The sequence below is a fragment of the Primulina eburnea genome, chromosome 7 (assembly GCF_022965805.1).
Source record: "Primulina eburnea isolate SZY01 chromosome 7, ASM2296580v1, whole genome shotgun sequence".
Taxonomy (NCBI): Eukaryota; Viridiplantae; Streptophyta; class Magnoliopsida; order Lamiales; family Gesneriaceae; genus Primulina; species Primulina eburnea.
Genome location: NC_133107.1, coordinates 5,048,690 through 5,185,392, shown reverse-complemented (window position 1 = coordinate 5,185,392; position 136,703 = coordinate 5,048,690). Strand labels below are relative to the sequence as shown.

The following is a 136,703-nucleotide window of genomic DNA, read 5'->3' as shown; positions in this document are numbered from 1 at the left end:
TTTTCTTTCAAATCTTCGAATCAAAATAAAAATGTAAATTAAAATATTTTAACAGATGATTCATTTGTTGGCATCGGTAAAAAGTTATCTGGTTTTTATTGGTTTTTAGTAGGGATGTCAATTCGTATAGGTCTGATCGGGTTGAAGCGAGGGTATTTTAAAAAAATCTCAACTTGAACCCGACACGAATCCGAACTAACCCTAAAACTATAAACTCGAACCTGAATCAACCCTACCAACCCGATCTTATTTTTTTACTATGCAATAATATTATTTTATTCTTTAACAAAATAATTAAATAAATATTCAAAACACATAATAACAATATCTCACCTAAATATGATAATTATGTTTCATGGATTTAAATATTAACATTTAAGAGTCTAATTTTCTAAACTATTAATTAAAATCCAAGAAAGAAAAATTTATTTTAAGATTCAAATATTTTACAAAATAAATATTTCACGATGAAAAAAATCATGATACCAGTATACAATAAAAAAATTTATTCAAGTATCACAATGTATCTTTCAAGTTTCATGAAGCTCTACTTCTCTTTCGTTTTACACCTTTTTGGTGTAATTCAAATCTTTAAACCTTACAGCAGCTCAAACATCACATTTTGATAATTCTACTCAGCATGGACAATTATTGTACCCAACAACTTTTTCCACAATAATTGCACTATTTGCAATAAATAATAATCGAACCATGACATTGGATTTGATACCAATTGTAGAACTGAACAATTCTCGTTTTACCAAAAACTATAGTTGTCGGTAATTGTGTAACTCAAACTTTTAAACAATACAGCAGCTCAAGCACCATGTTTTGATTGTTCAATCCGGTATAGACAATTATTGCACCCATCAATCTCACACTCAAAATTGCACTTCTTGCAATCAATAAGAATCGAACCCATGACATTAGCTTTGATACCAATTGTAGAACTGAGCGATTGTCATTTTACCAAAAGTTATAGTTAGTGATAACTGTGCAACTCAAATTTTTTAAACCATACCGGAGCTCAAGCACCACGTTTCGATTGTTCTACCCAACAATGAAAATTATTACACTCTAACAGTTATTTATGTGGATTGAAATTATAGGCCTTGTTTCCTTTATTAAATTTTCATTATGTTATGTTAACTGAATATATGGTTAATTTATTAGTAATATGCTCCACTCGTTTACTTAAAATATAAGTTTGAAAGATCGAGTATTTGTTGTTTTACAAGTAGTTGTATCTACTAATAATAGTTCAATTAAAATCTTTTAAATTGTATAGCAACTCAAGCGTCACGTTTCGATTGTTCTAGGAACAATTATTGCACCCTAACATAATTAATTTAACATTTCTTGTTTGAAACTTATTGATTATGAAAAATATTATATAACCATAAAGTACATGAAATTACATTACTATTTGGCAACTAAATTTTAGAATGATTTACAAACATTCTGTGTGAAGTTTTAAGGTAATAATGGATATAAATGGAAACTAAATTCATGCAATAAATCATGTCAACCTAAGTTTAGACTAATTTTTCAAAAGTCAAAAACTTGTGTGCGACGATCTCACGGTCGTATTTGTGAGACGGATCTCTTATTTGGGTCATCCATGAAAAATATTACTTTTTATGCTAACAGTATTATTTTTTATTGTGAATATCGGTAGAGTTGACTCATCTCACATATTAAGATCCGTGAGACGGTCTCACATGATACCCACTCTTTTTAAAATCCCTTTTCTGCCTTTTTTAACCTCGTTTTTCCATAATTATCAGTCCATGTTTTTGGATTCATACGAGATTTGATAGCAAAGTTATAGATTCACAATGAAAAACTTTACCCTCATATTCACACTTTTATATAATTATATTATATTATAATTATAATAATTATATTATGTTATATATATAGATATAATAATACATAATATATAATGTAAAAATAATAATAAATTAGATTATAAATCCACAGTGGAAAAAAAATTCATCACATTCACACTTTTATAGATAAAAACTTGATATCTTAGTTAATTATAACAAGAAATCTTAAAGCCGAAAGATGAATTCTGAGACATCCATACATTTGGGATCCCAAAACAAGAAAAAGATTCGACCAAACTCACAAGTTAAGCTTAAATAATCAAACTTGGCCAAAAATACATAAAGAACGATCGCTGCTCACCTTCAAGAGGTCGATGGTGGCATTAGTGCGGTTCTGAGCTCGAACGGTGAGCCCAAATGCTGCAGCAGACAACAAGAACAGTAGGGTCTGTATCGGTGGCGCACACCGCTGATGAGATGGCGGCGCCGCCATGTTATAGAAGTACAGTTGGGTGGCAAGAAAAAAGAAGAGCTCAAGAATTGATGTCAAAGGTGGAAGTGGAGGGAGATCAGATAACATTGAATCAACTTTTGATCTTGGATTTGAGAACAAGCAAATCCGACTCTGTATCGAACAATTAACAATATGTGTGTGTGTTTTTGTGTTAGAGTGTGTGAATGAATGATAAAATATGTGGTATCGTTTTTATACATCCATTTTTTATTTTTTTTATTATTTTATTTCATTTATTAACGTGACATCTGATAAAATAATTATTTTTATTATCATATCAGTATTTTTTGATATCGTATCAATTATTAGATGAACATATTCAAAAAAAATAGTGTGTATTTGAGATATTTTATCTTCCTTGAGATAATTTTTTTTTTCTTTTTAAAATCATAATTTTTCAATCCACACACAGTAATGTGTACCTGCGTGCCCTGTTCGCACAAGGGGTCCAGTGTCATTAATTAATTTTAATCATTGTGACAGTTGGGAGGTCAATCCAAGCTTTTTATTTTTTTAATTTTTTTATTTTTATGACGTAGAATTCCGCTGATATTTTTCAATATATATCACGTAAACCTATTAATTATTGTAATAATTCGCAAATCGTATGATTCAAATAAACTATATTGGACAAACATGTATGACAAAGTGTTAACAAAATAAATTATTATTTTATTATTGTTATGGTATATATATATATATTGATTTTTAATATGATAATAAAGAAAAATTAATTTATGCATAATAAATTAGTTAATCAAATAAAATCATCTCCATTTCCTTTCAAAATATGATACATATGAAGTACCTCTTGTGTTCATCGAATTCGTCCTCCAAATTAATTATGAATCTGGATACGAGCCAACTTAGGTCCATCGACACTGTAGGGTCTCGAAATCGTCCATGAAATTTGAGGTCAAACACTAGTAATATTTGAATACATGTCATTCATTTGAAACGTGGTGTTTGAATTGTTGTATGATTTAAAATATTTGAGTTATATTGTTACCATAATCTATAAATTTTTGTAAAGTGGCAAGTGCTTCGTACTAAAATTGATATCAGAGTTAAATGTCACGAGTTTGATTCTCATTTATGTGAAATAGTGTTGATAGAGAATGTTGGGTACAATAATTGTCGGTCCTTGATAGAACAATCAAAACGTGACGTTTGAACTGTTTTACGATTAAAATATTTGAGTTACATTCTTATATTCAGCTATAACTTTTTTTTTAGAACGACAAACCTCAATCTTTTAAAAAATAAGGTAATTTTTTTTTATCGTTTCAAACAAATTAACATTGATTTTCATCTCACTTCAATTATTATTGAATTCATTTGCATATAAAGATTTTTGAAAAATCTTGACATTGAAAATATCCAAGGGTCATTTTCATGAGTCCCTTTCTTATTTAATTCTTCTTACTTTTCTAAAGTTTTTCATTAAGTAATGCTTGAAATTTTCAGAGATTGATTTAGAGTTTGTCAAAAAATAAATGGTTTTTTTATTAATACATCAAATATTGTGTAAAGATATAACGTATTTAGGGTTGAACTGTCAAGATAATGTTTTAAAATTAATAAAATCTCGCATGTTTTTCATATCGGAGATCCATACGCTCATTTGGGGAAATAAAAGTTTTTCTTTTAAAAAAAAAACATCTTTCTATTTATTTAAAATTACACAAAAACTAATATGAGATCATTTCATATGTCAATTTTGTGAGACAAATATGAAAAATATTAATTTTATATCAAAAATTTTATTTTTCACTTCAAATATGGATCTGGTAAATCGGTTTCACGTATATAGTTATGTGATACGGTCTCATAAGATATCTAAAGTTAGGCTTGTATACTAACTATCTAAAATTACAATTATATCATCATTATATAATTTTATTTTTCTAAATAGTCTCTTTTTTTCAATTTTCAATCATATCTTTATTAATATTTTAAAATTCAATTCTATTGTTATCTATATTTTAAAATTTTAAGTAGTTCATTACTTAATAAAAAAAATATAAAACATTAATTAGTTTGAAAATAACAAAATTTATAGTGGTCAGATAAATATTTTAATTTAACTATATAAATATATCATGCGCACAAATTAGCACTATTACAGAATATATGTACAACTGTACAAGAAACATTAATTTCAAAGCACTTATGTGATGTTAATTCATTACTAAAAATATTATATTATGGACGTGTATTAAATATGCACTCAATGATCTATAAAAATATATAAAATTTGATATAAATAAATATTTAGTAGTTTATTAACAATCTCCATAAAATCGTTTGGCTAAACTTATTTAAAAAACAGCCAAGTTATTTTAGGAGTTTATATACCGTGATGTCTTATTTTAAAAATAATATGTTAAAGTATTTGGAAGAACTTATTTTAAACAACTTAAATATATTAATATGTTTGTTATTATAAGATCTTTTTTATTGTCAAAACTACCAAAAAAAGATATAATGATATGAGTTAATGTAAATAGTTATATATATAGTTGTATATATATTATCATATTAGTTCAATTTAATATGTTTGTGCATTATTGTAAAAATGGTCTAAAAATTATATTTGGAGCTTAAAACTAATTTTTTTAAATTAAGATGAGAGGGCTCCTTGTGGCGTGAATGTGAGATCTATCCCCTTTCTTTTTATAGTTAGCCTAATCAAAGTAATCTCATATGATGCAATTGGAGCTTATCGACAGAAACGATGTCGGCTCTTCGCCACCTGGGGCTTGTAGTATGTTCCAAGGGTTGGGCTGTTCGCTCATTAAAGCGGTATGTGAGCTGGGTTCAGAACGTCGTGAGACAGTTCGGTCCATATCCGGTTTGGGCGTTTAGAGCATTGAGAGGACCTTTCCCTAGTACGAGAGGACCGAGAAGGCCGAAGACCAATTTGACTATAAGCATTTGTAGAAGACCACTTTTGAAAAAAAAAAAGACTTATGGATAAATTCCGTGTTCTTTTGTGTACATGATCAAGTTTTGTACACATCAATAGCTCTCCTATAACTCTTTAGAAAAGAAAAATAAACAATTAATTCTTGATAAATAGTCCTTTCTATATATAAAAAACACCCAGAAAAAACATTAAAAGGTGTGGAAATTGGAATCAAGAATCCATCATCTGCCCTCACCAATAACCCCATGAAGTATGGGTTTAGTTGGATCTGTGGGTGAATAATTACTTGAACTTGGTACCATGGTTATGCTATTTGCCGAATTGAAACGGCTGTTCTCCATGTCCGATACAAACGTAGTCTCGTCATTAAACTTCCAGTCTGTTAGATAACTGGGCCTCGTAGAAACAGAAGCCACCTCAACATCTCCAGAAAGCATGGCCACCACACGAGACATCGAGGGACGTAGGCTGGGGGATGCTTGAGTGCATAGAAGAGCTACACCGATGATTGTTCTTACTTCATCAGGGTTGAACATGCTTAAAGAAGGATCGACCAGCTCGATTTCTTTGTTACTTTCATGAAGGCTCCATGCCTGAAATTTGCACTCATAAGGGAAGCTATATTCGTTTTGCTGATAATATGCACAAAGTCTGAAAACTATAAGAAGAACAATACCCATTCAAGAAGATAAATCTTATCTTTTTCCAAACTCGAGTCAGAATTTGGCCTTCCGCTGACTATCTCCAGAGCTACAATCCCAAAGCTAAATATATCAGCCTTTTCTGTGAGATGTCCACGCATGGCATACTCCGGAGCAAGATACCCACTGCAAGAGTTTTAGGAAAAAAATCGAATGAAGAGACATGCTTTGTAATTAAGTCCTAATTATTAAGAGAGAACATAGAATCTTACATTGTTCCTGCAATTCGAGTGCTTATATGGGTCTTTTTGTCGTCGAACAATTTGGCGAGGCCAAAATCAGAAATTTTTGGAGTGAGATCAGAATCAAGCAGAATGTTGCTGGCCTTCACATCTCTGTGCACGATTCTCAGTCGAGATTCTTCGTGAAGATAAGTTAGACCCCTGGCCACTCCCAAGCATATGTCATAGCGTGTTGGCCAATCAAGATATAAACTTTTACTCCCTGTTCCACCAACAGGCAACTTAAATTCCAGTTCAAAATGCTAGCTCTAGTTTAAAATAGAATATGAACCTTCAAACATCCTGTTATACCGATTCCAAATAGTACTTGATCAAGACTCTTATTTTCGAGATACTCGTATACAAGCAATCTCTTTTTCCCTTCAATGCAACATCCAAACAATTTAACCAGGTTACGATGTTGCACAGCAGAAATAGTAGCAATCTCCGCCACAAACTGACTCTTTCCTTGATGTGATGCCACAGACAATTGTTTAACCGCAACTACTCTTCCATCAACAAGTGTTCCCTATTTGTCAATAAAGGAAGGTAATTTAAGTTTCTATGTTCAAGAATAAGATATTTTTCTCCACAATTTCATGATTGTTGTGTAAAAAAAAAAAACCAAATAAACATAATGGAAACAAGGAGAAACAAAACAAGACATGTCAAGGTGACTTTAGCATATTTACCTTGAAAACAGGTCCAAATCCTCCCTCCCCGAGCTTGTTAACAGGATTGAAGTCATCTGTTGCAGTTTTAAGTTCACCGTAACTGAACGTGTAAGGCCGTGTATCAATCCCCAATAGCTCTGCAAATTCATATAAACATCTTTCTATCTTTCGGTTTGGCAAGATGACGAATTCTTGATTTAGCTATCAATACTATTCCATGGTTTAAAGCTTATTAATTACTTTTTTTCTTGAAAAAACAGGAAAAGAGATGGAGGCATCTGATTTGTCCCACATTGTACTTTAATAGTCTACTTTATTTTTCCGTTCTTACCTTCATCCTCAAAATTTTTCTGCATTTTCCTTCTCCAGAAAAAGTAGGATATTGCAAGAATAGAAAACAAGCTTGCGGCTCCAACTGCAACAGAAATCCCCGCGATAAGACCAGTTCGGTCCTTCTTCTGACCGGGAGGATTGTTTGTAACACTTGGAATGAAATCTGTATACAATATGGTGGTCAATTGACCTGAAGAAATTAGGCTAGAAATTTTTAAATGGGTAGTCATGATATAGGGAGTTGTACATACCTGAAGTTGCACTTATTGCTTGTATTAAAGGTCCATAAGTACCCTGTGAAGGTACACAGCAAGTTCCCTTTCCAGCCCAAAACAGATGGATTTCAATATAGTTTTCCGACACTTGGACTTTGAAGTCCTTTGCAAAAGCTCTTAAAGAGCCAACCTCTTTTTGTATGTCAAAGTCTTTCCACTCTAGATTCCCCTGGAGAACAAAAACAACTAAGAAAAATGCTCATCCATTTATTCTCCTTTTTTTTAGATCATTACAGTGGGTGACTTATAACTTTGTTCATTAAAAGCGCGGAAAGAATAAGATTCTTTAGCAGGTACTTTTTTAGTTCTATAATACCTGGATGTATATATCAAAAACACGTCGTCCAAGACTCTTCCAAGTCATATTTCCAAAGATAACTATCTCTGCAAACTGGAGTTTCACGGTGTAGTTACCATTCTCTAGGCCTAAGCCATAGTATCTTAACGATCCAGCAGAAAGTCGAGCAGTTTGGAACAATTCCGAGTCCATAGTATTTGTAAACTGGTACAATGAGGAGGTTCGATATTGTGGATTATCAGAAGGCAGGCCAGCATTGCTAACTGCCCATCTGCCTGTGCTGGTCATATAATATGTTGCTGGACCAAGAGTCTCATTATCCATTTCGTACACAGTCTGGTCGAAAGAACGAATCTGTGTACCTCCACAGTTAACAGCAAATCTGGAATCTACAAACCACCACAAGAAACGAATCCATTTATTTGCCAGTGCAACTTCTTAAAATTTGCATTAAACTCGGAGATTCATCACAACTTTTGCAAGTGGCAGACAAAACACATCTTCCTATTAGTTACAAAGCAATCAAAGAACTATGCACTTGATAAATAGCAGTCTAGGAAAAAGTATATTTCCACGTTTAAGAATTATATTGTGAAATACTTAAACTATGAATTTGGAGAATGAGACTATTCATTTCTATCATTTTTGGATTTTCTTGGTTAATCTCCACTCTACATCAGAAGTAGGTTGCAGGACGCTCTCATATTAACCTTATATAAGCAAATAAGTATAGCATATCTCAAATTGAGACCAAGTCTCTTCCATCCCACACAAAGTTCTACTGATGCTATAAATATTATTGTATTCGCCAAGGAAAATCGATTCATCGATGAACACTTTGAATCTTTTGGAATCCACAACCTTTATGTAGATTGAACAATAAATATGCCACTTACAAACAGGTGATCCTCTTCTGCAAGGAAAATTCCTCTGAAGACAATCCAATCCAGAAGGCAAAACACTAAAAAGCAGAAGAGTGATTAATAATTTCCAGCATGAGCAAAAAGACACACAACAGATTCAATAAAACGAAGGGAAAATATCACCAGAAGCAATATTTTAAACTATTCACCTTTGGTTGGAACCACCAATTGTGAAGTTGTTACCAACTAAATTACTACGACAGAAAAAGATATCTATGTCAATGCCAGACACAGAAAAATTAGAAGACAAAAAGCAAAAAGGATTTAAAAAAAATTGGAAAGAAAGAAAGAAAGTAGAATTTGCGTATTTTGGATTTGGCCGATCATACATCTGCAGATTTTGCTGGCTGACCCAAGAAGGAAAGCTCCCAGACAACTCATTGTATGATAGATCTCTGAAAGCAAGCACAAAAGGTTGTAAGGTGTGCATCAATAGCATAGATAAGTTGTACTATAGCACAAGGTTTAGATATTACTGGACCACATAGCATAGTCTCACTGTTTGTTCAGAACTATTCACCCGCTTATAATGAGTATGATATAACAATTGCATCTTGATTGCCGCTTAATGTAGGGACTAGAATCAGTGATGTCGAAACGACTCCAAGGAAGACAATTTTTTCTAAGATATTAAAATCTATAAATGAACTAACATATTTTGAAGTTTCGAAATCTTTTGGGCTGGCAGCACTCCAGTGAACTTGTTAGAACCCAGAAACCTGAGGATTGAAGAAGGCCACTGTAAGTTTCTTATTTTGTTTATTATATTTTATTTGGGTAGGAAGAGTTGATAGCTGAGCTCTCGATCATAAGTAACTATCTTACAAGCTAGTAATTCCTCCAATATTGAAAAGAAATTCTGGTAGTCCTCCTGTCAAGTTGTTGAAGCTCAAGTCCCTGAAATATTTTTTTTAGGAGAAAAAAAAAAGAATCATGGAAAGGACGAAAAAATTTGAAGGTTTTGATCATAATTCAAACACAAAGCATATAACATAATACAAAAATTATATAGTTGTGTATCAGGGTAACCCCTTCTACAATATAGATGTGCTGCTCTGAGGAAATATGTTCGGCTGGAGTGACGAATTCAGCCAAATTGTTCGCAGTCTTGAAATCCTTTTGAAAATCATCCAAGAACAGGGATACTTACAGGAGTTGCAAACTGTTGAACTGCCCAAAGAACGAAGGTATAGAACCAGAAACATTATTGTTCCGCAAAACTCTGTGCAACAAGCATTAATGTTTAGAACTTGCCACCGACGAATCAAAGTCAATAACACACCAGGTCCCAAATTTGTTCGAAATTATGACTTTGTTTTCTTACAAAGTAGCTAGAGTGCGCATATTTCGTAGGAAATCCAAAGAAGAACTCCCATTAGATATATCACTTATTCTCCTGAATATCATATTCGAACAGATAGATTAACTTCTACTTAACAAGAAGGGAAATATTCTAAAATATAGGGAAAACAATTGGCTTGACTCACAAGTCATTCAAAGAACTTAAATTGGAAAAGGATGATGGTATTGAACCTTGAAATGAATTCCCCTGAAACCTCCTGTAGAATTTTGCAAAAAGAGCAAGTAACAAATTATAAAATGGTCGCAAATTTATTAGCTGTTGAAATTACCAAGAGGGAAAAAGGTTAAATTATCAAGCAAGAGGACAAGTCCAAATTTTCTCACAGAACCAGGAGTTTTGTCCAATTTCCAACGAAGTCCGGTATCTGGCCGGTAAGGTCATTATCTGATGCCCACCTGAAATCCCAACATTCATTTTGAGCAAGTGTGATCTTAGAGAGTTGGATAAAATATAGATTCTGTGCATTCAGATCAATGATGAAAAAGGTGATGGATCATGAATTAGTGCTCTTACACTCTCTCCAAGCTCGTCAGATTAGCGAATGATGGGGGTATTGGACCACTAACACCGGCACTATCAAAGTACCTGGCAAGACGGAAAAACAAAGAAATAAGAATAAAGTTGACCATGATATTTTTTGGTTGCCACGCAAAGATATTTAGGCTTCAAATAAGATACAAAGAGAAGGTGTTGTTAGCACTCAGCTAAATGCAATCCTTTATGTTTCATTTGAAAGTATCCTCCAGCACTGTCTCTACATGGTTGGAACTCAATGAGGAGAGGGCTGGGGGGGAGGTTCTTTTGTTCGCACCCTTGAAACAGATAAAAATTCCATATTTTATGCTTATTTTTTGTAAACTGGAAATATCCCCAGGCTGTATCGACCTATCAAGATTCCGACCCAAATAGAAATCCGAATCAGAAGCCGAAAGAGACGCAGCTGCCACCCAAGCATGAAATCCTAGGTCCGCCCCTGTCCCTCTATTCCATGAGAGTCTAGCAACTTAAGTCAATGCAATATTAATTCATGCAATGAGCGTAAAGGAAACAAAAGAAACATTCTGAAAGTAGTCAATCATCACTAATATCGTCGATTTAGCTAACTACCATTACAACAAATCTAAAACAATACAATTCAGAAAATAGGGAATGTGTCAGAACATACATCTGTGTTAATCTTGATAAGTTCCCAAGTTCAGGTGGTAAAGGACCAGAGAAGTTGTTTGTGCCAAAGGCTCTGCAAGTTGAACATAAAAAATTAACCCCGTATACATGAATAAAGAGTAAGTTAGGATTTTCCAATTCTTTAAGAGAATAAGTTTTCCCGTTATATTGATTGATAAATTTTTAAAGTGTAAGAAATATAGTGTTCAAAGAATGCAATACAAACATGATTTATGTGCTTCGATCATTAACTGCTGCATCTACTGACACAAGACCATAGGGCTAAACCTCGTGTTAATAACTCTTATTTAGATTAGAATCTTCAGCTCTTTAAATAGACAGGAAATCTTTTCTAAAACTAAATAGCAATGAGCTCGTCAAACATATCAAATACGATTCTCAAATTGCTACATAAACACAAGGAAACTACTTCATGGCTCAAACATTGAAAGCCACTAAAGAGGCCTTACATTGATCTTAGGTCAGACAGTAGACCGAGTTCCTTTGGAAGCTCCCCTGACAATGCATTTATGCCAAGATTCCTAATAACATTAAATTAAAACTTCTAAAAATTTTCCAATTAAAAACTGGCAGTTGACAAACAAGATGTAAAGCATGTAAAGGTTGCTCACAAGTACTGCATGCGAGTGAGAGAAACGATGGTTGCAGGAATGGGACCTGTTAAATAGTTTTGACCCAAATTTCTGCAAAAAATGAGAAAAATACCCGTTTTAGAATCAGCATAAAACAGAAACAAAATGAGATGTAGTTCTTATGGACCAAAAAGAAAGTGACATAGTTAATTTTCACAAATAAATTCAGGAATTAGCCATACAGATCTGTGAGATAAGTCAGATTCCGGATCTCATCAGGAATAGGACCAGCAACATCCAATGCATAAACTCTCCTGTTCGATCAATAAATAATATCATTTAGTCAATCAGTTTTTGCACTTCGAATATTGAAGATACATATCTATCGAACTCAACTAAATAAACACGAAAAAGGTGCCGTCACGATTGAATTTTCATGTACTATTAAATAATCTTAACGATTTCACTTACAGAGCAGTAACATGGCAAGTAGCACCATTGTCAAAGGAACAAGTACATTTGATACCCGGATTAAAGTTCACTATTTCAGTTGCGTCAATGGCAACTCCGCTACATAACTGGCCACTAATGTTCCACTGATTTGAAGCCGAAAGTTTCCATCTCTGGAACATAGAGTTTATAGCTATTGCTGCACAAATTAGATGAGATCATTTCATTTCATTTCATTTCATTGTAAAACATTTGTTCTTAATAAGGTCATTGAAACAAAATGACCAAGCAGATTATTTTTTTCAAAAATTAATGGCTCGTTGGTTACGAAAATTTCCCAGCTAATTCCTATCAACAATAAGTCAAAGTTCATCAGCATGGGATAATTATGTATACAAACATAGTAGAACTCGGAATATCTATGATAACTCTTCACTTCTCCGAAAAACTTAAACAATTTTGTCATAGTGAGACCATCAGCCGTGATTCTCCTGACAAAGATGGATGAAACAAATTCTTCCCACCGGATTCCCATTACATATTTCAACTAGATGGTTTTTTTAACAAACTTAGTGCTCTCTGGTATCAATGTTTGATCTCTGACCTTGATTCTTGGAAAAAAAAAAACTAATCCACTTTTTGGTTTGGTTTGGTTTGAGTGTTTGGTTTAGACTTCGAATTTTTTCAAGATTGAATATTTTCATTATTTCCAAGCATAAATTAAATTGTTTAATCTGGTTACATAAAAAAATATCAATACATACACAAAGACCAAAACATGGGACAATATGATTGGTAACAATACAAGATTAGTATCGAAATATAAATCTTCAAAATCAATTAACTTATCTCAAAAACAAAAAACCACCATCATTAACCTTTTGACCATCAAACTAATGTATGTGTTTTTAAGAAAATTTCTAAGTTAACATAATTACCATAATGATAACAAAAAATTGAACGAGTTGGGGCTGTATAAACCACATTTATTACAGAATATTTGAATGTATTTTATTTGATTGCAAAATTGTTTAAAATCATATAACATAATTTTACTTCTAAGCTTGGTTCGATTTGGTTACGATTGTTTTTTTCTAAATACTCTAACATTGAATAAAATTTAGTTTTTTAAAAAATCACCCAATTGTGAAAATCGAGCAGTTTGGTCTGATTTGGTTCGTTTTTCGAACACCACCCTAGATATAACCTCGATGAGAACAATGTCAACGACAGGCTTCTTCCACCAGCAAACAAAATAGAAAAGGGAAATACAAACAAGTTGACATGATTCGAAAGCTACTTTACTATATTTGTTAATAGACAAGCTAGTCAAAATGAATATAAAGATGAAGCCATCATTACAGAAAATGTGTTATTTGAACTCAGATCGGTTGTATGCTCCCACAGAACTCTCCCTTGAATCATCTGTTCAAATATATATTTTTAATTTTATATTTTAATTCAAAGATTTGAATGCAAATGCTTTGATAAACATTTTCATGTCATGTCTTTGTTAATTATGAGAAAATATTTGATCTAAATAATTTAGATACCAGAGGTAAAAAAAAATTAATCCCCCAGAGGATTGATGGGAATGGAATGATCATCAAAATTTCAGTGCCGGAGCCATGATTTCAAGAAATCTTAAAGCCGACAGATGATGTCTGAGACATTCATACACTTGGGATCCCAAAACAAGAAAAATATTCGACCAAAATCACAAGTTAAGCTCAAATAATCAAACTTAGCCAAAAATACATAAAGAATGATCGATGCTCACCTTCAAGAGGATCGACGGTGGCATTAGTGCCGTTCTGAGCTCGAACGGTGAGCCCAAATGCTACAGCAGACAACAAGAACAGTAATGCCTGTATCGGTGGCGCACACCGCTGATGAAATGGCGGCGCCGCCATGTAATAGTAGTACAGTTGGGTGGCAAGAAAAAAAGAGAAGAGCTCGAGAATCGAATGTAAAAGGTGGAAGAGAAAGCAGAGAATATTATTGCATCAACTTTTGAACTTGGATTTGGAAACAGCAAATCCAACTCAACTCTTTATCAAAGCATGAACACTATATATAAATTAACTGTTTTTTTTTTCCAAGAAACGAATTCTTAATTGTTTATCTTACTATTTGTTACTAAGAATCTTTTGTTTTTTCAAAAAAAAAAGAAAATTGCTTTCGAAATAAATACAACTTTTTTTTTGAATTTTTCAATCCACGTTGATGTACATTTCGTTCACATAAGGGGTCAAATATGATTACTTAATTTTACGTCACTTTTACGGTTTAGATATTTTTTTAAGATAGAGTTTGACAAAAATTGTTCAGGAGCTCCATCCGCCCTGAAAATTTCAAAAAGTTTTTTTTCTTTTCATATTTATTTTTTTAAAAAAAAATAACATTCGTTTGTTAAGTTTCATGATGCAATATGTTTCATTACATTTTTTTTAGTAAATTGATGTCGTTTAGCAAATTTTATAATGCGGTCTCACGGATTTTTTATTTGTGAAACGAGTTAATCATTCTCATTTTTAGAATAAAAACTAATACTTTTAGCATAAAGAATAATATATTTTCACATGTGATCCAAATAAAATATTTTCTCACAAAATTGATTCGTAAAACCGTCTCACATAAATTTTAGTGTTGAAATTAATTTAAGCGTTTTTTTATATTAAAAAACTTTAAATTTTTTCATTCAATTCCTTGTACTTTTCTAAAGTTTTTCATTAATCAATGCTTGAATTTTCAGAGATTAATTTTGAATTTGTCAAGATTTTGATGAATATATATATATATATTAGATTAAAATTGAAAATATAGATATTTATACATACCTCATGGTTTGTATATATCCTCGATTTAGCATCTGACAATTAAACGCCCACATCGATGGTTTGTTTGTCTTTGTTGAAATGTCAAGATTTTGAAGAAAAAAACAAATGTACACGCGTGCACATGTTTATAAAAGCCAAACATACTAGGATAAAAGATGCATTAGCCGGTGTTTATCTGCGTGTGAATCGAAAGATAGCGCTAGCAGATTCTATCGTTATAAAATAATTTACGATAAAAATGTAATTTTACCAAGCATGACACAACAATATGGAACATCCATAAATGTCCTCCAAATTATTTTGCATTCTCAAATTATTTGTGTCAAAATTATTTTTTTTCCTTATATTTGATTTTCATACATATAAATATTGTGCCACGTATTTTAGTATTTAATAACTGCGAGAAGACTACTAAAAATCATATTCTTTACAAGAAAATATGCTATTATCATTTTAAAAGTATAATGTTTGTACTTTTTTCACAACAAAATGATGTTTTTGAATGATTTCGTACAGTATATGAATTTCAACATTTTTTTTTACTTTACTAGGAATGTTTTTAAAAAAAAATTATGGCGTAGGACCACAAGCCGCTAGCATTTTATTGTATTTGGTAAACTTCCAGACTAAATGATAGTATACAAGCACATTTGTTAATGTGAATCACACTGATGCAAATCTTATGTGATAGTCTCGTCCGAAAATATTATAAAAAATCTAACTTCTGACTTTGATCAAATGCTCACATATACAACCCAACTTAAAATATGTTATGGATAAAATAAAATACTTCTTAGTAGGAAAACCACCATATATTTTAATATTAGAGTATTTTATGAATATAGAATTATTGTTTTATGTTTAACTAAACTAGTGCATGTTTTTTAATTGCAACGACTAGTCACTAAATAAGTTAATATGTACTATGGTTATTAAATCTGTTTTATGAATAGTCAAATGGAATAGTAAACAAAAATTTGATAGAAATAGATATTTTATGTAGTTTAATTAAATTATGTGGAGTTACGTGAGTAGATTGAGTGTGAATTGATTAGCAATCATATCTTTTTTTTTTTAATCAAATACATCTCTCTACGGAGGCATTTTTTATAAAATAAAAAAAAATGGGATATATAATAGTAAATCAAATCCGACACAATTACTAACGAAATTAAAAAATGGGATGGTGAGGTCCTTCTTTTTAGATCAGAGATATAGCAGTTTTTCTAGCAAGAACACAGACAGTTTGATCGTTAATCTAAAAAAAAACAAAATGATACGAAGAAAATTCCTTAACAAGGATTTACAATCTTTTACAACTAAACATAAACTAGAAAAATACGATTCGAACTATTCAAAACTTCAATGATCAAAGAAGGTCAGATTCAGTAATAATACTGAAACTGCAATCTAATGTTTTAAGCCAACTTAAGGATCATTTGTTAAATATTTGAGGAATGTACCGACATTGTACAAGTTAATTAAATCATTTTATGTCGATCATACGTAGGTATAATCATCTGTCCTTTCTTAGAAAATCAGATGCAACTGACATCGATTTAGTTAAGAGTGAGTCTCATGTGAGACCGTCTCTACTCTTAGCATAAAAAGTGATACTTTTGTATGTGTGACCTAAATAAGAGATCCATCTCACAAATAAGACCCGTGAGACCGTCTCACACAAATTTTTGCCCTTAGTTAAATGACTCTTATGATTATGCAAGAGCCACGTATCATTTCCCAGCGATCGCAATCACCATTAATCATGGTGTGACAGGGAATTTACTTTCCGAATTCGATGTTTTTTTTTTATTTTATCAAAAATTACAATAAATGATATTCATATTATTCAAATATTTTAAACTTTATCTCTCCGAGCACTTTAAATATTATTATTGATCTTAGCAAATGATTCATACATTATATTTTTATAATATCTCTTGTTCCACGTCTTTTAAAAATTAAATATTTATAATAAATTTACAATGAACTTATATAGCAATTTGGTTAATCATTTTCGTAAAAACGAGGACGGATAAAAAGTAATTGTTATAGAGGCACATTGTGCTGTCATGCAGGCACAGACCCGGGCTCGAGACGTGACAATTTTAATTAATAATTATGATTTCAAGCATCACAAATTATATTTCAAATATTTTAAACTCCACCCCAACACTTTAAATATTATTATTGATCTTAGCAAATGATTCATACATTATATATTGATTAATAATTATGATTTCAAGCATCATACATTTTTTGTACGAGGTATAATTAATTTATATGTTTTTATTTCTCTATAATAACAAGAAGAGTGTTTCAGTAAAAAAGAATTGATAAATTTAGAGACCAACATTAAGTAATATCGAATCTCTTATCTAATTTTAATAATGTAGAAATTACAGCCCCTTGCTACCCATTGATACGTAAGAATTAGACAATGAATTAACATAAAAACGTGTAAATCATGATAGTCAAGTAAATCATATTAGACAAGATTCAACGACAATCGACAAACTAACCCGAGAAAATATTTCAAATCTCTTAATAATATGGAGAATATAAGAATTGCTAAATAAATTAACAATAATATCGGTAAGAGGCCCAATAAAAATGGGTCTTCGTTAAGTGTTACTTTCAAAGCCCAAGCCCACTTTCTTTCTTCACTATTCAGCCATTCTACTAATTCAGGGTGTTGGTCATCGTAATTCCGTATGTCCCTAAACACAATCGGTCTGTTTCTGTTAAAAGTCCGAATATATATGTATTCTTTCAAAAACCTTGTATTTTTAAAATCAAACATAAAACCTCATGTAAATGTGTCTCGTTATTTTTTTGTGGCGATTGAATCAGCGGCCGCTACTTCTCAGTGGGCACTGGGTAAACCCATGAACTAATACAATAGTCTACAAATCATGCTAACCAGATAAACCGCATTGAGCATTATGTCTCATTCTTAAAAACATACATCTTTAAAATGCTTTTAATTTTGTAATAAGGTTTCTATTTTTTTTCTCTCGGTATCTATTTCCAAATTCAAGAATAAAATTTTTTTACTAGATTATTTCTATTCATTTACTGCACTGAAAAGTAGAAAACTGCTTGAAATAACCTAGAGTTACGTATTTATTGTATTTATTCATTTGCCTTACAAAATCTTACAATATATTCTTAAATTATTATTTTTGTCCCTCTTACTTCAACATCATCCACGATTTATATAGATTAATTATATAAAATAAAAAATAGCAAAAAATACAAAAATTGTAAGTATATCACATAGGTGATGTATATATGATAAGTAGTAGGCACAAGCAATGATAATTGATTGAAGCCCATGAGAAGATGTTTAAGTTGGTGGAGTAAGTGTACGTATGAGTAATTGATCACATGTTTTTATTTCATATTTACACCTTCTTGGTTGACCATGTCACACATAGCTTGTCTAATCTGGTTTATCTGGTTGACTTTTTTTCAAGCTACTGTATTCAGTCCGAGGGTTTATTCAGTGCACACCTGTAGATATTGGCTATGTGTAGAGATGACAATTTTATCACGAGTTTGGGATCCTATGGGAAAAAAAAATAGAAATGTGGATGGAGATCCCCATTTTTTCGGGTTAGGGTTCAAGGATTTTTTTTTAAATCTCTGAAATAATTCAAGACCTGTATAAAGATACTATTTTCATTCCCAAACTCATTCCAAAAATAGTATTATTATTGTTAATATTAATAATAATATAATAATAATATTTTTTAAAAAATTACGATAATAATATTATTAAATAATCTTGATATTAATAATAATAATATTATTAATATTTATATTCATGTTAATATTATCATTAATAAAAATAATATAATAATAAGTTCGAGGATTCATCGACCCACTCTCACCTCCCTTTGATAATATTTTTGAAACAGAGATGGGGTGGGAGTGAGAATTTGATTCTACGGATTCGGTTTCAAGGAATCCACAAACCTGAAAAAGCAAAGATCAAAGCGGAGAACGAGAATAGAGATGACAAACCCGTCCTCGAAATAACCTGAAAAGTGAATATCAGAGCGAGGATGAAATTTAAAGACGAAAAAAGAGACAACAAACTCATCTCCGTCTCGTTGTCATCCCTAGTTATGAGTTTACAAGTTAATAATAATAATAATAACAACAACAACATTGTACTAAAAGACGAAAGTTGATGGATTATAATTAAAACCACTTGATCAAAACCCTTAAAATTATATAAATACATATTTTCAAATATTTTTTTGTAGAATTAATACCCTTTAATTAGAAATAAGTACCAGAAGTTATCCATTGCCCGTCAAGATGAGTAATGTATGCCAACCGAATAATAAAAATTGGGGACCAAATTGAATTATCTCGCCACCAGCTCTTCCTCCACCATTTTGAATATTTTCTACAAATCTAAAGTTTCTCTTTGATTATTATAAACTTGTGTCTTCAACTAATGATAACATTGTATATATATTTTTATGACAACTTTTATGAGACTGTCTTAAATGCTAATTTTGTGAGACTAATTTTTTACCCATCATACTCATGATAAAACATTATTTTTATACTAAAACTATAATTTTTTTAATTTAAATAGAGATCGGATCGACTTGTCTCTTATATGAACCTTCTCATACTTTATTCTCCAGAAAATTTTATTTATTTTAATTTGTTTTTTTTTAATCATCAAAATCGGTGAGAAGCGAAAGGTGGTCTTCATTTTCCGCAAATGTATTGGGCAAAGCCGCAAAGGCAAAGGCTAAGGCAAGGCAAGGCAAGCAAGGCAAAGGCAAGGCAAGCTGAGGCTAGCTAGGCCCGCCAATTTGTTGACATCCATGTCATGTCCACTTACACGCAGCTTTTTATATTTTATAAATTATTATATTATATTATATATTATTATTTATTCCATCGCTACGAATTGTGGGTAAATTTCCTTTAAACTTTGGTTTCATAAAAAAAAACATTTGTATATTCTCTTAGTCCACGTATCTTTTAATGAATAAAAATTAAAATAAAATATTGTATATATAGTATCAATATATGAGTTTTTAATACCAAATATTTCATATCTAGGACAAAAACATATATTTTGTGCATAAAATATTTGAATTATAGATATTTTATAATTCGTCCCTCAAACTAAAAAAGTAAATCATGATTTTTACAAATAATTTTATATTCAAAATTTTTTTTATCGAATCTGAAACATTTGATACTCAAATATCATATTTTTTATTTTTCTAAAGATGATATAAAGCAAAATATTTTTGTCTGACAAGGACTGACCTGGAATCAAATTTTTTTTTTTAGAGATTTAAAGATAATTTGATTATTATTCAACAAATTGAATTTTTTTTTCTAAAAAAAGTAAAAAGTTGAAGTGGTACAAGGGTACACCTGACTGTACGGCATATACGGACTTGCCGCGGTAATTAAATGCGATTAAATGTGGGGTCCAGCTTCCCACCACCGCTTACCCCTACTTGGTGTGCGGCCCATACAAGTACACATGATTATATTATTAAAATGCAATGATTATTATATTTTATTTCGATTATTAAAGAAATGTTAAAAAAAATCGAATAAAATTATTTTAATAATCAAATATTTTTAATTAAAAATTCAGAATTTTTACTCAAATTTTATATTAAACTCGAGGGATAATAAGGATAAAATTGGTATGATAAATTATATAATTTGATTCTATTTTATAATATAATAAATGCCTATATTATTTTATTCCACCACAAAATTTATGAAAATATCCATATTCCATTAACTAAATATGAAAATCGACGCAATTTTTAAAAAATTCTACAGCAAGCAATAAGGTGCACCTGTGCGTTAATATATTATAAAGAATACTCCTTATACTAATTAACTTTTTTTTAACTCACAAAATAAATTACACATAAATTGAACAGAATATATAGATAATGCAATTCATCGTTATTTTTCCAAAAACCGTATGCACAAGGATATTTGTGTAAGAAACATTGTATTTGATAATAAGCACAAATCAGAAGATTTACTCACGATTTATAAGATGATTGGTCGATCATCTCATTGAAAATAAAGTTCACCCATCAATATTTTTTAATTTTACAGTGGGATGAACGACATATCATTTTATACAAACACTCTTGAGAGTTAGTATAGACTCACCTTACTTATATGGTTTTAATATGATATCCACTCACTGCTTTCAACTTTATGCTCACTAATGAGCGACACTCATTTATCGAATGTAATGAAGCATATTCAAATTATACATCCAACAAGTGAGTGTCATCGCAATTATATCCATATATATACATATTGAGTTATATATATGTTCATTGATCCAAATCCTTTTGTTCCTACTTTTGGCCACTACTTTATAGAATTTGAAGATAAAAGCAGTAAGTTGAATGGGATCTGAGGAGATACACGCCGATGTGATAAGGTCACTCCATTAAAAAGAACCGAGTCTATCGGCAAATATATTTTACTTTAAATTTATGTGACGTTATTATAGACTATATATTATTTGGTTAATGGGATCGGATGCGGGATGATTATTGATCGGGGTCGATCTTAACAATATTTGGCCCTGAGTCTAACTTTTAAAAAGAGGCCTCTGAATCATAACGTGTGTTCATATTTTTTTAATTCCATAACCATTTTTCAAATTAAATCAATACTTCAAAGACAATATAAAAAACTAAAGGCATAAAAATATAAAAAAAAATGTCCAAAAGGATCACTAAAAAACAACCCGTCTAACAGTTTTAGAGCTAAAAATACTAATCAAGTCTGTATAATCAAGTTGTTCAGTAATTTCTTTCTCAGTCGATAACATAGCCAATCCATTCAATCTTTCTCGTGACATGATTGATCGGAGAAAAGTTTTGATGATCTTTATCTTTGAGAAACTTCGCTCTGCACTTGCTACTGTGAGCGGGACAGTCAACAAAATTTTATAAGCAATATGAGCATTTGAAAGCCGGATAAACATTACATCCACCAAAATTTCAGTCAAAAATCGTAGATTATAGATATCACATAAAGCCCCGAAAAAAGTAAAAAACTACAATAAAAAATTAGAAGTCCGAACAAAGCAAATACAAGAAAATAGACTTACAGCTCCTCACGGGTCTTTCAATCAAACCTAGAGACGACGCACCGACTGGAGTCGATTAAGACTTGTCTGCAGATGAATATTGGGGAAGATTGTGGAATAAATCGATAACAGGCTAAGCAAATTCCATTTAATAAATACTTGGTTTTTGGATATCTAGTAACTAGTATTATATATAATAATTTTTTTAAAAAGAATTGGGCCTTAAAAAGATATGGGCCTGAGTCATTAGACTCATTTGCCTTTTAACAGGCACGGTCTGGGGATGATGTAGGACATAATTGGGGACGGGAGTGATATGAATATCATAACAATTTATAATTTTAATCATCGATATAATTTGAAACAAATATTCGATAAAACAAAAACATATAATCAATTAATGTATCATCGTTAAGCCTTTATAAAGTTAAATATTTTCATAAATTGGGGAGAGGAGATTGAGATTCGCATGGATAGCAAAGCACTTAAAGAAAAAGGCAATCGATGTTGGTACTTTGTTACGGAAAATGTACCCCCAATCACTTTACTTTCTGACTCCACTATGTGGAGATAGGATTATTTCATGCTAGCATAAGGGTAGTACCTTAATGCTAGATCCAAGGGTCCAAAATTGATTTGGATATGTGGGGTCCATAAATTTATGTAGACTCCACATGTCCAAATCAAAATTAAACCTTTAGATGTGGTGTGAGGGTACTACTCTTATGCTAGCATCTCATCAATGGAGATCAGTCATCCTTTCACCAAATTATTTATATAATAATGCAGAAGACATATTACTAATTATTTTTTTTATTAATTTAATTTCAATAATACATAAGAAATTCAATATAATTAATTTTTTTAACAAATATAATTAATTTTTAAATCTAGGATACAAAGCATATACTATACGTTATCAATATTAAACATCTCCCCTCCTTCTGTAAGATGTTTAAACTTTGTTGGGTCAATGTAACAATTACATTCAATTGACTTATTTATATTGGTTGAGTGTTACTGTTAATAATAAAAAAAATAGAAAAATAAATATATACAATCGTATATTATTTTGTATATCGAATTTTTAAACAATAATAAATATTTTCAAAATTTCAAATTTTTTTCTCTTTATAAAATGAATAGATTTTGATTAAAAAATTTAATAATATTTTAGAACATGTTAAAAAATATTTATATAGAAATTCTTATTAAGATACATAATATTTAAAAATTTAAAAAACGTAATATTATATTAAAAAAATGTATAATTTATTTAATATGATAGAAATAATGATAACTAAATATATTAAAGTAACACAAGACTCAAAACAATTAACCAAAATTCAATGAAATGATTAACCATTGTAAAAACTTAAATATAATTTATATTTTCAAGAGAAATCAAATTCAAATTTAAAAAAATAAGTTTAAAATACTTCACATTTAATTACGTATTTATTTCTTATTTATTTTCAAATATTTAATGTGGTAGCTGCGAATACATTAATAATTCTAATAAATATTTTAAGCAATTTTTTGGAGAGAACTTTCCAAATATGACAAAAAAATCGTCTAAAATTTGATTAAAAAAATACTATTTCTAGATAACATTGTAGTCAAAAATAAGTTTTTATTGTTGAAATAATTTAAAAATTAGAGCATTGGACGTAAACCGTGGTTTTAAAAATATAAAATTATTTTTACTATATATGATCAATTTAACGAATTTTAAAATTAGAAAATAAATTTAAATCGAAACATCGGATGTAAAATCTTTATCTATAGCTTTATATAAAGAGTGTGTCTCATGTGAGACCGTCTCACGGATCTTAATCTGTGAGACGGGTCAACCCTATCCATATTCACAATAAAAAGTAATACTCTTAGCATAAAAAGTAATACTTTTTCATGGATGACCCAAATAAAAGATCCGTCTCACAAATATGACCCGTGAGACCGTCTCACACAAGTTTTTACCTTATATAAAAAGTACCAACTTAAGCGAGACACGAACAATCGAGGGAGTCTTTTCAAATCTAAATATGCCACTCTTCAATTTTCATTAATCATTTTGTGAAGGAAAATTGAAGAATCATGTTTTTGAGAGTTTACAAATACTCTGATACATACTAGTCATTCTATATTATGTCGAGATTATTACCATATGCATATTTTTATACGAGATCACGTCATCATCTGAATTCAAAATAATTAAAAACAAAAAATACCGATAGAACGTCATATTATTTGTTTTAAATTAAGATATTCACGCGAAAATATGTTGCCCACACGGTTGAAAGAAAGAGAGTCTTATTCAAACTTGAAATTCAAACTTGTTAATTTCAAGAAAAATATCATTAAAAAAAATCCAAAGTTGACGAATAGCGTGGCCCACGTTCTTTTTGTTTTCTTTTAAGTAAAATAAAATGTCAAGTAGGACGGCCCTAGGAGGGTTGAAACGTCACGCACTCCAACCCCTTAATATATTCAAGTTTAGGTTGTGATATTCTACTTTGAGGGCGAATAGAAGAATTATCAAATCAACGTTCCTTCAATGTGTTTAAGCAAGAATGGATCTAGATTGATAAATAATATATTCGGACTAGAGGCTGAAAACACGGTTCATTTCATCCTACCTTGTGAGGCACTGCCCCCATGAGGTGATCAAAGGCCCAGATTTAAACACATATACACCCCATGAGGTGATCAAAGGCCTAAATTTAATCACTATGTAAAATCAATGGCTGAGATTCTGTGTGGGCACTACCCGCAGGGGTAGGGTCGAGTTAACCCTGAAAACACTGCATGACCTTTGACTAGTGAAATAAGACGATAACATCAAAGATAAATGTACGTCTTAATTATAATTATTGTAAAACTTGAGTCAAATATGAGATGATGAAAGGATATTGAATCTCATCATTCGCATAAAAAAGATACGTCCGAGCAGGGGCGGAGGCACACTCTTGAAGCCCGGGTGGCCCAATTTTTTTTAAAAAAATTTATATATAAATTTTCTATAATTTTGGAATAATATGATATTAGCACTGGTAGATCAATTTAAAATATTAAAAGATTGTAGAGTTTAAAATTCTAGCTCGGGCAGAGCAATATTTCTGGCTCCGCCCCTGCGTCTGAGCATAGAGTGAGTCTCATGTGAGACCGTCTCACGGATCATAATATGTGAGATAGATCAACCCTGCTCATATTCATAATAAAAAGTAATACTCTTCGCATAAAAATTAATTCTTTTTCATGAGTGAACCAAATAAGAGATCCGTCTCACAAATACGACCCATGATACCGTCTCACATAAGTTTTTGATCTGAGCATATTATATCCCCTTGGATATGTTCTAAGTAATTTGTATTGATACTCACGGGAAATTCAGGGTCCGATCCACGCAAGCGTCACTAATCCAGACACGGGCTTCAAAATTACCCTGAGCCTGAAATCACAAATAAGACCGTTAGGAGGGGGCCAGGAGGGTGTCCTGGCGTAGCCCCTCCGATGCTCAAGTCAGAGACTGAGGATATATGAGGGGAGCAGCTAAGGAGACTGGTGATACCCCATAGAAGACAGGCCCATCTTAGGGCCCCATTATGGAAGACAGGCCCATCAAAGGCCCTATTATATCTGGCTCATCCTTAGCCCAAGTGGAAGATAAGCCCATCAAGGACCCATGTATTCTCCTATAAATACCAAGTTTGAGCGTATGATTATTGATTCACTAATATTGCTTTCAGCAGCACCCTTAGCTGCTCCCCTCATATATCCTCAGTCTCTGACTTGAGCGTCGGAGGGGTCTTATTTGTAATTTCAGGCTCAGGGTAATTTTGAAGCCCGTGTCTGGATTAGTGACGTTTGCGTGGATCAGACCCTGAATTTCCCGTGAGTATCATGTATATATTTACTTTGACTTGTAACATTTATTATTGAACTTGGTTATATTTTGTCATAATTAAAGTTGATTTTACAATAGATCATGAAATTTTTAAAAATAGTTAGGTTAAAAATAACTATCATCTTATACACAAATTTTATACTTTATGAGCCAACTATTATGACAACTGAGGCAATATATTGGACACTAGTTAACAAATATGATACGCATACATTGTCTATCAAACAATGAATCTTCACATTTACGAAAAGGATCCGATGAAGTAGAGCTAATCATTGGATGTATTTTATAATATAGTAAGACGTAAAATAAAAAAAAAATTTATTTGACAATATTTATAAGTATTTTTTAATGATACATAAATTCGTGGTCGTTACATTTGTGCACTGAGTAAATATCTGGGCTAGCGCAATAACCTGTAAGCTACACCGGTCAGATAAATCACATTGGATAATCTCGTTTGAGAATGTGTTGGTAAGAAGAACCGAATTTTTAATCATTAGTCAAATACTCTCATACTCAACAAATTTATAAGTTTTTATTTAATTGCATGGATGACTATTCTTTCTATTGATAAGTCTCCTTAGTCCTTATATAATATATATTGCCAATCTCACCTACTCCATGACTACGCCATAAGAACAAATTATTTCTTTTTTAATTGTTCTTAAAACACTGAACGATAATATCGGGAAAAAAACAAAAATACTTTTGTTTGAATAATGTATATATACAGACACTAATGCTGCTAACGTTGTGTTCTTGTACAATTGGTTTTTTGTGGGCGATTGGTTTTTGAATTTAGTTAATTTTTATTATTTTATATAAAACTAGTAAACTACGATTTACGAACAATTATATTTGAAAATATTTACGGGTAATCTGTGTGAATCTATTTTTTCAACTATTAGAATTTAGGGAAAAAAAATTATAACCATAGTTAATTTATTAGTTGGGTCCGAATATTATTACAATTAAATCTCGAATAAGTACTCGTCTAAAATCTATTGACATTGGTCTGAAATGGGTTTTAACCCATCGTCCCTCGCATTTAATTGACTTTTCTGATTCATTCATTTGATTCTATTCCAACGCCATGTATTGATAGTGAGTCTATGTTATATTGGGTAGTGTCGATGTTATCTGCGGGGCAGTGCCTCCACAGGATCTGAGCCATTGATTTTGAAGTAATTAGTGGACTCCACATATGCGTGGTTAAAATTGGACATTTGATCTTCTCATGAGGGCAGTGTCCCACAAGGTAGGGTGAAATCTTCCATCATATTGTATGATATTTGTTTTGTATAAGATAATCGATCGAACATCTACTATGAAAACAAAATTTGGAAGTCAAATAATTTTGTTTTATTTTACAATAAAATGATCGATTGATCGACTTTCTTATACAAACACACAAAAAATTCTACTCTCAACGTGCTTTTCAAATCACATAAATAAACATATGAAGATCGTCAATTGTCTGGTCCACAAATTATTGTGTATTAGTTAGTTCTTAATGCTTCTTATATGTATTAGTTAGTTCTTAATGCAGGGGAATCCGCAAGGCTCAACTGTCGAGATTCTATAGAAACACAATCTTTAACAGATTTTCTAGCATTTTTTAATAGATCCATTACATGAATTTCTCTCCCCTTTTCCTATGGGAAAAATTTGTATGAGGCGGTCTCACGAATAGTATTTGTGAGACGGATCTCTTATTTGGGTCACCAATGAAAATGTATTACTTTTTATGCTAAGAGTATTACTTTTTATTGTGAATATGGACCCGTCTCACAGATTATGATCCGTGAGACGGTCTCACATGAGACTCACTCCTTCCCTAAACCTCATATTTGAAATATATATATATATATATATATATATATATATATATATATATAATTCTAAATTTAAATTAAACTCTTTATATTAACTAATTTTTATTATAGTGGTGATTTTCATAATTAAAAAAAGCATTTAAATTCAAAAAATTTAAAGCACATATAACTATAAATAACTCACAATTCTCCATTTTTACACAAATCTTACTCATTACGTATATCGCACGAACCGTGATTATATATACGCGTAAAAAAATAGTGGATAATAACATATGTACAAGGCATATATGGAATACAAATACGGTACACACATCTGCATCGTATATGTGTCTTTATGGAAGAGATAATTAGCCATCCTTTATTTTTTTTGGTCGGAATTAGTGATCCTTTAACGAACCTTTTTTGACATAGTCTCGGATAACCACACTTTATTTCACTTATTTTATTTGTTAATGTTTAATACTTGTTAAAGAATATTTGAGAGATATGGATGATTGAAAAAAAATAGGCCAGATATGGATAAATTAATTATCACAAAAACTTTTATGAGACAGTTTCACGAGTCAATTTTGTGAGATATGTCTTCTATTTGTGTTACTCATGAAAAAATATTATTTTTTATGTCAAAAGTATTGCTTATTATTGTAACCATGAGCATAGTTGACCCGATCCGTGAGACCGTTTCACAAAAATCTTATTAATTAATTATACATAGTTTGATGTATGAGTTGATCGGTGTGTGTTGAGAAATCAAGAAATGTCAACAATTGTGTCTAAATATAATAGATAAATTCTGAAAACGTGGTACTTTTTTTAAAAAAAAATGAATGGAACCATTTTAACCAACAACTATTTTTCCATTGATTTGAGATTTTGAAAATGGAGACAGAATTTTTAGACATTTGATGACTACTTTACACACATGGTAAATACGTATTATATAGTAATATATTATATATCTCATATTGTTGGGTGCAATAATTGTCCCTGCTCGATAGAGCTGTCGAACCGTGTTGCTTGAGCTGCTGTGTGGTCTAAAAGATTTGAGTTGCACCATTACCACCAGCTATAGTTTTTGGTAAAGTGGTAAGCACTCGGCCCTACAATTGGTATCAGAGTCAATGTCACAGGTTCGATTTTCATTGATTGCAAAGAGTGCAATTATTGGGAGGGAGATTGTTGGGTGCAATAATTGTCCCTGCTTGGTAGAGCGATCGAACCGTGGTGCTTGAGCTGTTGTGCGCTATAAAAGATTTGAGTTGCATCATTACCATCATCTATAGCTTTTGGTAAAACAGCAAGCACTCAGTCCTACACATATATATTACATGAGTGGAATATGATAGTTTATCGGTCCGTCTCGCTCACCCATTTTGACAGAGTTATTATTTGTATAATCTCTTCCAAAAAAAATTGTAGGAAAATTCTAAACCATACATCTAGTGAAGTTATGCAAAAACAGATAAAAAAAAAAAAATTGACGATTTAATTAAAAAAGAAATCAAAACGGCCTAGACGATGAATATTCTAACAGGGACAGCTACCGGCAAGTGTGTCCGTGCATTACTTATTGTAGGAAATGGGGAAGAAATGCTACGCACAATTTGGCAAGTAATTAAATTCTTCACTATATGGTTGAATTAATGAACATTTTCCAGGTTATTTCACAAAGTCAAATTAGGCATTAATTGTTATATTCTTTATATACGAATACTTTGAAAATAACGAAATTAATTAAATTGATTGCCTATAGAGATCCTTCACCGAATCCATTTACACCGTCTAAATAAAATTTGATTAATTTAATTAAATGTTATGGGATAGTGGAAAACATATAAAATATATGTTGGAAATATTAAAAAAAGATACTAATTTTAACTGCACTGTTTTATAAATTTAATTCAGATAAGTTTTTCTAAAATGTTTCGCTTTGGATAAAGGCAAAAACTTATGTGAGACGGTCTCACGGGTCGTAGTTGTGAGACGGATCTCTTATTTGGGTCACCCATGAAAAAGTATTACTTTTTATGCTAAGAGTATTACTTTTTATTGTGAATATGGGTAGGGTTGACCCGTCTCACGGATTATGATCCGTGAGACGGTCTCACATGAGACTCACTCTTGGATAAAAGCGGTGAAACATAGATCGACCATATTAAAAGTCATTGAATACACTTCTTCAAAATATATATAAAAAAAATTGACGAATAAGAAGAAGAGAAAACACAAATTAGAGATTTTATTAGTAAACAATGCTAGTAATTTACAACCATCTTTAATAACACTTAGGTCAACTTTTATAAAAGCAAGATTGATAAACAAGAGAAACATATATTATAAATTTTGCTAAAAAAAGTACTGATAGCAATGTACAATATTGGATAGTCAAATATAACGATGATGAATATGCGAAGATATTAATACTTTACAACTTACTAAAAATATTAATGTTAATGTTTTAATTCGTACTGATTCTACTTAAGTTTAAAAATCTTGAAGCTTCGCTCAGAACGCTTGAATGTAATTCTTTTTTTTTATAACATTTTTTTAATTTTTATCATATTTTCTGGATGTCCATGTCTATATAAATGCCAATTTTTTTTTAAATTTTTTTTGGTTACATAGAATGAAATATGGTAGTAAGTTGAAATTTCAAATGGAGAGAAATAGAGTATGAAATTTACGCACTATGAGTTAGGGAAATATTAAATGAGAAAAACGACTACCTACTCTGTTAATTCCGTGCAATTTCAATTGGCTTGTCCTTCCCGTACGGTTGATCTATTAATTATATTATATAATTACATTCACAAGAGCACACTGAATTATTAAATTCGAGGGAACTATAATAATTAATTTAGGTGAAATTATGATTTGTTTTTTAGAAAGAAAAAGTTAGTCGTATTCATATTTCACATGCTCGTATAATTTAATTATTTGAATAAAATGATTTTTTTTATTAAAAAAACTAGAGAACGAAATTCGTGAGATTCGAGATAAAATAAGGAGAAGTTCTAGAAAAAAAGGAGAAGAAGATGGATAGATGTCCATAGATTACCAAAAAGTCTACTCTATCAAATTCACATAAAAAATTTCACCTTGTGAGATGGGTCAATTCTATCGATATTCACAATAAAAAGTAATACTCTTGACATAAAAAATAATATTTTTTTATGGATGATCCAAATAAAAGACTTGTCTCACAAATCTGTGCTTTTGATTGATGCGTTTAAGATGATGAATTTAAAATCTATTCAATTCGAATTATTTCATTTGCTTGAATAGATATATCAAGTTACGCAATTTCAACGTCATTTGTAATGGATTTCAATACATCAAAACTAAATGTCATTTTTGAAGTTAAAATCTCAAATCCTCCCTCAAATCAAATTCTTCATTCCTTCAAAATCAAATCTATTCATCCAAGCCAAAGATGCACACTTATCTCAATCTTAACCAAATTTAATTACAAGATTTATATAATCTTATCTAAGTTTTTAAAAACTGTATCTGCTAAAAAAACAGTCATTATAAAATATCATATATTCACAAGTAGTTAAAATTGCCATATTTAAATATATATTTATAAAAAAATCTTTAGATAATAATTTCTAGAATTTTTAATTATAATATAATCTTTAAATTAATTTTCATAGTAAATATTAATAATCCGTTATTTGACCCATATCCACATGCCATGCACAGCCATGTGTTATTCTGCCCGGGCAATAGCTCGATGTTTTTTTATTTTTTTTATACATAAAATTTTGTCTAATTTTTCAGTAGTCTTAAACCTCTATTTGTCAATATTAAATCAATTTTAAATTAAAAAATTTTAACCCCGATGAAAATGAAAACCTGACTCCGTCAATGTCATATCCATCTCGTGTCACAAAATTTGAATGCTCGTTGCCCAACCCACCCATTTAACATTACCATTTCAACTCATCCCAAAAGGCTTTGGCTCGGGTAAAGTACTCGTTTTGTACCTATCCATTGTCATGCGTACTCTTTAATTTTATATTTCATAAATTTGCCTTTTTTATGATAAAATTTCTTAATTTATGATGATTTAATATTTCAAAATTCCAAGTAAAAATATAAAAAATATTTTAAATTTTTTGAAAAGTCGATATATGACAGACATAAATCAGTTAAAAATCTCAACAGATATATTTTCACGATATTTTTTTTATAAAATAAAAAAAAATGATTAATTTTCTAATTGTGGGCAGAAAACTTTTATTTTGTTTTCTCGTATTTATATTATTTATTAAATTAATTAAATTTGATTTACTTTACCCAAAACAACAAATAATAATTGTACCTGCAAGTACTCCTACCTGTACCCTTCTCTCCACCTCTATATATATTGTACGCTCCCACTCTTCTCTCTCCTCCTCGATTCTTTCTTTCACTTCCTCTCACTAAAACCAAATCTGCCAGTTCTTTTTTTTTTTTAATATATAGATGAAGAAACTGCTACGGAAGTTGACCAGGGTCGCCGATTCTTCGCACTATTCTCCACTGCGAACGGAATTAAGGGAGGCGCGGCGCGCCGAGTCGTTCCGGCGGAGGAGCGGCAGGGGAGTTCCGGAGGGGCATTTCCCGGTGTACGTCGGAGATGAGATGGAGAGGTTCGTGGTGAGCGCAGATTTCCTGAATCACCCGATATTCGTGACGCTTCTCAATAAATCGGCTCAGGAGTACGGTTACGAGCAGAAAGGCGTCCTCCGGATCCCCTGCCACGTGTTCCTCTTCGAGCGCGTGCTCGATGCTCTCCGTGCCGGAGGCGAGGCGCGTGACCTGACGGATCTCCTGAACCTGCTTTCTGACGAATTGTGACAGCCAAACGACGACGTTTTTTCCGATTAAAATCAACAAAATTAGACCGTCGGCCTACGGGTCATTTATATTTAGATCAGTTCTTCTTTAATTTATCCACCCCCTTTTTTTTTTTGCTATTTGTAAATACTTTTGTGAGTGGAGGAATGAAGAACATTGTTTTGGACGATCGTGTTTGTTGTTTCTTGCGAAAGTAGGGGCGATTTCTTCTCATTATCCAAATTAATTAAAATGGAATTTGTCATTTTACATTATATAATCGGTTGATCATGTGATGGATCTCATGCAGTGTCATAAATTTAAAAATTTGTAAAACGTAAAGAGATCATTTCGTGTAAAAAGAACACAACATCAAATATCAGGTACGTACGTTTTCAACCACACAAAAAGATCCAAATCCGTTGTAAATTTGTCTAACCGAATATCTCAGCAAAATTCCTTTTTTGAATTTGAATAAGAAATAAAAACGCAGCATATGAAAAGTATGAAGAGACGTTTGGAGAGAAAGTCGGTAAAGATCTAAAGTAACGCCCAGCAGCAAACCATAAATACCAGTTATTCTCTACTGTACGGCTCCCCGATATTTTTATTATTTGTTTATTTTTATTCAATAAAAATTATTATAAATTCAGAAAAAGACTTTTACACGGAAATTCATCTTCGGGACGACCAAATTGCGTCATTTTCCCGAGTTTGTAAATTATAATATAATGTTTATTTTTAATTAAAACTTGTAACCATCGCACATGATTTTCACATATTCAAGTGATTTAATTATTTTGAAGAAATAATTATTTTTAAAAAACCTACTAGAAAAATTATGCAAGGATCAACGTTGACACAGTAGCTAAAAGTCGGTTTCGTATGTTTTTTGTATACATATTAATTCACAAATTCAAAATCGTCTTTGGATGACTATTTTACACTAAAATCAGCAGATCCCACGATTCTTAGTAATAAAAGAATTTGATGGATCCCTTCTCGGGGACACTTAATATGCTAGCAAATTTCTTAGAGTGAATAAGATTTGAGTTCTTGTTATACCGAAAGCGTTACTCTCAAGATGAATCCAATAACATATATATATATGTATGTATGTATTTAACGTGAGATCGAGTTTATATTTATGCTAATTGAGTTAGTCTGTGTTATATCGGAAGTGTTTCTCTCCATTATAATATAATTAGATCATTGCTCCAAAAGGTGAAATTGCTCACCTTAGGCGCCCCTCATCCCCGGGCCGACAGGAATGTGAGAGGAGGTAAATCATGGTGACTCAGTCAACCAGCAGCAGCTAGACCTTATGCTACGCCGCGCACAAGGAGCTCTCGAATCTTTATCTGTGAGACGGGTCAATCCTACCGATATTCACAATAAAAAGTAATATACTTAACATAAAAAATAATACTTTTTCATGGATGATCCAAATAAGATATTTGTCTTCCACAAGTTTTTGTCTTAGATCATATGAGTCTCTCACATTTTTATGAAAATTTTTCTATATATTGATGATCCAAAAATTAAAGTTTTATCATGTCATGAAATATTTCAGATAAAATATAGAATAATATTTTATTTGTCAAACAGAAAAGGGTAGTTTGGTCACGTGAAATGTTGTGGAGGGAATATTTGGGGAATCCAAATGAATATCTTGTACGGATATGCTTGACATAAAGTCATGGGGTAGGGTCTTGTTTTATGATCTCGTAGAATATGTAAAATATTTCATGACATTGTCTTTGTTCGATTTGATGTTTTCTATGGGTTTACCAAAACTTCTACATTTTAGTTTGAATATTTTCTTATTGCTAATATTGCCCCTTTCCTTGAAACTTTGAGCCAAATTTTTGCACCTATTCAAACCTTTATTACATCGATTTCACATAAATGTCACAAACGACGATCAAATCTACTCATTTTTTTTTGTGTTCGGGTGAATGCGATTTGTTTGGACGTAAAAAAAATAAACATAACTTAGCGACATATAGGTGAACACATTTGAGAATGAATGATATTTGAAGTAAACAAATCGAGTTTGAAACTTCAAGTGCGTGTCCTAAGGTTAATGAAACATTTTCATTGATAATTGTGAAAATACAATTAGTGTGAAAGGTATTAGGTGCATTCGTGGATTCAACCATTAATAAAAAAGCCAAAGCTTCAATCAAGCTTTGGTTGATGCGACTTTGTTTATTTTGCTGTTATTGATATATAATATCAGTTTGAAAAAACGTGGCCTTGATTAACGCCGAAGTCACATGCCAACAACTAATCTTCAATCATTTCTTAATTGAAACATATTTTTAATGTATTCCGAAATTATAAATACATTTGCTGCTATTGAATATCCAACACGTTGGTATGATGTATCCACAATCAAAACATGATAATAAAATAAAAAAAAATTAAAAATAATTTATTTTTTAAAAAAAATGCAGAGCAAAGAAGTGAAAATTTGTGAGATAGGGATAGACAACTTTTTAAGCTCAAATTTATCAGAAAGTTCATTTTTTGTTTCCAATTATATCAGAGAACATGATCCTGTTGAATTAGGTAACGAAAAAAGCCATGGTTTCAAATGTTTTTGTTGCTAGCAAACTTTGTTGGTTTTGGTATTAACAGAACATGCTTAGGTAAAGAGTCGTTACAACTTGAAACAAAGACATAAGAGCAATGGAATTTATGTTATGTTAGGTGCCCAACTTGAATACTCTTTTTATTTACATGTCACGTATCGTGTCCAATCCAGTAGGCTCTTCTCACATGTCTTTTTTCGTTCATGATTCGATATTCTGACGTAGTACGCATAGAATAATCACATCAATTCATCTTGAACTTCAAGTTTGAAATCACCATATATATATTATATATATGTGTATAATGATATGACATTCAATATTTTTTTTCAAAATTTCTACCGTACCACCAAACTAATTTATAGTTCAGTTGTACCCAATGTAAACCACATATGACTCATATCGTCCATATATTAAAGTTTTTTAAGAGGAGTTTTTTGGGGCAAGGAAGACACCAACTTTCTTAACAGTACTCACGAGTAATTTCCAATCTTCAAAAAACGAGAAGTAACCATCCATCCGTTTGGGTTTTTTTTCCACGTACCACATTTGATACACCAAAATAATAATAATAAGCTTCACTTGTTTTTTTTTCCGATCATAAATTCATTTCACTTCCTCGAAATCAATTCGATTTCTTTTCCAAGTCAGAACATTACAGAACCTCCAGAGTTGGTGAAATAAGCAAAATTTTAACATATGTTTAGAATAGAGCATTGTCATCCCTATTCACATGTCATCCAAAAACAAAACTAAAATAATTCAAAACTGTAATTAAACCAGTACAGGTTAAATATATAAAGTTTAATTCCACTAAAAGCACATATCACAACATTAAAGATAGTAAAACAATTAAAGAACGTCCCTGATTAATACAACACTTGTGGCCAAAAAATAGATAGCTGCGGCAGCATTCACGTCTTACCTCTCATTGACCTCGCCTTCCTCTTCTTATGCTTTTTATAACTTTCGTATAGATTCAAACAGAGTGTCGTTTGGTCCAACTCAGACTTCAGTCTCTCGCCCTCTTCAATGTCACGAAGCAGCAAAAAGTGCTCAGAAAGTTTTTTCCTCACCTCAATCTCAGCAATTGGATCCATGGGAATGAGGTCAAATGTCGATTTAACAGGGATGTGTTCGTTTGCCCTCCTTTTCTTATTGTTAGCTCGTTTTGCATCACCAGAGGGTATGATGCATTCGTTTTCAAGTGATAATTCAGCATAAGCTTGTTGAGGAGAGACATGATGATGATGAAGCTGGTTATTCGAAGAGCTCATATTTGAGATATTCAAAGACATTGTTGCAACAGCTGGATGGTAATGTTTTGTAAGAAGTTTAAGTTCCCAAAGAACTGAGGCAAGAGCACCACTACGGTTAGGGTCCGTTGCATGAGGTTGATATTTCTGCGGATAAAAATTCTGTGAGAAACAGAAAGTGAGGATAAAACAAGAAAATGCTTACCTCATGACCCCAAATTTAGAATGCAATTAACAGCTTTAGTACAGAAGCCTAATGTTAAAACTATTATTAACCATGTAACTCACGATAAAATGGCATGCCATATAGGACAGCGGGAGCAGTTGCTGCTCCAAAAAACAGCAAATACAATAATCAAAATTCACCCCAAACCCATATAGGAAGTAATGCCCAGGTTCTGCCTTGGATTCCAGAAGAGTCTATTTCTACCAGAATAGGAGAAAACGTGGGCTTACAGATATTGCACCAGCAATAGAACCACCTCCAGCATCAGTTTCCAACAAATTACGGCATTTGACATTTTTTTGAAGAAGATGCTTCACTGTAACCAAACCTGAAATTTGATCCGAACAAAGAAGATTGTGTCACAATGCATACACACTTATGAATGATTGATAATGTATATGTTGACAGTCAAAGCTAACCAGCCATAGACTCAGCTGATCCAAAGAACAAAGAAAACGTAGCCAAGCGCTTAATGAAGGCTGCGGCCCTTTGCATATCATGTTGTCTATCATCACACAGCATTATTTTTAGAGCTTCAGTAAGAACTTCTCCCTCATCCCTGTGAAAAAAATTAAGAACATCAAACAAGTAAGAACGTTGCTTAGAAAATTAAAACAAATAAATTATGTTCTTCTCTCCAAAATCTCTAGTCTTTCTCCATCCGACTTTCAGACTAGATGTAGTAAGAGAAAACAAAGAAAACAAGGAAGTGAAAAAGGCCCAAGGTACACAGGCAACCCTTAATCAGAAGAACAGCACAATTCACATGAAAAATCATTTGCAGAATGAGACAAAAACTGAACAAAGAAATCCATTGCACAAACTTGTGTCTTAGATGGAAGTGCCTTCACGTGTCATTTTAATTGCCACAAAAATTCAAATGGAAACACTAAGCAAGAAGAAAAACAAAATCATTAACACTTCATTGATAATTAAGCTTCTCTTCATATGTCAATGACAATGCAATCTTTATGGTTTCCAATGCTTTAAATGGCTAAACTAATAATAATTCAAACTAAAGATGACTATGGTTTCCTTTCATACTCGACCTATAATCCTCCTCTGCAAACTTCCCTGAAAATATTAATTGACAAAGTATAAATATAAAAGCAATAAAGGGTGCAAAGGACAATGTGGAAATACGTACAATATAGGTGCGTTCAAAGGAAACGTACAATATAGGTGCGTTCAAAGGAAAATATTGCAAGTACATACCTTCCTGGTCGATACTCTAGCATCAAATTGTAAAATTGGGTGAAGAAGTCTTGCAGATCAACATTCAGAGCATCTAAATTGTTCCTCATCACTTTGAAAGCAACAATGCAGCAGCGCAGCCTTTCAGAAACCGAAAATTGAAAAGAACTCTTTGATGAATCTCCAATATTGTTGCTATTTCCAGCGAGTTTTCGCAGAAAATTCATGAGATCGGACATAAAATCCAAATCGATTAGATGAGAAAATTTTCCAATGCCATTCAAACATGGAGCAAGTAAGGGATGGCTCCCAAATCCACCAGGCACCAAAGTAGCCTCTGTTCTGAGAAGCAAAAATAAAAACATAAGGAAAACAGACTCACACTGACGAAACTATTTGCCTAGTACTTAAAAAACAATATACTGGATAAAACTCTATTCTTGGACTTATCATGTTTGATGCGGTACACACGCTGAACTTTCACATATAAAACAGCTCCATTTAAGTAGGTGTGGTATCCCAAACTATGGTACATCATACTTATGGATTTAAATTTGATGTATTACACTGTACACAGTATATTTCTCACATCTAAAGCAATTCTATTTGGGCATTATATTCCCAAGTATAACAACAGCGTTAACGAAAACCAAGTAAATTCAAAGTAGGTCAACTTCACAAGATGCATGAGAAACATTAAATATGCCACAACAAACTAATTTTAGAAGCAGCTTCCTAAAACCAACCAGAAGCATTTACGCTTCAAACATATCTGTCAAGCATCAACAACATAGCTGTCTGCATACAAAATCAGATAACAAAGTACCAAATCTCAATGCGGATAAAAATTTAGCAAGCTATGTACAAAACTGTAGTGGTTGCTCCCATGTCTCTGAAAAGATATGCTTACACTGGCCGCACAGAATGCTTTAAGATGCGGAAGAATGTTTGAAATACAGCTGATAGTGTCTCCGATTGCATCCTTCTTTTCTCTTGAGGATCTTGTGCAAATGAAGCAGCTTTGAAGTCTGCATTAACCTGTAACGATCTCCACATAAAAAATAAACGAAAAGAAACAACTACTTTAAAGTTCTGAGGGGGAATGATGTACCTCCTCCCTTGTCTTTGACATAATGTCCTTCCTAGTCTTTTTCCTTTCGTTATCTGGTATCTGATTTGACTCGTCAACTCCTTTTCTTTTCCTAGATTTTTTGTTTTTGGCTCTGTTATCAGCATCTGGTTTTTCGGGTTTTCCAAGATCCTCGTCAAATGACAGAGACATAAAAACCTAAAGCCAGAATTGCAACATTTTCATAATCATAAGAAAAATGATGTTAGTGATAATTCTGCATTTTGGTAAAATAAAATCTGACTGAGATATCCACCAGTTTCTTCCTCATTACACTTTTGAACTATTTTTACTAGATAACCCATAACCAGCACAGATACGAACTATTAATGGCAAAAAACCAAAAGGAAAGAAAGCACTATCGACACCGACATATGAAGATGGTTCTGTCTTTAAACACCTAACTAAGCATAGTGTTTTCTCAGAAGGAGTTCATCCTCATGAATTTATGCAAAAGTCCAACGAGAATGTCAATGTCAACAACAAAATATGAATAATGTTACATTGTCAACCACTACGCAAGACTGGTGCGTTCAAAAATCGGAAAATTATTACTCACTTCAATAGAATCAGGATGTAGCAGGCAGTTGTGAGCTTTTACAAGTTCTGCAATCATTTTAACAGCCTCCACAGTAGCCTCACCGCCATGTTTGCCCGCATTTATAAAAAGTGATTTAATGGTCGAGCAGCTAAGTTTTCTGCACCAAAGCAAGAGGCACATGCACTCTCAGACAAGGGATTAAATAAGCTAAATGGTGATCGTCACATCAAGATTTTGTGTGATCTTTGGAAAACACTACTGCGATATCCATTCGCAGGTGATACTTGAAATCAAATCAATCAGAGATAAATAAAAAAACCAAAAAGTTGTGGTATTCTTTATCAGTTCAAGATGTATCACAGATACTATTCAATGGCAACTTGCGAGATGTGAATGAGCATCCCATAATGTTTCACTGCAATGATAACATAGTATTCTACTGCCGAACATTAGATTACCTTACAACATCATCTTGGGAGCTTAAATTGCTCACAACAGCAGCTAACAAGCTCTCACGAAAGTTAAAGTGTGGTACTGCGGCAAGCAAAGTACATAAACAATTAGCAGTCACTCGCTTATAAACAGTTTGCTGTTGTAGTGCAACCAACTTCTGAATATATGCCTGACAATGGAACAAATATTATTTTAGAACGCAATATTGGAGTTGGGAGGGGGTGTGAGAGTCTTTGCATTTATTAAGAAATGCATTCCTGAGAGTGCAGATGCATGTCGGAAATAGGATGCTAAAAGGAAGGGGTAACATCAAACCTTGAGCGCAGACAACAGAGTGTACTCATAAAACCGCATTTTTTTAACAGCCTTTGAAACCTTCATTTCCTGTTCCTTCTCGGTCGGCAACCTGATCCGGTAGCTGCAGCGGAGTTGAAAAAGGAGAGCAAAACCCAGGTTATGATTTATGCAAACCAAAATGTAGAAACAATTCACAACAAGATGGCCAAGATGATTTTCAAGAAACTGCAACTTTCTTACCCTGGAATGATGTTTTTAAAAACAGCCAATAAGGATTTTAAAGCAAGCATGACAATGACACCGTCTCCATCCTTGGAAATTTCCAGCATCTCCTTCAGAGACTTAATATTGGATTCTGGATCAGCAAGTATGGCTGTTCCCAACTCAGCAAGTTTATATTTCTTCATTTCTCTGGCTTCTTCATCGTTAAGATCTTTTTCTACCTCATTCTACATATATTAAGTATTGATATTATTTACAACGGGACCTTGCTTGTATTAGATTGTTAGGTATGCCTATGATTCCTGTGATTACAGTTGAACTATATTAACTAGCTGAATCAATCGTTTAATCTTAAATGGCAGTGGGCCCTTTATTCTATTCAACCAACACACTCTATACACGATGATGCCCAAGATTACTTAAACAATCATGAGAAATTACTTATATAACAGAATATTACATGATAAAAGCGTGTAGCAATACAATGTGACTGACAGAAGAAACAATTCAGAGTTCATGCAAAAATTTGTCTAATGATAACATTGAAGGGTAAGGAAACAAATAATAAAAAAATCATCCCATTGTTTTTTTATAAATATGTATCAAATCAGAGGTTTGTGTAACTCTTCAAGCCTCTGTAGTGTCAAGGCTTCAAGTTCACACTATAACTACTAGTTCCAGTCCGGTTACCATGCTCATAGAGAAAAATATTTTATCCGAAACTAAATGATATAAGAATCATTTTCGGCGATTTAACTTTTCTATGCAACTTCATTTTGGTAAAACCAAGATGCTGAATATTACTATGTCATTGCCGCACAACCCAAAAAAAAAAAAGCTGCTTGCATACCAACACTTCAGCTTGGGGTACTTGCTGCGCTTCCTCTTTTGATTGCTTCTTTGCCTCTTTCCTCAATTTCTTAAGCTTTGCACGCTTTTCCGCTTTGGTCAGCTTCAATACACCATTAACTTCACCTTCATTCGATTCAGCCTCATCTGCTTTCGACTCCTTTGTAACTGTCATTCGAGATAGCAGCAATTTAATCAGCTAAATTAAGAAAAATTACAAATAATTGAATAAAAAGAGTACCTCTTCGATAGTAGAGTTCTCCATCTAAAGTTTTCACCGGAAGCACGTCAACTGGATCAACCTCGAGGGCACTCTCCTCTTTCTCTTTATTTTCCAACTTCTTCCTCAACCGTTTCTCATACAGAGACTCTAGAGATCCCTCATTAGCATCAGCCACCCGTGAAACATGCCTATTTTAATTTTTATTTTTATCAAAACAGTTTTTAAACAAACTAAGTAACTGAAAGAAGGATGAATGCACCAAACAACTAAAAATGCGTACTTGGTAATAGAATGAGTGTCTAATTTCGAAACAAAACCGGCGTATTCTAAATTCTCGTTGATGAACTGTAAGTCCTCATCAGAAACTTCAATTTCTTCGTCCGGAACCTCCGGAGGCAGCTCCGGCGGTAGAACTGTCTTCTGCTTTTTCTTCCCCATGTTCGCTGACGATTATCCACGAATTGGGAGAGGCATCTCAGGTGTAGAATCGAAATGATTTGGATGGGGCAAAAACCCTTAAACCCTAGCGAACCGTTACACATACTGGACTTGGCTTTGGTGACTAAACCCGGAACCAATGAAAAATTTGATAATGGGCTTCGATTTACTAGAATTTGAGGGCTGGCCCATATCCATGTTCTATGATTCTTTTAAAAATATATATGATAAAATAGATTTTGAGGACCGGCCCATATCCATTTTCTTCTTGCTTCTTAGCTAATCTTTAAATGACTTTTCTAGCAAGGAAGCTTGACATTTTGTATTAAAAAAACGAAGTTTCTTTTTTTATATAAAAAAATATTAATCTATCTAATATTTTTTTTGTCGGAGAGAAAACTGTTATAATTGAGTCTCGTACACGATACATCGTCTCAAACTTGAGATTTTGATACCAATCATATCTCGAATATTAGTTGCATAGTTTATAAATTTGTGTGACCAAACATTAAATGGCAGTAATGCATCGTTAGGTAACTCGAATAAATATATATCCCCATACCTCATCATATAACGAGGAGAAAAACCATACATCTCTTTCAACAGTTTACTTGAGTAAATCAAACTCTCTTTTCTATCATATATATTTACGTGTGATTTGTGACCATTACCAACCTTTAAAAATTTTGCACGTATCTAGACGAGAATGGATGAATGGTGGTCACACCGGAGATCATTCCGACGTCCCACTAACGTTAATTATTCTCGAGTAGACATGCTATCTAACCTAGGTTTATCTTGCCTGGTCACCAGCACGTACATGGAAATAAGTATGAATAAATATATAAAATTAATCATTTGATAGATTTTATATGAGTTCGACTCAACATGTCAGGTCCTTAAAAAAAGCTCAACATGTAAATTAATTTACCACATTAAATATTGAAAAAAATATTAAATTAATATATAATTAAATGTGAAGTCTTTTCGATCTTTGTTAAATTATTAAAATTTTAATATTTACTCTCTTGGAAACACAAACTACATTCAAATTTATGCATTGCTTATGTAATTTTATTTAATCTTGGTTATGATTTTAGATTTTGTGATACTTTTATATATTTAGTTCTACATAATATCTAAAATATTAAATATATTATAATTTTGTTTACATAGTATTACATGTTCTAAATATTCAGAGAAGAATATCATCATGAATTTTGATATATTTACGATCGTAAATTTACGATATTATTATTATACATCTTAATCATAATGGTTGTGTTTAGAAACTCTAAAAATATTTGTTTTGATGATAACAAAACTTATTATTATGTTTTTATAATATTTACTCAAGTGTGAAGTTGTTAACTCAATATGAAAGCTGAAGCTCGAATTTAGCAAAAACTGAAAATATGGTGAGATGCAATATTTTGATGATATCTCACAGCTCGGATATGCAATTGATCAGCCGACAAAACGTCTGAATAGAAAACGCAATTTGAGAAAAGTTGTATCTCAAGTCAGTGGACTAAATCGAATGTTATCTATACAAACTGATTGCAGCGAAAACAACAATCACTTGGGTATGATCATTTACGGTATTTTGTCCAACTTGATCAGCCTGATTCCAAATAGAAAGATTCAGCATGTATTGCGAAGCTAATACACTTATCTACAAATCATATTCACAAGCTGAACTCTAAATCGGAGTTTAAGATGCTAGCCTCATCAGTTTGGTTCACTCTAGTTGAGGAGCTCAATTGAATGATTAGTATAAATGACGAGCCTAACTAACATCAGACCTCAAAATTGGTCAGCCTTGTGAAAGCGTTTAGCAAGGTGGGAATGACAATTTTAACGTCAGAAACTATCCGGAATTTTACCAAACGGTCATAATTTTGTGTCAAACACACATGCACACACATATATATTTCCTGGAGCATATAATACAACATCTTGAAAATCAAATACATGCTTTGGAAGATTATTCAATGCATGGTAGCATATAATTATACGTAATTATTTAAACCGATATTCACATATAATATATGCGGATTTAAAACACAACAACAATGTTCAACATTCACATATAATATATGCAGATTTATAACACTAACAACGTAATCAAGTAATACAAATCGAGTAGACAAACAAACAAAAATTTAGTTAGTACGGACTCCGTAAAAATACAAGATCTCAGCATTGAAATACATAATCCCATATATTATTCGTGTCTTATTATTTTTTTTAATTTAATGAAATGACAAGTTAAAGAAAAGACAGTTGCGGGAACTATATCCATCTGTCTGACAAATATAATAAGTGGGGTTTAAATGAATTTTACCATTGGTTTGATCTGAAATGGTAGGTGTGGTAATTTAAAGGGGAGAGGGGTGTTAGATAAAAACATAAATTATGGAATTTATTGTCAGTTAGGTACATAATGTCTAGGTCGAATAAATGATCGTTGATTAGCTTTACCAAGGATGCAAAAGAATTTAATTGTCTTAAAAACTTTAGGTGGCGTCTGTTTTCAATCATTTATTACAAGCCAGTGAGCTTTAATTCAAGAAATTAATCCAACATTGAATAACCTCAACTAGTAGTAGCATTCCTTCCTCACCACTTTACTTATAATATAATATGATATAATATAGTATTCCTTATTATAAAAGAACATGGAAATATAGGAATATTAGTCGATTGCATATTTAAAAATAACAAAAACTTGTGTGAGACGTCTCACGGGTCGTATTTTGTGAGATAAGTATCTTATTTGGGTCATCCATGAAAAAATATTATTTTTTATTTTAAGAGTATTATTTTTTATTGTAAATATCGATAAGGTTGACCTGTGTCACAGATAAAGATTCGTGAGATCGTCCCACAAGATATTTAATCTTAAAAAATTGGGTAAACATTTAGATATTACGGGTTGGTTTTGTACGGTTTGAGAAATAAATTTAGTTATATATATGTGTGAATTGTACGTAAAAAGTTCAATGCTCTTTTAAAATATCTAAAAATATTAAAGTTTTCGTGATTAAACAAAATAAGCGATTTGAAATAAATATGATCAAGCATCTGGCTTGTGCTTTTATCTTACATTTATTAATATATGTTAAGTCAATCTCATCTCATTAATGTTCTGGATAGAAACATTTAATTTTTTAATATTATTTTAATTTGATAAAAAAATATTCTTTTGAATAATGAAAAAAAATGATATGGTAATTAATGTAGTAATAGTAAAGTTTATGATTTTGTAGTAACTAGCTTTGATATGACGATATAATTTCTAAAAGACAATAATAACACTACCAATATCAATTAAACCGCTTTAATTTGATAAAAAAAAATATTTTAAAATTAATTTTAGTTGTATTTAGACTGAATGATTTAATTTAGAGAGAGAATATTTGACTTGAACAAATATTTGAGTTATGAATTTAAGTTGACACTAATCTTATGTGTATTGGAAATTCACCATAATTAATTATTAATGAAGTTACATAATTTGATATATAGTCGATTTGAAATTCAATTTTTCCAAGCAAGACAATGAATTTGAAATATATAAATTCAAACATAACCTTAAAAAGTACTACTCACTTAGTTCTAGTTATATGGATTTTTTTTTTCGATTGCTCCAAATATATTGTTTAATTTCTACAGTTAATAACATTTTTTCTTGGTTTTAATTAATATACCTCAATTGAGTAATTCTTTGAAAATGTATAACCATATTTTGAAAAAATTAAATAAGGAAAAAAACATATATATTTGAGACGACTCGGGTAATAAATATCATTCTTTTACTAATATCATACTAATGATATTTAATTAATGGTTGCACGTCTTATAAAACTTAATCAATTAGGTATATTAGTTAAAAAAAATGCTACTAAAAATAGAAAGTTGACTACATATTTGATACAATCGAAAAACGAAAGAATCGATCAATGGAATTTGTACATCATCAGCATATGATAAATAAAATAAGAAAAATTTGTAAAATAATTTCGTCAACTATTTAATTAAGAAAACAATTTTATGTAGGATCGAACGTTTGTTGTTTTATCAAAAACTGTAACTGGTGGTAATGTGCAACTCAAATCTTTTAAAACGCACAACAGCTCAAGCACCACGATTCGATCGCTATACCAAACAGGGACAATTATTGCACCCAACGATCTCTCTGTCAATAATTGCAATTCTTGCAATCAAGGAAATCGAACCCATGACCTTGGCTCTGATACCAATTGTAGGACCGAGCGCTTGCCGCTTTACCAAAAGCTATAGCTGGTGGTATGTGCAACTCAAATCTTTTAAACCGCACATCAATTCAAACACCACAGTTCGATCGTTCTATCAAACATGGATAATTATTGCATCCAACACCTTCTCATGTGTATTTGATTAAATAGTTGACCGATATTAAAAAACAAAATACCCCTATAAATAATTGAGACGAACGAAGTATTTGAAATAGTAGAAAATGGATATCTAGAGTGTTCTTAATAAAAAGTATAACGAAAAATATTGTGTTCTCGAGGATGATCTTCAACAACTCAGGGATTATAAAAATAACATGATTAAATTAAGAAGTAGAAGAAGTACTAATTAATATCTGAATTAATTTAAATTGTATCCGTACAACTAAGATTTGATATTTAGTCGAAATATGAGTTTGTAATTTCAGCTCTAATTCTGAAATAAACAAATATTAAGAAACTATATATAAAAAAATAAGTTTCTTGTGAGATGGTCTCACGAATTTTTATTTGTGAGACAATTCAATCCTGTCGATATTCAAAATAAAAAGTAATATTCTTAGCATAAAAAACTAATACTTTTTCATGGATGATCCAAATAAGAGATCTGTCTCACAAAATACAACTCGTGAGACCGTTTCACACAAGTTTTTGCAAAAAAAAAAAATTGTTGAAAATAGGCAATTTATTAAGATTATATAAAAAAATGTTAATGTTATTTATATTTTTAGGCATGGGAATATTAATATTAGCTTTGCAGACATTTTGCATGACTAATCACGAGAGATGACGATCGTCTCCTAATTTGTTTAGCAGGTAACTTCAGATATGATCATAATTTATATTTACTTGAACATGGGAGAGAACGATCGTATCCTAATTTGTCTACCATGTAACTTAGCCATCTCCAAAATAAGAATTTAATGGCCACTTTTCCTCAAACAACGAACTAAACTAATTTAATGAAAGACCTTATAACTAACTCGATTAAACCACAATTTAGACATTATTAAATTTTAATCAACCCAATATTAAGTGGAGGAATATCAAAGGGTGGTGACAATAAATTTTTTTGAAAAAAATAAAATGAATAGTTTTTTTAAGTACGTACAAATTAAAGAAAAAGTTGGAAATATAATTACATACATGATTTGTGCATGTAAATTAATTTTTTTAAGAAATATTTTTTTATATTTATATATAATATATTTTTATATGAACTGTCAACAAATTAGAGTAAATTTTATTTAAACTCACTATGTTTATGTTTTTAAACTCGCTAATTTATTATTCTTTGTTTTTTTTCAAAAATATTTATGGAGAATGGACATTTTGGAGGAAAAATTTGGCATGCCATGAGATAATATTAGTCCATTGTTTTTCCTGCAATTTTAATCTGATCGGCGGCAAAATCATGTTGATGTGTACAGTGTTATATGAACGTTTCCGATAAAAAAAATGCTTGAATTACCAGAAATAAATGGCCAAAATTGAAAGACATAATACTAAGATTATTTCAACAATAGTCACAATGTATCAAAATTGCAAAAAATTTAAATTAAATGAAAGAATGATCAAAATTACAATTTTCCCATAAATCTTAAGAAAAAATTGATAAAATTAATCTCATTAACTAGAGATCACGAAATATATGTGATATTATTTGTATGAATGCAAATTGGATTCTCATGTACTTTTATGAATTATAAAAATTCAAAGCTACCATGTCTGCCAGTATTCCTTATATGACATAGAAATCAACATTAAAAGAATCAGGTATTACAGTAAATATTATTGAAGAAACTTAATGAGATTGTTCCATAAATAAGGAAATCAAAAGTAAAAGCAAAATAATAATTTTTTTTTTTGAAAAATATGGAAATCCAACAAAGAAAGCACATTCAAGCAAAGCATTAATTCCAATTAAAGTTTTGGCAGTCAAGTGTGTATTCTGAATATCCAAGTACATATATTGAAATAATAAATAAAATTTGAAGTGGGTGTGAATTGATTCAGAGATGGTAGGATCAAAGAAATAATTCCCATTTATTATTTGTTAGGTGCAAATATCAAATGCAAGAGAGTAAATGCCGTAGTAATTTGCCTACTCAAGCAACACGCAGCAGCATTTAGTTACGAATATGTGTCACACGAATATTTTCTGTGAGACGAGTCAATTATACCGATATTCACAATAAAAAGTAATATTTTTTTTCATGGATGACCTAAATAAGATATCCGTCTCACAAAATACGACCCGTGAGACTGACTCACACAAGTTTTTGCATTTAGTTAATCCCCTCCTTGACAAAGCTTTTATCTGCATCCTCTCCCATAATTCATTTTCCAACATAGAATGTAAGTCGTTTTATCAAGAGTTATATCTTATGATTATTTTGTAAATCATATAGCAGTTCAAACATAACAATTCGCTTGCTTCAGGCATGGACAATTATTGCATCAAACAATCTCAATCTCAATACTTACACTACCGGCAATTAATGAAAATCGAATCCGTGACCTCAACTCTGATATCAATAATAGAACCGAATGCTTTTCGGTTCACCAAAAGCTATATAAGATAACGGTGCAATTCAAATCTTTTAAACCATATAACATATCAAATACCACAGTATGAACAATTATTGCAGTCAACACATTTATACCCTAAATAAATACATCCACCGCATCACATAATTTATCTAAGAGCTTAGCATGTGGATTCCAAAGAACGCACAAGAGACCGATTTCAAAAGGTTATTCTGTTCGAGCTATAAAGTATCATCAAACCAGAGGTTTCATCACAAATTTAGAACTTTAAAATCGAACGACCTATACAATTTCCAAATGGATATGTACAAGTTGAATGACAACTACAAAAAAACCAAGAAAGAAAGGATAAAAAAATCTCTTCTTGACTAAATATATGAATTTCATTCGGTTTAGTGGTTTACCAATACTAGAGTTAGTGATGACTATATACGTCAATGTTCACCTAACAGAGACAACTATCGTCCCAACATAATCTTTGTTAGAAGCTAAGAAACATGTGGAGACAAGATAGACAAAAAGGGGAACAAAATATACGTGAATACATATTCATCGTAGCTGTAATTTATGCTTATATACTGATGCAAAGAAGAAAAACCCGAATCGATAATAGTTCATACACCAATTCTGTATTTACCTCATACTTAATAATCTATGAATCTTTACAAAAAATCAGAACCAAGCATCTTATCTTCAATATTTCAAATACACATGTTCAGGTCAATACGAGGTTTCTTGATAGCCACAGGCACTGGCACTTCACTGTTACATCGAGGGCACTTGGGATTACTCTTCGAGATCAACACATAAAGAAGACAGCCTGGGCAACCAGCAGCGAACGAGCCCGAAAATCTCTCCTCGTTGTCGAAATCTCGGTCTTGGATCGAGGATGAAGAGTTCGAACACGGAGAACAAGATTTAGACATCGACATTGACATAGAACGCTTCCTGATCACCGTTTCTTTCTCGGCCCTCTCGAGTGCTGACTTCACTTTGTCGAGAGTGCATATGCTCGGGTAACTCGAAGATGAAGGAGATGTGGATGCAGACGAAACAAGCTTCAACTCTAAGGCCGATTCGTCGAAGAGGTTTAACGTCTGTTTCGACGTCAGAGGGAAGTTGAGGTCTTGAAACTTGGTGAGAGTTTTGCTACTAATTTGAGGCTTGTTTTCTGAATTCGAAGAGGACGAGTTTGATGAACTGCACCTTTGGAGATACACTTTTCCCGACTGCACAAACAACACAGAACAATTAAGCAATACACACAGTGATGAATCTTCAACATCAATTTGAATTAGAAACATCAAAATCACTTTAAATTATTAAACCAAATCAAAGTTTGAAAAAAAAATAGCCCAATTGAAGGCATTAGGGGGAATAATGAATTGGATCGATATGCAATCACTAATTTATAAACTGCAATCAGATTTATCATTCACGAAACCTCAATCATCCAAAGAATTAATGTAGTAATTAATATTAATTCATGAGAAACTTAAAAGCAAAAATAATTAATGATCAATAATCACCATGAATATTATAACCATAGCGCAATAAACCCATTAAATGCACACTAATTTTCTCATAAATTAATTAAAATATAAATGGATATATGATTAACTGAACATAAATAAACAAGGTAAATGAAACCTTAAATACAGACAGAGAGGCGCTGAATCTTCATAAACATACCAAAATCAAACCCGAAAAAATCATCTCAAAAAAAAAACCAAGGATAAAACAAATCCTTAAAAAACACAAGTGGGTTCTTTCTGGTCTAAAAAAAGATTAAAAATAATTTTCACATAAATGATTATTACCTTTAAATCGAGGCGTTTCTCCCAGCCACAGGGGACTTGTAAATCGAGGTCTAACTCCTTGGAATCGGGTGTACCACACCCACCAAGCAAGTCCCGGGTGATCGGGGCCGTTGATTTCCCTGCCGAGGTTGACTCTTTCGTGTCGCCGGCGTTGATCATTCTGACCAGAGAACTGACATCAGCGGCCATCCCACGAAAGATTTTGTATTCTCCCAGTTTAAGAGAGAGAGAGGGAGAGGGAGAGGGAGAGGGAGAGGGAGAGTAATGGGTGATGGAATAGTGAAGAGTGAAACGGAGTGTGATATATATATATATATACATATACAAGTGAGAAAAGAAGAAGATTTTTGCAAATTACTACATTTCAATTAAATCAAATTAAATGGCAATAATTGAAGAATTGAATGTAATCTAGATTTATACGGGAAAATTTTAATTTTCTGGAAGGGCATTAATTATTATTTTTTTATTTTGGAGAAATATTGGTTCCATCAAAATACATTTCAAAAGTTTAGATTTACTAACTAATATATTACTTATATTACATTACAATTACAAATTTTTCTATTTTTAGTTGTGTTAATGGTAAATTTACATTTTAGTTATGTTATTTTGTGTTTTTTTTTTTTTCATTTTGATCATTAAATTTTTATTATTAATCTTGTAACTCATATATTTTTCAGTTTTGGTCAATCAACTTGTGCGCTTTTTTTCATTTTTGTTTTTTTTGACCCGAAGACACGATGGATTCAGATAAAAGAAGACCAAAAATATAAAAAAAATACAAGTTACATGACTAAAAATACAAATCAACTATTAATAAGATCAAAAGTAAAAAACCTGTAAATTTCAAGATAAAAAATATAGTTTTTCCTTATATTATATAGTGTGAATTACCTTTTTTCGTTATTTATTAAATGTTGTATATGAGAATGAAGTATAAATGTCTTTCTCTGAATATGTGTATCAAATTTCATTCTTTGTCCGTTGATTTGAAACTTATGTGATCCAATGTAGTATTGATTGATACAATGTTATATCAACAATCTCGTTAAAATAAAAAATCAAAAAATTGAAAAATACATTATTACGATTGAAATTAACATAAAAATGAATTATTCGTATATTTTATAAAAATAATAAATAAATAAAAAAACAGAGGAGGCATTTTCCAAGAGGAGAATGTGGGTATTTACAAAGTGCATTAAATGAAAAAGAACAGCTAATTAATGCCACGCTCTCCATACAAAGACCCTTTGGCTTCCTTAGATAACTAATTAATGACTGTTTTTAATTTTTTTCAAAATTTTGGTATCCCTCTGTGTGTCTGATTTATTGGCGCATTCATTTCCTTTTGTTTTCAGAATTTATTGCTATCCGACTTCAGTTGGGAACTCTTGGCCCTTCTTGTCTCTGCACAAAAACTTTTGAGAGATACAAGATCGATCTTTTTTTTGAGTAATCTATAAAAAAATTATTCTTTTTATGACAAAAATATTATTAATTAGTGTAAATATGATCATGATTACCATGTCTCATAGATAAAATTTCTTGAAACCGCCGCACAAGAGGAATAATATTTATGAAGATGATTAACATGTCTCATAGATAAAAAAAAAAAAAACTTGAGACTGTCACACAAGATGCTTAATATGTCCTCTAACATCTTAATCTCTTAAATGACTTACCACCCAACTATTTTCAATTTTATCTATTCATTCACAATTATTAACATATTTGAATATCTATATATATTTAACATCAATTTAGCTTATGAGATATCTCATGTATATAATGTTGAGTGTAATAATCGTCCCTCTTTGGTAGAGCGATCGAATCATAGTGCTTGAGCTGCTGTGCGTTTAAAATATTTGAGTTGCACCATTAGTCATTACTACTAGATATAGCTTTTGGTAAAGCGACAAGTGCTCGATCCTACAATTGGTATCATAGGCAAGGTCACGGGTTCGATTCACATTGATTGCAAGGAGTGCAATTATTGGGAAGGATATTGTTGGGTGCAATAATTGTCCATGCTTGGTAGATCGATCGAATTGTGGTGTTTGAGATGATGTGCGGTTTAAAAGATTTGAGTTGCACAATTACTACTAGCTGTAGCTTTTGGTAAAGCGGCAAATGTCCGGTCCTACATATAATTGTAAACATAATAAATAAAGAATATCTTACAATTTGGGTTTTCTACGTTAGCTAGTTATGTTTAATTATTTTGCAATTTTGATTTTTTTCCGAGATGATGGTAAACTGGTGTCGAAGTAGCGGTTACATATATGATGTCATATCTATGTTCTCGGTTAAAAATTGCTAAAATGACTAAGGATTCAAAAATATAAGGATAAAGCTGAAAATGACAACAAAGATAACCAAAATTACAATTTTCTTTGTAAATAAATATATTCATAACTAACGTCAAACAATCCCAGGAGTTCGGAGTCATAATTGTAATACTATTTTTAAATAAATATCGGTAATTTAATTCAAACAATACATTTCTACCTCATATTTAGCTTGAATTTGTTTGTATGACCTTTGAGGCTGGCAACGAGCTGAAAAAATCAGAAATATTTGACAATATGTATTTGACTTTGTTAGTTACACACATACCTAAATTTTGTCGACTTTCATTCAAAATAGCTAGAAGCTAAGAAATTATCATACATCTTCCTATGTTTGGAAATACAATCGTGCTTGCTGTCTATAATCTCTCTTCCTATGTTATTGTCGATGTTGGAATAATATATTGGAACATGGACTCTTTATGAAATAATTTTGTCGCGCCTAACGTATTTGACCCAGAATAAATATGATCTGTGAAAGGATTTGAAAAACGAATTTCAAATGACATCCATCTCCGTATATTTGAAATTCACATCAGTTATTATTAAAAGCGCGTAACTTGATATGAACTATATTTGAAATCAAGTTCAATATTGCAAATCCAAGTTTGAAAATAATCGTCTCAAATTCATCGATTCAATTATAACTTTAGTTTTTCTCTCTCAATCGTAGCGTGTCTCCTCTCATTTGCCCTGTTTAGTCTGTGATAAATTTTCTCTAAAATTATACCGAACTAAACAACTTTCAACCATAATATTTTTGTTGCAATTAAAGATCCCAAAAATCTATAAGCATAGAGTCTCGAATTGAAGCTCTATAGTCAAACAATATATTAAAAATGGGCCTACAAATTCTAAAGGCAACGGAGCTTAAATTAAATAGCGTCTAATAAATTAGTGCAGTAAAAGAAGGTTTCCCTTTTGTTGACCGAAAACGGAGAGGAGAACTAATATTGGTTGAATGGGAGAAATTATGGCAGGTGTGGACACCTGTGAACTACGTAGATGATATATATTTACGAACTGTATTTTGTTGGTTGATTCTTAAAATCTGTACTTGGTCATTTTCAGGTTGAATGAATGCTACTTTCCTACTTTAATACGGTGGTTCTCATATTTTTGCCATTTCTCTAAACCAATTTTTTATGTAAGAAAGTATTCTTGCGATGATCAAAGATCCGAGCATTAGTCTCATAAATGAAATTGGATAAGTTCTGGTGCATTGATTTGTATTGGAAATAACATGTTTTTGGGGCCCTTATTCGATCGAGAGTCGACCGAAGCTTGATTTATTCGTTTTCAGCAGCATCGCGACGCTGTCTCGATCCCAGGAAGACAGACGAGGATGCCTTAGGAAGCAACCATGTGATACGAAGCTGGTTCGAGGTAGCCAAACTCCTGAAATTTGGACATAAGAAGAAGACCAAGAAAAACAACTTATTCCATTATAATTTTCGACTTTCTTTGTGCTGGACTTCGTCCCACCAGTCCATCACCATGCTCATAAGTGGAGAAATTATTTTTTAGTATCGTCGTCAGTGGTGACTGATGAGAATTCGATTAAAACCAAACCGCACGTTCCAAAAGTGGCAAAAGATTTGTGAAAAATAGACAAGAAGCTTCAGCTAGAGGCTTAGGAGACAAGCTCGGAGCCTCAGCCCTTGGGGTAAAAGATTTGCTAGTATGGATGGGCTAACAATATGGCCCAATCGGACTACTGTACAAAATTATGCCCCTATATAAAAATTGAACTTAATAAAAATAATCGGGTAATTCGTTTTAACCGATTTTTACAATTCTAACATAACCAAATCGATTTTTTTTTTGGAAAAAAACACTTGAAATAAATTCTGACTTAAATGAATCGTTTATTTGTTTATCAGCTATGTCGAGTTTATTGTTTATCTTGAATTTTTACACCTCGAATTTACTTTTCGTTGGTTGTTTTTGAGAGAGCGTTATTCATAAAAATATATTGGTGGACTTGATACCAACGGCCCTAAATAATCACTCACTTCCAAATGAATAAAATATATGGAAATTGTTTGCCAACGATTTGAACCTCTCTTGACCCAAAATAATCGACTTTATACATACTTCAAACAATTTCATGCAGCTAGGATTATTTCGGTCGTATTATTGTAGTATGATTCGATGCTTATGCGTTTGTTGGGGAGTTTTTTTGTTGTACATAATTCAACCCCAAAAGCTAGCTCAAACGTATAAAAATGAACAACAAGAGCGTAGAGTTTACAAGACATTATCGTTGGTCTATAAAGTAGTCCAACATATAACAATAGATCTGAGCTGTACTAACATGTTAAGAGTAAGACTTGTACCTCACTCAAACACAAAAACTAGCATAATGAGATAATTGTTCAAGCTCATATATAAAAATCTAATCCAGCTCATGTGGGAATCTAATCCATATGATAAACGACGAATGAAAGGAAAAATAATTTTGAATTTCAAAATATAATTTATTACTTGAAATAATATCTTACTTAAATTTAATTTTTCTATTGATAAGATTATGTGGAATATTGGATTTTATCTTTCTAGATATTATATATATGATAAAGATTTTGATGATATAAAATTATTGATTTAAAAAGAAGTTTGTTTCTAATAAAACTCTTGATTTTCTTATCTTGTAGATTTCTTTGTGAGATAAAATGAATTATGAATAAGAGAAAGAAGCCAAGGAAGAGTAGTCAACGATTTTGTTTTCCAATCTTCGTTTGGAAGTTTTTGTGGCTGTATAAATGTGTAGAATTTACCCGTCGCGGTTTTCAGAGACAAATAATTCTCAAGGACGTTGTTGTTTTGAAGAATGATGTTTCACGTATTGCCGTAATTGTTGGAGACACAGACTGCATACAACACGCGTACAAGTGTCGGATGAAGATCGTGTTTTGTTGCTTCAATTTTTGGCATCACGTTTTTGCTTTCTTAATTAAGTTTTAGTGTTGTTAGTTGTTTTAGAAAACAATTTATTTTCTCAATGTGTTGAGGAAATTAATTTTCATTAAGTTCACCAGTGATTGATTTTCGAGTAAACTCTTTGTTTTTCTAGTGAATATTTTTGCCCCGAGGCACCGCTATCTGTGCAAAATTTAGTCTGGTTAACCTATTTACTTAAAGTTAATTTGTGTCACAAAGTTATATATTCTGCTGCATGTTATCTGAAATGTCGTAACATTTCGCACAACATTTAATTATGATAAAATACAAATTTATTATCACATGCATTTAATTATGATAAAATACAAATTTATTATCACATAAAATTATATACATCGTTACTGTTAAACAAAATAAGTCTCAAACCTTACCAATAATCAAATAAATAACGTAGATAATTACAGAATAGAATTCAAAAACCCGCAACTCATCCACTTAAAAAAAATCCTACAAAATACATCAAACATGTACGTAATATCCTCCTTCCGGTAGTTAAATAAATACGTTCGACCATACCCTCCCACAAATATTCAAAAGATGAGAGGATGCAAGTGTGAGAATGGAGGATGATCGACTGAAGACTCGTATCATCATACAATTACGTTTGGGGACTTGGCTTAAAATCTTCTTTCAAGATTTTTAAGCCATTCTCCATTCGTATTTGTATCATGAATATTTATCAATTTTCAAGAATCACATTCATCCTATCTTATGCATCAGGTGCATTTCTGTTTCCTACTTCCGACTTGACGCCGGATTTGTTCCTTGTTCTTTTGTGCAGATTTGGATTTGCGAGTTTCTTGTAGCGTATGCATGCTTCGATGCTGATGCGTTGCATGTTCGGGAGATCTTTTGTTGGTTTATTTTCAAGAATAATTTTTTGAACTAATTATGTTTATCATTATATGTTGTTTTTTTTTAAAAAAAAGAAAACAGTACGATATAATTAATTTTCCCATTGGATTGGATGTATTCAAATGTTCTTTCGGGGGTTTTTCAATTTTTTTTTATTATTATATTTTTAAATCTTGATAGTTCTTTCGGGGTTTGACATGATTGTTCCTTTCAATAGAAAAAACTGATATTTCTTGATCGCAAAACAAGACATAATATTTAAAAACAATTGATTGATTGACAAACGTATGTGGAAGTAAAAAATGAACCTAAAATTTGATGAAATTCAGGATTTTATGGAGAATAAAACAAAATCGTGTTGTTAGGCCAATAACCTGTGGGTTTTGTATCAAACTAATTACCAAAAAATATTAAAATCAAAAAAAAAAAAGAGGATAAAAGCACACAACATATGCAATATGGAGTGGGTCTCATGTGAGACCGTTCCACGGATCATAATCTGTGAGACGGGTCAACACTACCCATAGTCACAATAAAAAGTAATACTATTAGCATAAAAAGTAATTCTTTTTCATGGGTGACCTAAATAAGAGATTCGTCTCAAAAATACGACCCGTGAAACCGTCACACACACATATATATATATATATATATATATATATATATATATATATATATATATATATATATATATATGTATGTCAATGAGTTTTGAAATATATAATTACAAATTTGTCGTTATGTTGATTTAAAAAATATTCGAACAAATAATAATTATGATACAAATTTAAATTTTAATTAAATGAAGATTTCATTAAATATAACAATAACTTTTAGCCAAAAACATATATTTGACCTTAAATTTAATTTGAAAATGTAATGATACTCATCGAACCCGGCATGATGCTTAACAAACAAGAATAGTATACATAAATAAAAAAATTTACTTTTATTTTCGTATATCAAATTTCGACGAATATCTTAACGAGTGTCACATAAATATTTTCTAAATTTCAAATTAATTTTCATGTCAAATATAATTTTGTTTACGAAAAATTTTCATTAGATTCAATAAATTTGCACTTAATAATTGCATATTAATAAAAATTGTAATTAAATAAAAATTATTTAATTTATCTTGTATATTTATCGATATATTTATTTAAGATATATCATAATTATAATTTATATATAATATAATAGTACGCTTGATTTAACCGGAGATTGGTCCAAATCCGATCGACATACTTCAATTAACAAAACTAGGGTTCCGAGTATCAATCTGCTATAGCAATGGGTAAGATTAAAGACGACAACAAGGTCGATAGGTCTTCTCCACAAGGTATTCAAGTTATTCTTAATTTGAATTATTTCTTTGTTTTTGGAATGATATGTATTTCTTTGTTGGATTGTGATATTTGTGGAGTTTTTTGGCAGATGACTTGAAAATCAAAAGGCGAAGAACTAACGATGACGACGAGAAGTACAGATCCAAGAAAAAACACAAATCTCATAAATCTTCTGAACATCATTCGCGGAAAGGTGCGTTTTTGCTGTCCAAATTGATTTCTTCACTTCAGATGCGGAAAAATGTATTTATTAGTCGGTATTTTTGAAAATAATTGCTGAATTTGCAAGCATATTTGAATTGGTTGGATGGAAATTTGGCGTATCCTGCTGTAGTAATGTTAAGTCCTGGACGTCATTTGAACATTGTTCGACACCATTTATTTTAGTTTTAATTTATTCTTGTTCTCTGAATTTGATTTGCTAGTATATTTTGAGTGAACAGTTATCGTTCTGCTTTGTAAATTAGTCACTATTCTGGCTGAAAATGTTTCAATTCATTAATTTTACATGGAAATAATATTTTGCAGAAGGATAATCTGCTCCAAAATTGAATTTTGTTTACTGCTTTTATCATGATTTTTCGGTTGATATTGACTGATCGGGGTTGATTCAGATAAGAAGTCTGGTAAGAAGCATAAAGATAAAAGCCGCGAGAAAGATTCAGTGAGTTTCTGTATTATCCGTCCATCACTTTTATATTATAGACTATAGCCTGTGTCGAAAGACGATGGCTATCTTTGATTTAGTTGCTTGTCAACTTTCATGATCTTCTACTTGATTGTGCGAGTCACCATATATGATTATAATTTCATGATACTCACAGAAACTAAAGTTTCAAGAACTGTCCAATGAAGACTACTTCTCCAAAAACAATGAATTTTCGATGTGGCTAAAGAAAGAGAAGAAAAAATATTTCTCAGATCTATCATCTGATTCTGCTCGGAGCCTGTTTTCAGAGTTTGTGGCAGAATGGAATAACCAGGAACTCGAACCCCAATACTACGAGGGCGTTGTGACCGGACCACGAACATCACACAAGTGGAACATTAAACGCTAGTGTAGGATTTTAAACTGAGGTACCCGAGGATTTTCCAACCCTGTGGAAAGAGAGAAATAAATTGCTGTGTGGATTACAAGTCTTACACAGATTATAATACGCAAATGTTTCTTTTCTGCTACTGCTTCTGTAATCTGGGAAGAAGAGAAACATGGCCTGAGTGTGAATCTTGATGGCTACAAATATTCAGACCAATCTTTGTATCTATGATGCATGATATGCAAGAAGAATGTTAATATTTCTCTGTAGAATAACTGTGTTATTTTTTCTTGGGTGCAAAATCGCAGTTAAACAAACGTAGATTTAACGAGCCCGACGTTCCACGTACTCCGTGAGATAGTTGGTTCAAAAAATTTGTGGTATCACTTGTGGCTCATTCACTTTCAAATCTGATCAAGATTTTAATCAAAAGTCCTTGGGAGGTTTCATTGCCCACTCATTTTGATGTATTTTGTTGTAAAAACATGTTGACGAAAGTAGTTTTAGGCTCACCTTGAAAATTCAAAAAGGTGAAGTTTAAAATCCCTAGGTATTTAAAGACCTAATTTTTTTTAAAAAAAATTAGGTATAAAATCTCTTGTAAATAAGGTAAACGAGTTTTTAAGAACATTGGAGTAAAATATTATTAATTTTATAAAGGTTCTTTTTTAAAAAATTATGAGAGCAGTAAAATGCTATTTATGGGTCATGCGGTGCCGTTTTCTTTATACAAATTACTTGGTTTGTATCAGCGACTGTCCACTGATTGGCCTCATCTCTCCCGCCTAATTTTTTTGTCTGTAAATTCTCCAGTTCAAATGATTCATTCTATTGATTACTGAAGAAGTAGTTTAGTACTGTTATTTACATTTATCGGTGTCCTAATTTATCATTTTTCCTTGATTTTATCGATTGTTTACGTCTCTGAAATATTTCTGTGATCCGAGCTGGCAAGGTATTGCACGAACAAGCTGTCGGCTTTCAGTGTTGGGCCTTTATTCAAGATCGAATTTCCTGCTTCATCTAGCTTGCAACTTACTCAATGCCGAAGAGAACATACGAGTCATATTATTCAATTCCTTATAAATCACCCTCACCCAGAAATTTCGGGGTTTCTCCAAAGAGGGTTTTCGCAGATCAGCGAAGAAACTGTGGGAAAGTCTCTGCATTCAGTGTGCATGAAGGGATGGATTCATTTAAACATATTTCATTCAAACACGTTGATAAATATGTATTCAAGATTTGGGAATGTCAATTCTGCCAAACACGTGTTCGATAAAATGGCTGATAGAAATGAAGCTTCTTGGAATAATATGATTTCTGGGTACGTGAGAACTGGGTTTTTTCAAGATGCTGGTGGATTGTTTCTTGAGATGTGGGATCGAGGAGTTGAATTGAATGGATATGTTATTGCTAGCTTATTGAGTGCGTTCAGTAGGTCTAAAAGTATGTTTATCGAAGGACTTCAGATTCATGGTTTGGTGTTGAAGAATGGTTTATTGTACGATGTTTTTGTGGCAACGTCAGTTTTGCATTTTTATGGTGGATTTGCTCTTGTTTCTGATGCTCAGTTACTCTTCGAAGAGATGCCTGATAGAAACGTGGTTTCTTGGACCTCTTTGATGGTTAATTTAGCAGACGATGGATTATTTTATGAAGTTGTTAACTTATATCAAAGAATGAGGCAAGCAGGAGTTGGTTGTAATCAGAACACATTTAGTACTGTTATCAGTTCATGTGGATCTTTTGATGATGAATTTTTGGTTCATCAAGTGCTTGGTCATGTTATCAAAACAGGTCTTGAGACTAATGTTTCTGTTGCCAATTCTCTTATGTCGACGTTTAGTAGTTTCGGCCAGATGGAAGTTGCTTGTTATATTTTTAATCACATTGATGGACACGACATTATATCATGGAATTCAATACTGGCAGGTTTTGCACATAATTTGGTCTTTGAGGAGACACTTATATATTTTCACTTGATGCGTCTAAATCATGGTGAAATAAATGAAACCACACTTTCCACAGTTTTATCCGCATGTGGCTCTGTTGACAAATTGAACTGGGGTAGAGGATTACATGGTTTAGTGTTGGTGCTTGGATATGAAATGGATATTTGTATATCTAACACTCTTCTTACAATGTATTTTGAGAGTGGAGGATACAAAGATGCGGAACAATTGTTTCACGGGATGCCAGAGAAGGATTTGATATCTTGGAATTCCATGGTGGCTGGCTATGTTTTGGGAAGCAAGTGTTTGGATGTTTTGAGAGTGTTGGGTATACTCCTACGTGAGAAAAAACCCATAAATTTTGTTACTTTTGCTAGTGCGCTATCTGCATGTGCAGACAAGGAATTTCTGTCTGAAGGGATGATAGTGCATGGACTTGTAACTGTATCTGGACTCCATGAGAATTTGGTTGTTGGTAACGCACTGATTTCCATGTATGGGAAAGGTGGCATGGCACACAAAGCTAAGGACATATTTGATAAGATGCCCGAGAAAGAGCTAGTTACTTGGAATGCCCTAATAGGTGGTTTTGCAGAAAATGGAGAGGCTGATGAGGCACTAATAGTTTTTAAATTAATGAGGGAGATGGATATACCTTCTAACTACATAACCCTGATAAATGTTCTTGGATCTTGTTATGATTCATGTCACCTTCTTAGGCAAGGAATGCCCTTGCATGCACATATTTTGTTGACTGGATTTGATTCAGATGAATATGTGAGGAACTCAATTATTTCCATGTACGCTTGTTGCGGAGATCTTGGCTCAAGTAACTTGATATTTTATGCATTAGTCAATAGGACCCCTGCAACTTGGAATTCTTTGGTTGCCGCAAATGCTCAGCATGGCCAATGGGAGGAGGCTCTGAAACTACTTCTTGAGATGCAAAGAGCTGGAGTGAGTTTTGACCAGTTCAGTCTTTCTGCAGCCCTTGCCGCTTCTGCAAGTTTAGCTATCTTGGAGGATGGCCAACATCTCCATGGTTTAGCAATCAAACTTGGGTTTGGCCATCATCATTATGTCGGGAATGCTACTATGGATATGTATGGGAAATGTGGAGAAATTAATGATCTGTTGAAAATGCTTCCAGAGCCAGAAACTCGATCAAGATTATCATGGAACATACTGATGTCTGCTTTTTCCAGGCATGGTCACTTCCTAAAAGCCATAGAAACCTTTCATGAAATGCTGATGCATGGATCAAAACCTGACCACGTCAGCTTTGTTGCAATTCTATCTGCATGTAGCCATGGTGGTCTAGTAGATGAGGGCCTTTCGTATTTTACTTCAATGACATCTGAGTTTGGTGTCTCGGCTGGTATTGAGCATTGTGTCTGCGTTGTCGATCTTCTTGGACGATCGGGAAAACTGGCTGAGGCAGAATCCTTTATTAAAGAGATGCCAGTCCCACCTAATGACTTCATCTGGCGAAGTTTGTTGTCCGCCTGCAAAATCCATGGTAACTTGGAACTGGGAAAAAAAGCGGCACAACATCTTCTCGAGTCAAACTCTTCTGATGATTCTGCTTATGTTCTTTATTCAAATGTTTGCGCTACATCAGGAAAATGGCATGATGTTCAGGGAGTGCGAGTGAAAATGGAAACAGAAAATGTGAAAAAGAGGCCTGCCTGCAGCTGGCTTAACATCAGAAACAAAATAAGCTCATTTGGGGCAGGTGATCAATCCCACCCAGAATCTGGACAAATATATATTAAATTGGCACAGGTGAAAAAAGAAATCAAGGCGGCAGGCTACGTTCCAGACACGAGTTATGCATTGCATGACACTGATGAAGAACAGAAGGAGGACAACTTGTGGAAACACAGTGAGAGGCTGGCACTTGCATATGGTTTGATTAGTACACAAGAAGGTTCAACTCTTCGAATCTTCAAGAATCTCCGAGTTTGTGGTGATTGCCACTCCGTCTACAAATTTGTAAGCAGCATAGTCAGTAGGGAAATTATACTGAGGGACCCTTACCGGTTTCACCACTTTAGTGGTGGTAAATGTTCTTGCGGTGACTATTGGTAGCATTATGTTTACATAAAAGGCAATTGTCTTAATTTAATAAGCCGTCTGTAGTTTCAGAATATGATTTCCTTCAGTTATAACATTTGTGACGTACATTGCCACCATAAATCGATCCTTATCCGGGCTACTCAGATCCTACTTAATGGATTTTTTGGTTCCATTTTCCGCTGCTACGATTGTGCAGTTTTTTGTTTAAATATACTCTGGACTAAAAGTTCTTTCTCTTTGTTGTTCCAGTTTTACTGCTAAAAGTTTCTCTTTGCAGAAAATATCAAAAAAATTAAATTTGCTCTCGTTGAGAGTCGAACTCAAGACCTCCCGCTTACTAAACGGGTGCTCTAACCAACTGAGCTACGAGAGCTTGTTGCTCGTTCTTATCTGTTTTTTTAAATAAATAGTAATCCTGTACCGTTGATAGACTTAAATCATTTATGCATCGTTGACATTATTATTTCGAATGTCATTCTCATTTTTGTCAAATTCAACGTTCTTTAGTTTTTATTTTGCATCAATCCGTGTTCTTTTTTTTTTTGAACATCAACTTTCTTTATTTCACCGGCATAGATACCTATGTTCAAGTTGATTTTACAGAAAAAAAGTAGCATAGCGTTAGAAAAATCCTAAAGTGCTAGAATAATAAATATGTTATTAAATATTTGAAATTCATAGTATTACTATTTTATCGGTTTAATTTATATTCTTTAATTTTATGCTAGAATATAGGTGGGGAAATAGTGACAAGAGTATCTTGGATGTCAAAAATTAACCCGACACAAAAAATACCGGTTGTGGTTGGGAGTTTTAGATGCTATTGCTGGAAGGCATGCCAGAAAAGAGAAGTGAATAAACTCTTTGAAAATCTTTTGTATATTCAGTTTGGAAGTGTTGTGCATTGCTGCTGCATGCCTGGAACAAAAGTATGTTGGTTAAACATTGTAATCCAACCAGACTTTGTTCAATCAATAGTATATGAACCCCCATATTTATTACTGATATTAAAATGATGAATTTAAATTTGGAAATGGTGTCTTCTAGACCTGCAAGATATGTAATTAGTTCGCTGGGAGCAATAAGGTTTTTTGTTACTTATTTTGGAGCTGTTTGTATCACATATGGCCTTTAGTCTGTTTATTCTTTGAGAGATTGGAGTTGGACAATAACCATAACCTGTATATTATAGGGCCTTTAATTAGTCGTCCCACCAGTGGTATCAAAGTGCATATGTTCGATTTTCATCAATTGCAATTTACTTCAGAGGCTGATTGTTGAGGTAAGAATGGTCACCACAATCTTGCATATGTGACAAATGATGAAATCAATTGTTCAAGCTGATTTAAAACATTTGATAGCTGCTGTCACCACCATTATTTCATAACTTTTGGTATAGATACAAATATTTGATCTTAACAGAATCTCTAGCTTTCACAGGGATGAGGGAACATAAAACACGTATGCTCCAAGTAGATTATCTTGCTATCTGACAAATTTCGTTTCCTCAAATGCATTTTTCTCTTGCATAGTTTCTTGTAATAAATTATATTCCTTTCCGAATTTTGTCCTTTTATTCAACAGGATGGGCCAGTTCCTCACAATGATTACCTCCGTTGTCAACCCCTTGATATCTATCCTGCGCCAATGCACAGATGTTATCCTATGTGGGGGAACTGAAAACAATTTTTGGGTGGAGTCAGATCTGCTTCTTGGGAAAAAGCTAGTCAATAACCAGTTAGTACCAATAACTGCAAGAAATTGACAAAGGCACGGCATGGCAGAGACTTAAGGTTACCTGGTAGACGGGTCATATAATTTTACAGCAGTCTAGACTATGGGCTTTGCTTGTGCATTTAATTTTTTTTATTTTTAATTTTTGGATCTTGGAGTGTGATCAGGGTGAAATTCATTGAGATCCATATCCAACAAAATGGAGCTACTAAGTAACTAAACATTTGTAATTACATAAATACATGCATCAAAATGCGTATCGAACAAGATCAGTTTTCTTGATGATAAGATGAATACTATGACAAATTTAGCGGGAAAGTTTTATTTGTGATGGTGATTTCACTGAATACAGATGGACTTACAAGACCATAATTTATGGAGTACGTTCATCAGCCAGTCTAAAGTTTGCTAGTAGGAAGCCCTGCTGGGGTAGCACGACTTCTTTTCTCCACAGTTCGAGAAAGTTGTTTAACAGCATCTTTGGAGAGATGGCGTGGTTTGCTTAACCACAGTCCTCCATCAACGGGCATTGTGGTTCCATTGATGTATTTTCCTGTGCATATGTTATAAAATTGTCGGTTGATAAGTAAGGTGATTGCAGCAGCAACAGGAAAAAAAAATAGAACATTTGTCGATTGAAAATAGATGACACAAGGAACTGGATGAAAATTTTACATCATTACAATGAATCAGAGATTAAAATTTGGAACTGAGTGATGATATTCTATATCATCTTTCTGTTAGTTAAGATTGGTTCAGACACCAAACCACCACAAGCTTTTGCTTAGTTTCTTTCACTGGAAATTCACAAAGATAATTCATGTCTCTCTTCGCAAACACATCCTTAGAAAGTGCCATCATATTCATTCGAAAATGTGGGGTGCTTATGCGAGAAAGCAAAACACAAGGTTATACAGACAAGCATCAAGTATCAAGAAATGGAAAATCATGCACCATCGCACTTCTAGAAGATGAGAAATTTTATTGTTCATATAATTAAAGCATGGAAATGGCTTCAAGTCAAGGTTAAAAAAACTACTTGCCCGCAAATTATAGTACAGAAAAATAATATGAAACCATCCCATGATATCCCCCACTCCCCAGGAAAAAAATTTGGATAATGCTTCCAATGGATGTGTTAACCAAGTAATACAATTTTAGATTTCAGACAACAAATTATTCGAAAGCATACATATATCCATCATATGAAACAGATGGCCAAACAACAATATCAGCTGCATACAAAAGCAGAAGAGAACATCACAATGCATTGTACAAAAATTGCATAATCTGTTTCATTTCAAAAAAGAAAGCCATGTCTTGAAACATTTAAGTCAAATAGAATAAATATGAGCGATGACATTACTCACCAGCATCCGAGGCAAGATAGACAGCAGCCATGGCAATATCCCATTTCTCACCAACTTTATACAGAGGCATATAATCTCTGGCTTTGCTATTCATCTCTGGAGGAACGAGTTTACTCATTCCTGTAGTATCTCCAATGGGGCCTGGTGCAATGCCATTAACTCTAATATCATAGTCCGTCCCCCATTCAAGGGCTAAATTTCTTGTCAGGGCATCAATAGCTGCCTGGACAGAAAAATGGGGCAAAAAATTAATCAAGAACATCAAATTTCCAAATGGCAAGCATCAAATTTCACAAACCTTGGCTGCAGATACATGGAGTTGATACCAAGCTGCCGTGTAATGCAAAGTGGCGCTGATGTTTAGTATAAATCCTCCGTGCTCTGAACTTCTTCCAGGTCCACCTTTTTTCAGATACTTTAGTGCTTCGTGGCACATTGTGAATGTGCCAACCGAATCAATATCCATCACTACAGAATGTAAGTGCAATCACATAAGTTTACATCAGATAAGAGAGTTAATATATTCTGAAAAGTAGCTACTTCAGTTGTTTTGCAGAATAGAACTACACTTCCCAAAATTAGGTCAAATTTGAAATCTAGAAGTAACATTTTTCCGTCCTGAAACAGGGTTTCAAAATCTTACCTGTTTTAAAGCCATTAGGAGAGAGATCCTCAGCTGACACAAGAAAATTGCCAGCGGCTGCATTTACAAGAATGTCGAGCTTCCCGAAATGCTTCACTGTCGCCTCCACGACTCTCTGCGCATCTTCTTGTTTCCGAACATCCCCTACAAGCCCAATCGCCTGAAGAAGAAGATAAAACAAAAATCGGACGACATCATTCAAAATAAAATTTTTAATCTGAGAAAATAATGCTAAATTTTTAACAAGGGACTCAAAATATTTCAAAATTCTTACTCCCTTACACTAATAAAAACTCATCAAAGTACATCCTAACAACATCAAATTAAGTGAGAATTTACACACAAAAACGAAAATGAAATGAAAATTCCGATAAATTTTCGGCGAAAGTAATCACAAGGATCGCATATATGACTGAAGAATCAACACATTCAGATACGCCAAAATGAATTAGGGGTAGAAAAACACGAGAATCTTAACAATCAAGTTTTAAAACGGAAAAAAGAGTAAGAATTACGGGGATGCCGAGGGATTGGAGGACCGAGACAGCGTCGTCTAAGACGTTCTTCCGGCGGCCCATGATGGCGATGGAAGCTCCATGCTTACCGAACTGGGCGGATATCTCGAATCCTATCCCCGACCCGCCTCCTGTCAGTAGAGCTACTTTGCCTATCAGTACATCCGCTCTGAATGGAGATTCCATTTTCGATTGTCTGATTGCTTACTCACCAACATTCAATGATTGCGTCGATTTATACTTCTCTTCGGACGGCTGACGAACACAGATCGCATTTTTTATAAATGAAAATCGCATTTTTCATCTAATATATTCTTTTATGAGTGATTTTAATATCTATATTATCGGATTTCAATTTTAATAATCGAATTTCAGTTTTATCAATATATCTTTTAATTTTTTACAATTTTAATTTTTTTATTGAGAGTGTTGACCTGATGTATGTTGTGTACATTAACGTCATGTCAGAAAACAAACTAAAATTGTCAAGAAAACAAACAAATAGTGAAACTGAAATTTGACAAATAGAGTCGACAAAAATATACATGACGAAAAAAGGCAATTTTCCTTTATTCTTTGCAAATAGAAATTTTTTGTGTTAAACGTATACAAAAATGTTAGGATTAAGATCAGCTAAAATACTTGGATGGAAGTGAATAAACACCTAACAAATTTTCTTTTCCTCAAAATATATGGAGCTCTAAACTGGTGTCAGTGCAAAGAGCTAATCTTGATATGCTGAACGCAGAAGACAACTTCTTAATCGAAGTGTGGAAATAATTTCTTCAAATTTAATGAATCAAAACACCTATCCAATTTATATTCAAATTGAAAAAAGTTCAATAGACCAAAGTATAAAGTCCAACAGCATGCACCTACCATCAAGTGCATAGATCATAACCAAGTAGGACTTAATTCCTGGCTTGTGTAATTTTGTCTTCTTGGCATGCATTTTGTTTAAAGATCTTGCAGAAGGCAATTACTCGGGGTTGGTGAATGTGAAAAGGGTAGCGGCAATAGTTTTGCATGTCACATAGCCGCGGGTTTGCTGGTCCGTGCGAGAGCAGCCATAACTGTCGGCGGGTATGCATCAACGAAGGCTTCCGAAGTGGACGCTGCCGATGATTAAGAAGTCATTGCTATTGCATCAGGCCTCGTACCTATCTATTCCTCCACTGATAATTAACACATGAATAAATCAATGATATATAATGTTTTTTTATTGTTTTCAGCTAATAAGTCTTTAATATTTTTATCATATCTATCTTAGTTCTACACGAAACAAACTCTCTTGATTCATATATTATATTTTAATCTTCAAAAATAGTAACAATATATTTTTCGTTCAGTTTGTTTTCAAATGAAACTCGAAAATCGGTTTTTTATTATCATTTATAAATAAATCAATTAATTACAAGTTTTTCAACAGTATCGTTATTCTGATTTTCTCATTCAATATCCGTCTAATCATCTATTATCACTTCTCTTATGCTAACTTTATCATAACCAAAAAAAGTAATAATAATTTTCTTTCTATCATAACTATATATTATACAATGTGCTTGCAATAATTGTCTCTGCTTGGTAGAACGATCGAACCGTGGTGCTTGAGCCGTTGTGCAATTTAAAAGATTTGAGTTACACCATTACCATTAGCTATAGCTTTAGGTAAAATGACACGCGTTCGGTTTGTACTCATAATCACTCGGAATTTGACCAAAATTGTCCGCAACACTGAACATAAACTATACTTTTCACACACACACACACACCTTAATCCTCATGTTTTCCATCTTATGTACAATATACCTAATGTAGTATTTGCAAATGCTTGAAAAATGATTATAGATTTTTTTATTTTACAAACGTGCGAAACTTTTTAAAAGAAAAGTCTATAATAACTTTTTAAAAACATTTGCATAGACTACTTAATTGTGTCAATTTCTAATGATAATTAGTTGAGACGAACAATTAGTTCTTTGTTCAAATATTTTACAGCAATTAGGAAAAATGGGTGACCCGTAAAATTAAACTCTCTAGGGCTTGAGAGTTGCATAAAAATTGATTCAGGGAGCAGGCTGCAGGACCAGGTTGGCAGTAGAAGTTACACTATTTTGCTAGGATAGACTGTTTTCTAGAGTTGTGTTATATTTCAGTCGGGCTTAATAATAGAAACAGAACCACCAACTGATCAACAAATCCACTGAACTCGAGCTCGTATATTGACTTTTCCAATGTATCCTAATCCATCATCTGTTTACCCAGTTGTTGCTTAGTGATTCCTAAGTTTAATCCGCCGACTGCTTGGCCTAGTCCTCCAAGTGTGCCTTCTTTCACACCTACCCAATTGGTCTTAAATCTCATGATCCTCGTACTTTTTTGCGATCTAATCGTTCTAAATTTGTGACAAGACATTTGAGGGCATCAACCGAAATCACTTTTGTCGGTTTGGAATGTATGTTATCCATAAAATCACTCTTTATGGTTAGCTTACATAATTTAATGCGTTAAAATATATTTGGAACATGTATACAATACCTATGATCAGGTATTTAGCAAATGAAATGAGTAATAGTAGTCAAATTAACAACAAACGAAATTATTGATTCCGAATAGAAAGGCCAGTATTTGCGTCTACAACAATGGTGATTCATACAAATTGATAATCAGAGGAGGGCCATAAATATCCAATCCACATAACCTTGATTTACGTGCTTTCTTTCTATCCATCATTTTTTTTGTTCGGTATCATAGAAAGTTCAAACCATCAATCTCAAAGAAAGGGAGGAATTAATTAGAAGCACACCTAATGAAAGCTACAAGCTCCAATCACACAACTTACCCTTCTGCATTATACCATTTTCCGTCAAGTAGTCAACAAATTCATCGATCAGGTATGGCCAAGCACCTTCAGGGTCATAGTTTGATAATGCAGGATCCACAGTCTGCATTGCATAAATATATTCGTTTACTGATAGATTTCATGATCTTGCACAGGAAAGCATAAATAAAAAGATATTTAACAAGCAAATAATGTCCATATGTGCATTCCGGTTAGGGTATGGAAGGTCAAATAGATGGTAAGGAAATAGAAAAAGGAAAAGACATCGTTAGCGAGCGACTGCATATTCATTCCATTTGGTTTTACCCTTGCAAATTCCAGCAGCTGGGACCAGGTGTCACGAGAAATTGCTTTGTTATGCCGTGCCTGGATAATTAAAAGAAGGGGAAAAAAACAGAAATGTTTGAGAAAGAAATGATTGAACAAGAAACATACCAACTACTTACTTGAGATGTGCATATTATATCATAATAAAATATTAGAAATGCTCAACAGAGTGGGTTGAATTGGAACCACCTCATTAAACCCACTTCAGAACTAGAACCGGATGGACCAACTCGGATTCGATTCAATCCATTGACAAATTTAGATTGTATTTTATAATTAGGGAGCTTTATAACAGTCCAATTACATTGAGGATTTATTTATTGCAGATTTTAACCCAAATAAACATAATCACAACCCTAAAATTTAGGTTATTTTATAAGTTCCAAAATTTTGTAACCAGCATGAGTATTTTATTTATGGTTTTTAATTATAATCGTTCTAGTTTAGAATCAAATAATGTTCAATCACGTTTATCAAAATCAACTTTTATCAAGTGACAAGTGCTACATTTTCCAAATTACAATTCCGCATGCGCTAATTCACTACAAAACTCAAAACTTGATCATCCAAACCAGGCAAAACCAAAATTCACAGTTTGGTTCGGAGTTTGGTTTGAATTTTTATCTAAAACCAAACCAAACCAATTGTTTTTGTCACCTTGTGCTTATGTATTAAAATATATCTCCCACACAAGTATTCTCCTAACAAATGCTTTTGTCACCGAGGAATTTGTTAGCATTTAACTGCTCAAAATCTCCATTATTTCAAGATTTCAATAATGATCAATTTTTCATTGCTATAAAACAGATAGAAACCCTACAAAACCGACAATTCCAGAAATTTCAAATCAAAGTGGACTTTCACCATCATATTTTAAGTTTTAATGTTATATTTTCAACGACTTATCCATCACTGAGCATCCAATTCTACTTAAATGATACAAAACAACTATCTAAAATTCAGTCTTGCATGTTAGATTTTATCCTCACCAGCATTTAAGTGGAAACGATTTCAAAAAAATGCAATGCACAGAATATAGAAAATTGAAATTCAGTTTTCTCCACCTGTAAGAACTGGCACCAATGCTCGACTAATGGCCATTGCCTTTCTGCGAATAGCAACTGCCACATTCCAATGGCTGTATCCAATGCCAAAGACTTCTGACCCTGAAATCAAGACATAATATTAGCTAACTAAATGCATCAGAACTGATAACAGAGAGATAAACAAAACGTCGAAGATGATAATAAACAGGTATAAACAGAATTATAGGATAAAACTTAGTTCAACAAAGTGTCAGACGGATATTCAACTAATTCAGTTTGGAGGAAAAAAGCTACTAATCTTGATGAAATATATCTTGCTAAACAGATAAGAAAATAGTTAGTCTACTGCCACAAATATAACTCGAGATAAAAGTTGCCTTTGCATTAAAATATTTCAACAGAGAAGATTTGGAAGATTATGTTCAACATTGCCCCGTCAATTGAAATTCCTAGATTTGATTCAAAAAATAACTTAAAATTAAGTCGGGGGATTAAAAACCACAAATTTGAATATTAACCAAACCATCCGAATACATTTGACTTTAAGATTTAATTTAAATTCACCATATCCATCCATCCAAATACAGCCAAAAAGTACCATTTCACATAATTAAAGCAAATGACATTTACCTGCTCTTTAGCCCAGCCAAATGCGAAGTTATAGATCTCACGGAACTTCTCTGGACAAATAGAAGCATATATGGAATTTAGTAACAGAAAAACAAATTTTTTTCTAAAAAATAATGTTGTAGAGGTCATATATTCTTTTATAAACTTTCTAGCGCACAACAGAAACTAATATAGAAGAACTTATTGTTTCCTGTAACTATTTCACAGGGATTTGGAGAGTATATCTCAACACTGAAAGAGAATGAAAAACCTTTGGTACTAAGAAAGAGCAAAATGCACATACGTTCATCTTTGAGTTCAGAACGCATATACGGTAGTCTTTCTCTGAACTTCTCCAGAGATTCTATCCTGCCAAAGGAAACGTAAACTTAAAATTATGCTAGACAAAAAGTTCAACTCCACATCAACTTGATAAAGGAAAATTGGAAAAAAAGATAAAAGATAAAAATGTTTTTGACCTTTACTCACCCAAGAGATTGTAATCCACCAATAAACTCCTGCTTTGAGAATTCACACATGGTAGCAGCCTTCATGTGCCACGAAAGAACCAACTGCAGTCCAAACGAATATAACTTATATCGTGATTGTGGTCCTACCCACATCGCATCATTTTCAATGTTAAGTTTGTTGTCTATAGTTCGCTAAACTCGTCTTCTCCCTCCCTTTTGTTCTTGGATGGATTGATACATAGTTTGGTAATATAGACGTATGTCATGATTGAGCAGCAGTTTGCAGGTCCAAATTTAAGTTTAAAATGAATTGAGAAAATACTAGTGCAACCCTTTAAAAAATGTTGGCATCTTTATGGCGCCATAGTTTTAACATGTTATTTGATTAAATTGACACATAAATGTTATATGATACCAGATGTACAGATAATACAGTTTTAGAACTTACCATGACAATGTCCTGAGGATCAACCTGTCAAATAAAAAGAACAATCCGCGGAGTATTAAAAATGACACTCAATGTCAATCAAAAAAATAAAAATGGCACCCGATTGCGTAAAAAAATACAAACAAGAGATGAAAAAAATGTGATCCAAAAAAATTCCACGAGGCACAAAAGAAGTCACCAAGGATGTCGGAGGATGCTCGTCCAAGATCTCCTAACAGGAATTACAGAATGATAACCAGAAGACTGTAAAGTGAGCAGTTGCTAAATCTACCTGAATATCATTGCACAGGAGAGTGATTCCATCAGCCAATATCATATCAGTAAATGTATCTGCACACCATGATAAACTGTCGTAAGGTTTTAGGCTAAAACGGCAAGAATGTACAAAAGAATTACTGTACAGTCTAAGAAATTAGACTTCAGATGCTTTCTCAATTCAAAGGAAAACAGAAATCCAGAAGAATGTCGTGAAAATTGAATTTATAAATGAAACAACAAGAAGAGAAAGGAAAAAAGTTATATTTCCTCAGACATTGCATCAATGAGTTTTCAAAAAGTAAACCTTTGTATCTATTGTAGAGCTCCTCTAAGTGCCTAGTGTCAGCAAATGACTTGATTTTGGGTTGGCTGTAAAATATATCAAATGCTCCTTCAAGTTGCCAGTCGCTGGACTTCAGAGCCTGGATGGAAACTTTTTCACTGCATCCAAAGCATATGCAAGTGAAAAACAAGATAAACTGCATCTTAAGAAACCCTTCACCAATTCACATTTAACGCTGCCTAAAACACAGAGTTCAGAGAGCCATATCGACCACATCTTACAGCACCAAAAGTATATTTTCCCAAGTAACTATCAAATCTTTTCACATCTTACATTTTAGATCAGTGTAACAAAAGGCTCCTAAATGGACTTTTTACAAAACTATAAAATAGTATTCGGAGTATTTTAGTACTTACAGACCAAAGAAGATATCCAGCATAAAACATTCATAATATTTATCATATCTAATTAGGTGAGTGAACATTATAAATAGAGCAAATTTGTCTATTTGAGCTAACAAATAGAAGTTTTTCGCATCCAAAATTCCATCAGCATACATGATAAGCTAGAACATGGCCCAAAAAAGTTCGAAAAATACTGCTTATCAATCAACTTCATATGCTACCAAAAAATCGAAAAACTGAAAAGATTTTGGAGTTTTCTAGAATCAAGAGCAAGAACAAACAAGGGATAGCCAAATTAGCACCATCAACATGCCCACACAAAACCCATCCAACATACATAAACACTTGAGAGAAAAAAAAAATTGACAAAAAGGAATCTGCAAGACACCTGGACCCTGTAATAGTCATGAACTGCTGCACCTTGTCACGTTGTCCTCTACCCAACTTGTGCTGCAGGGAAAAAAAAAAAACACCTCCGGTAATCAATTCACATGACCGAAGGTCGCTAGTCTCAGCCAAATGTTCGGAACAGGACATATGCACATAAAACAAAGTACTGATGAGTTAATGACAACAACATCAAGGATAACAACCCCCGATCATATTCAAATAAGACGCATATTCAGCTGGCAATCAGCGGACTTCAAAAAACTTAAGCGAATTAAACAAAACCCCAACAACAAATTCGCATGAACCGATGGCCAGAAAACAACTGCTTATAATCACTGACCATGGTGAGATCGTAGATAAACCCTGGAAATCGAGATTCGGTCGAATTGTTTCAGAATAACAGGGGAAAGGAACCTAGGGTTTTGATTCGTTGTGCAATCACTAGGATTCCTAACTCCCCTGTCGGCTTCCCTTCTCCTTTTGTTATTGTTTCTGATATTTTTTAGAGCGTAGTTTCTCTCTTGCACGACCACACCACACAAAACGCTCTGACGTCATCCGATTGGGGTTCCGTTAATTTACAGTTATACCCTTGAACTTATCGGATATCAATTGTGTGCCCTATTTGAGTGGGCTATATATACCTGTGAAATAGTACTTGGATGGTGTTCGGTTTTTGTTTTTTTCAAAAAAGTTCATTTGACTTTTTATGAAATATACAGAAATTTACAAAACAGGAAATTGGCCTTCAGTCCCCAGCTGCCGTTTTTTTTTATGTTCAGTCTCTAGATATTTTTTTAGTACCACATTTCCACATGAAGTTACCACATTTTGTATGACATAGTACCACAATTTTGTGGGTAAGGAGTGAACCCAAAGATATATTATGATTGAGGATTTTTCACCAACTTCCTCTTTACAAAAATGTTTGATTTAAACAAAAAAAAAATCTCAAAACATCGCGGTTTGTGTTTGAAAGGATATATTTTACTTATAAATTTATATGAAATATAAGCTTTAAATAACTATAATATTATTAATAAACAACGAGACGGGTTTGGTTAAATCCGGATCCACCCGCCTCAATTTAGATCCTCGGAGGGTAACAAAATTTTTTTATTTCAATCCTAAAACATTATAAGCTAAAAATATATATTAAGGTATACATTATTCAATAAATAAAAAATATAAATAGATCTTTAATAATATATGTACATGCATATGCATGTATGTTTATATTATGAGCGGGTCTAAGTGAGTTCATTGAATCCTAGGACCCATCTTGGATCGACTTGAACGGATATAAGAATGTCCTATCGGAGCGATTTAATCTTAGCTTATTGTCATATCTAAGTGAGTGATTTGATTTGAGGAATTTATTTAGTGGACGAATTTCAAATTACATTAGTATTGGATGTATTTGAAATCAACGACTATTATTATTGAAGTTATATAACTTGATATGAAATAAATTCAAAGTCATTACAATTTTGTTCTTCCAAGCATTAGACTAGTTTGAAATTCATTATCTCAGATTGTTCGATTCAAACACGACCTAAATCGATTTAAATAACATAATTTTAAATGATTGCCAAAATACACACTTATAAAATTTAAAATATATTAGTGTCTATTAAGGGAGAAACCTTTAAGTAGAAATTAGATGGAGTTATTTGAATTCATGAATTTCATATGCATGGATTTTAAGTGAATTTGAACGTTTAGATAAATTCATATTGGGTGGATTTCATATACATTTATTGTCATCCATGTAAACGCAATGAAAATTATGACGATTTGAAATCCACCAAAAACATGTGTCATTTCAAATCCATCCATAAATCAAATCATCTCGTCTATAACACATGCTTAAAGTTTGGTATAAACTATGCATGGTGAATATTTTTTTCTTACCTAAAATCCTCGCATTATTTTCAACATATTATTCTATTTTAAAAGGGTAAAAAATTAATATTTATTCTTAAAATTATTCAAAATAATCCATCATTTGTAAATATGCTTTTTTTTTCCTTTCTAATAAATATTTTCTATTAATAAGTTTTTCGTAATTTAGTAGAAAATGACAAATTTTTAATCCATTTAAATAGCGTAAAAAAAAAAAACTGGGCAACCAAGTTGATATGAGGGATATTTTTATTTTTCCCTTTTTTCATCAGAAATAATTTCATCCGGAATATTATAAGAACTAAATTCTAGAATGAGATATAAACTCACAAATCACTATTAAAAACTTGTAAAATATTTAAGATTATTTTAGTCAATCAAGCGCCGGCCTACATGGTCTTCTTAGGTATGTCCAATATTAACTTAAAAAGCTACCACTCTCTTTGAACAAGTGAGCCACGGAGATGACCACTTTCGCAATGAACTTGTTAATAATTTTTCGCATTGAGCAGGGATTTATGAATTTAGGGCTTGCTGAACGATTTTTCGTCCGAAATCAAATACAAATCTTGTGAAGACCCAAAGAATTAACACACAAAGCCATGAATTAAAAACACATTCAAGCCATGAATTCAAAGAGGAATTTGAAGAGTCATAACAATATGTTAATGGTGTTTGAGGCCATTAAGAAGGCCATAAACATGGTTGTAATTGTAGTCTTTTCACTTCCCTTCAACGAGCTTATAAGTAATGGTCAAAAGGTGGGAGAAATCACACCTTCCAGCAGCATTTCAGCAACTCATTCTTGTCCAGTTTCGAAGCACAGCAACAGCCGAATTCTTGTCCGATTCGACACAGTCCAGCAGCTTTCGTGTCCGAATTTTAGTTATATATATATATATATTGACATACTTATTCTTCGTAAGTGTGTCCACATTTGCTTAAAAATAAATTATGTTCTTGAAATTCGATCGTCATGGCATATTCGTTTCTATTTGTTATGAAAATCCTTGAACAATTTGTTGTTGATATTAGTTATAATATTGAAAACATTTTTGAAATATTTGAAATGTACTGTAATGATTCGAATTAGAAATGACAAGAAAATTCCGATATTTGATATGTTTTATTTAAGGCCTTGATGAAGTGGGATATTATAACTGTTTTTTGGCATCGTCCTTTAGAGGAGTAACATATAGGGGACTGATCAGTAAACCATGAAAATGAGATGATTTTCAGTGCTGTGTTTGTATTTTGTTCGTATTCACTTCAACATGCTTATAATGGAAATAATGATAATGTGTTCGTATAAATATAACCTTGATATTCGTTATGCCCGATCGACCCCCATTTACTGAGTATTCCCCAAATACTCACCCCTTATATTCTCACCCCAGATAAGAACGAGGAACAAATCGAAGAAAAAGAAAAAGAATAGTTTTGGGGATGGTGATGAATCCAATCCAACTCAAGACCAGTTTTATTATTCTGCTTTTTAGTTTTATTGTCACGTTTTACGCTTCCGCATTTCGTTTTAATCGCATTATAAAGACAATTATTGATTTATGTAATAGACTGAAATTTGGCTATTTGATGTACTACGTGACTTATTGTTACACGATTTTAAGTTGTTAAACAACGTCGATGACATGTCTCATTTTCGGAACGTGGCATTCTCTCTCTTCTTTCATTTGAAGAGATTAGAGCTGAAGTTAGGGGTGTCAAAAATGAACCCGACACGCTAACCCGACACGGGACGACACGAAAAATATCGGGTTTGGGTTGGGGGTTTTCGGGTTCGGGTCGAAACGGGTCGACCCGAATGCAAACCCGAAAAAAAAAAATTTCTCGGGTGGGTTCGGGTTGCCCCGGGTTGAACTGAAAAAAATATCAGGTCACCCAATGACCCGACCCACCCGACCCACCCAACCCATCATGTTTTTTTTTAAAAAAATTTTACAATTTATATAACTATTTTCTAGACCCAGAATATAATAGCGACGGATTTTGACTACAACCGTCGCTAATAGCGACGGGTACTAACAAAACCGTCGCCGATCAAGATCGGCGACGTTTTTATTAATACCTGTCGCTACTTAGCGACGGTTTGTATAAAATGTCGCTAATTTTGCGACGGTTTCAACAAAAACTGTCGCAAATATTTTTTTTTAAATGTTATAATTATTTAAATCTGAAATACAAATATATTGTGCTGTATAATCCAAAAAAAATTAACAAAATTTGAGAAATGTAATCATATTATTAATCTGTAAATAATAATACAAGTGTTTCATACAAAATGAATTAGCCATGTAACGCTCCATCTCCTCCTGTGATGTTGATTTAAAATGAATCAAATTGAATTTTTTTAATGTAACGTTGATGAAAATAACGAAATTTAATAAACTTACGTGGAGGAGGCGGGATCGCGTGTCAACGAAAGATCCATCTACATGTTGATGTGTGTGAACGTATAGCTCCCATGATTTTGAAATGCATCGTTCGCATCAATTTGATTATGCTCAGTATTTGGCTCAACATCAGTGACATAAGCTCGCCTACGTAGAGTACTCACATGTATCCAATCTGATTCTGCTCTCTTTGTTGTTGGATAAGTCAAATACACAACTTGCGAGACTTGCGTAGGAAATACAAATGGTTCGTAGTATTCAAGACTCTTTTTTCGATTGACATCAACAATTTTGTACTTTTTATTAGGAACCACAAATTGTTTCTAATTTCGTCTAAATATGGTTTGTTCTGACATTTTTTTTGATTGTAAGGATAACGGATATATCAATTTAATAAACACTCAGGATGACTAAGTGCAAATGTTAAAAACGACTCTAAACGCGACAATTTATAGACAGTTTGCTAAAACCCCGAACCCTAAACCCTAAACCCTAAACTATTAGCGACTGTTTGCTAAAACCGTCGCTAATACCCTAAACCCTAAACTATTAACGACGGTTTACTAAAACAGTCGCTCATATAAATCGGCGACGGTTTAATTTGCGACGGTTTAAATGAAAACCGTCGCTATATAGGCTGCTAAACGATTATATTTTTTTCTATATTTATTATTATTTTTTATTTTTTCGATTTTTTTTCATTAATTTTTTTTAAAAAAAATAAAAAAAAATCGGGTTAGACGGGTTGAGTTGGGTTAGACGGGTTCGTGTTCGGGTTGGGGGGTTTTGGGTTGCTTCGGGTTCGGGTTGAAAAAAAAAAAAAAAAATTCGCGGGTTGACCCGCAACCCGACCCAACCCACCCGATTGACACCCCTAGCTGAAGTTGAAGCAATTTGTGGAAGCAGAGTTATTATTAATGAGAGAGTGTGAACAGATGGAAATGACACGGCAGAGGATTGCTGCAGAGCGGTCTCTGATAATGTCAGCTCAATTTGGAGCAACAGTAATTTCTCAAACTGTGGGCCTACCTGCAGTTGGTTCTGCCATCTTAAACGGAAACAGTATGCTACAAATTCGAGGAAATGAACAGCCCTTAGTTTCACGGTATCACAATAATCAACCATTATATCCACATCTGTCACCCATACAGCTACAGGGAATGTATGGGATCGAACCAAGGGTGCCCGTTTCATCTATTCAAGCATCATCATCTGGTTCTGATACTATGTTTGATCCGTCATCGAATTCTCTGCCTTCTCATGGCCATCAAATACTTGGATCATTATCTGGGACTAAATCTGATCTAGCATAAGTTAAAGTGATGCATAGGCTGGTATAAGTTTGCTCACTTCATGAATAAAAATAAGAAAATAAAGGAGCAGAAAATCTCAGCGGTGATACGCGAATCTTGCTTGTAAAATGTGTTTCCCTCGCGTTTTCTCCCAAGCCGCCGCCGTCATCAATATGATTTAAAAATTCTATACTACATAATTTTGTTCTTGAAAATATTGCGGAAAATCACTTCAAAATTTATTCGTCCCAATAGTCTTTTCCATTCTTTTCATGATTATTCGTCTCAATCAATGTTCTTGAAAATATTGTGGAGTTTTTTAGATTTGACAAGATTTAATTTCTTTTCATCCACAAATGTATCAAGTTTAATTTATTTTTCTTCATAATTTAACTTAAATTTATTTAATTTCTTTATATATATATATATATATATATATATATATATATATATATGTATGTTTGTTGGTAACAAAATATATACCGTAAGAATAAGTTTCTAATGTTAAAATTAAAATAAAAGTTAGTATAATTATAAAAAAAAATTGCATTTCAAAATATTTATATAGGACTTTTGAAATTTTGATTTTCAATTCCTCTGCATTTATAATTCCCTAGGATGGAGCACGTGCGTTGCACGTGAAACGTAATTGTCGGTGATTTATTTGAAAGGAGTATACATGAATATGTGTATTTTCTGAGTTTGAGTAATATTAACTTTTTTCTTAATGATAATGAAATTCCATGTAATATATTAGGAATGTTGGATTATGAGCAATTATGTTTTTTTAAGCAACAAAAGTTGAAAGAGGCTCCTATAAGTGTCTTGATTGATATGCTCAATATAATTTGCAAATGGCTTGATTGGTATCCTCCATATAATTTGCATACATACATATGTGATGCTCCAAAAGTTATTTTCCCTATTTTTCTGTTTTGATTTGAAATTTTCTTAGCAAATCCTTTGAATTGGATGCAGCTTGCGATCTTATCCTTTTTGTATAATCTCTCAATGTTTCATCGTCGTTGATCTCTATTTGCTTCTTATTTCCTTTGGTGTTTTTGGCGAGTTTTATTGATGATGCATTTGTTCCCTTCTTGTCTTCTATGATGATAGATTGAGATCCTGGCTTACTTTTTTTCGTCAATTTCTATTTTCTGATCTTCTTTTCTCTGTTCAAATTGTCATCGATTTTGTCAACACCTTCAGCTTCTATAGAACATATGGGACCACGTTTGTCGATGAAGTGATTTAACTTAAACGAGACTTTGTAGTTTTCATTCAGCAATGCATCAACGAGATTTGTAATTGTGGTATCAGGGGCAAGCTGAAGGCAATAAGAAACAAAAAAGTTTAGATTTATTGTGATGATAAGAATTATTACCTATATGAAATAAATTGTAATATTTTGTTTTTACTTGATTATGAATCTTTACATAGTCTTCAACAGGATATCCAATTAATGCCTCAACAACTTCTTCAAAGATTGTAATCCTTGCAATCTTTGTTCCATCATACAACAAAAATGATAATCTATACCTGGAAGATTGAATTTGTAGTGTTCAATATCAATGTTAGATACATAAATATATGGCAGATGTAAAATTTTGAATACATAGTATTACCTGGGAACTATCTGGACTTGTAATTTTAAGCAATTTAGACAAGTAAGGCCATTTGACATTTTTGTACCCGCTTTGAGACAATGATCACAAGCTTCGTAGTATGGTAAAGAACCATTCTCAATCTCCTTGATAGTTCCTAGCAAATAGTAATATGCATTCTATATTTGAAAAAAAGTTTGATCATTAATGATAATTTGAATTTGTAATGTTTTTTGTTTTATTTAAGGATGATCATTAACACCGATTAATAAATATGAGTTCTCTACAACTGGAATAAGCAGACTAAATTCAATAAGACATGTGTAGAAATAAATACTCAAACCTCCATTAAAATTGCCTCCTTTTTAATCACTTCGTCAATTGTTGCACACTTAGAGTCAACAAACATTTTCTTCATCCAAATAGTAATTAGTTTTTTGCGCCTCTCTTCTGCGTCCAGCCTGTTTATTAATATTTGTTCGAAAACAAGTAATAGATTTTTTTAGGAAAAAGAGATGAAGGAGTCTGAATATATGAGGAAATTAAATTCATAATTATTGGTAATAGACAAAAATGATGATTAATATCTTTTGACACATATATTAATGTTAATGCGGAGATTTAAACGCCAAATTTGAAACTGTTAAAATGAGAAGAAATTTTTTTTTGATGAGTTATCAGATCCATGATAGTTGATATAGAGAAGTCGTAATTTACCATGAGTTTGCAGCATCTGTCTGGGTGCATAGAGGGTTGAAAAAAACAGATGTAGTTTGCGTTGATTTCAACTGATATACTCCTGTTTGATATTAGAAGGGAAAATTGATGGGTTTTGTTGGAAAAAGAAAGAAGATATCAATTATTGAACAACATATGCAATTAGTATAAGCAAATATGTAAAAAACTTAATTTATCAAGGACGAGCTCAGTTTTTTACCTCAGTGTTGGGCAACTCATTTATATCTCCTTTGGGCTAAATTTATACTGTAAAAAATTGTTGGCTGAAATAGGTGACTTATAATTGTCTTTTATGTCATGATAATATTTTAATCTTGGAAATTATATAAAAATACATGGCTACCTACGATCAATTCCAGATTTCAGAATGTGTTGTTGCCAACCAACATCACCACAGGGGAAAAACAACGGATATTGTAGTGGATCATAGCATCCAAAGTAAGGTTTTATCATATGCACATGTCCATATGCGTGAACAACAATATCTCGGTCATAAGGATTATTAGCATTGTCATTACCCTCCACCCATATAGCAGCAACCTGATCGGCGGATGGGCTATTATAACGCCTATGATCGATAGATACATCTTTGCAAATATGCAACCTCAGATTCTTTACAGAAGGATATTGCTTAATCCTCTTTAGGAGCTGAGCATAGGGATTCACTTTTAATATATCCATCAACGAAGCCATGGTAGATTCATTGACGGCTTCTTCACCAACAACAGATATTCTATTACGTAGCTCATTGTCACTGTCCCAAAAATAAAGTTGGAAATATTTAGGACCATCATCGCTGGGCACAAGAGGTGGCAAAGAATGAAACACCTGTCCCGATACACGAAATATATACATTCCACGATTAAGAGACACAAGATCTTTATCAAGCGAACTACGAATGATGTGAATGAAAACAAACTATTATACAACCGAATTTTTCGGCGAAACGAAATAGCTGAAGGACACGATACAACAGTAAAGACGCGATCGGATAATAGGGGAAGTGAGCTGAATTTTTCCAGAACCACAACAAAACGTAGGGGATTCATGTTGAAACCTCCATGCTCCACAATAGCGACATTTTGGAACCACGGGAAAATTCTGCAAGTGATCGATGTCCTGCTCGATAACTTGAGGAAAACAAAAAAGTGATAAAATATACAAGGAGAGATTCCAGAAAAACAACCTTCATCTGAAAAAACAAGGAAATCAACCAATACCAAGAATACGAAAACAAAACAGACAATGGATTAAGCATCCCTGACCAATAGACGAACTACCAATTGCACAACCTGTGATTTGCAGATAACAGAGATGAAAGCATTTGTGAAACCCATGAATCCATTTCGGATTTTAAGAACTATAATTACAGAAGCTAACCAGTCTTAGTAGAAAGTGTGTTCTCGCAACTCGACGAACTCCAACATTTCACTGCCAAAACACGAGGGAATGAGTGAGGAAGAACTAAAGAATAAAAACCAGTAAAACAACAAGGAAGATGCGAGCAAGAGAATGGGAGAAAGTAACACACCAACTGCTGGTTTTAAAAATCGAAAACAACGGGAAGCCATAAAAATGAATGAAACAAAGTAAACGAGAGCAACACCTGGAGACGAAAGCAGAATTCGGTCTAGGATTTCGACCATGAGCCATGACTGGAAACAAAAGGCAAGCGTGAAATGGGGTGGAGTGACGGCAGAGAAGAAGAAGCCACATGCAGCCAAGGAACAAAAACGAATTTGTGTATGAGGTGCTGGGGAAACACGGTAGGCAAATAGACGTACAACCAACATAACGACAATAAGGAGTCAGGACTTAAACACAGATAATTTTTTGATTAATAATTAATATGAGTATTAATGATATTAATTAATAATGCTGAAACTGTAGGAGAAAAAGAAAGCTCTTGGAGTGAAGGGAAGCCAACAAGTCGGATAATTAAATAATAATTAATTAATAATTACTATTATTATTAAAACACAATTAATAAATAATAATACTTAAATACTTAAAATATTGTAATATTAAAGTGTTGGAATATTAATAACTAATACTTAGAGAAAAAAAGCAATGGGATAATATTAATAAAAATAATAATAATACATTATTAAAACACAATTAACAAATAATAACACGTACATACTTAAAATATTGGAATATTAAAGTGTTGGAATTATTATTAAAACGCAATTAATAAATAATAATACTTAAATACTTAAAATATTGGAATATTAAAGTGTTGGAATATTAATAGCTAATATTTAGAGAAAAAAGGCAATGAGGTAATATTAATAAAAAAAATAATAATACATTATTAAAACACAATTAATAAATAATAATACGTAAATACTTAAAATATTGGAATATTAAAGTGTTGGAAGCAATGAGGTGCTATATTTGTTAGTTAATAAATAAATAAATAATAATAATAAATTCTACAAACGAGACAGATATAATCAAATTAATATTTTACTTACCATGCACATTTTAATTTAAAACTTGATTTTATTTTATCCAAAGTAATTGCACAACATAATATATCATGTTCCATTAGGCTACTACCACTTCAAATTCTTAGAAAAACAAGCACAAACTTCCTTGTAAATTTAAAAATGATCTTCATCCCCTATTTTCTTGGAAAAACAATTTTATTGGGGCAGTGGGATATCCGCAAGGTCCTCTCTAAATGGAACTTGTTGCATTTCAACTCTTCCACTTGTGCTCAAGTGCCCACCCTCCATTTGGGTTTGAGTCACTGTGTCGAACTTCGCCGGCTCGACGAACGTCATAACCTTGTCTTTTCGGAAAATAAGATAGATCACAGATATTATGTAGATCGCCATGAGTGGAAATACAACGATTCCGATGAACACATTCCCGATTTTGGGCAAACTATTGTGGATAATCCAACCCACAAATGCTGTGCTTAGATAGTAGATGTTGATGCCTATGATTCCAAGCGCCAATATCCATGATATCACTATAATCTGTCATTTTTTCATATATGTGATTACATCCACTAAAATCTTGGGAAAAATTTAATAGAAACACATGTTATACTAGGACGATAAACTTACATAAATCGAATTCTTGTGAGGTCCCATCTTGGTGGATGTGCTGCTAAATTTAAGAAGCGGGATAAGAGCAAAAGGAAGTTCAAAAGACAATATCATCTGCAAAAACAAAACAAAAAATATACAATATGAAATATTATTTGAATTAGAAGATTATATAATTTGATATAATTTTAAAACTCGGAGTAATTTGTTAAATAAATTATGAGTACAAACCGATGCAATGACGATTAATCGGCCAGATGCATGAGATCCTCCAACGATTGAAACAATTAGACTGGGTATTATAGCAATGCACCTCGTCACCAAGTTTCTAAGCCATGTTCTCATCTTGAGATCCAAGAAACCCTGATGAAATTCCAAGTATACAAATGAAATATCTTTTTGTTTCCCACTTAATCATCGATTCGTGGATCATCAGCAACTGAATTAATATAGATTAATCATTTTCGTAAAAAACGCTATAAAAATTATAGATCATATTAATCTTGCTATAGCTTGTGGTACGGTCTTGTGGATTCGAGGCTGTAAGCAATACAATTTAAAGTAACCAAAAGTTTTTATCTAATTGTACGTACGTACCTGCATGATGAATTGTCCCGCATAAGTTCCAGTAATGGTAGAACTTTGTCCCGAGGCTAGCAATGCAATTGCATAAACCGTTGAACTTGATTTACCCAAAACATTCTGTTACCACGTACAAAAACATATATATTAAAAAGCAGTACTCATATATATTTATTTCAGTTTATTCAAAAAATTTGAGTGACCTTGAGCAGGAACGAAGCAGAATTGAGTGTTAAATCCTGGCAAATATCTGCATTATCATGGGAGAGATCGTCGGCTAAGCAAACCGCGGCAGATACAGAAATGATTGCAACATTGATCAGAAAGGCTACGAAGAGTGCAAATCCACTTTCGATCAAAAAGTATCGGCATGCATCCTGACATTCATAAAATCGATTGTCGAATTATTTGGGATCTGCGCAAATGTTTATTTCTTAATAATAATAATAAAGTCTTTTTTTTTTTTGAAATAATTTCCAAATTTGACTTACATTGATGCCTCGAACTGAGTTGGGTATCTTCCTCGTGAGGACAAGTGCAGAATGAAGGAAAAGATTATGCCTGCATGCGTATAAATCGATTAAATAAATCAATAAAATTATTATCTTTTATTGTGAATATTGATAGGATTAACCCATCGTACGGCATGACTAGAGCCCCAATCAGCGCAATAGCATCGCCAGTGGCACCTTGGCCTATGAGCTTAGGCACAAACATTCCTTTCATCACATCGGCTGCGGGTGGCTTAACATAACTCAACTCCGCGAAAAAGCAAGCCGCCATCACGAATACTAACGTTGCTATTAAAAGTTCCAGTTTTCTCACCTGTTCCAATGTTCAATTTATCCGAGATATAATATAAATTAATATTTGAAATGGAATCTTTTTAAACATGACCAGTGTGTCCAAATTTCTGAATTAATCTTGACTTACCCCATATCTTTGGAGCCCGATCAAGAGGAGCGTGCTGCAGCCGGTGCACAGCACCCCAACCCAAACTGGTATGTGAAACAATATGTTGAGAGCAAATGCCGTCCCAATCACTGTCCAAAAGTTTAATGAATTATTATTACAATTATTAATTTCTAGCATTTATCACATTGCGAAGATTCATGCATGCATCTTAAAAGTCGCTCTTCCCTAAAAAAACATAAAAATAATTTAATTTAATGTCTCGATTATTTTAATCGATTTTCTAATCTTGTGCTGAATACATAAGTATTCTTAATGAAAAATAACTAAAATCGTCAAAAATCGAGAGATAATTAATTAATATTGAAATTTGATAATCTAGATAATCAAAATCATAAAGTGATTTTAAACATATATGATAAAAAAATATAATTTTTAACAAAAAAATTATAATAATATATATTGAAAGTATTCCATTTAATAACAAAAGTATATGAAAAACTGATTTACAACTTATGCAAGTACATACCTTCGGGAATGTCTGCAGCTATGACGGCGACCTCAGCCAGCAGCCATAAACAATATCTCACGAGTGTCGAGTACTCCGCTCTGCATAACTCAGACAAGTGTTTGCCTGAAGATCAAAATTAAACCAAACCCAAAAACTTATTAAATATCGATTTCATGCTAGAAATCCTTAAATCTGACCTGTGCTAACCCCAAGATTTGCAGCAAGGGATTGAATTATGAGAGCAAATATTAATCCGATAAGGACCACCCATAGTAACTGCAAAATTCATTAATAATATACTGATACCGACAAATAAGATCTGTCATGTGTGTGTGTGTGTGTATAGATGTGTGTGTATTTGTTTGTAAATTTTTTTTATATATTTGAGTACAGAGTTGACTAATTACTTCATATCCATGGTTTGCTCCTGCTTGTAAATCGGTTTCCACTGTCACAATGAAAGAATTCCATGCAGTATTAATTATCGTTAGCAAACAATAAATGAATAAAATAGTGAAATAATTGTGTTGAATAATTGGTGAGACTTACAGTTTCCAGGATCGAGGTAAGCTAAAGAAACCAAGAAACCTGGGCCAACATACGACAAGAAGTTTCTCCATCCTGGTTTCTGTATCGTAGTTTCCGAAACATAAATCAAGATCCATTTCAACAAATATTAAATCGTTCAAATTTCTCCTAAAGATTTCCCATAATTTTTTTGAAAGGCGTAAGGAAAGTTCTCATTAATGCACTAAATTATTCTTGGAATTTCTTTGACGAAATCGCCAAAGCAAAAAAGGAAAATTTATGAGGAGAAAACAATCTTAAATATGGAGAGAGAAGAAAGGCACCCGTTGCACATGGTATTCTTCTTCCCCATCAAAACGTTTGCTGTCGGAGATCACGCCGCCGGCGGGAGGTGTCCCCGCCGCGGATACTTCCCGGCCGCGGCTGTTCCTCCCACCACTTTGCAGCTCTTCCTGTTGCAAGCTTCCCATTCTCCTCTCCCTGATAAAATTACAGTGTCTGTAATTTTTTATCTTTTTTTTCCTCCTAATTATATTTAATGGATTTCCTTTGGACCTTTTTACTTGTTTCACTGGCAATCCGCTTATTTATAGCCATTAACAGTGTGTTTGTTGCGATTTGGGATGGAAATCCTTTTGAAGTGATCAAAAAAAAAATTCGAATTTGTTTATAATTTTATTGATTTCATTGGATTTCAACGAGAATATCCAAATCCATCGAATTTGATAAGATTTGGTGAGATTTGGATTTTAAAAACATACAATTACTTTTTTATCCAATAAAATTGATTTGGGGAAGTTCTTTGCTTCACAACAACGCCTCTCCCTCGTTTTTTTTTTTTTTTTAAATTCAAGAAACCTCCTAATTGCTAAGTAATCAAGCCACCCATATTTGAATTCAAAGCACACAATTTTGGAATTCAACAACACAATTAACACATGTGTTGATTAGTCAAAAATAATGAGGTAAGCCATGAGGTTTTATTTTTTGTTTTTTCCCTAAACTTTTCCTATAAATACCCATCCATTCTTCATTTCAAAATCACACCAAAAACACAAATCCTCTCATCTACAATCATAAGTGTAGAAGTGAGATAAAGGATTTAGTGTGAGATTTCTTAAGGAGTGTTTATCCTTGGAAGGAATAGGATTAGTGGAGAGAAAGTGAGTGTTAAAATCAGAGTGTTCTGAGTGAAATACTTTGTATTCTCAATTCTCTTGTCTTCTTTGTTATTAATAAAGAAGTGATCTCCTTGAGAGGTTTAGAGTGGACGTAGCCCAATCTTGGGGTGAACCACTATAAATATTGGTGTCCATCTTATTTATTGTTGATATCACTTATGATGTTCCGCTGCGATGTTACCTCGTTTATTTCCCTGATATCCCAACAACTGGTATCAAAGCCAGGTTCTCAAATACTATAGGAAGTCCTCGTATGCTCTGTGGTTGCAGCTTAGTCTGAACTTCCACATCAGAAAAGGCTTTCTAGACAGTATTAGGGAAGTGGTTCTTTTGTGTTCAGGCTTTGACGATTATTCGTTGGTAGCATTCACAAAAGATGGAGGTACGCACAAGCAAGATGATTAGCCTTAATGGCTCAAATTATCAACTTTGGAAAAGTAAGATGAAAGATCTTCTATTCGTCACCAAGATGCACTTACCGGTGTTCAGCGAGTCTAAACCAGATGATAAATCAGATGCTGAATGGAACTTCGAGCACGAGCAAGTCTGCGGGTACATCCGACAATTTGTCGATGACAACGTGTATAATCACATCTCTAACGAGACACATGCTCGTACGCTTTGGACAAAGTTGGAGACACTATATGCCTCCAAAAGTGGTAACAACAAATTGTTCTATTTGAGCAAGCTTGTCCAGGTTCGATACAAAGAAGGAACTCTGGTCGCAGATCATCTGAACGAGATTCAAGGATTCGTGGAGCAGTTATCAAGTATGAGCATAAAACTTGATGACGAGGTGATAGCTCTGATTGTGCTAGCTTCATTGCCAGAGTCTTGGGAGACTCTGAAGGTATCACTCACGAACACAGCACCAGGAGGAGCCGTGAGTATGGACTTCATCAAGAGTGGCATCTTGAATGAAGAGATGAGGCGGAGATCTCAAGGATCCTCTACCTCACAGTCAGATGTTTTGGCTGCTGAGTCAAGGGGGAGAAGCAAGATCAAGAAAAACACAAATCAGAAGCCAAGAAGAAGCAAGTTCTCAGGGAGATATGCCAACATAAAGTGTTATCGCTGTGGAGAAAACGGACATATTAAAAAATATTGTCGGCAACCGAAAAACAAACATGAAACCGACGATGAGCAAACAAACGCCATTGATGAATTCAATGTTGTTCACGAGCTAGAGCAGGAATCCGTAAATTTGACAACTCAAGTAACTAGTTGGGTGATCGATAGTGGAGCAACAGTCCACGTCACATCTCGAAGAGAATGCTTTACATCCTACACACAAGGAGACTTTGGTGTGGTGAGGATGGGGAATAACGACTTATCCAGAGTCGTGGGAAAAGGAGATGTGAGCTTGACTACCGTGGATGGCTCTACACTGATCCTGAAAGACGTCAGGCATGTGCCAGATATGCGCCTGAGTCTGATATCGGTCGAAAGACTCGATGAAGAAGGTTTCTGTACAACCTTCCGAAATGGGGTATGTAAGATTTCAAGAGGATCACTTGTGGTGGCAAAGGGATTAAAGATGTCAAAGCTATATGTAGTTCAGGAAAATCATTCCGAAAGAGTGAACTACGCAGGGGAAGAAAACTCAACAGAGTTGTGGCACCGACGTCTTGGTCACATAAGTGAAAAGAATCTTACACGCCTTGTGAGCAAGCAAGTTCTGCCCGGTATAAAGCAGGTTCATATGAAACAATGCACAAACTGCTTAGCCGGAAAGCAAAACAGGATATCATTCAAAAGTTCACCTCCTAGCAGAGCCGAAAAAATTCTAGATCTGGTGCACTCAGATCTATGTGGTCCGATGCCATTGTCGCTCGGAGGAGCGAGGTACTGGGTAACTTTTATCGATGATCATTCTCGGAAAATTTGGGTGTGGACACTCAAAACCAAGGACCAAGTTGCGGAAACATTCAACAATTTTCTAAACTTGGTTGAACGGCAAACATGCATTAAACTCAAATGTATTCGAACGGATAATGGAGGAGAATACATTGGATCCTTTGATGAGATATGCAAAAAGAACGGAATCAGACATCAAACAACACCACCAAAGACACCACAACTCAACGGATTAGCTGAGAGGATGAATAGAACTTTGGCAGAAAGAGTCAGAAGCATGCTCTCACATTCAAAGCTGACTAAGGAATTTTGGGGTGAGGCCGTGGTTGCTACTGCATATATATTGAATCGCTCACCTTGTGTTCCTCTCAATTATGATGTCCCAGAGCAGGTGTGGCAAGGCAAAGAAGTTTCCTATAATCATTTGCGGGTATTTGGCTGTGTTGCTTATGTTCATATACCAAAGGATGAAAGACAGAAGTTGGATGTCAAAACAAGAAAGTGCATATTTATAGGCTATGGCGAGGATCAACTTGGTTACAAGTTTTACAATACAGATCTCAAAAAGCCTATAAGAAGTCGTGATGCCATATTTCAGGAGAATGAATTCTTGGAGACTGCGGAAAAGGAGAATTCTGGATCTGAACAAGATCTGGAATGGTGGCCTTCAACGGTAAATCCACAACCGGTTGAAGATGAAGAATTGCAGAACGATCATGAAGATGATGATGAGATTCGTGTTCACAGTGAACCACCAGCAGAAAGTTCTCGTGGTACAATGACCACACGTTCTGGAAGAGAAGTGCGACCCTCAACCAGATATTCCTCAAATGAATATATCCTGCTAACTGACGGGGGAGAACCAGAGAGCTTCGAGGAAGCTATTACTAGTGAACACAAGGATAAGTGGATGGAGGCTATGCAAGAAGAAATGCAATCATTGCATGATAATGAGACGTTTGAGCTGGTGAAGTTGCCGAAAGGCAAGAAAGCTTTGAAGAATAAGTGGGTGTTCAGATTGAAGCACGAAGAACACAGTAGTCAACCAAGATTCAAAGCTAGGATTGTCGTCAAAGGTTTCGGACAGAAACACGGGGTCGACTTTGACGAAATATTTTCACCTGTGGTGAAGATGACATCCATCCGGATTGTGCTAGGGTTAGCAGCTGAGCTTGATCTGGAGGTGGAACAAATGGATGTCAAGACCGCATTCCTTCATGGGGATTTGGAGGAAGAAATCTACATGGAGCAACCAGAGGGGTTTGAAGATAAGGGGAAAAAAGACCTTATGTGCAGATTAAAGAAGAGTTTGTACGGTCTCAAGCAAGCACCAAGACAGTGGTACAAGAAGTTTGAATCGGTGATAACTCAACAGGGATTCAAGAAAACCACTGCAGACCATTGTGTGTTTGTCAAAGATACCTCTGATGATGATTTGATGGTGCTTCTACTCTATGTAGATGATATGTTGATTGTTGGCAAAGATGCTTCTGAAATCAAAGGCCTAAAGAAGCAACTAAGCAAGATTTTTTCAATGAAAGACTTGGGGCCAGCAAAAAGAATTATTGGCATGGAAATCCATCGAGACAGGTATGCCAAGAAGACCTGGTTGTCGCAGGAGAAGTATATTGAGAAGGTACTTCAGAGGTTCAACATGGACCAGGCCAAAGCGGTTGGATGTCCTCTTGCCAACCACTTCAAGTTGAACTCAAAGCAGAGTCCTATTACAGAGGATGAGGAAGAAGAAATGAAAAGTGTTCCATATGCTTCAGCTGTTGGAAGTCTGATGTATGCCATGGTATGTACTCGGCCGGATTTAGCTCATTCAGTAAGTGAAGTGAGTAGATTCCTTTCAAAACCGGGAAAGGAACATTGGGCTGCAGTAAAATGGATATTCAGATATCTACGGGGAACCTCTAAACATAGATTGAGTTTTGGAGGATCCAGACTTGAGCTTGTAGGCTACACAGATGCAGATATGGCAGGAGATGTTGACTCCCGAAAATCCACATCAGGATACCTGATTACATTTGCAGGGGGAGCTGTGTCATGGCAGTCAAAGTTGCAAAAGTGTGTAGCATTATCAACCACTGAAGCGGAGTTCATTGCAGCAACTGAGGCATGCAAGGAGTTATTATGGATGAAAGGGTTTTTGGAGGAATTAAGTTTTGTGCAGGATCAATATAAGTTGTTCTGTGATAGTCAGAGTGCAATTCATCTTGGAAAGAATCCTTCAATGCATTCAAGATCAAAGCATATTGATGTACGCTATCATTGGATACGGGATGTATTGGAGAAGAAGTTGTTAAAACTTGAGAAGATTCACACAGATGAAAATGGATCTGATATGATGACCAAGACATTGTCGAAATGGAAGTTGGAATACGTAGAACTGTTGCAGGTTTGATCGAATCACAAAATGGGCTTGAGGGGGAGAATTGCTAAGTAATCAAGCCACCCATATTTGAATTCAAAGCACACAATTTTGGAATTCAACAACACAATTAACACATGTGTTGATTAGTCAAAAATAATGAGGTAAGCCATGAGGTTTTATTTTTTGTTTTTTCCCTAAACTTTTCCTATAAATACCCATCCATTCTTCATTTCAAAATCACACCAAAAACACAAATCCTCTCATCTACAATCATAAGTGTAGAAGTGAGATAAAGGATTTAGTGTGAGATTTCTTAAGGAGTGTTTATCCTTGGAAGGAATAGGATTAGTGGAGAGAAAGTGAGTGTTAAAATCAGAGTGTTCTGAGTGAAATACTTTGTATTCTCAATTCTCTTGTCTTCTTTGTTATTAATAAAGAAGTGATCTCCTTGAGAGGTTTAGAGTGGACGTAGCCCAATCTTGGGGTGAACCACTATAAATATTGGTGTCCATCTTATTTATTGTTGATATCACTTATGATGTTCCGCTGCGATGTTACCTCGTTTATTTCCCTGATATCCCAACACTAATTATGTTTTATTTTTATTTTTGAGAACTTATATAGATTCGTTGATGCAATTGTTATTCAATTCGTTGATGCAATCGTGTTAGATTTCTTAAATATAAAGGATTGCGTTCGTGCAATTGTGTTAGATTGTTTTTGGTTTCTTTATTGATAATTTTTATGGATTTAAATTTTCATATTTTGAATTTGTTCGATGATTTTTTAATTATTATTTTATGTGCACTATGATTAATAAATAATAATTAATTTTTGAATTTACATATATAAATAATAGAGAAGAATTATTAATCTCTAAACTTCTTTGGGTTATTTATGTTTATATGATTTCTAAGGATAGCTTAGTAAAATTTTAGAATTTCAAATTCGAATATTTTTTTTCTCTAAACAAGAAATTAATTTGTAAATACTATTTTTAATTTTTAAATCAAACACCAAATGGAATTTCAAATACTTGAATTTCTAAATCCAATTCCAAATCCAAATTCATATTTTGAAAGAACCAAACACGCTGTGAATTATAATACCGCCGGTTCAAAAACGTACTCTCCTTCCTATTTGTTTATTTAATTTATTTATTTACTCATTTTTTGGATTAAAATAATCTGATTTTTAATATATATATTTAAAAAAAAACTGTTCCATTGACGGGATTTTAGATTTATATTATACAATACAAATTATGGTTCAAAACTTAAATTAAAAAAGACAGTAAAAAAAAAAATCGGTCGTGAATTTCGGTACATTTCCTCATCATGCAAGTAAAAAAAGTTTATTTTCTTGGCTCACAAGCTTATTCAAACTTTTATCGAACCTAAACGATATTAATAAATATGAATTATAAATTTAAATATACATTAAATTCATTAAAAAAATAAATTTTTGGATGACAAATGAGACGGAACGGGACATTTCAAATACGAAACATCTGTCAACTATTTACACATTTGATTTACTTGGGCCTCGGCGTGGTTCTTTTTTATATTAAATATGTTTCTTTATCCATTCTTATATTATTAATATAAAATCTTATTCTAAACTAACTTAAGAGAGTGTATTCAATCTAGGAGATTTATTGACTTTTAATTACTTTTGTAGATTAGGAGTCCGTTTGGTATAAGAAGCTACAATTAAAAAAGTGCTTTTTTTAAAAAAAAAGTGCTTTTTTAATTTTTAACTTGTTTGGGTGGGCTTCTAGTGCTTAAAAAAGCACTTATTTAATTTGAAAATAGAGCTTTTTTAAAAGCCCTATTTTAGAGCTTTTTCCACTAGCTTTTTCAATAACCTAAATTAATGAGTTAAAAAAGCACTTTAATGATATGTATCCAAACACATTTATTAATTTAAAAAGTGCTTTTTATCTATTCATCCAAACACAATATTAACACAACTTTTACTTAAAAAAACACTTTTAAAAAGTTAAGTTAAGTGATATTCAACATTGAGTGATAGATTTCACGGAGTTTTAAAAGTTAAGTGATATTCAACATTGACTTTTAAAAACTATATAAAAGTCTAGAGGTATTCAAATTTTCAATAGATTTTTAATAACTTCATGAAATTCGTTAACATACAAACATTAAAGCCTAAGGTACAACTATAAATTGTTAAAAATTATATTTGGTTCAACCCAAAGATTTGGATGGATTTTTAAAACTTAAAAATTGTATTTTACTTTCATTTAATAAATTTTATTTTAATATCATAAGAAATTTTGAATTCTAAATTTGATTTTGTGATTTTTAATTTATTATTTATACAAATTAATGTAATATTCAATAATAATAAAAGATGATCCAAAAAATGTCTTTTAATGATTAACAATTGAATAGTCTCGCAACAACCATGATTTTTTAAATTTTTTTAGCAATTTCAATTAATGTGTAAGCTATGATATTTTTATACAAAATTATATCCATATAATGATAAATAATATTTTTTTCACATGTATATTATCAATTCAAAAAAAAAAATGTTACAGATTAATCAATTGATTTATTTAAAAATTTACAAATATGCATACAAACCTACATAGATACATATGTAAGAATTAAATGATTTAAATTTTAAATAAGTAAATTTACTTATTAATATAAATATTGAAAAATATTTCAAATTGAATATGTTATATGTCAACTAATTATTAGTTCATAATATGTTATAATTAAGTATAAAATTTATAAAATTCTATAAAAAAATTCACAAAAGTCAATAAAAATCTTGCAAAAAAGTCTACATAAATCCAAATAAATCTATTTATAAATCTGTGATATTCTGTATAAGTCAATAAAAATCTATCAAATTCATAAAAGTTTATAATTTGAAAAAGCCATTAAAAGTCATCAAAAATCTGAATTGAATACATCTCATTTAGTATGTTAACGGGACATTTTTTACGATTTCACCTTTCATAATATTTGTCACCTACCTTGCGAGTTTAATAGTAATTTTTTTATATTTCTCTATTATTTTCCAATTTTTTATCCAACTTATATCTAATTTATCTAAAAGTTCAAACTATATCAGTAAATTTTATCTGATTACTAATCTATAAGTATCATGTCATAATAAAATAATATATATTTTTTACACAAAATTATCAAACACAAATAAATTTAATATGACATGTATCTCGTGTCACAAAACACTAGTATTAATGAAAAATATCAGTATATTGATGTAATATTTTTTTTTCTAACTCAGACAAAAGCTCTTATGAGACCATCTCCCGAGTCAATTTATGAAACAGATCATATATCCGATCTTACACATAAAAAGTAATACATTTAATCTCAATAGTATTTCTTTTCATTCTAGATATAGATCAGGTCGACTCGTCTCATAGATATAAATATGTGAAACCGTCACAGAAGATACGTGACTCCTAACATAATAAATATGAAATCTTCACTTCAGTTTATATTATAATATTAGTATATCGCGTAATTTTTACCTTAAGTTGGGCGTAAGAACCTCAGAACTAGTTTTAAGAAGTTTTAATCACAATCGAGAGAAAGGAGAGTAATTATATGATAGATTTCTTTAAAATATAACCTGCGGTCATATGTTATAGATACAGTGGATTATATGCTAAAAAATGTACAGTGTTTGACTAATTAGGAGGGCTCAAGGAATCGGGAATACTTTTAAAAATTTTATTATCATCCTTATTTTAAATTCGAGAGGAAATCAAATGCCCAAAAAGCGTGAAAATAGGGCCGACTTTTGGTATAATTAATAAGACTTAGTAGAATAAAAACTTAGAAAATATTATATATAAGTAAAAAAAAAATAGAATATTAAGTATTTTTTTAATGTTATATTTTCAATGTTATATCCATCACTGAGCATCCAATTCTACTTAAATAATAAAAAACAACTATCTAAAATGGAGTTCTTGCATGTTAGATTTTATCCTCACCAGCATTTAAGTGGAGACGATTTCAAAAAATGCAATGCACAGAATATAGAAAATTGAAATTCAGTTTTCTCCACCTGTAAGAACTGGCACCAATGCTCGACTAATGGCCATTGCCTTTCTGCGAATAGCAACTGCCACATTCCAATGGCTGTATCCAATGCCAAAGACTTCTGAACCTGAAACCAAGACATAATATTAGCTAACTAAATGCATCAGAACTGATAACAGAGAGATAAACAAAACGTGGAAGATGATAATAAACAGGTATAAACAGAATTATAGGATAAAACTTTGTTCAACAAAGTGTCAGACGGATATTCAACTAATTCAGTTTGGAGGAAAAAAGCTACTAATCTTGATGAAATATATCTTGCTAAATGGATAAGAAAATAGTTAGTCTACTGCCACTAATATAACTCGAGATAAAAGTTGCCTTTGCATTAAAATATTTCAACAGAGAAATAGATTTGGAAGATTATGTTAAACATTGCCCCGTCAATTGAAATTCCTAGATTTAATTAAAAAAATAACTTAAAATTAAGTCGGGGGATTAAAAACCACAAATTTGAATATTAACCAAACAATCTGAATATATTTGACATATAAGATTTTAATTCAATTCACCATATCCTTCCATCCAAATACAGCCAAAAAGTACCATATCACATAATTAAAGCAAATGACATTTACCTGCTCTTACAAAGGAAACGTAAACTTAAAATTATGCTAGACAAAAAGTTCAACTCCATATCAACTTGATAAAGGAAAATTGGAAAAAAAGATAAAAGATAAAAATGTTTTTGACCTTTACTCACCCAAGAGGTTGTAATCCACCAATAAACTCCTGCTTTGAGAATTCACACATGGTAGCAGCCTTCATGTGCCACGAAAGAACCAACTGCAGTCCAAACGAATATAACTTATATCGTGATTGTGGTCCTACCCACATCGCATCATTTTCAATGTTAAGTTTGTTGTCTATAGATCGCTAAACTCGTCTTCTCCCCCCCTTTTGTTCTTGGATGGATTGATACATAGTTTGGGAATATAGACGTATGTCATGATTGAGCAGCAGTTTGCAGGTCCAAATTTAAGTTTAAAATGAATTGAGAAAATACTAGTGCAACCCTTTAAAAAATGTTGGCATCTTTATGGCACCTATGACCTACTATCATTGTTTTAACATGTTATTTGATTAAAATGACACATAAATGTTAAATGATACCAGATGTTCAGATAATACAGTTTTAGAACTTATCATGACAATGTCCTGAGGATCAACATGTCAAATAAAAAGAACAATCCGCGGAGTATTAAAAATGACACTCAATGTCAATCAAAAAAATAAAAATGGCACCCGATTGCGTAAAGAAATACAAACAAGAGATGAAAAAAATGTGATCCAAAAAAATTCCACGAGGCACAAAAGAAGTCACCAAGGATGTCGGAGGATGCTCGTCCCAGAACTCCTAACAAGAATTACAGAATGATAACCAGAAGACTGTAAAGTGAGCAGTTGCTAAATCTACCTGAATATCATTGCACAGGAGAGTGATTCCATCAGCCAATATCATATCAGTAAATGTATCTGCACACCATGATAAACTGTCGTAAGGTTTTAGGCTAAAACGGCAAGAATGTACAAAAGAATTACTGTACAGTCTAAGAAATTAGACTTCAGATGCTTTCTCAATTCAAAGGAAAACAGAAATCCAGAAGAATGTCGTGAAAATTGAATTTATAAATGAAACAACAAGAAGAGAAAGGAAAAAAAGTTATATGTCCTCAGACATTGCATCAATGAGTTTTCAAAAAGTAAACCTTTGTATCTATTGTAGAGCTCCTCTAAGTGCCTAGTGTAAGCAAATGACTTGATTTTGGGCTGGCTGTAAAATATATCAAATGCTCCTTCAAGTTGCCAGTCGCTGGACTTCAGAGCCTGGATGGAAACTTTTTCACTGCATCCAAAGCAGATGCAAGTGAAAAACAAGATAAACTGCATCTTATGAAACCATTCACCAATTCACACTGCCTAAAATACAGAGTTCAGAGAGCCATATCGACCACATCCTACAGCGCCAAAAGTATATTTTCCAAAGTAACTATCAAATCTTTTCACATCTTACATTTTAGATCAGTGTAACAAAAGGCTCCTAAATAGACTTTTTACAAAACTATAAAATAGTATTCGGAGTATTTTACTACTTACAGGACCAAAGAAGATATCCAGCATAAAACATTCATAATATTTACAAAAAAAAAATTCATTTTAAATAAAAAAATTTATTTCAATCCTAAAACATTATAAGCTAAAAATATATATTAAGATATATTTTATTCAATAAATAAAAAATATAAATAGATCTTTAATAATATATGTACATGCATGCATATTCATATGTATGTTTATATATATTGTGAGCGGGTCTAAGTGAGTTCCTTGAATCCTAGGACCCGTCTTGGATCGGCTTGAACGGATCTAAGAATGTCCCATCCGGGCGAGTTTAATCTTAGCTTATTGTCATCTCTAAGTGAGTGATTTTTGATTTGAGGAATTTATTTAGTAGATTTATTTCAAATTACATTAGTATTGGATGTATTTGAAATTAACGACTATTATTATTGGAATTATATAATTTGATATGAAGTAAATTTAAAAGTCACTACAATTTTGTTCTTCCATGCATTAAACTAATTTGAAATTAATTATCTCAATTATTCAATTCGAGCACGATTTAATCGATTTAAATTATATAATTTTAAATGATTGCCAAAATACACACTTATAAAAATTAAAATATATTAGTGTCTATTAAGGGAGAAACTTTTAAGTAGAAATTAGATGGAGTTTATTTGAATTTATGAATTTCAGATACATGAATTTTAAATGAATTTGAATGTTTAGATAAATTTATATTGGGTAGATTTCATATACATTTCCGTTTTATATGTATAATAGGATAACTAGAGTATTATAATTAAATTGATAAAAAAATTAGAGATAATGATAAATATCATAGTGAGATAAAATATATGATGTTTGGTATGATTTTAAAATTGTAGATTAATTTTGTATATTATCTTGAAATGACCAAAATATCATCACTATGTGTATATAATCACCTTACCTAAATATGATAAAAAAAATAAATAAATAAATAATAGAAAATAAAATAATAATAATAATAACAATAAACAAATTAATAATTTTAAAAAATATTTGATTAATTCTTATTATTTTTTTATTATTTTATTACCAATTCATTTCATATCATTCATTATTATCTTTTTTTCTTGTTAATATTTATTATATAATTATTTTTTATTACTTACAATCACTTAGTTTATTATACGTTGATTATTTCTTATTATTTCGTCACTAATTTATTTTTGTTTTACTAATTATTCTTCTTCCAATTGGTCATTGTTATTATTTATCAAAAAAATATTTCTTATTATTTATTATTAACTTTTTTTATTATACAAATCCTGATATTAAGAGTAAAAATTCATTTTTTTATACAATTATTGTTCTCGTTATAATTAATGATATATTATTTTAATCAATAATTTAATTATAATTAATTAGTAATTTTATTATTCAATAATTTCTTATTAACTAAATTTTTTTAATTATTATTTAATTTTTTATTATTGATATTAAGTTGCCTATTCTCATTTATTATTATTATTATTATTATTATTTTACATTTTATTATTTATTTATTTATTATTATTATTATTATTATTATTATTTTGAGTAATATAATTTGAAAATAATTAAAAAATAAATAGTGAGTAGTAAATCCGTAAGTTGGTTTAAGATGATTTTTAAAATTGTACAATTATATTTTATTAGATAAACGTTTATATTTTAATATGAGTGAGACCGTCTCACGGGTCATAATCTGTGAGACGGATCAACCCTACACATATTCAAAATAAAAAGTAATATACTTAGCATAAAAAATAATATTTTTTCATGAGTGACCCAAATAAGAGATCCGTCTCACAAATACGACCCGTGAGACTGTCTCACACAAGTTTTTATCTTTTAATATTTATTTTGAATTCTTATCATAAATATTATTAAATAATATGCATAAATTTAGTTCATACTTGTTATTATTTTAAAGGCTAAAACAGGAATTTTATATTATCGTTCTTGATTTGTATAAAGAATACGTGGACAAGCTGTGATGGTTCATCTCCCATATAATATGTACAGTGCGGGCTATGCACGGGCTATGTGAGAGCCCACAAGATAATTGGTAGTACCAATACTTATATCAAACATGTGAATTCGAGTGATAACTGATCAATCACCTTCTTATCATGCGAACCAAACTGACCCTAGACAATACCAACTTTTTAAACAATTTAAGTAGCACATACAAAAAAAAAAAATGCGTAAGCAAGCTGATATGAGGGATCTTTTTTATTTTTCCCTTTTTTTTCATTACAAATAAGTTCATCCCGAATATTATAAGAACTAAATTCTAGAATAAGATATAAATTTATAAATCACTGTTCAAAACTTGTAAAATATTTAAGATTATTTTAGTCAATCAAGCGCTTACATGGTCTTAGGTATGTCCGATTTCAACTTAAAAAGCTACCACTCTCTTTGAACAAGTGAGCCAACGAGATAACCACTTCGTAATGAACTTGTTAATAATTTTTCACATTGAGCAGGGATTTGTGATTTTAGTGCTTGCTAAAATATTTTTCGTCCGAAATCAAATACAAATCTGCTTCCGAAAATACTAAAAGCGAGTTTTTTGGCTATATTTTCTCTTTTACATCTTAATTTGTGTAAAATAATGTTGGTGTTTTTGTTTTATTCTTGTTTTAGTTGGGCTTAAACACGAGGTAAAGGCGAAAAGATTTTTATTGTGGTGTAGTGACATAAATATTTTTCAATAAAAAATCTTATTTTATTTTCAGATGATAGCAAGAAAATCACACTCTCATGTGATAGTATTACTTAAATTCTTATTTTATCTATACTTTTATATGAGAATTAATTATGTCCAAAATAAATTTATAAAATCAATTTCAATTTTTATAATAAAACAAGTCACTGTCATGGTTGAGGAAAGAATTAGACGACTTGTCAGATCTCACTACGAGGATATTTTTCTTATCAACTTGTTCAATAGCCGCCTATCGTGAATATAAGATGACGGCTAATGCTATCCACATCCCACATGCATGAGCTACAATCAAATTAAATATTTTTATCTTTGTCTATTTCTACATAATTTTACATATGTGTGTGCATGTGTTTATATATATATATATATATATATATATATATATATATATATATATATATATATATATATATAAGATGACGGGTAATGCTATCCACATCCCACATGCATGAGCTACAATCAAATTAAATATTTTTATCTTTGTCTATTTCTACATAATTTTACATATGTGTGTGCATGTGTTTATATATATATATATATATATATATATATATATATATATATATATATATATATATAGAGTTACTTGTTGATCAACTATGTTTATCTTTAAACTCATCGTTGAAATGGTAATCACATATTGAACGTGATGAAATATATAAAAATTGTAAATACACTAGACGAGTGACATCTCAACATTGAGCCTAGTTAATGAACAACATATCAAAATATCTATTCACGTATGTATCTACTTAAGATATGAACAACATACAACATTGAGCCTAGTTATTATTTTGTTTATATTTAAAAAAAAATCCGAAAAACTATTAAGTAGGGACATAAAATCATTAGCTTTCTCTTAATAAAACTTCCACATCTATATTATTATTGTTATTATATATTAAATCATTATTATTTTAATGCATTGATTCGTTATCTGTACCTAAATTTGAAATATTGTTTCCCATTTGACAAGTACATATTAATGTATTATATGTTCTATCAAACACAATGTACTTCTTATTTTCAGTTTTTTAATTTGTATTCAAATACTACTTATTTATTTATTTTTATCTATATTTCTCGATCTATAAAATTTTATTACGTTTTTTAAAAACAGAAGTCATTGCAAACATTCCTCTATTAAAAAATTATTTTTTGGCGGAAGGCAAGAACTTGTATAAGACTGTTTCACGGATCGTATTTTGTGAGACATATCTCTTATTTGGGTTATCCATAAAAAATATTACTTTTTATGCTAAAAATATTATTTTTTATTGTGAATATCGATAGGGACATAGGGTTGACTTGTCTCACAGATAAAGATTCATTAGACAGTTTCACAAGAGACCTATTCTTGGCTGAATATGTAAAAGAATCACATTATATTCTACACTGATTGAGATACTCTTTGATTAGTCAATAGGTTTGTTTCCTATCCAATTACAGGTTCTATATAAGATGGAAGTAAACATATATATCAATTTATTTTACCGCAATTAATAGAAAGAAAAATTATATAAATAAAAACATTAAATATATTATAGAACTTGAAAAAGTTACATACAAAGTGGTGCATTGAATAACACAATGATATTTAACCACCCCAAATAAAGCCACCATAAAAACATGGTGGTTGTCCAACGTGAAGTCACTATATATAATCCGCCAACTTAGACTTATATATATATATATATATATATATATATATATATATATATATATATATATATATATATATATATATATATATAATATACCTTTATTTTAATTTGTTCCAATCTTTATTCTTCAAAACGTTGAGTACAAGAGTAGTCCACATGAGTGAAATAGAGAAAAAAGGACTTGATATTTCCAAAATGTAGTTGGACACAGATGGAAAACGATATATGTCATATTTTTTGATTCTTTTAATTTCCTGTCCACCCAATTGAAGGATATCCTTGCAGATTTGAAACGAAAATGTTATGTGTTTAAATTGGGTTTCGAAATATATTTGAAACGACAAAAATTTGAAGGAAAAAAAATAAAAAATGCATTTACTATAATTTTGTCGTTTCAAATATATTTAGCAAAAACTTATGTGGAACAGTCATTGTACATGTAGCACAATCCAATTTACAATGTACTGCCTAACTAACATAAAATCTAATATTTCTATTAAAATTATGCGTGATGAGAGTATCATCGTCATTTTTTATTTCAAAATAAACATATATTACACAAGTAAATGGTTTTCAAGCTTATCTGAGTGGATTGATCACCGCAATCTCCAATAACGAACATCACGGGTGATACAAAGGCCACTGTGCGCCTCGCGAAAGTGGAAATCGTTCTGTGATGCAACTTTCTACCTAAGTGCACGGACGACCCCTCTGGTCTCCCACATTGTTTGAATTATTTATTTTTTTTTTTTTTGCTTTATGATTGATCTGTATTGACACATATTTTAAAAATTTAAAAGAGGCAAAATATATAGTATATAAAATTAATAACATTTAAGATTTTGTGTTTTTAAAATAACGTGTAAAACCCAACAGAGAGGATAAACACATGCATATTTTTTTATAATACATGAATGGTTTTTTTTATAAGAGTGTGTCTCATGTGAGACCGTCTCACGGATCTTAATATGTGAGACGGGTCAACCCTACCGATATTCACAATAAAAAGTAATACTCTTAGCATAAAAAGTAAAACTTTTTCATGGATGACCCAAATAAGATATTCGTCTCATAAATACGACCTGTGAGACCGTCTCACACAAATTTTTGCCTTTATATAATACATGAGTGGAACTGAAATGTGTTTGATTTTAAAAAATGAAAGCTGTATAAATTATGACGTGATATAAATAATAATACATGTAAAATGGACCCCTTGGGATTCCATCCAAGAACTTAGAACCACATGCAAATCCCACACGGCATAATCTTCCCTCGTGTCCCGCCCACGCCTATTTCAAGGCAAAAAGTGAATGAAGGTTCCGGGGAGGTTTACAACTCCCTCCCTCACCGCATAAACCCGGAAGCATTGCATATCACATTTATCATTTCAACACAAAAATGTCGAGTGGCACTGGCGTCGGCGGGGGAGAGAGTTGCAAGGCTGAGTTACTCGGCTCGTCGGAAATCGACGTTGAGCAGTCGTCATGGAGGCTTAACATCAATGAATTTCGGATGCCGGAGCGCTGTTCCGATCACCGTCACCAGCCGTTCAGTCTCCGACGCCTGCTCCGCGGAAAAAGTATGTTAAGATGAATTCTGTGTTGACGTGTGAATGTTCGTTTATACACTGAGCTTTAGAACCGTTGTATCTCGAGAAATTGGATTAATTTGGTTTACGGTGACGTTTATGCCGGAGATAAGCGTAACGGAGATAGTTGAATACTTGATTTTCTGAATCGTAGTAGGCGAAACCATTAATATATGTGTTCTGAAGATTATATACGCGATTTCTAACTTTTGGGTTCTTGTTATTTTTGGTGTCTGTTGAATGTTGTATTACACAGAGGATATTTTATATTTGTATATCAGATATGATGAGAACCGTTCCTGACTCCACTTTTTTTTTCCAAGAGAAACAAGGAAAAATTGTTGAATATTACAAGAGGCAGGAGAGACTCCTAGAAGGATTCAATGAAATGGAGACCATGCATGAAGTAGGTGGTTTACCTGATGCTCTGACAGAGGTTAGTTTGGAGTCTGGTATGATTCTGCATTTCGTTTTAAAGAAACAGCATCAGTTATCACGAGGGAAACTGCGATAATTGAGGAAAGTTGTAATCTTGATGTCATAATTTTGAAGCCCAGGCATATTGCGATAAAGAGAGAGCAGAGGAAAAGAAAGATAACGAATAAGAAGTCAACCAACAAAAATATCAGTCTATCAGATTATATGGTTACGCACTAATAATAAATGCATTGTAACACAGCTAGTTGGCTACAGATATTGAGAGCTAGTTACAACAGTTGTACAAGTGAGGGATTAAGAGGAGACCACGTGAAAAATAAGCCAAGCAATTGTAATATTCAGTTCTGCGGAAATCCCCAATCTCTTCTCTCTTTGATTCCTGAATTCTCCAGGACGTTAGCTTCCTCAAATAAGTATTGTATCATACTACAGTCTGTGACTAACCGAGTTTGGTTTGACATTCCAACACATACAAAGTTCATCATCTCAATTCGTACAATGTATGACAATAATGGAAACACTAAGATACACTTTGGCAAGTCCCTTTCTTATAAATCTATGTGAGTAAAGAATACTGTGTATAAGTTGGCCTAGGGAAAGAGTCTTAGTTAGTCTCAGGCTCGCAGCATAACGTTCAAACGAGAATTTTGGAGGCAGAGAAGTGTTGAATCATAATATTTTTTAAGTTTTAAATAGCTAATACTCTTCTGATGGTGATTAAGGACTTTATAATAGATAAAGTATACTTGCATCTATATTTTTTATATTCTCCTATTTCTACCAGGATGAAATGAAAGCACTAGCCAGGAGTGAAAGGATGGCTATTCATATCTCCAACATAGCCAATTTATTCCTTTTTCTTGCAAAAGTATATGCTTCAGTTGAGAGCAGATCTTTGGCTGTCATCGCGTCAACCATGGATTCTTTCCTAGATCTGTTATCGGGGTTGATTCTGTGGTTCACTTCTCATGCCATGAAAAATCCAAACCAGTATCACTACCCAATAGGAAAGAAACGGATGCAACCAGTGGTAAGCCTTCACATGGTATCCTTCTTTATAAAAATTAGATAACTGAGCTTATTATGATCCGGTTATAAAGATGACTAGCCATATGCATATTATCTCGACTTTATTATAGACTTCCTAAAGACAAATAAGATCATATGCGTACATACAGAGCATGCCATTTATTTTTACTTATTTTATATTTACATTGCCTTGTTGGTCAAACTTATCTGCATTTCAATTTGCATGCGCGGGATGAACTAGGGAAATGGTTCATTCTGGTTTTAGATGAGAAATCACGTTTAGCCCTGTATCATATCTTTTATATTAAATTGCTGATTATATTTGGGTTTGGCTGTCTCATGAACTGGTAAAACTTCCCTGTCAAAATGTCCATGCTAGTAATACTTCGTGAGAGGAAGTGCTTTATAGCTCAAATTTTCTGAGTTGACCAAGTATATTACTTGCAGGGAATTATTGTTTTTGCATCCGTAATGGCAACTCTTGGATTGCAAATTATACTGGAATCTGTCCGGCAACTCGTTGCTAAGGTATTTCCTTCTGATTTTACTCATTTCTTTGACAGCTTGATCAATTATGCAGTTATCCTACATAGGCATGTTTATATTCTATTGTGAAGTTTCCACTTATATTGTCGTTTCCTCTAACAATTTACTTTTCCTAATTTTGCAGTCTGGTCCAAAGATGAACCATAAAAAGGAGATGTGGATGATAGGGATCATGATTTCCGTAACTATTGTGAAGTTTTTTCTTATGCTTTATTGCCGCAGATTCAAGAATGAAATCGTTAGAGCCTACGCCCAAGATCATTTCTTTGATGTCATCACCAACTCAATTGGACTAATAACTGCTGTTTTGGCAGTCCGATTCTTCTGGTGGATTGACCCTACTGGTGCCATAATTGTGAGTCTATCGCTTGTAACTCGAGAAACGGAAAATCAGTCTTCCATATCTCTCACGTTTTTAAACAATGCATGTCTTAGTTGACTTTGAGAAAACTGTCCATATGATAGGTTCCTATTACATCTTCAATGCAGCTTATAGTGACTCTTGGATTAAGAGATCCTAGAGTGCTTGACATACTCTTTTTTTGTGAAGACATTTCTTTCTATATCACAGATAGCAATTTATACAATCAACACATGGGCGAAAACTGTTGTTGAAAACGTATGGTCTTTGATTGGAAGAACCGCTCCGCCAGATTTTCTTGCGAAACTAACATATCTCATATGGAACCATCACAAAGAGATCAAACACATTGATACCGTGAGAGCGTACACATTTGGTTGCCATTACTTTGTGGAGGTCGACATTGTATTGCCAGAAGACATGCTCTTGAGCCAAGCACACAATATTGGTGAAACATTACAAGAAAAGCTCGAGCAACTTCCTGAGGTTGAAAGGGCTTTTGTTCATATAGATTTTGAGTTCACTCATAGACCAGAGCACAAGAGCAAAGTATGATATCGGCAATAACAAACGGACATTCCTGTTAACTAGAAATCGTTTTGATGCTTCGGGGTTGGTTAGCTCAAGAACGTTAAAGACAAACTGTATTAAATAGTTTTTCTGATTTTAACCTAGTATGTATTATTCTTCAAGCAATGTATTTGATGCCAAATTACTGACGTTACTGTCGTCTGACATGATGAGCGAATCAAAGCGATAATTGATCAATCGAACAAACTGCATTGAAAGCAATCTATCCCCATTTTCACCCGGTACATGGTGATTTCGAGCATTAAAGTAAATGATCGGTGCAACAAAGGAAGCAGTAGAGAAATTTGTTGTTTCTCATCTGTGATAATTATTAATTTATCAAACTATATATATAATATAAAGATTAGAAATGAAGAAATCATAGTTCAAAAAACAAATCTCGTTTGGAAAATTGGACCAAAGAAGGATTAGAAATGAAAAAATCATACTTCAAAAAACGAATCTCGTTTAGAAAATTGGACCAAACAAGGATAGGCACAGGCCCACAGCCCACTCAACATGGGCATACCTGTAAATTAATGCAAAAATTAGGGTTTCGTTGTGTGTATATATAGTACTCCATTACATACGACGTCTATTCCTTCCTCCCACAATCGTTCCGTCAATCTCTCGAACACGCACAAATTCACATCTCCATACGAGATAGGAGGCCATTGATGCAGAATAATTGTCCGTACCATCTGAAGATCTTCTCGCAAGATTTTTCTGATGTGTATTCTAAATCTAGTTCCTGAGGTCTCCCTCTCAGTATTGTTCATTTTTCACAGTTTTTTTGTCTGCAAATTTTGGTCCTTGTTTGTATTCCGATGATAAAGTAAGTGGCGGTGATGTCTGAAAGTATACCATCAAACGATGAAAGCTCTGGTATTGGGCTTGTTGATGCAAATATCAATCATTACTCGTTGAGCCTTTGATTTGCTTTGTGCTTTCGATTTCGTTTTGGTTTTTGAGATTCAGGCAACACATTAGAGTCACTGATGCACTCGATTCTTATATGGTGTTTTCAGCGCTTTACGTTGCCGATAAGAATGTTCTTTTTGTGCTGAGATTCTGGCAGTGGTTTCTTCTCGGTGGAGCCGCTGCATTCAGACGCACCTACATTCAATATTCGTCAACTTGAGATTATGTATTCTCTCTTTATCGATGAATTTCTGTAATATTATTCCAACTTCGTCGGCGAATTTCCGGATGCAGATTTCGATTAGACCTTCCGTTTTCCTTGTGGATTCAACTTTGGTCCCTTTTTTGTGGTTAATAGGAGAATTTCAATTGATCTGAAATCATAGTTATATCATATCCGCGATTCAAATTTTCTTTGTGAATAATCGGAAAAGGGGTGTTTGCAGTGATGACATGATTTGAATCCCAGCTCATTACGAGACCTTCTTTGTGTAAGGTCAATGAATATACTCTCTTCTCACAATCTTAATCTGAGCTTCACGCCCTTTCTCGATCTGTTTATTTATTTTTCTTAAGAACTATGCAATTGTCATGTGTATTACTCTGTTCCTGATGATGTTTTGACTACTGTCAACCATGCTAATTCTGATTTTTCACCATGATTGAGCATTATAATCTCTGAAGGAACACTTTTATTTCGTTCTGTATTTTCTTTAAATAGTTTTTTAACAATTTACTCTCAAGACAGCCACTGGTTTCATGTCTACAAATTTTTTTGAATGATTTAATCGAGATTTTTTAATATCATGACATTATAATGTTGACAACTTTATAATTAATGAGATTCATTTTATTTTAGTTTTAAATTTGTTGCAGTTGTAGAGATTTTAGTGCAAATATTATAATATATGGATGTAATGACAATCATTTTATATGCAATAATTTTAATTTTGGTAAATCATATTTAATCGAAAGAAAAAAAGGGACTCACTTTATTGTTTAGACCTTTGATATCAATTATTTTAAGCTGGACTCAATTCCTAGAATCAGACTTGTCCCGCGTATGCATGTCTTGTGGATACGGCAGAATGGTAATAACTTCTGCAAGGGCTTTTGTATTTGTTATTGTTATAACATTCACCGCGTCAGCAAAAATAGTAAAGTCTACCTATTACATATATATTATATTAAAATATCAATTTTATTACATTTATTTTAACATTTACGTTCATTATTCGTATGTTTGTCCACTCATCAATATTATTTTATATTATATAAATTTAATTTCAATTTATTTACAAATTTAATAATATTATTTTATATAAATAATAATATATATTTTTATTAATAATTTTAAAATTAAATAATCTTTATTTAATTATTAAAATATATTATTAAATGAAATAATATACATATATATAAAATATTAATGTATGTAATTAAAGTTTGGTCTACTTCATTCTTCTTTTAAAATAATAATAATAATAATATATATATAAAAAGTAATGATGGGTGTGTTTTAACGTCCATATTACATGACATGATAGGGTAAGTAGTGATTGATACCTACTCACATTGGTATTAACACTATATTGTTTTCAAATCAGGTTTGAATATCAATATGATGTTAATATCAATGTGGTTTCAGTGTTAAACATTCAACCACTTGTGCATTGTAATGTAGGCGTTCAAACCGCATTATCTTTTTTTATATATATATTATTTTATTATTATTTTTTTAAAGAGAGTAAATGAGACGTGTATTAATATTTTATGTATATGTATATTATTTAATTTAATAATGTATTTTAATAATTAAATAAAGATAAAATAGTAATAAAAACATATTTATATATAATAATTTGAAATTGAATATATTTTCATAGATAACTTAAATAAGATATTCGTTTCATTCGTGAGGTTGTTTTACAAAAAAGTGTCGTCATTTTGGCAACCCCCAAGTTTCTGGCGTGATACCCATTGAAATTATAAAAAACTCAAAGTTGATGATTCGCTAGCTTCGTGCTGCAGATTTCTTTTTCATTCGTACATCTAGATTCATAGAGAAACATGGACATTATATGTAAGAACAAGTACAGACTGTTGAAGCTGAATTTCTATCAATCATGTCCTAAAGTGGTTTGAACTTTCTGAGGTTTTATTCCCGAGATTTATTAAAAAAAATATAATCCGCGAGATCAGTTCATCTAATTTTTTTTATTATTTATTTTATTTTCCAAAAAACATATAGTAAGCTCGGGACGGAAATTTCTTAATTATGCAGCTCGATTCGAAATATTCGGAATGAAACTATCAACTATTAACCATGTAAAATGATTTGAAAGTTGTCATCGAGCTGTCAATTAGAATAACAATAACATGTCTAAATACTCACAATTTCATATCTTAAATGTGTTTTTAAGGAACTGCTCAAGTTTTAACAAAAACCACGATGTCAAATTATAAATCCATACTTAGGTCTATTAACAATTATTATAAGAAAAAATCCGAGAAAATGAGTTGAAATCAATATCTTATTTCAAATGATTAGTACAAAATAGTTTTTTTTTTGTATGTAAATTAAAAAAATTCAAGAATTTATAAATTAGATAGCTAATGATTTGATGCACAATATTTACCGATGTCATTTTTCTTTAGATTAGAGAATATCCGAATCACCTAGGATCGTCTGAATTTTGTATATCTCCCTCCAATCTCAACTATATATATGCATCGTCTGTCTCGGCGAAATATCTTCTATAAATAGTACCCTATTTATTTAATAAGAAACTGTTAAACCTTATCGATCGGCGGCGGATGGAGGGCGCTCCCGTACTTGACGATGGCTTCTCGGCGGCGAGGCTTTTCAGCCAGGGCTACTCCTACACATACGACGACGTAATCTTCCTACCGCACTACATCGACTTCCCGACTGATGCAGTTTCTCTCTCCACCAAGCTCAGCCGCCACGTGGCTCTCGCTACCCCATGCGTCGCCTCACCGATGGACACTGTAACCGAGTCATCCATGGCTGCTGCCATGGCTTCTCTTGGGGCCATTGGTTTTATCCATTCCAACAACGCCGCTTCACACCAAGCATCGCTGGTTAGCCTCGCGAAATCGCACAAAATCCCATTCAATCACGATCTTGTCTTTAAATCACCGGCAGATTCGATTTTATCGTCGGGGGAGTTTCTTTCTGCTCCTTGCATTTTCGTGACGGAGTCGGGGGCTCAAAACTCGAAATTATTAGGAACGGTTCAGAAGTCTGATTGGGATAGCTTAGCTGACAAGGAAACAAGGATTTTGGATTACATGAGAAATATTCCGGTCTCACTTCCAGCTAATTACAGTTTTGAGGATGTGGCAGGATATTTAGCAAAAAACGAGCTTGAATTTGTGCCTTTGGTGAGAGGTGATGGGGACAAGGGAGAAGAAATAGTTAATTTAGTTACTAGTGATGACATCGAGAGGATCAGGGGATTTCCGAAGTTTGGGTTGCCTTCTCTGGGTTCTGATGGAGAGTTTCTAGTCGGTGCTTCAATTGGGACTAGGGAATCGGATAAAGAGAGATTGGAGCATTTGGTGAAGGCGGGGGTTAATGTGGTGGTGCTTGATAGTTCTCAAGGGAATTCGATTTATCAGATTGAGATGATAAAGTATGCCAGGAAGATGTACCCCGACTTGGATTTGATTGGTGGTAATGTGGTGACTGCTTACCAAGCACAAAACTTGATTCAGGCTGGTGTGGATGGTCTGAGAGTTGGAATGGGATCAGGTTCAATTTGTACCACTCAAGAAGTATGTGCTGTTGGTCGTGGACAGGTAATGATACGCCTTTGAATTGAGCACATTTGATATAGTCCTGTTTGAATAAGCTGATACTGCTGGTTGGCAATGCCTTTGAATTGAGCACATTGGATATAGTCCTGTTTGAATAAGCTGATACTGCTGGTTGGCAATGCCAATGTGACCCTTTATCGATATTATCAATACAGAAAGAAAAAAATTTTATCTCATAAAACTGCTTTTAGAAGCCAACTTTTCTCGGATGTGCTAATAAATTCATACAGAATTGCATGCGGATAAAAAAAATGAGCTGAAAAAGATGTATTGTATGTAAATTTTATTTGAAGAGTTGTGGAGTTGGAAAGAATTTAATGTTTTACTGTTCTTGAGATGTGAACTGAAGTGTGATTTTTTTTTTTCAGGCTACGGCTGTCTACAAGGTTGCATCACTTGCTGCACAGAATGGTGTGCCTGTGATAGCTGATGGCGGCATCTCAAATTCTGGGCATATTGTTAAAGCTTTGACCCTTGGAGCATCTACCGTAATGATGGGGAGCTTTTTGGCCGGGAGCAACGAAGCTCCTGGAACTTACGAGTATCAGGTTCTCACGGACCTTCACATCAATTTTAACTTTTCTTGTTCCCGAGTCTGACCTTTTCTGTGCTCTATTTCTCTTTTGCTTTTTCAATTTTTCCCGTCTATTAAAAATATCTGGAAATGATGATATGGATTCATGTCAAGAAGTCCAAAGGACCAGAAAAAGCAAGTTGTTCAACAATGTGTGCATAATCGTTGTCTCTGCATCCATGAGCTTTAACTGCTGATTTTTCACGAATTTACCTTTCTGTACGTTGAGCTATCTTGTTATATTTTGCAATTGTGACTCGAAATTTCTTTCTTAAAACTTCTTGTGATGGTTTAGGTTGACAGGATTTCCATCAATCATAATCACGTGCTAATCCTTTTCACTCTTTTTTTTTTGTTGGTATGATTTTGATTGCTCATCGAACGGTCGGTAAACACAGATGTTATATGTATATTCGTTAACAATGTCCGCATTTGACAAGAACAGGATGGCCGCCGAGTCAAAAAGTATCGAGGCATGGGATCCCTAGAAGCAATGACAAAGGGAAGCGATGCTCGATATCTTGGTGATAAATCTAAGTTGAAGATTGCCCAAGGAGTTGTTGGTGCTGTGGCAGATAAAGGTTCTATATTGAAGTTCATACCCTATACTATGCAGGCAGTGAAGCAGGGTTTCCAGGATCTTGGTGCTTCCTCCCTGCAATCCGCGCATGACCTGCTGAGATCCAGTGTGCTGAGGCTTGAGGTTTGTTTAATCCTTTGAATCGATTTTAATTGTTCACTTATGTTTCAAACTTTGGCCAAGTGAGGATTTTTCTTGATATGTACGATAAATCCTCTCGTATCAGGATAATCTGTAACTCATGGTTCGTGAACCTTGTTAAACCTATTGTTTCTTTCTCCTTGTTCAGGTAAGGACTGGAGCCGCACAAGTTGAAGGTGGAATTCATGGATTGGTCTCTTATGAAAAGAAATCATTCTAAAATGATTTGTTAGTTCTGTTTCCTTTGAAGCCGTTGGCTGCCGCGCACGGCGGAAAATTTACTGGCATTGGCATAATCTAATGATGACAAGGCGTCTCTAGTTTCATCTCAAAAACCAGACAACTACTCAATGACGTTGTGTCGTTGTCAAAGTTAGGGAGATCTAGTTTACCTTTATTTTATGGTCCTCCAGTTTCCATTCCAGAATAATATCGTTGGTTATAGTTATTATAAAATCCTTTATTATCGCATTTTCATTTATCTTTGATTAACGGGCAGATCTCTCTCTTTTATTTAAAAAATAAATAAATTTCTAGATCTAGTCCAAACCTACGTAAATTTAACTGTAAACTAGATATCAAATTTGTGCATATTCCTTCGTCGAATCTAACCAATCACTCAACTTTATATCACGTTTCACGTGCAATTAAAGAAGAAAAACATAAGAGATTGCCTAATTGTTCTCTGTGTCCCAACTTGTGTGTGTTGTGTCGTAAGCACGTGGAAACAAAAGATTATTTGTTCGTTCACTTCAAGTTCACTCATGCGTTGTGGTCTAGGGCTTCGGAAGAAATGCAACTGGTTTGGGTTGTGCCGAAGACGACCCAAAATTTGTTTACTACGGATTTGGGACATATGCTTGGCAAAAGAGGTCAGATTTTTTGGAGAGTGGTGATACATGGAATTACTTGGGCGGTTTGGTTGGAGAGAAATAGAAGAATTTTTGAAGATGTGAAAAAAACCGCGGAAGAACGTTGAAGAAAAATCAAGTTCACAACAGCAAACTGAATTCAAGTGGATAAAAACTTTCAGAGATTGTCTATATTTGATATTTTGAGAGATTGGTCATATGTGTATTGCTAGATAATAGCTAGTTCATGGCAGTGGATCACCAGTCCACTTCTTGTACTGTAAATTCTAATATTAATAATATTGATATGTTTCTTATAAAAAAAACACACAACGTTGTATTTCGTTTTAAGCCAGCTAGGAAAGAAAACAGTCTCTTGACAGTCATAGAATACCAAAGAAACCCAAAATTAATTTCACATCCATCAATCCCTTAAATAAACAGAAGATTTTGAGAATGAAATATGTATTTCACGTGCCTGTCTTCTGATTTGGCCAGCATTAAACATGCATAATTTTCCCAACAAAAGAACCATTATTTAGCAATTGAATTCATATATAAAGTTCACTCAGAACAATAGGTTCACGTATAATTGAGTTCACAACCTTGATCAAGTCCTGTGAGGTGAATCCGTCGTCTTTAATGTAAAAGAGGTGCAGAACCGTGCTCATATGCCAGAATAAATCCCTACAAGCTCGTGGTAAAACACCTTTCTTTCTATCGAGAACTAATCTCAGAAGTTCTCTCCTAGAGTTGTTGATCAATTTTTTCATTTCTGCAGTAGAATCTTCCCTGGTTATGAAGTTACCACCACTATCGCAAATGTACAATGATAAGGCATTTAGTTTACCCTCCTTAGATTCACGCTGTCCAAGAAACGCGAAAGAGTAAGCTGCTTCTGTTAGAAATCAGTAGTTGTAAAAGCTTGAGATTATGGGAGCTGAGGCCAATAATAGTTTTATGTTACAACATCTCCCCCATATGTCAGCAAGAAAGGGAGGAATATAGGCTGGAATTTATTTTTTGAAGCATGTAACCGAATGTTGTTCAAGAATTAAAATAGCGAAGTTGAGAAATAAGCAGCTAAAGTCACAACTTAATCGAGCATAAAAGAGATTGTCCATAAAAAATTTGAACTTTTAAACTTCCATCTCTAATATTTAACTAAAAATCACTTGGTTCAGAAAACTCAAACTTGGGGGACAAGCTAATGATAGTTTTATAATCTAATAAGCTTACCAAAAACACATGGCCTACCTCATAACTGTGGATGTCATTGAGAAGGCGCCCGCATGTACTCATCAGTTTGAATAGATTGTGGTACTCGGAATGATGTACTATCTCCTCGGAAAGCTTAGGCCCGACAAGATAAAGAGCTGGCAGGACAATTGGCCCGAGAGCGAATGATATATAGGCATTGCTCATGTATTCACTCATCGATGGCATGTAGCTTTCCATAGTCCATTCAGTTTCTTTCAACATGCTTTTAAGCAAATCTAGCCACTGCAAACGCAAATCAAGGAATCATCTATTGCTGTGGCAAAGATAATAGCTATTAAACCACCTTCTTAGCTCCAAATGCAGCTAGCATCTGAAACAAGTATTGATGGAATTGTAAGAGGCATAAGACCCAAATCAAGCCCAATGCTACTTGTATTTTCATTGAAGCACTAAAGCTCAATTACTTTAGTTCAAACTTAATTATCCGATTATAATGAGCAAACTTTCCAATTATAGCTCGAGCTCCTGAGTTCTGTTGAGTTTAAATACTCGTGTAAAATATCAATGAACCTAATAAAACTGCCAAACACAAACCATTTAGCATTGAAATTGACTTCAAACATATTCAAATCTAAATTCGGCTCGAATCCAATAATTTTAACATTGAATAGAATAATATTCAGCGGCTAGAAAAAGCACATGGGATCATTAGCCTTGAATGGGAATGGTAAATAGCAGAACATTGGTATTCAAATAAAGAACAAAGGAAGTAATCTTACAATGTCAATTACATGGCGCATCACATTACGTTCTTGTCGAATGACTGCTTTTTCCACAATCTCACAGATAGTGCTCTTAAGTGCAGAAAATATTATCCGCACATTCTCAGAACAGCTTCCTGTGTTAACATTTACATCCCAACTGCAATAAGGGTGATGACAACTGATAAAAATATCCTGTGCAAAACATCAGAACCAAATGCAGCAAGAAAAACAGATATACGAGTTCATACATTTCAACTAACTGAATTAATAATTTCAATTCCTCTATAGAACCTCCAACATCGAAAAAGTCGTCAATTACTGTGGTAAGAACACCATTTTTGGCCCATGATATTCTGGCATCTGATAGTTCAGGATGGAAAATGGATGCTGCAGCAGAAAAATAACAGTATGCAGATTTACTCCTCGCAAACTTCAGCTCGTCCAATCTGCTCTCTACAACCCATCTACAGACATACACTTTAATACTTGAAAATTCAAAGTTGGAAGAGATGGGAAAAGTTCTAAAATATAATTTGATTGCTTGATATATGATAAATCACCTTACAATGGTCAAGTAACAAGAAGTCAATCTTTTGTAAGAATATTTAAAGTGAAAAAATAAAAGTCCAAGCCTCGCACTCCATTTGATATCACCACCGCCAAAGAAAACAATAATCTATGTTACTTTATAATACAAACCTCTCGATCCCTTTGAGTTCTTCGAGATGTATTTCTTGACATTTATTGAAGTCTGATACCGACAATGAAAGGAAATCCATGTTGGCAAAATTAGGAGAGCTAAAATTGAAAAAGACTTCATCAGTTAGATATATACAATGTAGATATTACAATGATAGATCGATCAACAATCAATTAATAGATACAACAATATATAGGTAGGGGGGAGGAAGAAAAACTAATAAAACAACATAGAAATAACTTTTACCTGTATGAAGTTTTTAACATTCTTAAATTATCCACATTATAATGCTCAATATTTTTCCGGTTTTCCATTCTTGGTAAAATTGCATAGAAGGGATATTGCATGATATGTTTCACCTGAAAGACTTGATGTAAGCAACCATGTCATATGTGTTCAACAAGTAGGAAGAGAAAGATTACCTCTTGGTCAATATTTATGCCGAGTTTGCTTGAATGAATTGAACCATTGGTCACTCTGTGCCCCAGGAAATGTTTAAGCCTCAGATTTTGTGTCTCAAGAACTGACTCAGTAGGGTACATTGTCATCTCTGATGCCTTAAATGCTTCGAGAGCAGTGTGCACGTCTCTTATATGTCCACAGAGGGGATTGGAAAGGCTATCTTCTTCAAGAATTTTGGTCAACGGATCTGCAAGTCATACAGATACTATTAAGGGTGTTCCGACTTTTTAACTATTTCCTTCCTCTTAAAAAGATGGAAAAAATAGGAAACAGTCAATCATCTTAGTTAACCTGAAGTTACATCATATCCATTCATTCTCAATATCCGAAAAGCTATAGCACAAGTAGAAGCATCCATGAATATCTCTTCCTCTCCTTGTAGCCAGCATCTTTTACAGGCTCAAGTCAAGAGAAAATAACTTTATAAAGGCAAAATAATCTAAAATGCTTTAGATAATGGAAACATAAAACTGATAGTTGTAAAAGCCTTTATTACGAATTCGAGATGTGAGTAAAACTCAAATTGGAACACTCAAGAAGTGACACAAATGAGTTTAAACTAGAAATTACCTGTATATTTCATCCAACACACTTTGAATTTCATTCCTGAAATGACGGCAAATCCCTAACCTTTCAAGATTATCAATTGTGGACAACTGAGCATACATACTCATAGGGTAAACTGCGGGAACTGAGAAGAAGAAGATAGAAGTTGCAAGTTTTCAAAACACGAAAAATTAGCATATATAAAAAATGCAATGAACTTACCAGCATTCCCAAACATTTTCAAGGCTGATTGAAGGTAATCAAGGCAGCCAGGATTCTGATGGCTCATATAAGCAGCAGCTGTTGTCGAGGGGGAGTTGAAAAGGGAGCCGTTTCTTCTTTGGTGTTTCATGACAGATTCCCAGTTCTGTAAATTTCGTATTCCTTCAGAAAAATATGCCAGATAAGCTTCCATCTCCACCGAGTCACTTTGGTGGCATCTAAATAGGAGGGAGACTATATCAACATGATAAGTAGCCACATTCGAACCAAAGTTCTTATATTCAACAATTCAGTGCTGTCGCAATGGCTTAAAATGTACAAAATAGTCAAGGTTTTGAAAAATCCATTATGCATTCTACAATAGTGATTTTTCCAGCCTCTTGCATCGTAGTCCCATTCATCTACATTCCAAGTCAATAAGCTCGTAGAACACCCAGCTTGGCAATAGTATAATGCGATTTTTTCCGAATTTAAAAAGGAAGTGTTGGTGGACACGTATTTTCTCATGGAAACAAGTGAAGAATCCAGGACAAACTATACCTTTCCAGCTTCAAATCCCTGCTTTGAAACAAATCTTTCAATGTCGTTGGTTCTAGATTGAGGTTGAAAGACAAGTCTTCAGCATATTCAAGCATTCCAGGGAATATGATATCAAATCCAAGAGGAGAAATCTGACTTTCCTCCGTAGCTGACGATAAATTTGACTCGATAAAATGGACACCTGCAATAACCATTTGCTATCGATACATCAAACCTTTTTGTATGAGAAAGTTAAATAATCATCAAAGGAATCACACCTTTGTTAATCTGTTGTTCACCAACTCCCCATCTTTTGAGCGCAAGAACACATGCTAACGTAGAGGAAAGGATGTCTTTTTGTAATAAACGATGACGATGTGGATGAGCCCATGAGCCGTCATCACATTGATTTTCAATTAACCAATTCACACAATCTGGGAAACAAGGTTCCGTAGACGAATGTGGGGAAGGGACCATAGCAACCCATGCGGTATCATAAGTGGAAACAGAAATCTTGGGCTTACGAAGCAAATCTGCTATTCTTTCTTTGGCATCCTCAAACTACAATAAATATCAAATAACTCATCCTCAAACATGAAAATAAAAAAACTAAGAAACCAAAGATGGGTAAAAGTATCGATACCATCGAATTGGTTTTTAGAAACTTTACCGTTTCAACTCCAACGTCCAAAGATGCTGCTTTAAAAAAAATGCAAATTTATTTCTGATTGAATACCAGACAGTGGCAATAATAACAGGTAAAAGATCATGAAAGCACCCTCAAAAACACCTTTTGTACGATTTCCAATAAAAAAGAAGACAAAATCTCGGAATCAAGAAAAGGTGACGGCATTCTCAAACCCTTTTCCGTAATCCCCCCCTTATTTTGGAAAAATGAAAAAAAAATTTAACCCAGGAAAGTTTCCATTCAAATCCCACCCACACTAAAAAAAATGAAAACTTCACCTGAAATTTGAGAAGCTCCCGAGCTTCTTATATGAAGGTTCTTCTGCCGATAAGAAAGCAAATAACTGGAATACTGAAGAGACATGGCTTTGAGCATGCTTCTGCTCAAATCTTTCCCAGTGCTTCACTCCAGTGAATGAAACCCAAGTACACGAATATATTGAATCGGATCCAAGAATATAAATAAATAAAAAAAACACACTTCACACGGTGTTCCTGCACTTGAGACAAAGATTGGGAAATCTACATTGAAGGAATCAAGCAAGGCAGATACGCATTGGCTGTGCAGAACAATAACTTTGCTTTATGCTTTATATGTTCTATTATTTTTAAAATTTTACGGTCGTTTAGTTTTAAAAAATTATTAATAATTTATGGTCGTTAAATTGCGTAATTTATTACAAGCCAACATTAATCTTTTCAACATAAATTAATCGATCGAAGGTTTCTCATAGGCTTTATGGTTGAAACAAGTTTGGTATTTATGATTAAAATCTTTATAGTATACATACAACATGTTTGAAGGTATAAAAGAATGTAAAAAGTTATGTGAAACGGTCTCACGAGCCATATTTTGTGAGACGAATATCTTATTTGGGTCATCCATGAAAAAATATTACTTTTTATGCTAAGAGTATTACTTTTTATTGTGAATATCAGTAAAGATCCATTTTACAAATAAAAAAATATTACTTTTTATGCTAAGAGTATTACTTTTTGTTGTGAATATCAGTAAAGATCCATTTTACAAATAAAAATTCGTGAGATCGTCTCACAAAAAATCTACCGAAAAGTACATGGTTCTTTTCATTTAAGAGATTGGATTTACTTTCAACTAGCTTGCTTAAAAAGTAGCGCAGAAAAACAATGACTTGGGTGCTGTGCTTCGCATCTTTAAGATTTTTTTCAGCTGATTGTCTTATTTCAAGATTTTCAGACTTCCGAACGCAATACTTATTTAGAAGAGGCCACATTTTACCATGTTGACACGTTCAGTTGGATTCTGTCTATTTTTATCACCGAAAGAATTCACCATCAATCTCGTGTTTAAATATATAATTTCCGTTGAGTTTTATTATATGTTTTACGATGTTTTCAAAGCTTGGTTACCTTGTTTTAAAGGACTGGAGCCGGTAGGAGGGTCAAAGTTTTTTTTTTTTGTATAACATTATACCTATCCCACTTTTCATAATTCAGCTTTGTAAAAAGAGCATCTTTTCAAACCTGGATAACCGAGACTTTTGTGCTATTCTCTAAGTGTGGGTACAATTTAATCGACTTTGGTTTTTTCGATTCTTATCATTATCCATTATGTGCAGGCATAAGGTTTATCTTGTAATGGTTAGTGATTTACCAATCATGTCCCCATTCCCATATGGTAAGTTCATTGATGGAATTGGTCTGTAGGCATTGTAAAATTTGTGCTGAAAAAGGGAAAGACTCGACTATTCAAAAATGGCTGCCCTGTGGTGTACAGTGGTACCGTTGATAGGATAATTGGCAGACCACCCCGCAAAACTGGTGACGTTGTGCTGGTGGCTGATGGTTCAGAAAAGCCAATTGGTTGGGGCTTATATACAACTCGGTTTCCATGTTCTGTGTTCGACTAATGCTACTGGAGGATGAAACAGCATAGTATATGTCCGATCATTTATGTGTTTTGTTTAGTTTTTCAAATGTAATTTCTCGGTCGCTTCATCAGTCAATTATTCGATTTGGTGCAGTGATCCATCTCGTGTGTCAAATGTGGATATAGATTGCTTGAGATAAGAATCAGTGCTGCTATTACCTTGAGGGAGTTGTTTGGGCTTCCTTCTGCTGAGACAAATGCATATCGTCTGGTCAACAGTGAAGGAGATAATCCCCCCAAAAAACATGTCAAGTTGTTAATATATTTGGGATTAATGCACTAGAAATCTGAATACTTTTGACATTTCATTGTACTTTCACACATGCTCTGACACCATGTCAAGTACGAACTGTTAATAAGCCTATTGGTGCATATTTTCCATTGGAAAACAAATTAATGCGATGTTATCGTCCGTCTTATAGTCATCGAAGACTTTAACATTGTCCATGTCGTATGGTATGATGGTGTGCCTTCTGAAATATCACGGTCTGCAATCTTTATTTCCTTTATCATGAATTCAAGTATTTGTCTGGCATACTTATTTTTTAAAAGTAGATCTGATATTTGAAGGGGACTTGACAATTTACATTATTAAATGCGTTGGTGTATTCCTGTGAAAGAGTATCTCATCAGGAAAATCATATTCCTACTCCTTCGTCGGGCTGCTACAACCTTATTTGTATGATCAACTTTGAAAAAATAGTATACTTACCATATTCCGATGCAGGTTATCAGGTCTTATCGTTGATATTTTTTGAGATGAAGCGGTGATTGCTTCCTCTTCTGCATGAGTTGAAAAGTACAAGCAACAAATAAAACATCACGTCGACCAAATAAAAAAACATCAACCATATAACCTGGAGACCATAGATCGAAATCTTGAAGGAAGAGGGATATGATTTTCATGATTCAGGAGTTATAGATTCATCAAATCCTCCCTAAACAGTAAAGGTGAAATATTATTATGATGCGAGAACGTTTACACCTATCAATAGCTGTTGAGATTAAACAGGGCCTGAATCACATTCTATTTTGTCATTAAATTTTTGTTCCATGAAACGTCATCAGATATTAGTCTAGATATATGTTTTTGTTTTTTTTGCCTCAGCCATGTTGTGGGGAATGGGGTTTTTCATTTAGTCTCGTTGGAAGGGCTAGGGGCGTGAAAAAATATCGGAATACCGAAATACCGAAAAACCGTACCAAAAAAAATACCGAACTTACCGAAAAAATTGGTATACTGATACCGTACCGAAATTTTCGGTATCGGTATCGGTACGGAATATTTTTTTTCGGTATATACCGAAATATCGAAAATATTTTTTATTATTATTATTTTTTAAATTTAAGTTCGGTATACCTACAAAATTTTCGGTGTCTGTACGGTATCGGTATGAACTTTTTTCATACCGAAATTCGGTATACCGAATGTGCGGTGTACCGAATTTTCGGTATTGGTATCGGTATGGAAAAATTTCATATCGATATTTTCGGTACGGTATACGGTACCGTAGTTTATACGGTACCGTACCCACCCCTAGGAAAGGCAGAAAACTGGCTTCTGTGCTGACCAGTGTGAGAACCGGCATTACATAATGTCAATTTCAGACGGCCAGACAGTACTAGACATATGCTGCTATACTGGAGGTTTTCCTCTAAATACAGCGTGTGGTGGTGCTCTAGGTGCAACTGGTAAATTCATATTGCTTTTTTTAAAAAAATTATCTATACGTCAGCAACAGATTTTACATAAATTTAGTCGAAATAATTTTCGTGATATCCAAGACAAGGAATCTCCGTTTGAGAGTTTCAAACAAACATGGTCAATGACTCTGTCGTTACTTTACATGTAGTTTTTCCTCCAAAACTAAGATTTGATCGTCTACTTTGGCTTGAAGGTGTGGATTCATCTTCCCCTGCTCTGGAAATTTCAAAGGAGAACATAGTCTTTCCTCCAAAACTACATATAAAGTCAAGAAAAGATTTAAGAAATTTACATTTCAATGTGTTTTCATGTACGATCTGATTACAAATACAACCTCAAGTTTTTCAGAATAGGACGCACGTAGCAAGTCATATAAGATACCGAAAAGGGCTTGAATCAAGTGAACTAAAACAACGGAGCTCGTAGGCTATTTAGCGACCTCCTGGATTCCTATTCCACGACAAATAAGATGGATCCCCAAGTTGCCTGAGACAGAAAACATGTTAAAAGATTAAAGTCACATGAGTTTTGAATCAGCGCAAATATAGTTCGGACTAATATATATAGTAATTATCATCCATACTTAAAATCTCTGTTGGCGATCAAAATAATTTGAAAAAAGAGATACTTAATTGTAAAACAATCAGATGTACGACAGAAGATAGATTTGGTGTAGCAGGAATTGGGCTGGGAAAAATATTGCACCTTGGCTTGATCAGATAAATTAGAGTAAATATCATGGCCAAGATGAAGCACAATCCAGCCACTGTCAGATAAGCAATACCCATAAAATTATTCTTCCTTCCGAGCCAGCTAGCGGTAGAGATAACAAGTTTCTTTTTGCCATTGAAGCTATAAGGCCATCTCCAACCCATTACACTATCTTAGTGTCAAACTAACTTTAAAATAGTATAATTTTTACACTAAATCTAAAACTCATCTCCAACCCATCAACTCTAAACTCTACACCAAAAAGAATATTCTGAATATTCTCTATTATTTTATTCACAACAAATAATTTATTTCACAAAATATTTTTAAACACAATAATTATAATATCATTAATATCTAAAATAATGTATATATCGAAATTCATTATAAATATACATGAATTAAAAATTTAATTAAATAATGTTTTTTGAATTACGTTAAATTTTTTTAGTATTTAATATTATTATTTTAAATATTTAAGCTTAATACTTAATTGAATGTAATTAATTAATCTTTGAACAAAATTTCAATCACACATATAAATAATTTGAACATAAATTACTAACATACAATCAATATTAAAATGATGCATATAAAATAGAAATTACACACAAATATCCAAATTTTAATTAATGGAATTACTATATAAATCCCATAAATGATCGATTAGTGCATCTCGTAGTGCGAAGTGAGCCTCCCTATCCCTTACTTTTTTATACCGAGCAAAAAATTCTTGAAATCTTATATTTTGATCCGTAACTATTTCCACATTTGCAGTTGGTGCTTCCATCGCATCTTGAATTGGTGTATTCAAGTCACGTTCATCCTCGATAATCATATTGTGTATTATAATACATGCAGTCATTATAGCTTGCAAGTCTTTCTTCTGCCAAGCACGTGCCGGAGATGCTACAATTGCGAATCGTGATTGAAGTACTCCAAACGCACGTTCGGCATCTTTTCTACACGACTCTTGTTTCATTGCAAAATATTTTTTTTTTGGGACCGCCGGGATCATGAATAGTTTGAACAAGAGTTGACCATTTAGGATATATACCATCAGCTAAGTAATATCCTTGATGATACTCTTTTCCACCAATTAAGTAATTAGCCGGAGGTGCGATACCTTGTGCAAGATTTGAAAATAGATTGGATGCTTCGAGAACATTGATATCATTGTTAGACCCTGGCATACCAAAAAATGCATGGCATATCCAAAGATCATAATCAGCAACCGCTTCCAAAATAATGGTCGGAGAACCACTACGACCCGCATATTGTCCTGCCCATGCTGTTGGGAAATTTTTCCATCTCCAATGCATACAATCCAATCTTCCCAACATTCCAGGAAATCCACGTTTTTCACCAATACGTAGTAGTCTCTCAATATCAATGTGGGTAGGTGACCTTAGGTACCTCTCTGCAAACACCTCTACAATGTCTCGACAAAAACGTTGAAGACATTGGATTGTAGTCGATTCTCCTATTTTAATATACTCATCTGCAGCATCCGCTGGTGTACCGTAGGCCAACATCCGCATTGCAGCTGTAATTTTTTGATTAGTAGAAAGTCCAACTCGACCAAGACCATCTATCCGTTGTTTGAAAAAACGATCATGATTCTTCACGGCATCGACAATACGGAGAAAAAGGCCTCGTGACATGCGAAAACGTCTTCGAAACATTACTTCATTGTATCTTGGATTCTCAGCAAAATAATCGTTGAATAGATTACGATCGGCCATTTCTCGATCACGCGGAATCACAATACGACCGGGAATCGACCCTCCATGTTTGACTTCAGATTCATGTTGCTCGAGATATGAAGCCGCTAAAATGGTGTTATTGGTGGCTAGACTCCCTAATAAATTTTCTGTTTCATTGATGGGCTCAAATTGCTCTATAACCTGTGAATCAAATTCATCAGATGAGCTAGATGATGATGAATGAAAGAAATGAAAATTTTGAAAATTCATGGTGTCTAGTGATAGTTGTAAATCTGTAAGTAGGTTTTATGTATCTTCATATGATATATATTATATAGCAAAACTAAATCCATCCACGTGATCTTTATCTTATATCCGGAAAATCTTATCCGATTTATTAATCGTCGAATTAGATTTCTTTCAATCAACACCTTATAATCTTTATCCTAATTTCTACATTTACATGACACGTCATTTTCCTTGCTATTATTGTATCAATTTCTTTGTTCTTATCTTGTGTTTGATGCCTCAAATGGTGTGCCATGTTGATGTTGTCCTCTGACCTTTTGTTGGCATGCATGCCCATTTCTACATACATATATTAATTCATGGTTATTGTAGACGTGAGAGGTGGCAGGAGCTGCAACATTCTTCCTACCTCTACGTATAGTTACGGACATCAAATGCAACAGATATCATCAAGATCGGACCTAATGAATAGAGACCAAACACACCACCAAAAAATATCTACTTGAAATCTTATCCGATTTATTTACCGTCGGATTAGATTTCTTTCAATCGAAACCATAAAATATTTATCTTGTATCTTGAAAATCTTATCACATTTATATACCGTCGGATTAGATTTCATTCAATCACAACCATCAACTTCATATCATCTAACACTACTCAGTTTATAAATATATATAACATTATTTCATAATTGAGTCACAATTGACATTCTCGATTTACTAAATATTATACTTATTGCTCAACAAATTTTAGTTTCAATGTCTTCGAATGCACGAACTGCTTCTTATTCATATCAAGAAGACATACACCTTTGTCATATTTATCTAGACATTTTCCAAGATCCTATCATAGGTATAAATCAATCTCGAAATCAATTTTGGAGTCGTATCGAGCAAAGCTACAACAATTCCAAAGCACTTGACATGACTGAAGTTCGTAACAAAAGATCTGTGCAATCTCGTATGGGGTTAATATGGCGGCAATTAGTAAATTAAAAGGATGCATCAAACAAGTTGAACAACTCCATCCAAGCAGTGCTTCAGAAATGGATATTGTGAGTTTTGTTTTTAATGAAATATCTGCACTTATATATTATTATCATTACTTTTGATAATTTAATATTACATTAATTTTATATACAACTAATTCGTGCAAAAGAGTTGATGAAACATGATGCGAATTTTAAGAAAGGTTTTAAGTTTGATCATGTATGGTCTATTATGAAAGATATGGAGAAATTTGCAGCTTCATCAAACCCCTCACGGACATCAATTCAAAGAGGTATTGAATTTTTTGAATCTCCACAATCAGACACACAAGCAACGGATTCTCCCAAATCAGCGTCCCCTGGATTATCACCGTTTGAGATCAACTTAAGTGATGAAAATATTGGTGGTACTTCGTCAGAACGACCAATTGGAGTTAAAAAAGCAAAATTGAAAAAGAAAAAAGATGAATATATGTCTCTGACAATTGAATCAATGAGATTAGGACAAGAAAAAATTCTTGAAATTATCCAAATTGGAAATGTTTATCGTGAACATAACAATGAATTACAGATAAACCGTATGCAGCAAACTGAACGAAAATTGGAACAAAACGAAACAAAAATAGAACAAAATCGACAAATGTTGGATCTGACAAAGTTTCAGGAAGAAAACAAAATTTTAGTAATTGATCTCAACTCTATTCAAGATCCATCTTTGCGTGAAAACTTTCGGGCTGAACAGTCAAGAATTTTGAATGAGAGGGAAGTAAGAAAACGTGCACGTGATAGTCTAAACTATGACAAATATTTTAGAGATATTGGAGGATCTGGATCCAGCTTACCAGAGTTTTAAAATTTATGTGCTTGTAAGCCTAATTTATTTAGTTGTATTGTGGTGTGATTTTTATCTTGTTTAAGTTTATGTGCTTGTAAGCCTAATTTATTATCTTGTTTAAGTTTATGTATCTTAAATATTAGTGATCTTATTTTATTTTATGTTGTATTGTAATGTCATTTTCAATAATAAAGTGATTTATTATGTTTGTTTATTTCATTCAATAATGTAATTATTGAATAAATAAAGTTTTTAAAACAAATGGTTACAAATTTACATGATAATATAATTAATTTATTAATAATTAGGCTTAAAATATATTACAATAACAATTAAAATAAAAAACACCATAATTAATTAATTAATTATAATTGCATAAAATAATATAAGATAACAATTGCTAATTTTGATAGGATAAATTCATTTTAAACATATATACGTATGATAAAATAATTAAATAAATATAATAATTGCTAATTAATCACATAAAAAAAATCAAAAAAAAAAAGAATTAACGCTATTGCTACAGTATTGCACAGCACACCACCAAAATAGAGTAGGAAATGATTTTGGGTTGGAGAAGAAAAACTCACACTATGATGGAGTATTGCACTAACATGGTGTTTGGATTGGAGATGACCTAAGTATTATAGTTGTTTTGTACGGTCACGTTAAACCTTGTCAAAACTCGGACCCACCAATGCGCCATACAACGTGATAGACCGAACCTAACAAATTAAATAAATTTATTTAATATTAATATTTCAAACAAACTCAGGGGCGGTATTTATCGAGTTATATTATCAAATTTCGAACTTACAAGCTTAAACAAGTTCGTGAAAATATATTTTTATTTTTTATTATAATTTTAATATTAGTATGTGTCTTGTAAGACGGTGTCACGAATCTTTATCTGTGAGACGGATCAACCCTACCGATATTCACAACAAAAAATAATACTTTTAGTATAAAAAGTAATATTTTTCATGGATGACCCAAATAAGATATTCATCTCACAAAATACGAATCGTGAGACCATCTCACACAACTTTTTGTCTTTTAATAAAAGCAAGTATGAGATTAAATAATATATATAATCATAAATTTTAAGAATAAATTTTGGAGTTATCAAACGTGCAATCTCAAAATCACAAATTATATTAAATAAAATTTTGTTAATCGATATTTGATCAAGTATCATCTCTTGATAATAAAGAAACGAAGAGTTCGAGACAAAATAAATTTCTATGTATTTAGCATTTATTTTGTTTAAAAATTTATATTATTAAAAATTTATTACTTAATATATAATTTATCATTTAAATTTTATTAAAACAATACATACATATATATAATTAAATTTTTTCTTAAACAATTTTTTTTGATGTTTTTTTTTTTTGCTTTTTACTATTAATTTTTTTATAAATCCATTGATACAAATTATTCATATGTATATGTACAAGTTGACCTATATGTTTATCAAATGAAAATATGACAGCCTTTTTGTTTAGGTATCAGAAAACTAAAATCAAGTAAATTTAAAAAATCTGGTTGAGTTGTAATTTCACGAAAGTTGTATTAGATCAATTTACACATTTTTCAAAATCTGTGGGATCAAAAAATTTGTATAATATATTATTATTATTATTTATTATAATTTTTAATAATTAATTTAATTCGAATATATTATTATTATTTAATTAAATTAATTATAAAAAATTATAATAAATAATAATAATAATAACAATAATATAGAGTGCTCGTCCACGTTGTAAATTAATTTTTTTTTAAATTATTTTTGAAATATTTTTTTATTTTTAAATTAATAATAAAAAAACCCTAAATAAACAGAAGATTATGAGAATGAAATATGCATTTCACGTGCCTGTCTTCTGATTTGGCCAGCAATAACATGCATAATTTTCCCAACAAAAGAACCATTATTTAGCAATTGAATTCATATATAAAGTTCACTCAGAACAATAGGTTCATGTATAATTGAGTTCACAACCTTGATCAAGTCCTGTGAGGTGAATCCGTCGTCTTTAATGTAAAAGAGGTGCAGAACCGTGCTCATATGCCAGAATAAATCCCTACAAGCTCGTGGTAGAGCACCTTTCTTTCTCTCGAGAACTAATCTCAGAAGTTCTCTCCTAGAGTTGTTGATCAATTTTTTCATTTCTGCAGTAGAATCTTCCCTGGTTACGATGTTACCACCACTATCGCAAATGTACAATGATAAGGCATTTAGTTTACCCTCCTTAGATTCACGCTGTCCAAAAAACGCGAAAGAGTAAGCTGCTTCTGTTAGAAATCAGTAGTTGTAAAAGCTTGAGATTATGGGAGCTGAGGCCAATAATAGTTATATGTTACATCTCCACCATATGTCAGCAAGAAATGGAGGATTGTAGGCTGGAATTATTTTTTGAAGCATGTAACCGAATGTTGTTCAAGAATTAAAATAGCGAAGTTGAGAAATAAGCAGCTAAAGTCACAACTTAATCGAGCATAAAAGAGATTGTCCATAAAAAATTTGAACTTTTAAACTTCCATCTCTAATATTTAACTAAAAATCACTTGGTTCAGAAAACTCAAACTTGGGGGACAAGCTGATAATAGTTTTATAATCTAATAAGCTAACCAAAAACACATGGCCTACCTCATAACTGTGGATGTCATTGAGAAGGCGCCCGCATGTACTCATCAGTTTGAATAGATTGTGGTACTCGGAATGATGAACTATCTCCTCGGAAAGCTTAGGCCCGACAAGATAAAGAGCTGGCAGGACAATTGGCCCCAGACCGATCGATATATAGGCATTGCTCATGTATTCACTCATCGATGGCATGTAGCTGTCCCTAGTCCATTCAGTTTCTTTCAACATGCTTTTAAGCAAATCTAGCCACTGCAAACGCAAATCAAGGAATCATCAATTGCTGTTGCAAAGATACTAGCTATTAAACCACCTTCTTAGCTCCAAATGCAGCTAGCATCTGAAACAAGTAATTGATGGAATGCTTGTAAGAGGCAAAAGAGCCAAATCAAGCCCAATGCTACTTGTATTTTCATTGAAGCTCAAAAAATGATCAATTATAGGTCCCAGTCAGGCACTAAAGCTCAATTACTTTAGTTCAAACTTAATTATCCAATTATAATGAGCAAACATTCCAATTATAGCTCGAGGTCCTGAGTTATGTTGAGTTTAAATACACGTGTAAAATATCGATGAACCTAATAAAACTGCCAAACACAAATCATTTAGCATTGAAATTGACTTCAAACATATTCAAACACGTCCAAATTCGGCTCGAAACCTATAATTTTAACATTGAATAGAATAATATTCAGTGGCTAGAAAAAGCACATGGGATCATTAGCCTTGAATGGGAATGGTAAATAGCAGAACATTGGTATTCAAATAAAGAACAAAGGAGGTAATCTTACAATGTCAATTACATGGCGCATCACATTACGTTCTTGTCGAATGACTGCTTTTTCCACAATCTCACAGATAGTGCTCTTAAGTGCAGAAAATATTATCCGCACATTCTCAGAACAGCTTCCTGTGTTAACATTTACATCCCAACTGCAATAAGGGTGATGACATCTGATAAAAATATCCTACGCAAAACATCAGAACCAAATGCTGCAAGAAAAACAGATATACGAGTTCATACATTTCAACTAACTGAATTAATAATTTCAATTCCTCTATAGAACCTCCAACATCGAAAAAGTCGTCAATTACTGTGGCAAGAACACCATTTTTGGCCCATGATATTCTGGCATCTGATAGTTCAGGATGGAAAATGGATGCTGCAGCAGAAAAATAAGAGTATGCAGATTTACTCCTCGCAAACTTCAGCTCGTACAATCTGCTCTCTACAACCCATCTACAGACATACACTTTAATACTTGAAAATTCAAAGTTGGAAGAGATGGGTAAAGTTATAAGATATAATTTGATTGCTTGATATATGATCGATCACCTTACAATGGTTAAGTACCAAGAAGTCAATCTTTTGTAAGAATATTTAAAATGAAAAAATAAGAGTTCCAAGCCTCGCACTCCATTTGATATTACCACCGCCAAAGAAACCAATAATCTATGTTACTTTATGATACAAACCTCTCGATCCCTTTGAGTTCTTCCAGATGTATTTCTTGACATTTATTGAAGTCTGAGACCGCCAACGAAAGGAAATCCATGTTGGCAAAATTAGGTGAGCTGAAATTGAAAAAGACTTCATCAGTTAGATATATACAATGTAGATAGTACAATGATAGATCGATCAACAATCAATTAATAGATACAACAATAGATAGGTAGGGGGGAGGAAGAAAAACTAATAAAACAACATAGAAATAACTTTTACCTGTATGAAGTTTTTAACATTCTTAAATTATCCACATTATAATGCTCAATATTTTTCCGGTTTTCCATTCTTGGTAAAATTGCATAGAAGGGATATAGCGTGATATGGTTCACCTGAAAGACTTGATGTAAGCAACCATGTCATATGTCTTCAACAAGCAGGAAGAGAAAGATTACCTCTTGGTCAATATTTATGCCGAGTTTGCTTGGATGAATTGAACCAGTGGTCACTATGTGCCCCAGGAAATGTTTAAGCCTCAGATTTTGTGTCTCAAGAACTGACTCAGTAGGGTAAATTGTCATCTCTGATGCCTTAAATGCTTCGAGAGCAGTGTGCACATCTCTTATATGTCCACAGAGGGGATTGGAAAGGCTATCTTCTTCAAGAATTTTGGTCAACGGATCTGCAAGTCATACAGACACTATTAAGGGTGTTCCGACTTTTTGACTATTTCCTTCCTCTTAAAAAGATGGAAAAAATAGGAAACAGTTAATCATCTTAGTTAACCTGAAGTTACATCATATCCATTCATTCTCAATATCCGAAAAGCTATAGCACAAGTAGAAGCATCCATGAATATCTCTTCCTCTCCTTGTAGCCAGCATCTTTTACAGGCTCAAGTCAAGAGAAAATAACTTTATAAAGGCAAAATAATCTAAAACGCTTTAGATAATGGCAACATAAAACTGATAGTTGTAAAAGCCTTTAATACAAATTCGAGATGTGAGTAAAACTCAAATTGGAACACTCAAGAAGTGACACAAATGAGTTTAAACTAGAAATTACCTGTATATTTCATCCAACACACTTTGAATTTCATTCCTGAAATGACGGCAAATCCCTAACCTTTCAAGATTATCAATTGTGGACAACTGAGCATACATACTCATAGGGTAAACTGCGGGAACTGAGAAGAAGAAGATAGAAGTTGCATGTTTTCAAAACACGGAAAATTAGCATATACAAAAAGTGCAATGAACATACCAGCATTCCCAAACATTTTCAAGGCTGATTGAAGGTAATCAAGGCAGCCAGGATTCTGATGGCTCATATAAGCAGCGGCTGTTGTCGAGGGGGAGTTGAAAAGGGAGCCGTTTCTTCTTTGATGTTTCATGAAAGATTCCCAGTTCTGTAAATTTCGTATTCCTTCAGAAAAATATGCCAGATAAGCTTCCATCTCCACTGAGTCACTTTGGTAGCATCTAAATAGGAGGGAGACTATATCAACATGAATAAGTAGCCACATTCGAACCAAAGTTCTTATATTCAACAACTCAGTGCTGTTGCAATGGCTTAAAATGTACAAAATAGTCAAGGTTTTGGAAAATCCATTGTTCATTCTACAATAGTGATTTTTCCAGCCTCTTGCATCGTAGTCTATTCATCTACATTCCAAGTCAATAAGCTCGCAGAACACCCAGCTTGGCAATAGTATAATGCGATTTTTTCCGAATTTAAAAAGGAAGTGTTGGTGGACACTTATTTTCTCATGGAAACAAGTGAAGAATACAGGACAAACTATACCTTTCCAGCTTCAAATCCCTGCTTTGAAACAAATCTTTCAATGTCGTTGGTTCTAGATTGAGGTTGAAAGACAAGTCTTCAGCATATTCAAGCATTCCAGGGAATATGATATCAAATCCAAGAGGAGAAATCTGACTTTCCTCCGTAGCTGAAGTTAAATTTGCCTCAACAAAATGGACGCCTGCAATAACCATTTGCTATCGATACATCAAACCTTTTTGTATGAGAAAGTTAAATAATCATCAAAGGAATCACACCTTTGTTAATCTGTTGTTCACCAACTCCCCATCTTTTGAGCGCAAGAATACATGCTAACGTAGAGGAAATGATGTCTTTTCGTAATAAATGATGACGATGTGGATGAGCCCATGAGCCGTCATCACATTGATTTTCAATCAACCATTTCACACAATCTGGGAAACAAGGTTCCACAGATGAATGTGGGGAAGGGACCATAGCAACCCATGCGGTATCATAAGTTGAAACAGAAATCTCGGGCTTACGAAGCAACTCTGCTATTCTTTCTTTGGCTTCCTCAAACTACAATAAATATCAAGTAACTCATCCTCAAACATGAAAATAAAAAAACTAAGGAACCAAAGATGGGTAAAAGTATCGATACCATCGAATTGGTTTTTAGAAACTTTACCGTTTCAACTCCAACGTCCAAAGATGCTGCTTTTAAAAAATGCAAATTTATTTCTGATTGGATACCAGACAGTGGCAATAATAACAGGTAAAAGATCATGAAAGCACCCTTAAAAACACCTTTTGTACGATATTCAATAAAAAAGAAGACAAAATCTCGGAATCAAGAAAAGGTGACGGCAAAAAAAAATGAAAAAAAAAAAATTGAACCCAGGAAAGTTTCCATCCAAATCCCACCCACACTAAGAAAAATGAAAACTTTACCTGAAATTTGAGAAGCTCCCGAGCTTCTTATATGAAGGTTCTTCTGCCGATAAGAAAGCAAATAACTGGAATACTGGAGAGACATGGCTTTGAGAATGCTTCTGCTCAAATCTTCCCCAGTGCTTCACTCCAGTGAACGAAACCCAAGTACACGAATATATTGAATCGGATCCAAGAATATAAATAAATAAAAAAAAACACTTCACATGGTGTTCCTGCACTTGAGACAAAGATCGGGAAATCAACCATCGAAGGAATCAAGCAAGCCAGATTCGCATTGGCTGTGCAGAACAAAATAATTTTGATTGATGCTTTATATGTTATTATATTTAAAATTTTACGGTCGTTTAGTTTTAAAAAATTATTAATAATTTATGGTCGCTAAATTGCGTAATTTATTACAAGCCAAACATTAATCTTTTCAACATAAATTAATGGATCGAAGGTTTCTCATAGGCTTTTTGGTAGAAACAAGTTTGGATATTCAAATCTCATGACAACTTACCAATTTTGTAAGAATTTCATTTAGATAAATAAAATCATATTGATGATCAAACACTTAAATTATATTTGTAATTCCAAATCTCATCAAATTCCCTTCAGTTCCATGTTACCAAGCACATTGATAGACTTATTAACGAAGTTTTATAATTTATATCGTTCAAATATTAGCGACTATCTAAATATTATTTGATTGTCGGAATCTTCTCGTTTCGAATGATATAAATATTTTCACTATTGCAATAACATAATCAAGAGTCAAGTTAACTTATCTGGAATGTTGGTAAATAAAAGCTAATTTTTATGTTTTTAAAAATAGTTAATTTTTAAATGAAAATTAATCTTTTTTTC

At 32.8% G+C, this 136,703-nt stretch overlaps 14 protein-coding genes, 1 long non-coding RNA gene and 5 other non-coding genes across 25 annotated transcripts; 9 read left to right on the top strand and 11 right to left on the bottom strand.

Annotated features, from left to right (window-relative positions):
• Positions 1-5,326: 5,326 nt before the first annotated feature.
• Positions 5,327-14,373, bottom strand: LOC140836862 (probable LRR receptor-like serine/threonine-protein kinase At1g56130). Of its 2 annotated transcripts, XM_073202717.1 has the most exons (24): positions 14,051-14,368; positions 12,292-12,469; positions 12,063-12,134; positions 11,860-11,931; positions 11,698-11,769; positions 11,229-11,300; positions 10,577-10,648; positions 10,387-10,458; positions 10,188-10,259; positions 10,025-10,096; positions 9,851-9,922; positions 9,526-9,597; positions 9,354-9,419; positions 9,030-9,095; positions 8,850-8,894; positions 8,674-8,738; positions 7,796-8,166; positions 7,456-7,648; positions 7,203-7,367; positions 6,890-7,008; positions 6,510-6,726; positions 6,189-6,420; positions 5,952-6,102; positions 5,327-5,868 (listed from the first exon to the last, which is right to left on the bottom strand). In XM_073202717.1, the coding sequence occupies exons 1-24, from the start codon at positions 14,181-14,183 to the stop codon at positions 5,497-5,499; spliced, it is 3,093 nt and encodes a 1,030-aa protein (XP_073058818.1). In that variant the 5' UTR covers positions 14,184-14,368; the 3' UTR covers positions 5,327-5,496. The 2 variants fall into 2 exon arrangements, with proteins under 2 accessions (XP_073058818.1, XP_073058819.1); XM_073202718.1 differs by lacking the exons at positions 5,327-5,868; positions 5,952-6,102 and having other exon boundaries at positions 6,274-6,420; positions 6,490-6,726; positions 14,051-14,373.
• Positions 14,374-32,371: 17,998 nt separating this feature from the next.
• Positions 32,372-32,992, top strand: LOC140836048 (auxin-responsive protein SAUR71-like). Its single transcript, XM_073201462.1, has one exon. The coding sequence runs from the start codon at positions 32,452-32,454 to the stop codon at positions 32,824-32,826; it is 375 nt and encodes a 124-aa protein (XP_073057563.1). The 5' UTR covers positions 32,372-32,451; the 3' UTR covers positions 32,827-32,992.
• Positions 32,993-36,163: 3,171 nt separating this feature from the next.
• On the bottom strand, positions 36,164-42,324 carry LOC140836861 (nucleolar complex-associated protein 3). Its single transcript, XM_073202716.1, has 13 exons — positions 42,073-42,324; positions 41,811-41,980; positions 41,571-41,737; positions 40,739-40,947; positions 40,517-40,619; positions 40,207-40,370; positions 39,767-39,905; positions 39,190-39,366; positions 38,989-39,116; positions 38,100-38,420; positions 37,304-37,443; positions 37,115-37,212; positions 36,164-36,805 (listed from the first exon to the last, which is right to left on the bottom strand). Exons 1-13 carry the CDS (start codon positions 42,228-42,230, stop codon positions 36,317-36,319), a joined length of 2,463 nt encoding a protein of 820 aa, XP_073058817.1. The 5' UTR covers positions 42,231-42,324; the 3' UTR covers positions 36,164-36,316.
• Positions 42,325-49,582: 7,258 nt separating this feature from the next.
• Positions 49,583-51,152, bottom strand: LOC140836047 (uncharacterized). The gene is made up of 2 exons (XM_073201461.1): positions 50,878-51,152; positions 49,583-50,286 (listed from the first exon to the last, which is right to left on the bottom strand). Exons 1-2 carry the CDS (start codon positions 51,064-51,066, stop codon positions 49,759-49,761), a joined length of 717 nt encoding a protein of 238 aa, XP_073057562.1. The 5' UTR covers positions 51,067-51,152; the 3' UTR covers positions 49,583-49,758.
• Positions 51,153-58,248: 7,096 nt separating this feature from the next.
• Positions 58,249-59,767, top strand: LOC140836046 (style cell-cycle inhibitor 1-B). Its single transcript, XM_073201460.1, has 4 exons — positions 58,249-58,392; positions 58,488-58,592; positions 59,014-59,063; positions 59,224-59,767. The coding sequence occupies exons 1-4, from the start codon at positions 58,344-58,346 to the stop codon at positions 59,455-59,457; spliced, it is 438 nt and encodes a 145-aa protein (XP_073057561.1). The 5' UTR covers positions 58,249-58,343; the 3' UTR covers positions 59,458-59,767.
• A 391-nt stretch (positions 59,768-60,158) lies between these two features.
• On the top strand, positions 60,159-63,697 carry LOC140836860 (putative pentatricopeptide repeat-containing protein At3g15130). Its single transcript, XM_073202715.1, has one exon. The coding sequence runs from the start codon at positions 60,615-60,617 to the stop codon at positions 63,477-63,479; it is 2,865 nt and encodes a 954-aa protein (XP_073058816.1). The 5' UTR covers positions 60,159-60,614; the 3' UTR covers positions 63,480-63,697.
• Positions 63,698-63,766: 69 nt separating this feature from the next.
• On the bottom strand, positions 63,767-63,840 carry TRNAT-AGU (transfer RNA threonine (anticodon AGU)). The gene has a single exon. It is a non-coding gene; the product is annotated as a tRNA-Thr (tRNA).
• Positions 63,841-64,794: 954 nt separating this feature from the next.
• Positions 64,795-67,993, bottom strand: LOC140836859 (peroxisomal 2,4-dienoyl-CoA reductase [(3E)-enoyl-CoA-producing]-like). Of its 3 annotated transcripts, none has more exons than XM_073202712.1 (6): positions 67,730-67,993; positions 67,215-67,374; positions 66,870-67,039; positions 66,572-66,794; positions 65,564-65,754; positions 64,795-65,106 (listed from the first exon to the last, which is right to left on the bottom strand). In XM_073202712.1, exons 1-5 carry the CDS (start codon positions 67,913-67,915, stop codon positions 65,600-65,602), a joined length of 894 nt encoding a protein of 297 aa, XP_073058813.1. In that variant the 5' UTR covers positions 67,916-67,993; the 3' UTR covers positions 64,795-65,106; positions 65,564-65,599. The 3 variants fall into 3 exon arrangements, with proteins under 3 accessions (XP_073058813.1, XP_073058814.1, XP_073058812.1); XM_073202713.1 differs by having other exon boundaries at positions 64,795-65,101; XM_073202711.1 differs by lacking the exon at positions 64,795-65,106 and having other exon boundaries at positions 65,392-65,754.
• Positions 67,994-70,312: 2,319 nt separating this feature from the next.
• LOC140836857 (uncharacterized) lies at positions 70,313-75,346 on the bottom strand. The gene is made up of 11 exons (XM_073202710.1): positions 75,147-75,346; positions 74,805-74,866; positions 74,034-74,170; positions 73,743-73,801; positions 73,472-73,495; positions 73,043-73,125; positions 72,858-72,922; positions 72,575-72,624; positions 71,963-72,064; positions 70,878-70,937; positions 70,313-70,674 (listed from the first exon to the last, which is right to left on the bottom strand). Exons 1-11 carry the CDS (start codon positions 75,147-75,149, stop codon positions 70,546-70,548), a joined length of 774 nt encoding a protein of 257 aa, XP_073058811.1. The 5' UTR covers positions 75,150-75,346; the 3' UTR covers positions 70,313-70,545.
• An 8,398-nt stretch (positions 75,347-83,744) lies between these two features.
• Positions 83,745-84,578, bottom strand: LOC140836045 (uncharacterized). 2 transcript variants are annotated; one of them, XR_012118964.1, is made up of 3 exons: positions 84,361-84,578; positions 84,137-84,187; positions 83,745-84,048 (listed from the first exon to the last, which is right to left on the bottom strand). It is a non-coding gene; the product is annotated as an uncharacterized lncRNA (long non-coding RNA). The 2 variants fall into 2 exon arrangements; XR_012118965.1 differs by having other exon boundaries at positions 84,137-84,174; positions 84,363-84,578.
• Positions 84,579-85,209: 631 nt separating this feature from the next.
• LOC140836044 (metal transporter Nramp7.2-like) lies at positions 85,210-88,891 on the bottom strand. The gene is made up of 13 exons (XM_073201458.1): positions 88,672-88,891; positions 88,370-88,448; positions 88,228-88,268; positions 88,018-88,096; positions 87,839-87,943; positions 87,331-87,440; positions 87,041-87,222; positions 86,889-86,958; positions 86,601-86,774; positions 86,413-86,517; positions 86,047-86,178; positions 85,834-85,929; positions 85,210-85,743 (listed from the first exon to the last, which is right to left on the bottom strand). Exons 1-13 carry the CDS (start codon positions 88,816-88,818, stop codon positions 85,405-85,407), a joined length of 1,659 nt encoding a protein of 552 aa, XP_073057559.1. The 5' UTR covers positions 88,819-88,891; the 3' UTR covers positions 85,210-85,404.
• Positions 88,892-105,600: 16,709 nt separating this feature from the next.
• On the top strand, positions 105,601-109,051 carry LOC140836856 (metal tolerance protein 9-like). The gene is made up of 6 exons (XM_073202709.1): positions 105,601-105,949; positions 106,282-106,394; positions 107,181-107,426; positions 107,873-107,953; positions 108,096-108,326; positions 108,543-109,051. Exons 1-6 carry the CDS (start codon positions 105,769-105,771, stop codon positions 108,885-108,887), a joined length of 1,197 nt encoding a protein of 398 aa, XP_073058810.1. The 5' UTR covers positions 105,601-105,768; the 3' UTR covers positions 108,888-109,051.
• Positions 109,052-109,571: 520 nt separating this feature from the next.
• Positions 109,572-109,662, top strand: LOC140837595 (small nucleolar RNA snoR117). The gene has a single exon (XR_012119423.1). It is a non-coding gene; the product is annotated as a small nucleolar RNA snoR117 (small nucleolar RNA).
• An 80-nt stretch (positions 109,663-109,742) lies between these two features.
• LOC140837594 (small nucleolar RNA snoR116) lies at positions 109,743-109,833 on the top strand. Its single transcript, XR_012119422.1, has one exon. It is a non-coding gene; the product is annotated as a small nucleolar RNA snoR116 (small nucleolar RNA).
• A 425-nt stretch (positions 109,834-110,258) lies between these two features.
• Positions 110,259-110,365, top strand: LOC140837588 (small nucleolar RNA snoR69Y). The gene has a single exon (XR_012119416.1). It is a non-coding gene; the product is annotated as a small nucleolar RNA snoR69Y (small nucleolar RNA).
• A 63-nt stretch (positions 110,366-110,428) lies between these two features.
• On the top strand, positions 110,429-110,512 carry LOC140837591 (small nucleolar RNA snoR53Y). Its single transcript, XR_012119419.1, has one exon. It is a non-coding gene; the product is annotated as a small nucleolar RNA snoR53Y (small nucleolar RNA).
• A 1,971-nt stretch (positions 110,513-112,483) lies between these two features.
• Positions 112,484-115,442, top strand: LOC140836855 (inosine-5'-monophosphate dehydrogenase 2-like). Its single transcript, XM_073202708.1, has 4 exons — positions 112,484-113,648; positions 114,035-114,214; positions 114,686-114,943; positions 115,110-115,442. Exons 1-4 carry the CDS (start codon positions 112,641-112,643, stop codon positions 115,179-115,181), a joined length of 1,518 nt encoding a protein of 505 aa, XP_073058809.1. The 5' UTR covers positions 112,484-112,640; the 3' UTR covers positions 115,182-115,442.
• Positions 115,443-116,174: 732 nt separating this feature from the next.
• On the bottom strand, positions 116,175-121,500 carry LOC140836854 (ent-kaurene synthase TSP4, chloroplastic-like). The gene is made up of 14 exons (XM_073202707.1): positions 121,213-121,500; positions 120,890-120,945; positions 120,525-120,807; positions 120,268-120,448; positions 119,728-119,945; positions 119,530-119,650; positions 119,251-119,348; positions 118,920-119,146; positions 118,744-118,856; positions 118,497-118,595; positions 118,046-118,261; positions 117,813-117,954; positions 117,070-117,315; positions 116,175-116,678 (listed from the first exon to the last, which is right to left on the bottom strand). Exons 1-14 carry the CDS (start codon positions 121,307-121,309, stop codon positions 116,364-116,366), a joined length of 2,412 nt encoding a protein of 803 aa, XP_073058808.1. The 5' UTR covers positions 121,310-121,500; the 3' UTR covers positions 116,175-116,363.
• A 4,356-nt stretch (positions 121,501-125,856) lies between these two features.
• On the bottom strand, positions 125,857-127,254 carry LOC140836853 (uncharacterized). The gene has a single exon (XM_073202706.1). The coding sequence runs from the start codon at positions 127,232-127,234 to the stop codon at positions 126,221-126,223; it is 1,014 nt and encodes a 337-aa protein (XP_073058807.1). The 5' UTR covers positions 127,235-127,254; the 3' UTR covers positions 125,857-126,220.
• Positions 127,255-130,893: 3,639 nt separating this feature from the next.
• Positions 130,894-136,161, bottom strand: LOC140836852 (ent-kaurene synthase TSP4, chloroplastic-like). Of its 2 annotated transcripts, XM_073202704.1 has the most exons (14): positions 135,852-136,161; positions 135,562-135,617; positions 135,197-135,479; positions 134,940-135,120; positions 134,400-134,617; positions 134,202-134,322; positions 133,923-134,020; positions 133,592-133,818; positions 133,416-133,528; positions 133,169-133,267; positions 132,717-132,932; positions 132,484-132,625; positions 131,699-131,944; positions 130,894-131,311 (listed from the first exon to the last, which is right to left on the bottom strand). In XM_073202704.1, exons 1-14 carry the CDS (start codon positions 135,934-135,936, stop codon positions 130,997-130,999), a joined length of 2,400 nt encoding a protein of 799 aa, XP_073058805.1. In that variant the 5' UTR covers positions 135,937-136,161; the 3' UTR covers positions 130,894-130,996. The 2 variants fall into 2 exon arrangements, with proteins under 2 accessions (XP_073058805.1, XP_073058806.1); XM_073202705.1 differs by lacking the exon at positions 135,562-135,617 and having other exon boundaries at positions 130,896-131,311.
• Positions 136,162-136,703: the final 542 nt, after the last annotated feature.

Coding starts and splice junctions, on each gene's coding strand:
- LOC140836048 (XM_073201462.1), top strand. CDS start 32,452: ATGAAGAAACTGCTACGGAAGTTGACCAGGGTCGCCGATTCTTCGCAC.
- LOC140836856 (XM_073202709.1), top strand. CDS start 105,769: ATGTCGAGTGGCACTGGCGTCGGCGGGGGAGAGAGTTGCAAGGCTGAG. Junction 106,395..107,180: donor TACCTGATGCTCTGACAGAG/GTTAGTTTGGAG, acceptor TATTTCTACCAG/GATGAAATGAAAGCACTAGC. Junction 107,427..107,872: donor AGAAACGGATGCAACCAGTG/GTAAGCCTTCAC, acceptor TATTACTTGCAG/GGAATTATTGTTTTTGCATC.
- LOC140836046 (XM_073201460.1), top strand. CDS start 58,344: ATGGGTAAGATTAAAGACGACAACAAGGTCGATAGGTCTTCTCCACAA. Junction 58,393..58,487: donor CGATAGGTCTTCTCCACAAG/GTATTCAAGTTA, acceptor GTTTTTTGGCAG/ATGACTTGAAAATCAAAAGG. Junction 58,593..59,013: donor TGAACATCATTCGCGGAAAG/GTGCGTTTTTGC, acceptor GGGTTGATTCAG/ATAAGAAGTCTGGTAAGAAG.
- LOC140836859 (XM_073202712.1), bottom strand. CDS start 67,915: ATGGAATCTCCATTCAGAGCGGATGTACTGATAGGCAAAGTAGCTCTA. Junction 67,040..67,214: donor TCCTAATGGCTTTAAAACAG/GTAAGATTTTGA, acceptor TACATTCTGTAG/TGATGGATATTGATTCGGTT. Junction 66,795..66,869: donor TCCATGTATCTGCAGCCAAG/GTTTGTGAAATT, acceptor TTTTCTGTCCAG/GCAGCTATTGATGCCCTGAC.
- LOC140836857 (XM_073202710.1), bottom strand. Junction 74,171..74,804: donor ATGACTATTACAGGGTCCAG/GTGTCTTGCAGA, acceptor CTTTGGATGCAG/TGAAAAAGTTTCCATCCAGG. Junction 73,802..74,033: donor GCTCTACAATAGATACAAAG/GTTTACTTTTTG, acceptor CATGGTGTGCAG/ATACATTTACTGATATGATA.
- LOC140836047 (XM_073201461.1), bottom strand. CDS start 51,066: ATGGCCGCTGATGTCAGTTCTCTGGTCAGAATGATCAACGCCGGCGAC. Junction 50,287..50,877: donor AGAAACGCCTCGATTTAAAG/GTAATAATCATT, acceptor TTGTTTGTGCAG/TCGGGAAAAGTGTATCTCCA.
- LOC140836860 (XM_073202715.1), top strand. CDS start 60,615: ATGAAGGGATGGATTCATTTAAACATATTTCATTCAAACACGTTGATA.
- LOC140836044 (XM_073201458.1), bottom strand. CDS start 88,818: ATGGGAAGCTTGCAACAGGAAGAGCTGCAAAGTGGTGGGAGGAACAGC. Junction 88,269..88,369: donor TTACCTCGATCCTGGAAACT/GTAAGTCTCACC, acceptor TCATTGTGACAG/TGGAAACCGATTTACAAGCA. Junction 86,775..86,888: donor ACTCAGTTCGAGGCATCAAT/GTAAGTCAAATT, acceptor TATGAATGTCAG/GATGCATGCCGATACTTTTT.
- LOC140836855 (XM_073202708.1), top strand. CDS start 112,641: ATGGAGGGCGCTCCCGTACTTGACGATGGCTTCTCGGCGGCGAGGCTT. Junction 114,215..114,685: donor CTGGAACTTACGAGTATCAG/GTTCTCACGGAC, acceptor TGACAAGAACAG/GATGGCCGCCGAGTCAAAAA. Junction 114,944..115,109: donor CCAGTGTGCTGAGGCTTGAG/GTTTGTTTAATC, acceptor CTCCTTGTTCAG/GTAAGGACTGGAGCCGCACA.
- LOC140836854 (XM_073202707.1), bottom strand. CDS start 121,309: ATGCTCAAAGCCATGTCTCTTCAGTATTCCAGTTATTTGCTTTCTTAT. Junction 119,946..120,267: donor AGGGATTTGAAGCTGGAAAG/GTATAGTTTGTC, acceptor CCTCCTATTTAG/ATGCCACCAAAGTGACTCGG. Junction 117,955..118,045: donor TTAATTCAGTTAGTTGAAAT/GTATGAACTCGT, acceptor CCCTTATTGCAG/TTGGGATGTAAATGTTAACA.
- LOC140836861 (XM_073202716.1), bottom strand. CDS start 42,230: ATGGGGAAGAAAAAGCAGAAGACAGTTCTACCGCCGGAGCTGCCTCCG. Junction 40,948..41,570: donor TACCCCAAGCTGAAGTGTTG/GTATGCAAGCAG, acceptor TAATATATGTAG/AATGAGGTAGAAAAAGATCT. Junction 38,421..38,988: donor AAGCATTCTGTGCGGCCAGT/GTAAGCATATCT, acceptor TTTGCTTCTCAG/AACAGAGGCTACTTTGGTGC.
- LOC140836862 (XM_073202717.1), bottom strand. CDS start 14,183: ATGGCGGCGCCGCCATTTCATCAGCGGTGTGCGCCACCGATACAGGCA. Junction 8,895..9,029: donor AGCCAGCAAAATCTGCAGAT/GTATGATCGGCC, acceptor TTTCTGTCGTAG/TAATTTAGTTGGTAACAACT. Junction 5,869..5,951: donor AGATTTATCTTCTTGAATGG/GTATTGTTCTTC, acceptor TGCAAATTTCAG/GCATGGAGCCTTCATGAAAG.
- LOC140836853 (XM_073202706.1), bottom strand. CDS start 127,234: ATGAATTTTCAAAATTTTCATTTCTTTCATTCATCATCATCTAGCTCA.
- LOC140836852 (XM_073202704.1), bottom strand. CDS start 135,936: ATGTCTCTCCAGTATTCCAGTTATTTGCTTTCTTATCGGCAGAAGAAC. Junction 134,618..134,939: donor AGGGATTTGAAGCTGGAAAG/GTATAGTTTGTC, acceptor CCTCCTATTTAG/ATGCTACCAAAGTGACTCAG. Junction 133,819..133,922: donor TGGATATGATGTAACTTCAG/GTTAACTAAGAT, acceptor TATGACTTGCAG/ATCCGTTGACCAAAATTCTT.